This window comes from Syzygium oleosum, unplaced genomic scaffold (genome assembly GCF_021117445.2).
Source record: "Syzygium oleosum isolate NSW1041296 unplaced genomic scaffold, Sole_v2.1 Sole_v2.15, whole genome shotgun sequence".
Taxonomy (NCBI): Eukaryota; Viridiplantae; Streptophyta; class Magnoliopsida; order Myrtales; family Myrtaceae; genus Syzygium; species Syzygium oleosum.
The window spans coordinates 4,050,676-4,186,573 of record NW_026607499.1 but is presented as its reverse complement, the minus strand read 5'-3'; the positions used below and the strand labels follow the sequence as shown (position 1 = coordinate 4,186,573).

The 135,898-nt window shown below is 42.5% G+C and overlaps 19 protein-coding genes across 27 annotated transcripts; 11 read left to right on the top strand and 8 right to left on the bottom strand.

Moving 5' to 3' along the window:
- Positions 1–13,182: 13,182 nt before the first annotated feature.
- LOC115689261 (ethylene-responsive transcription factor 5-like) lies at positions 13,183–14,917 on the bottom strand. The gene has a single exon (XM_030615263.2). It carries the CDS (start codon positions 14,775–14,777, stop codon positions 13,743–13,745), a length of 1,035 nt encoding a protein of 344 aa, XP_030471123.2. The 5' UTR covers positions 14,778–14,917; the 3' UTR covers positions 13,183–13,742.
- A 9,827-nt stretch (positions 14,918–24,744) lies between these two features.
- LOC130140072 (uncharacterized protein At4g02000-like) lies at positions 24,745–25,995 on the bottom strand. The gene has a single exon (XM_056318443.1). The coding sequence runs from the start codon at positions 25,993–25,995 to the stop codon at positions 24,745–24,747; it is 1,251 nt and encodes a 416-aa protein (XP_056174418.1).
- Positions 25,996–32,580: 6,585 nt separating this feature from the next.
- On the top strand, positions 32,581–34,122 carry LOC115689211 (ethylene-responsive transcription factor 2-like). Its single transcript, XM_030615201.2, has one exon. It carries the CDS (start codon positions 32,713–32,715, stop codon positions 33,700–33,702), a length of 990 nt encoding a protein of 329 aa, XP_030471061.2. The 5' UTR covers positions 32,581–32,712; the 3' UTR covers positions 33,703–34,122.
- A 482-nt stretch (positions 34,123–34,604) lies between these two features.
- LOC115689278 (probable enoyl-CoA hydratase 2, mitochondrial) lies at positions 34,605–39,357 on the bottom strand. The gene is made up of 8 exons (XM_030615281.2): positions 39,001–39,357; positions 38,359–38,528; positions 37,974–38,048; positions 37,006–37,096; positions 36,846–36,897; positions 36,033–36,136; positions 35,870–35,946; positions 34,605–35,042 (listed from the first exon to the last, which is right to left on the bottom strand). The coding sequence occupies exons 1-8, from the start codon at positions 39,254–39,256 to the stop codon at positions 34,866–34,868; spliced, it is 1,002 nt and encodes a 333-aa protein (XP_030471141.1). The 5' UTR covers positions 39,257–39,357; the 3' UTR covers positions 34,605–34,865.
- A 1,912-nt stretch (positions 39,358–41,269) lies between these two features.
- On the bottom strand, positions 41,270–44,611 carry LOC115689266 (uncharacterized). 2 transcript variants are annotated; one of them, XM_056318487.1, is made up of 7 exons: positions 44,517–44,611; positions 44,091–44,399; positions 43,870–43,906; positions 43,452–43,729; positions 43,168–43,204; positions 42,674–42,942; positions 41,270–42,434 (listed from the first exon to the last, which is right to left on the bottom strand). In XM_056318487.1, the coding sequence occupies exons 1-7, from the start codon at positions 44,580–44,582 to the stop codon at positions 41,769–41,771; spliced, it is 1,662 nt and encodes a 553-aa protein (XP_056174462.1). In that variant the 5' UTR covers positions 44,583–44,611; the 3' UTR covers positions 41,270–41,768. The 2 variants fall into 2 exon arrangements, with proteins under 2 accessions (XP_056174462.1, XP_056174463.1); XM_056318488.1 differs by having other exon boundaries at positions 41,270–42,392.
- A 5,885-nt stretch (positions 44,612–50,496) lies between these two features.
- Positions 50,497–52,219, top strand: LOC115689264 (phospholipase A1-Ibeta2, chloroplastic). Its single transcript, XM_030615265.2, has one exon. The coding sequence runs from the start codon at positions 50,587–50,589 to the stop codon at positions 52,207–52,209; it is 1,623 nt and encodes a 540-aa protein (XP_030471125.2). The 5' UTR covers positions 50,497–50,586; the 3' UTR covers positions 52,210–52,219.
- A 4,566-nt stretch (positions 52,220–56,785) lies between these two features.
- Positions 56,786–60,751, top strand: LOC115689265 (RGG repeats nuclear RNA binding protein A). The gene is made up of 7 exons (XM_030615267.2): positions 56,786–57,183; positions 57,892–58,210; positions 58,414–58,479; positions 58,582–58,714; positions 59,857–60,015; positions 60,103–60,159; positions 60,345–60,751. The coding sequence occupies exons 1-7, from the start codon at positions 57,009–57,011 to the stop codon at positions 60,522–60,524; spliced, it is 1,089 nt and encodes a 362-aa protein (XP_030471127.1). The 5' UTR covers positions 56,786–57,008; the 3' UTR covers positions 60,525–60,751.
- A 2,506-nt stretch (positions 60,752–63,257) lies between these two features.
- Positions 63,258–67,750, top strand: LOC130134430 (RGG repeats nuclear RNA binding protein A-like). Its single transcript, XM_030615268.2, has 7 exons — positions 63,258–63,694; positions 64,908–65,223; positions 65,439–65,504; positions 65,613–65,745; positions 66,868–67,026; positions 67,116–67,172; positions 67,337–67,750. The coding sequence occupies exons 1-7, from the start codon at positions 63,517–63,519 to the stop codon at positions 67,514–67,516; spliced, it is 1,089 nt and encodes a 362-aa protein (XP_030471128.1). The 5' UTR covers positions 63,258–63,516; the 3' UTR covers positions 67,517–67,750.
- Positions 67,751–68,976: 1,226 nt separating this feature from the next.
- On the bottom strand, positions 68,977–72,559 carry LOC115689243 (GTP-binding protein YPTM2). Its single transcript, XM_056318538.1, has 8 exons — positions 72,358–72,559; positions 71,069–71,141; positions 70,478–70,525; positions 70,339–70,386; positions 69,937–70,008; positions 69,683–69,838; positions 69,504–69,607; positions 68,977–69,348 (listed from the first exon to the last, which is right to left on the bottom strand). Exons 1-8 carry the CDS (start codon positions 72,369–72,371, stop codon positions 69,252–69,254), a joined length of 612 nt encoding a protein of 203 aa, XP_056174513.1. The 5' UTR covers positions 72,372–72,559; the 3' UTR covers positions 68,977–69,251.
- A 2,915-nt stretch (positions 72,560–75,474) lies between these two features.
- LOC115689239 (monooxygenase 3-like) lies at positions 75,475–78,324 on the bottom strand. 2 transcript variants are annotated; one of them, XM_030615232.2, is made up of 6 exons: positions 78,004–78,324; positions 77,723–77,869; positions 77,099–77,164; positions 76,829–76,991; positions 76,411–76,639; positions 75,475–76,185 (listed from the first exon to the last, which is right to left on the bottom strand). In XM_030615232.2, the coding sequence occupies exons 1-6, from the start codon at positions 78,252–78,254 to the stop codon at positions 75,680–75,682; spliced, it is 1,362 nt and encodes a 453-aa protein (XP_030471092.2). In that variant the 5' UTR covers positions 78,255–78,324; the 3' UTR covers positions 75,475–75,679. The 2 variants fall into 2 exon arrangements, with proteins under 2 accessions (XP_030471092.2, XP_030471093.1); XM_030615233.2 differs by lacking the exon at positions 78,004–78,324 and having other exon boundaries at positions 77,099–77,172; positions 77,723–77,865.
- Positions 78,325–80,239: 1,915 nt separating this feature from the next.
- LOC115689232 (protein ECERIFERUM 26) lies at positions 80,240–82,191 on the top strand. Its single transcript, XM_030615226.2, has 2 exons — positions 80,240–80,759; positions 81,476–82,191. Exons 1-2 carry the CDS (start codon positions 80,286–80,288, stop codon positions 82,100–82,102), a joined length of 1,101 nt encoding a protein of 366 aa, XP_030471086.2. The 5' UTR covers positions 80,240–80,285; the 3' UTR covers positions 82,103–82,191.
- A 1,869-nt stretch (positions 82,192–84,060) lies between these two features.
- LOC115689240 (uncharacterized) lies at positions 84,061–88,398 on the top strand. Of its 4 annotated transcripts, none has more exons than XM_030615234.2 (7): positions 84,068–84,593; positions 84,841–84,929; positions 85,015–85,090; positions 85,988–86,037; positions 86,124–86,471; positions 87,502–87,540; positions 87,863–88,398. In XM_030615234.2, the coding sequence occupies exons 1-7, from the start codon at positions 84,404–84,406 to the stop codon at positions 88,037–88,039; spliced, it is 969 nt and encodes a 322-aa protein (XP_030471094.1). In that variant the 5' UTR covers positions 84,068–84,403; the 3' UTR covers positions 88,040–88,398. The 4 variants fall into 4 exon arrangements, with proteins under 4 accessions (XP_056174298.1, XP_056174299.1, XP_030471094.1 ...); XM_030615235.2 differs by lacking the exon at positions 84,068–84,593 and adding an exon at positions 84,621–84,689; XM_056318323.1 differs by lacking the exons at positions 87,502–87,540; positions 87,863–88,398 and adding an exon at positions 86,891–87,119 and having other exon boundaries at positions 84,061–84,593.
- Positions 88,399–90,681: 2,283 nt separating this feature from the next.
- Positions 90,682–91,528, bottom strand: LOC115689244 (classical arabinogalactan protein 7). Its single transcript, XM_030615243.2, has one exon. The coding sequence runs from the start codon at positions 91,426–91,428 to the stop codon at positions 90,946–90,948; it is 483 nt and encodes a 160-aa protein (XP_030471103.1). The 5' UTR covers positions 91,429–91,528; the 3' UTR covers positions 90,682–90,945.
- A 2,507-nt stretch (positions 91,529–94,035) lies between these two features.
- LOC115689241 (50S ribosomal protein L19, chloroplastic) lies at positions 94,036–96,792 on the top strand. The gene is made up of 5 exons (XM_030615237.2): positions 94,036–94,195; positions 94,421–94,789; positions 95,247–95,333; positions 95,446–95,579; positions 96,390–96,792. The coding sequence occupies exons 1-5, from the start codon at positions 94,172–94,174 to the stop codon at positions 96,496–96,498; spliced, it is 723 nt and encodes a 240-aa protein (XP_030471097.1). The 5' UTR covers positions 94,036–94,171; the 3' UTR covers positions 96,499–96,792.
- A 2,749-nt stretch (positions 96,793–99,541) lies between these two features.
- Positions 99,542–104,035, top strand: LOC115689242 (vesicle-associated protein 2-1). 2 transcript variants are annotated; one of them, XM_030615240.2, is made up of 8 exons: positions 99,542–99,756; positions 99,882–100,074; positions 101,370–101,440; positions 101,529–101,610; positions 101,821–101,936; positions 102,060–102,191; positions 102,868–102,936; positions 103,653–104,035. In XM_030615240.2, exons 2-8 carry the CDS (start codon positions 100,017–100,019, stop codon positions 103,785–103,787), a joined length of 663 nt encoding a protein of 220 aa, XP_030471100.1. In that variant the 5' UTR covers positions 99,542–99,756; positions 99,882–100,016; the 3' UTR covers positions 103,788–104,035. The 2 variants fall into 2 exon arrangements, with proteins under 2 accessions (XP_030471100.1, XP_030471098.1); XM_030615238.2 differs by having other exon boundaries at positions 99,543–99,756; positions 102,862–102,936.
- Positions 104,036–104,448: 413 nt separating this feature from the next.
- LOC130140038 (uncharacterized) lies at positions 104,449–106,614 on the top strand. The gene is made up of 2 exons (XM_056318321.1): positions 104,449–104,913; positions 105,045–106,614. Exon 2 carries the CDS (start codon positions 105,060–105,062, stop codon positions 106,116–106,118), a length of 1,059 nt encoding a protein of 352 aa, XP_056174296.1. The 5' UTR covers positions 104,449–104,913; positions 105,045–105,059; the 3' UTR covers positions 106,119–106,614.
- Positions 106,615–111,729: 5,115 nt separating this feature from the next.
- On the top strand, positions 111,730–117,919 carry LOC115689210 (uncharacterized). The gene is made up of 15 exons (XM_056318320.1): positions 111,730–112,260; positions 112,359–112,414; positions 113,296–114,243; positions 114,396–114,462; positions 114,575–114,637; positions 114,832–114,895; positions 114,976–115,069; positions 115,153–115,236; positions 115,318–115,407; positions 115,518–115,545; positions 115,911–116,441; positions 116,540–116,595; positions 116,976–117,085; positions 117,167–117,254; positions 117,337–117,919. The coding sequence occupies exons 1-15, from the start codon at positions 111,801–111,803 to the stop codon at positions 117,646–117,648; spliced, it is 3,051 nt and encodes a 1,016-aa protein (XP_056174295.1). The 5' UTR covers positions 111,730–111,800; the 3' UTR covers positions 117,649–117,919.
- Positions 117,920–119,870: 1,951 nt separating this feature from the next.
- Positions 119,871–122,893, bottom strand: LOC115689214 (uncharacterized). Of its 2 annotated transcripts, none has more exons than XM_030615203.2 (3): positions 122,721–122,893; positions 121,720–122,067; positions 119,871–120,929 (listed from the first exon to the last, which is right to left on the bottom strand). In XM_030615203.2, the coding sequence occupies exons 2-3, from the start codon at positions 122,010–122,012 to the stop codon at positions 120,236–120,238; spliced, it is 987 nt and encodes a 328-aa protein (XP_030471063.1). In that variant the 5' UTR covers positions 122,013–122,067; positions 122,721–122,893; the 3' UTR covers positions 119,871–120,235. The 2 variants fall into 2 exon arrangements, with proteins under 2 accessions (XP_030471063.1, XP_056174297.1); XM_056318322.1 differs by lacking the exon at positions 122,721–122,893 and adding an exon at positions 122,162–122,661.
- Positions 122,894–125,733: 2,840 nt separating this feature from the next.
- Positions 125,734–129,849, top strand: LOC115689271 (uncharacterized). Of its 2 annotated transcripts, none has more exons than XM_030615275.2 (4): positions 125,734–125,850; positions 127,037–127,182; positions 128,719–128,829; positions 129,348–129,849. In XM_030615275.2, exons 2-4 carry the CDS (start codon positions 127,066–127,068, stop codon positions 129,570–129,572), a joined length of 453 nt encoding a protein of 150 aa, XP_030471135.1. In that variant the 5' UTR covers positions 125,734–125,850; positions 127,037–127,065; the 3' UTR covers positions 129,573–129,849. The 2 variants fall into 2 exon arrangements, with proteins under 2 accessions (XP_030471135.1, XP_056174300.1); XM_056318325.1 differs by lacking the exon at positions 125,734–125,850 and adding an exon at positions 126,805–126,825.
- The last annotated feature ends 6,049 nt before the right edge of the window (positions 129,850–135,898 follow it).

Sequence of the window (135,898 nt, the reverse complement as noted above, 5' to 3'; positions counted from 1 at the left end):
CCTAGCAAACCGTGTTACTGCCTTTTTAAGTGACATTCACAAGCGCCAAAACGCACACTTCATCATTAGAAAAAGAACAGTAAAATTTTGATCAACGATCAATGGTTTCTTTATACAATAATTATCTTTATGAAAAGGATACACAATTAATAAAATGTCATCTTGTACTCACCCTTTTGTTCATTTGTCATCAACAAAAACAGATAATATAACCTAATGATCTTACTAGTTCCGTGAACATGCCAGTTAACTGGTCTCCTAAGCAATGAAGCACCTTCGACGGGGTTACTACATCACTGTCAAAAACAGCTTCGCTTTCATTGTACATAGCTTTTCTGACTCCATGCGGGAACTCAGCTACTGTTAATAAATTCGTGTAATATTATAAACCAATCATCATCAAATCAAATTGATACTAATGTAATAGGTTTGTGACTTTTTTGGTACTTTTCCTGGATAGGAGAACCTTCTTTATGCTCTCGGACAAGGAGAAGGTATTTGCAGCAGACCACCAACTTTTCCTGGTCGACCCAAGACCAGGAAACTTTGGACGGTACGAGGCCAAACATCAGGACAAGAGGGGAAAAGACGATGACATGGGCATGGTAAACCATCCGACGACTAGACTCGCGGGGATGGCGATGTGGATGAAGAGGACAACGACTGAACTTCTGGTTGTACCAAAACTCCATCGAACGAGTATATTTGTCTATCAACCACCGATAAGATCAAGGTGAAGCCGGCCATTGGGATAAAATGGTGAAATAGATATTTCTGGTCATAAAATTGTTCAATTTTTATTTTGGTACTCTATGGTCACAAAAAGCCTAAATTGGGGTCAAGAAACCTCTGGTCAACAACTAATCCTCGGGTTTTGTCGTTCAAGTCTTTGCCTGATTTTTTTTTGTTATTTAGGTTTTCGTGTTTATGCTTTTACCGTCTTGTCGGTCTTCTCGTATGAAAAAGAACGTTAAAATATGTCTAACAAAATGCTTTTAGAATAAGTGGCTACATTAAATGATTAAAATATACTTTCTGTAGAAAGATAATGAAGATTGTGGAAAATGGATGATAAGCTTTCTGTCACTATCTTTCTAATCTTTATGTAAATAAGACATACATAATGCACGGTACGCTGCTCATTTAGTGCTTTATGGGGCCTTGAAGATTGAATCGCACTGCATCTAAAGATGACCAGGTCAAAAGCTGGTTTCTCCACTGCCAAAGAAAACGCTTTCAGATATGCAAATAAACAATCGACTATGATTATTGGAGTCTCCAAGGATAGGTAGCGAAAGGGAGATTGCAAAGAAACTCCTAAGATAAAAGGCTTCGCACATATATAGTTGAAGCGGTCAAAAGAAAATCGGGTCTCGAATTTGGTTGGAGATAGATTGCACATCAAGACCGTTATATGTTGAGGAAGAGAACAGACTTATAAAAAATGGGAAAATTGTCCAAAAAATCATAAACTTATTGCACTTTTGTCAATTCAATCCTAAACCTTTTAACTTTGCCAATTGAGTCCTAAACCTTTTCATTTCTTGCCAATTGAGTCCATTCAGCCAATTTTGGCTGAAAATCGCTGACGTGGATGCTGGGCAGCCACATGGCGCTGACGTGGACATTTTTATATAATATTTTAATAATTTTTGATTTTTTTATGTTTTTTTTCTTCTTTTTTTTCCTTTTCTCTATTTTTTTTTATGAGTTTTGAAGTTAGGGTTGGCGAAGGTGGCCAGCCGACCTTTGCTGGCCACGGGCAAGAGCCGCCAAGCCCTCGCCTAGCCAGATCTGGGCGAAGACGTCGCGGCCCTTACCAAATATGGGCGAGGGCTCATGCGCCCTCGCCCAGAGCCAGCGAGGGTCAACCGGCCACCCTCGCCGGCCCTAGCTTTAAAAATCCAGAAAAAAAAAAGAGAAAAGGAAAAAAAGAAAAAAACATTTAAAAAATTCATAAATTATTAAAATATTATATAAAAATGTTCACGTCAGCGCCACGTGGCCGCCCGACGTCCACGTCAATGATTTCTGATCAAAATTGGCCGGATGGAATCAATTGGCAAGAAATGAAAAGGTTTGGTAAAGTTAAAAGGTTTAGGACTGAATTAGCAAAAGTGCAATCGGTTTATGACTTTTTGGACAATTTTTCCTATAAAAAATAAAAAGGATTAGTATACAAGTAGTCCTAAAACTTATCGTGAAAGTGCAATTAAGTTCTAAAACTTTTAAAATGTACAATCAAGTCTTTTAAATAACTCCGTTCAATTTGGTTAATGAAAAATGTCGACATGACTTTTCTAAAACACATGGCGCTAGTATGGCACCCACCAAACGCCACATTAGGTGGAGGGTCGTATGAAGATCAATGCACCAAGAAGGCGAGAGAGAGACTGGAGGATTAGGTTTTAGATTAGGGAGACTCGAGTGTTGAACTTTTGTCACAAGAAATACTAGGCATTAATAATTCCCCTTCGCTAGTTCTTTCTTTTTTTCCAACCGGAAGAGTGAAAACAGATTTTAGTTACTTTCACTTTCTCAAATCAAACGAAAACACAGGTTTTCTCCCTCATTCTATCTCATGTTCACTAATTCATCTCTTTATTCAGACACCTAAAACAGTTCGTTTCATGACAAAGCTTCGGGCAAAAGTATACGGGAACTTCAAGCTTCAACAAAATTGTAGATCTGCTTCAACCAATGAAGCCTTTCAAGCTTGGACGAAGTCCAAAAGTTTCGCTGAGGCTTCCTAAAGCTTCAAAGAAGATGTAGCTTTGTTGGAGCTTCAAGAATCTGTCGCGACCTTCCTAAAAGCAAACCACCAAAAGGAAAGCTAATGGGTTACTAACCCCAAAAACTTAGCGCAGACTCTCCCAAGCCTATACCAACAGCAACTTTCGGGTTTTATTTTAATTAATTTAAACATGCAAATCAGATTATTCAGGAGTCGCCATTAATCAGTTATTAGTAGGTTGATTAGATACATAAGTAAAGTGCTATGCGAATTAGAAATTCATGGATACGGGGACTTAATTACACTAGATCAATCTAAACACCATTTTGGTACATTTTCTCTTTATTTCAAAAATATTTTGCAGGCAGTCATGGTCAATTTTAACTTAAGCCACTAACATGCGAGAGGTTATCATGTGAATGCACAAATAAGAATTTAACAACCAATAATCAAAGTTGTTAATAAATTGCTAGAAATAGAGCAAGAATATAAATACCTCAAGCAAGCAAAAGCTCATTAATTGCAATGCATCAAATGTTCTGCAAGATATTAACTTGAAAATGCATGCATGTCCTAAACATGACTTATAAATGTTTATGCAATTATAATTATTTCTTTTTTTTCTTGTTTATGAAAACTAAACTATATGCAATTTTAATCTAAGTTTAACACGCATGAATTATTAAACTAATGACATGAAAAATCTCCTCTAGAAAAATTAAACAGATAAAATTACCACGCAAAATCTCCTTTCAAAAAATATGAGCATATTATAAGCTTATCGGCTTTAAGCACGAAAAGTTTTTTTTTTTTTGATGACCCAGGGAACCCCCGCACGGCCGACAGCCGGGAGGTAAACCCTGGGGGCGACACGTGCTAGCCACCACACACGTGCACCGGTTAAGTCACCCTGCGGCACCCGGGATTCGAACACTCAACCTTTTGCGAGAGGAAGAGTGCGCGCTCTAGCAGCGCCACCTAGGCGGGTGGTTCCATATTATAAGCTTATCGGCTTTAAGCACGAAAAAGTTTGTAACTTCTAAACAAAGAATTTATCATACTAAAAATTTCATCAAAAGCATGAAACATAGTTTTGTGCATTCATTTAAGAAAATGATCACTGCAACAAGTGTTAGATGTCAAGAATATCAAACGCAGAGGGACATTCTTTGTAATAGGTGTCCTCGGATTGCCCTATCTGAAGGGGAAAGGACATATGTATGCACGTTTGATCTTCAATTTGATAAACCCTTTATTGTTGCTCTTGCTCCTGCAAAAAGAGAATGTACATGAATAGGATACTATGCAATAGAAGAGGGAAAATTATCTAAAAAGTTATAAACCTATTGCACTTTTGCCAAATCAGTTCTAAACCTTTTAAGTTTGCCAATTCAGTCTTAAACCTTTTCACTTCTTGCCAATTCAGTCCATCAGGTCAATTTTGGCCGGGCAGCGCTGACGTGGCAATTTTTAAATATTTTTTTCGAATTTTTAAATTTTTCTTTTCTTTCTTTTTTTTTATTGCCCTTCTTCCCTCTAGCCTGTCCGACGACCGGCAACTAGCCAGAGGCGCGGACCTCGTCGGCCTCTGGCAAAGCTCGCCCCCGCCAGCCACTGGCAAGGGCGAGCCTCACCCGCCACTGCCAAGCCAACCTCGCCAGATTTAGGTGAGGTCGAGCCTCGCCCAGCCAAGGCGAGACCGGCCAGCGCCGTCACTGGCCGGCCTCGCCTTAGCTGGGCGAGGTCGGCCTGGCAGCGGCGGGCAAGGCTTGCCCTCGCCAATGGCCAGCAGGGGCGAGCTTCACCAAAGGCTGGCGAGGTCGACCTTGCCAGCCCGCGCCTCTGGCCAGTCGCCGGACCGGCCAGAGGGAAGAAGGGAAGAAAAAAATACTAAAAAATTCAAAAAATATATATATTTAAAAATTGTCACGTCAACGTTGGCCGGACAGCTGGCACCAGCCGGCGGCCACATCAATGCCGGCCGGCCAAAATTAGTCGGATAGACTCAATTAGTAAGAAGTGAAAAGGTTTAAGATTGAATTGGCAAACTTAAAAGGTTTAGGACTGAATTGGCAAAAGTGCAATAGGTTTAGGACTTTTTGGACAATTTTTCTCAATAGAAAGGTTTAAGACTAAATTGGCAACTTAAAAGGTTTAGGACTGAATTGGCAAAAATGCAATATGTTTAGGACTTTTTTGACAATTTTCCCCAATAGAAAAGCATGTGCAAATTGAGACTCGAGAAATTCCGGTCATTCATTTTGGCTAGAATCATAGCACTATCTCAGTCGAATTAGTCGATTTGCTATTTCTATCGAAATCTGATGTGCCCCTCAATTTGTCATCTGCAAGGGAAAAAAACAGAGTATCATTTCCAAAATGAATCACGTTCGGGAACGTGATTGTACATTTTTCTTTCAAAAATAATCTTTTTTTGACTTGCCTTTGACTTGGGAAGCGGGGGCTTTGTCAGGTCAGCCAAGAGGCGCGGCAACAATGCGTCGTGACGGGCAGAACAGCAGCTTCGCCGATGGGGCTTCGCATATGGTGTTTCTGGTCACCGGAGAGTAGCAAGGACAGCAGGTCATCTTCAAGGCAGCATCAACAACTTGGGCCTTCACCGGCGGCGCAGAGGAGCAAATCGATAGAGAAGCAGGGATGCGTCGCGATGGTTGAGGGCACAGCAAGGGACTCGACGGCGTCGGTGGTGGGGGTTGGCCAAGAGGGGTTCTCGGCCGAAACCTCTTCTCTCTCCCTCTTTCATTTTTTTAACTCGTGTTTTCTTTTGTGAGTTCAAAGAATAGAATTGCCAACCTTTAGTTAAGAGGCATAACTGTATATTTATGATGTTTAACATAGGTTTAATGTCAAATCATACAGGCTTAAATCGATAAACTAAGGTTTATGACTTTTTTTATAGTTTTCTCCTTTTTCAGTCATAGCATTAGGCATAGATTCAATAAATACATTGCTATGACTTTGTTATATTATTCATAGTCAAATATCTTTGACCAATTATTAGGAAAGTGAACGTCGTGATATTATAACATATTGGCGTGCATGCACACACGAAAGTATGTAAAAATTTTGGAAAAGAAGTTTGACTGCGTTAATGTTCATCCTTGATCGAAGGAATCTGACTTTTGGTTGGTGGCTACAAATATTGACCATCGCTAAAAATAAAAATGGATGATGTCCATATTGATAACCTGTCAAGGCACTCTTAGTTTATTTTTAACTCTTGACACAAAGATCAACGGGAAAAGGGTTGCGTTTCGGTTAGGTTAGTGAAAGTCGCATGCTCTTGTATTGTAAAAGTTGGTAAACATGTATCTGATATTACTGCCTCTTGACTCATAGTTTCGAACTTCACTAATGGATAATTACCCTATACAAAATTTAGTTGCTTCAACGATCGGTTGACGGATCCCACCAGATGTTTCTGGTCCTTCACGTAATGACCTTGTTTTATTATCACCAAAACGTCATCAAAACCTTACACATGCGCACAACCGCACTCCACGGACAGTGATCATGTGCTTCTCAAATACATTTTTCAGGTTCTAGATGTCTAAAATATGCTGGTTCCAAGCTTAAGAAATAGGTTGAGATGACCGCTGACCAATGACCGATGACTTCCTTTAGTATCTTTTGTAAAAAAAAGGAAGGTTGTCATGATGACTTTGACTTAACACAGACATAACTGATTCTCCTTCTGCTGACGACGGTCAAGAGGATAATGCCGCAGAGTTGGAGATACATTTCTTTGCGGAAATTGTTGACTGAAAAGAGATGATATAATCGTTATCGTATTGACTTTTCATTTCATCCTTAGTTTAAATATTATACTGGCGATATAAATCTGGTTCATTAATACGGTATAACTACATTATCGACCCGTTTCTTAATAATTTAAATTTTTTGGATATGACTCTATTTAGTGATTTAAATTCAACCATGACCTATCGACATGGACATGGAAGAGAAAATTCATGTGTCACATCATATTTCAAGTCATACTTGTTGTTCTCATAGGCAGCTCTCATTTCGTTTGAATATATATATACACGCACATATACGCTAAGTCTTTAGTATTTTCTCGTTTACCCAGCAAAGGTTCACTAAAAAAAATATCTGATGGGAATTTCTAGGTGGAGTCTATATTGTGATAACGTGGGTTTTCAGTTAGTTTGTAATTAATCGTTGTAATGTTAGGAATTATTTTAATTTCTGAAATTTTATTGAATTCTTACCACTGTGAATCCTTGACGAGGTTTTATTGTATTGGTCACTCAAAACTGGTCACGCCATACATAAAATTGGGCAAAATTCCCTAAAAAACCCCAAACTTTAGCCTTAGTCCCAATTATATCCCAAACTTTTTTTTGTCTCATAAAAAACCCCAAACTTTTACTTTTGTCCCAAATCTACCCGTTTACTATTCATCTAATTTTTAATATTATTTTTCGAATTTTTCTTTTTCTTTTCTTTTCTTTTCTTTTTTCACCCTCAACCTCCGGCCGGTCGCCGTCCGCGACCGGCCGAGGCGAGGGCCGCGAGGTCGGCCCCGCCGGCGGCGAGTCGGCCTCGCCGTTCTGGGGCGAGGCCGAGCCCGCCAGCCGGCGGGGCCGACCTCGCCGGGCAACCGCGGGCCGAGCCTCGCCGATCCGGCGAGGCTCGGCCTCGCCGTTCTTTGGGCGAGGCCGACCTCGCCGGCGGCCGCGGGGGCCGAGCCTCGCCGGATCTGGCGAGCTCGGCCATGCGGCGGCCTGGCGAGGCTCGGCCGCCCGGATCCGGCGAGGCTCGGCCCGCCGGCGGTGCGAGGTCGGCCTCGCCCGGCAACGGCGAGGCCGAGCCTCGCCGGCGGCCGCAGGGCCGACCTCGCCGCCCTCGCCTCGGCCGGTCACGGACGCGGCCGCCCGGAGGTTGAGGTGAAAAAAAGAAAGAAAAGAAAAGAAAAAGAAAAAATTCGAAAAATAATATTAAAAAATTAGATGAATAGTAAACGGGTAGATTTGGGACAAAAGAAAGTTTGGGGTTTTATGAGACAAAAAAATTTGGGATATAATTGGGACAAATGTTAAAGTTTGGGGTTTTTTATGGAATTGGGCCCATAAAATTGGGCAAAATTCACGCATTTTCTGAAAGTTGACTGACAACAGTTGCCATTAGGGTTAATCAAAATGACAAAAGTCATCAAATCATCGTACTTCTATATTATGATGGTCGTCAACACTAGGCAAGTGCAACGTGCTTGGCGGACAGAGTAACTCTTATTAGGTGGAAAGAAAGAGACAAACCCTAAACTTAAGTTGCCACAACGACTTCCATCATTGTCCCACCACCTTATCTCCTCGAAAATGGTCGTTGACACTGCGGCCACTAGTTCTTGACATTAGTATTCGTAAACTGTCTTTTTGTCATGTCCATTCAAAAAAAAGCTGCAATAAACCGATTAATCAGATTTTTTTTCCTTTTCGTGAGTAGAAAAATCAATTTTAAGCAATAAACTCCGAACTTATAAAATAATCTAGTATCTTCGTGCCAGGTAAGGTTTATTTCGCGCACCTAGTCCACATTAGCATACTCTTTCATTAATCATTGAGATACCGTCGCCTAGGTATGACCTACCGACAATACCAGCAATAATTTTCAAAGAAAAGTATATCGAAATTGACATAAGTATTTATTCAAGGTTACTCCGAGCTTACAAGATTACCCATAAGCAAACCAACTCATGAACCAGGTGTGACCTCTATTGTCCGCCCACATGTTCATTCCTCAATCACTAAATCGACACACTATGTTTGGTCCAGAGGCCGTTTGCATCGGATCAACATTGATCCAAGCCATCGATGATTTCGAAGAATAGTATAAGAAGATTACCTTGAATATCAATTTTTTCTATTGATGATTTTCGTTGCTAGTACCGTTTGCCTCTAACCACTATTTCCTACTTTCCATGTGACAAACTACGATGGACCAATGTGAAGTCAACGTACACATGTAAATAAATTTTGTTTTCTTATGCAACAAATAGAAGCACATTTAGCAGGAGTATAAAAAAGTATTGACAAACATAGAAACAATCACGCGATGAGAAGGCCCAAACAATTCCTTTCCAGATTTGGAGTCAAATATTGTTTTCCTGTAAATGTTACGGATGTATTTTCCTTCATCCCTGATTGAGAGAAATCTCCTGATATCAGGACTTAGATTTATCAGGTTACAAATATGAACCTCATGTACATGTGAACTTAATCAATAATATATGTGAGAAATGGCCTTGAAATTATGCCAGATACGACCAAGAAAACATGATAATACAGTACGGCCTCAAGTTTAACTTGGACGGACTGCGTGTGAAATATCCAACATGCATGATCTGGTCTCATCGATCAGGCCAAGATAGATGATACAGAGAACTAGGGTTTTTTTTTTTTTTTTTGCAAAGAGAACTAGGGTTTATTCATTACAATGCCGTTTGGAATCAAACAAGCAGCAACGGAGTAAGTAGAACTGAGAGAGAGAGTGAGAGAGAGAGAGAGAGAGAGAGAGAGAGAGAGAGAGAGAGTCAAATGAGGGTGGAGACTTTGTTTGTTTGGAGAGAAGACTTTGACTAACTTGGATGGGAGCTTGGAATTAACTGCGAAATCTGCATGAACTCCTGGGTGTGGCAGAAACCATTTGCTGGGAAAAAGAGAAAAATCCCATTCGCGAGATTCTGAAGATCTTGCTAGTCTTTGTGGTTCATATTCGCCTCATAATCCTGAGATTCCATGTCCTATCCCCTCTCTTTGACTCTGTCTTCGAGAAGTTTCTGGCGTACATTGGAGCCATCAATTGGTTTAAATTCACTTTTAGGAAGATTGTTTTATTTTTTTTGTCCTACTTATTTCTAACTCTCGTGACTTTTTGACTTTTGTTCTATCTCTTGACAAGTGCAAGAGTCGAACCCTACACCTTTGATACTAGCATATCCACCCTCCTAATTTATTTATCAGCAAGGCCACATGCCTATTGGCTTTTAGGAAGATTGCTGAAAATAGCATTTTCGGAATACTTATTAAGTCTTCTTAAACGTAGCTTATTAATTTATAATTTTCTATTTGAAATAAGTGACTTTAATTAAAAGGATTAATACAACGAAAAATCACAAATTAGTACACCAGTGACAAATTTACACTTCGTCAGTTTTCGTTAAATTTTGCTATCAAATTATGGAGTTAGATGACTTATGACAGTTGACGTGTGTACCAGTTTGTTAAAGGTGTACCAATTTGTGATTTTCTGTGATATTAATCCACTTTAACAAAAACTAACGGATGGTAAATTTGTCACAAATGTACCAGTTTGAGGTTTTTGGTGGTTAAAAACTTAACTTTGTGTAAATTTGTCACAGGTGTATCAGTTTGGTGTTTTTGGTGGTTAAAAAATTAACTTGTGATAAATTTATTACAGGTATACCAGTTTGAAGTTTTTTGTAGTCAAAAAATTAGTTTAGGGTAAATTTGTCACAAGTGTACCAGTTTTGGGTTTTTTGTGATCAAAAAATTAATTTGGGATAAATTTTTCATAAATGTATCAGTTTGGATTTTTCGTTATATTAACCCCAACTAAAAATGTGTAATTCTTCCATTTGTGAGGGGTCTTGAATTTTTATTTCCACTTTTAATTAACTTAACTAGTGTTCTAGAATCGCTTGTTAACAAGACCTTTCATTTTAATCAAGTAGGTCATTATTGTGTCTACCCACGAGGCCACGATGTTAACGAATTGCGAGTGTTCGGGTTCCCGAATTAATTGCTCATGGGACTTGTCTAATTAAATGAGTGGTGCGGGCTTGATCAATCATGACATGACTTGCAACTTTTTTCCTTTAATATTTAACGACGATAGTACAAATGGATTTTCCCTATTTTCTTACTTTTCCCCTGATTTTTATTTTTACTTATGTAACTCAATAAAATTTCTAACTTCAGGTATTTCACTAAATAAACAAAAAAATGAATTGTCCCTATTTTCTTACTTTTCTCCTGATATTACTTTATTTAATATAAATAATCACTTTTAGCACGTAAATTTTGTGAATAAAGGCACTGTAAAACTAAATTTTATACTAAAGAAGATATTGTGGTCATGTTAAACAAGCCACACTATATTCATACATGTCTATCTAACAATACAAACGTAACTTAAAAACTACAGAGATGTGACACATCATGTATAAATTGTCGCCTCTATTTTATCTTATCAGTAGTAATTTTATTGAATATGCAATATAAAATATAGTGACCATGATGTAAATTACCGCCTCTTTGTCTTCATAAGGTATTGACATCACATGAAAGACTTTCCCTACCTTTAGCACCGCCCCAGTATGAATACCGGTACCATGTTACCGCGTTTTCAAATGACTTAAAACATGCGCTAGCATAAAAGGTTAAACTTTGATCAACGATCAACAGATTCTATATACACATCAAATATCTTTATAATCTGTATGATAAGGATGAACAGATAGCATATAAATTGTCATCTTGTACTCACCCCTTTGTTTGTTTGTCATCGACAAAAACAGATAATCTAACCTAATTACCTTTACAAGTCCCGTGAACTTGCAAGTGAACTGGTCTCTTGGGCAACGAAGCACCTTCCACGGGGTTACTACATCACCATCAGAAACACCTTTCTCTTTCATTGTTTCTAGCTTTGCTGACTCCACGCAGAAGCTCACTACAGTTGACGATGCGCTTGATATTGCAAGCCAGTCTTTCCACGCTCGAGCCTTGATCAACTCAGGCTAGGAGAGAAAGTATCAGCAACGGACAGCCAAGTTTTTCCAGGTCAACCCAAGACCGGGGAAACTTTGAACAGTACGAGGGCCAAGCATCTGGACAAGGGGGACAAGAATGTGATGACATGGGCATGGGAAACCATCCGACGACTAGACTCGCAGAGACGGCAATGTGGAAGAAGAGGACGACGACTAAACTTCTGGCCGATCCAAGACTCGATCGATCAGAGTATATATGTCTACCAATTTACTATTGCAATGAAGTGTTGGGCATAATAAAATCAAGGCGACGCCGGCCATTGAAATGAATGGTGAAAATATACGTGTACTCTATTCATAAAAGCGTTCATTTTTTTTTGGTAATCTTTGGTCACGGAAAGCCTTAATTTGTGGTCACGAAACCTCTGGTCAACAACTGATCTTAGGGTTTCCCGTTCAACTCTTTGCATAACTTCTTTTTCTTATTTAGGTTTCCTTGTGTTTAGGCTTTCACCGCCTTCTCGTGTGGAAGAGGATGTTAAAATATGTCTTGACGGTACAAACTTTTGAGTAAGCGGCTACACCCAATGATAAAACTATTTTCTTTTTTTTTTCTATTTTGTAAAAGCTAGTGAAGATTGTGGAAGATGGATGACAAGCTTTCTATCCAAAAAGACCTAAACATGTTGTACGGCAGCCAATTAAGTCCTAAACTTTTTAATTGTGCCAATTTAATCCTAAACCTTTTGACGATTTGCCAATTTAGTCCTCAACTTTTCTTTGTGTCAATGAGTCCAAAACCTTTTGAATATTAACCAATTGAGTTCTATACCTATTATTCGGCTATTTGGTCGGAAGGACTATACATTGGCAAATCATCAAAATATTTAGAACTAAATTGGCAAATCATCGAAAGGTGTAGGACTAAATTGACGCAATTAAAAGGTTTAGGACTAAATTGATAAATCGTCAAAAAGTTTAAAACTAAATTAGTACAATTGAAAGGTTTAGGACTTAAGTGGCCTCCGCATAATAGGAATAGGACATTTTGGACAATTTTCCCCTTTCCTTTTTTTTTTATGTAAATGAAGCATGGATAATGCATGGCATGCCGCTCATTTAGTGCTTTATTTGGCCTTGAAGATCAGATCACACTGCGTCTGAGATGATTAGATAAAAGCTGGTTTCTCCACTGCCAAAGAAAAGGGTTTCAGATACACAAACAAACAGTTGACTTGATTATTGGATTCTCTGAGGATAGCTAAGTGAAAGATGAGATTGCAAAGAAACTCCTTGCACGAAAGTCTTTGTACATAAACAGTTGAAGTGGTCCAAAGAAAATTTTGTCTTGAATTCGGTTGGATATAGACTGCACGTCGAGCCTGTTATGAATTTGCTATATTGTTCATAGTCAAATAACTCCAACCGAAAAAACTAAAAAAAATGACTTCGACCAACAATTAGGTAAGTGAACATCATGATACTATAACGTACCGGTGCACGCATGGAAGATGAAAAGTATTTGGCAAAAGAAAATTTGACCGCGTTTTCATTCGTCCCTGCTCGGACGAATCCAGCTTTCGATTGGAGTGATGTCCATATTAATAACCCATGGTAAAATATCCGATTAGATATTATCCGATAAGAAATAGAGGAGAATAAACGCTATATGTAAGTCCACAAGAGCGGTCTTTTTCGCATAGAATATCTGAGTCGTAGAAATTGGGAGCACGAACCCAAAGCTGAAGCCATCAAACAGCTACCCCGACACAATCGTCTAGACGTGTCGTTGATAAGCACGTTGAATAAATTCCATGTACTCTATATATAACGAGCTCATTAATAATGTCTGATATTTCTCATCGAAATCCATGTGCACCCCCTATGTTGATCCTTTCAATACGTGAGTAACAGGAATGTTGTTCCCCAGTCCTGTCTTGTGACGAAGCAATTTGCATGGTGTACGTTGTCTCGCCAGGCTGACCAATTCCAAATGTTGCCACATTTATATCTCGCATCTATCCATAATGCCATCAAAGTCATTTTCAGCCTATTTAGCTACAATGCATAAGACAGATCGAATATATATAAAATTTTTATTTCGCAATCATTTGAACAAATCTCTTGAGTTTGGCCAAATTTTTTTCTTTTTTCAACCCTATGCACAATACTACGCTCCCTAGAAAAATCCACAAAATAAAGCGAGGTAGAAATTTAACTGAGATTGATTCCTCAAATAACGGTCAGCTGCGGGAACACGAACGCCGGGTGGGGAGACGGCGGCGACAGCGGCGGGACGTTGAACATCCCCTTCACGTCTCCATCCAAGATCGCCGTCCAGCTCGACGGCGTTAACGGCGCTTCCTCGCGGTAGCCGTGCTCGCCGGAGTTCGGCGCCGACTTCTCCCTCTTCGTGACCGCTCCGGCCTCCTCCTCGCGGCGCCGCTTCTTGTGATCCCGGGAAGCCATCGGCTGGGACTTGCCAGCCTCGAGCGGGAAGTTGAGGATCGCCTTGGAGCCGCGGAGCTTGAAGGCTGCTCTGTCGTACGCCCTCGCTGCCTCGGCGGCGGTGTCGTAGGTGCCGAGCCAGACCCGCGAGCCCTTCCGGTTCGGGTCCCGGATCTCCGCGGCGAACTTCCCCCACGGCCTCTGGCGGACTCCTCTGTAGTGGCGGTGGTCCTCCTCTGGCGGGGGCGCGTTGACCTCCGCCGGCGCCCGGTCCCCATTGCTGAACTGGAGCCACTCCACCTTGTTAGGGAGCGAGATCTTCAGCGAGGGCTTCCGGCTCGCTTGACTCGAGCTGCCCTGCAGCGAGCTGCTGGCGGTCGAAACCAAAGGCTTCGATTCGAACTCGATGAAGCCGCTCGACTCCCGGTTCGAGGAAAAGCTCGAAAACGATTCCGGAGCAGTGAGGTCGATGATCTGAGGTTTGGCCTCGAACTCGAAGAGGTCGGCAGGACTTTGGATTGGACCCGAACTCAGATCAAAGTTGAAGATATCAGAGCCGTGGAAGCAGTCGAGCTCCGAGATGGTGATGGTCGAGTGGGAGCTCGAGTCTTGCGTGCGAACAGAGTCCGATCGCGAGTACCCGAGCTCAGGTTGCTTGCCAGCTCCATCGACCCGATGAGCCTCGGCGCAATTGAGGAAGCCGCCGCCGGGGTAATTGCTCGCGACGGGAGAGGACTCCCCGAGCAGGAGCTGCTTGATGAGCTGGAGCTTGTTGGAGACTTCGTTCGACGCCTCGGATGACGACGACGATGATGCCATTTTCTCGATGTAAAAGCTGTGTGTCTGGTGGAGTGCCCGAGAGAGAGAGAGAGCGAGAGTGATGAACGCGAGACCTTTCCGCTCTGGATTCTCTTCTTCTTCGGAGAAGGTTTGGAATATGCCCGATGGAAAGCTCTCTGGAAGCTCTCTGGAGACTCGAGAGTGCGGAAAAGATCAAAAGACGAGGAGGGTATTTATAGAGGTGACTCGGTTTCGCATCCTGAACAGTGACTTTCCCGGTTGGTTCCTGCTCTAACACGATGGTGTGAGCAAAGGCACTGCTTCGAGTTCCCTTTTCTTCCTTCTAACAATATTATATTCCCCCCACCATTCTTTGTTTCCGAATCTTAACGCGGTCCGTGGCGATGTATTTTGTAATAATTCCAGTACCAAGAAAAGATTATCCAGTACAGTTGTTGTTGTATTGTACCGCGATGTGTTCGCAATCCTTATGGTAAAAGTGATGTTGCGTGGAAATTGGATGAAGAAGCTTTTTCAAAAGGTTATTGCGACCGCGGAAACGCTCGGCACTTCGTTAAGACACCTCAACATCCTTTTCACAGCCCTAACTTTGGCCAAAAAAAAAATCTGTACTAAACATTCTCGAAGCGTCGTAACAAATAATTTCTCGGTTTTGATACTGGCTTATGATTAGCTTTTGCGGTCTATAAGGCTCGAAATACGAAATTACTGTCAGGCTCCAATCAAAGGTTATTGCAACCGTGGAAACGCTAAGCACTTCATAAAAACCTCAACGTCCTTTTCACGGCCCAAACTTTGAAAAAGAAAGCTGTACTAAACATTCTCGAAGTGTCGTAACATATAATTTCTCGGTTTCGATAATGACTTGTGATTGGCATTTGCGGTCTATAAGGCTCGACATACGAAATTACTGTCAGGTCAAATACTGAGTTTTACCGGTCTGTATCTATACATCTGTGAAATTTGCCCTTTACATGACTTGATTTCATCAGGAGATCGAACAATTCCCAAGCTCTGTTGTATTCCCTTATTGCTCAGAGTGTGTTAGTCTATCTTTCCATTTTCCTAATTTTCAATTTGAACCGTTGGATTGTTCCTTACTGTTGAAAGTCAAAAGAGACCCTCGATGGGTCTGATTTGTTGGGAGCAGATAATTACCTCAGTTTTGTCCCTTGCACAAAGTTTCTATTTTACGGGTCTCTGCAGCTCCGTACTCGCATATTTTCGTGGAAACTCCTCCCCCGAAGGGCAAGGTTTATCCAATGGATAATGTTGTTCAATTGGAGGGGAATCGATAACCATTGGCTGATGATACATTCTATGAGGACGAGGGCAGAGGAGACAAAGTTGAGGAGCGAACGTAGGATTTGGTCGTAAAGGAGGGGTTTTTTGGTTCACGAGGTAACCTGCCTTAGTATCAAAGCCAAAGAGATGCTGCCATTTACACACGAAACAAGCGGGGGAAAAAACAAGAAATGTCGGATAATTAATTGCGTGTCAAGGTTGGTAGGATGATGGGTTTTGTCTTGTTACTGATCTTTCAATGGGGATGGACTCCATTGCAGCAGGTAACATTCCAGGGTCATTGAGGCTTCGTCTTGACCCAATTGACATATTTGTGAGTCTTCTTGCCCAAGAAAAATGTGAACATTGATTGTTGGGAATGTGGGGTTGGATTTGTTCGATGTGAAATGAAACGAGAGAGAGACGTTCCTTTTTCATTGAGAGATTGAGAGTCTGAGACTTTTCCTTTTAGCGCTTAAGCAGAATTATTCCCATGAAACATCTGTCAAACAGCAGGGTAAAGATCCTGGAAGTTGGACGAAAGCTGCCTCTGCGACCAAAACAGACAAAAATTATAGAAAGTGTGGAATGATCGCGCTTTTCTAGTTTCCAATTTGTTTATAAAATCTTGAAAGAGATGGCAAACCATTGTTTGTGGAGACCAAATCTTCCAACTTGGTTCTTTCCCCGACACACAAGATTCGAATGGACGCGCATCTCTATAGATTTGAAGTCCGCTAATATCTAACGAATCATCGACTATATACTCAATCTCAAAGTTGGCACCAGAGCCACGTTATAAAATCGTAATAGAAATTCGAGCCCAAGAGCTTATAATTTTTATCTTAACAAATCAAGACAAAGTGTCCTTTTTGTTATTAGCTTAGCTACAGAACCAGCCAGACGCCAAGAAAAGATGACGGTTTTCTCTGTTGGAGTAAGTTTGTGGCAAAAGAATGATTCTCATCCTTTGGTCTAGCTCGGCAAAAGCATACCCCGCAAAACAAAAATGGAACTTTTCATGTCTCGCCCTGGTTGGGTCCCCTCGTGGAACATAAGCAAGGCAATCGTGTTTCCTTGTTGGGCTTGCTCACGGTCACTTGCTCAGCGTTTGAAGAGCGCGGACAGCAAAGAAGCGGTCAAAGGTCTCAGCTTGTATTAAATATTCGCAGTCTTTGGTCCATTTTCGAACATCCACTTTCCTCAACCACTCCCCCGTATTAAGTGCAGACAATAGTCATTAGGGGAGAGCGAAAACAACTGTAGTTCAAGGATGACCAGTTCTTAGCAACTGTGTTGTCTAATTGATTAGTTAGCCGGTTCCACTTCCTTCATTGTTTAGTCTCTATTTAGCAGTTAACAGACCCTGTAAATTAGTTCCCTGTCGCACGAAGTCTGATTCAAGTTGTTAAACTGGAATACTATGCTTTTGATTCTTGCGATTCTTCTGAAATGCGACCCATGAGAAAATTCTCATTTTGCAACGACGTGATTCATGTAGATGCGGTTTTTTCCATACCGTAACCATAGTCAGGGTTTAGATATAGGCTAACAGTTGGATAAATAAATACTGCCTTTAATCGCGCATTCTATTTTTCTTTTTAAAATTGGCTCAGTCAAGTAATCAGTGCGGATTGCGATTACGAAAGTTACTGCAGTAGAAGTAGCATGGGTTTGAGATTTGTACTGAAAGATGGTATGGAAAAATTTCTAAACAAACATTCCTTGATCCCCATCATCCCGTAGTGTATGTTGCTTTCTTTTCTGGTTAACCAATTGCCGGTCAAACTTTCCAGTTTCTTCATCTTTTCTGTATGCATGAGGAACCAAGAAGACCCAAGGGCTGAACTAGTGCCTTGATTTCTGTGCAAACTACTGTGAATGTGCATCATGAATGAACATTGACATAGTTGCACATACTTTAGAAAGAGGAGAGGAAATTCACAATAGCTTTGGTTTGGATGGCGTCCATGTTGGATGATGGATGGATCATAGAACTTATGGAAAAGGCGAGAACTCGATCATATAGGCGGAGTCCACAGTTAGTACTAGCGTTTTGCTCTACTTACATTCTGGAACCTGTAAGAAATTATAAAGATTGGTCGAGATATAAGATGTTAGCCCGTTGTCGCTCAATCAGTGCTCATACTGCATAAGAAAAAATTCAGAAAAATTTGGATAGATGCAAACTGATTGAGAGTCTGGGAAATGAAAAGCTGTCTGATTTCTTGATACTAGCTTGTAGAACATATCCATGTTTTGGCAAACAAGAGCTTGATTAACTTTCTCCTGCAAACTTCAGCTGGCCCAGTTTAAGAACACCAGCATAGCCCATTGCTCTAGGGAAGGAAAGTCTCTGAGGCCCATAGGCGAATTCTCTCCCTAGCAATTGAATTTATAGTACCTCAAGAATTTTATGGGACCTCATCTGTTCCGAGGCCTATGTCTTCTGCAATGCCGAACCCACTTGAAGTTATGAAAGGAGTGACCAAAAAACAACAAAAATGGACTCCAGTGGAAGCACCCTCAGAATTGGACTTCTTCGTTTTAGGTATGTTGTAACCCTCCATTCCTTCTAAAAGCCCTTAAATCTCATTGTATATGGCTTCTATTTAGCCCACACGATGCACAACTGGAAATATTAACATGCCAATCCAAGTCAGATTACAAGCATATCCCATTCAACAGCTCTATTTTCATCGGCAGAATCAAACGGGTACATTACGAAACTAACTACACTAACCGGGTAGTTAAGAAAATAAGTTCTTAACTACGATGAATTCGATCAGCGGCATGTCCTTATTAAAGGTAGTGATAGTAGTAATTGGTGGTGGATTTTGTTAGTTCATTCATGCTGATCAAAGTGAGAGTCCATGGATTTTTAGTACCATGAAAATTCTTGGGCCTCTCTCTGATCCTCCAACAGGAATCCCAGTGATGAACTAACAGAGTGGTGTTTATCCCTTGCAAGGATGTCATTGATCCAAGACAAGAACTATACCGTATATTTCTCAAAGGCCCGGAAATGCTACCTCACAAATTCCGCAGCCAAATCTCCTCGTAGCTTTAGCATCGCTTCCCTAAGGCAACATATACTCCCATATAAACACTTTGGGCATTTGCAGGTTCTATTATTGTTATGAGTCAACTGTGAATCTAATTGACTGCGATTGCCTTGATTAGCCCGAGAAGCTGATTAGAGGAACATGGTGCACATCTCGCTACAATCTGTATCAATATCAAAACCAGCAGGCGATGTGCCTTAATTTGGTCAATTGGTTTTGCCGATCGAAGTCGATGATGCACCGAAATCAAGTCATAAAGACCATTGAATTGCATCAATCTGTTATTTGGATTCCACATTTCTGACATAGATATATGGTACACTGCCAATATAAAGTATGCTTTACACAAGTAATCATAAAATGGAAACTATTATCTACTAATGGAATGAACTCATTTGTTAAAGTTAAATATTATAAAATATACATGTACTCAGCACCTGAGCCCTGCTTATGTAATGTTTTTTTACATCGCCAGTATACCAAATAGAAGTCCCAGATATGAATAGGCACTTTTTAATTTCTATTTTTTGTTTTGTTGCCTCTGTTTGCATCAGTGGTTTGGTGAATTTCTGTTTGTGGGCAATGTTTCTAATGGATATGAAATTCAAAGTTAATTACCAGATTCCAGCATTTAATGTATTTCCTCATAGCTATTTTTTCTCATTCCAAGAAGAGCAAGTGGAGGGTCAGGGAGGTGAGAATAACCTAGGTACATGACCACCCTGATTTCCTTGAAAGGTAAAAGAATTGGATGCAGCTGAGGGAGATAGCAGTGTCAAATCATCACCCATGGCTTCACGTTGGTGAACTCAACGATGTGAGGAACACTCGTGAAAAGAGCGGAGGCAAAGGCAATATGAAGTCTGCCAGAAGCATAGATGGCTTTAAAACATGTTTTTTGATACTGCTTTAATAGATCATGGCTTCAAGAGGCAGAGATTCACCTGGTGTAACAACAGAGAGGATAGAACTATAAGAGAAAGATGGAGGCCTTGTGAATGTTGCTTGGAAGAGTCTGTTCCTCCCTTGAACTCAAGTACTGCGTGATCCTTCTACAGGATCATAACATTTTCCATTGATAGTTGACTCTGATTATGGAGATAAGATTAATGCAAAGCCATTCAGATTAGAGTGAAGGCCATAAAGGAATAACTCAAAAGGCATGGTATGTGGAAACTGAAAGAGAAGATCTTAAACGAGTGGAAAAAAGTCTTAAAAAATGGCCAAACTGATCTGAGGTAGTGCAGTGAGGAGACCTTCTTTAATTACTTGAAGTAGATTGAGCAGTTGAAAGCAGAACCGAAGAGCCTGCAAGATTGTGAAGATGGAAATAGCCGATCTTCTGAAACAATGGGAAGTCATTGCAAAATTGGAAGAGGTTTAGTTATGTGAGGAAATCTACTGGCACCAGTGAGCTCGTGTTAATTGGATTGATTGGGGACAAAGTTTATGCTTTCTCCCATCAAATCACCCTGATTTTTTTTTTTTTTTGGTCAAAACACATATCACTTCATTCATAAAACGATGTATTACAAGAGCCAGATTGACACAAGTCTAAACAAAATAAATCCCAAAGAGGTTGGGGTGGTTTAGAACACCAATTGGAGGGGAGGGTCCCTGTTCAGTGAGTCTTGGCGATCCAATCCGCGGCTTTGTTGGCTTCTCGAGAACAGTGGGCCAGAGAAACATCTTGTAATTGGGCAAGCAGCTCATGGCATTCGTCAAAGAGGCTTCTCAAAGCCCACGGGCTCAGAGAAGGATGAGTAGCAAAATTCACAGAGGAGACGTTATCGGATAGAATAATCACATGTTCCACAGATTCCTTCCTCTGTTCCGACATATCCCGCAGCCAAAGCAGAGCTTCCTTCACGGCTGTGGCTTCGATTTCCAGCGGAGAAGATCCTATCGCCTTCTTAGCAAACCCAACCCTGAGCACGCCTTTGTGATCCCGACAAACCCCAGCCGCCGATCCCTCTGTTGATCCTTCGATCCAAGACCCGTCGACATTGAATTTCCACGACCCTGCTGCTGGTAGCGTCCAGTGTTCTTGTAAGGATTTCTCCACCCATCAACTCTACTAAGATGAGTTTAGCGTGCAATAGTTGCTGCTGAGGAGGAAGGCGTCGTCAACAATTGTTCCTGGGTTGGGTGTTCTGTGTTGGAAAATCTGGGCATTCCGTTCCTTCCAGACCAGCCAAAGTATTACTGCGACCAGCTCTCTTGAGGACTGCTTTGCGCCACCAGTAAGAGTTTCTTCAATCCACTTGTCCATTCTTGTTAAGTTTAGGGGTGAGATGTCCACCTTTAGCCTTGGATCTGACCAAATCTCCTTGGTCCAGTCGCACAAGATGAAGATGTGCTCTGTGGTCTCAGGATTTTTCCGGCAAATTGGGCACAATGGATCAGGTAACGCCTTTCTCTTGAATAAGTTTTCTGTTGTGGGAAGAGCATTATGGCACACACACCACAAGAAGAAACAGATCTTGGGCTCGGTATGTAATTTCCAAATCTTAGTCCATAGGGCTTGGGGCGGTTGATATGAGGAAGATGGTTGTTCTGCGTTTTGCTTTGGTGTAGATGCACGGAGATTGGAGTACCCATGTCTGACTTTGTACTCGCCTGTTGAGTTTCCTGTCCAAACGAGTTTATCCCTTTGCGGGTTTGGCTTGATCCGAATGGCAAGAATTTCTGTCACAATGTTCTCTTCAAAAAGTTCATACAAATGGTTTACGTTCCAAGTATTAGTCTCGTGATTAATCAATTCGGCGACTCTTTGGGGGTCTTCTCGATTTGCTGGACCCCCGATAGTTCCTTGTTCCAACCATTTGTCCTCTCTAATGTTGATATTTTCTCCATTCCCCACCAGCCATTTAACTTCTGAACAAATCGCATCCCTTCCCATTAACAAGCTTTGCCACCCCCACAAAGGCCGAGAGCCCTTCTTCGCATACCATAAGCTTCCGTTTGGAAAGTAGATTCCTTTAAGTAGCCGACTCCATAATGCATTCGGATCTTGTGCAAGTCTCCATGCTTGTTTTCCTAGCATTGCCTCGTTAAAGATAACGAGGTCCTTGAAACCCAAACCTCCATCTATTTTTCTTTCTTTAAGGGTCTCCCATTTTTTCCGGTGGATACCCGATGTGGAAGAGTTTTGTTTCCACCAAAAGGATGCGATTTTTTGCTCAATTGCCTTGCACACCGATATGGGGATTTTGAAGATCGACATGGCATATTGGGGCAGTGCCTGTACCACTGTTTTGATTAAAATCTCCTTGCCCGCCTTTGAAAGCAATTTTTCCTTCCAACCTTCCATCTTCATATTTACGCTGGCTAGAATCCACGCAATAATTTGTTTTTTTGTTTGCCCCCAATCTGATGGGATACCAAGGTACTTGCCAGTTTTCTCCATGATAGGTACTCTTAGTTCGGCCGCCAGATTGCTCTTAAGGGACTGAGGGCAGCCAGCACTAAAGAATATCCCTGATTTGTTGAGATTGATTGCTTGTCCCGAAGCAAAGCAGTATTGATTTAAGATATTGGCCAAGTTCTGACACTCCCTTAAATTCCCATCCAAGAAGAATATTGCATCATCGGCAAAAAGTAGGTGTGACAATGTTGGGCAATTCTTGTTCATGCTGATCCCCTTCAAGTTCCCATCCTCCACAGCCTTGTTTAGGAGAGACGAGAGCACGTTGGCCATGATAATGAATAGGTAAGGAGAAAGTGGATCACCTTGTCTAATTCCCCGTGATGGGTGGAAATACTGTAAGGGCTCCCCATTTACTTTGACACTGAAAGTTACAGTGGATATGCACTTTTGCACTAAAGCCACCCATTCCGCACAGAAACCCATTTTCAGCATACAGGCGCAAAGGAAATCCCATTCCACTCTATCATATGCTTTTTGCATATCCAGCTTGAGAATCGCCTGGAACTTCCGTTTTCTTTCCCTAATTCTCAGTTGATGAAGGATCTCCTGAACTATTAGAATGTTATCTTGAATTTGTCTCCTACAAACAAAGGCGCTTTGTTCTATTGCGATGATGTTCGGGAGCCATGGCTTTAGTCGATTCCCATCACTTTAGAAATGGTCCTGTAACTGAAGTTACAAAGGCTAATGGGTCTGAATTGTGTGATATTTTCTGGGGTAGAGACTTTGGGGACGAGAACTATGTGTGTTTTATTGATATCTGGGTCAAGGTAACCTGTTTGGAAAAAAGTGCTGACTAGCCGGTGTAAATCGTGTCGAATGTCCTCTCAATGATGTTGGTAGAACTGGCCATTCATCCCGTCGGGTCCCGGGGCTTTTGCTGCCCCTTGCTGAAAAGTTGCCAGTTTTACCTCTTCTAAAGTCACCGGCGCCGTTAATGCTTCATTCAATAGAGCAGGAAAAGTGCACTGGTCCAGTACTGGCTGGAAGTTCCTTGGACCCACTGTTTCGTACAAAGACTCATAAAAATTGGCAATATGTTGCTTCAGCCCACTGGGATCTCGGACCCAGAGATCGTCTATTTTCAGCAATGATATTTTGTTTCTTTGTCTGCACTGGACCGTTGCGGCATGGAAATATTTCGTATTTTTATCTCCCCATTTAATCCAGTTAATACGGGAACGCATACCCCAATATTGTTCTTCTTGTCGCCAAAGTTTCTCAATTTGCACCTTAATGTGCTGCATTTCTCTAATGCTGGAATCCCTTGTACCTGTATTTGTGAGGGTCGTAAGTCTTCTTTTTAGTGACTCAATCTGATTATGGGCGTTGGAGAATTTGTTTTTGCTCCATACTGACAGTGCATCAGTGGTCTTTTTCAGTTTGCTCATGAAAACTCCCGAGTTGACTTCAGGTCCCTGCCAAATTTCCTTCACCATCTTCTTACAATCAGCTTCCTCCAGCCAAAACGCCTCAAACTTGAATTCCTTTTTCCGCTTGGTTGTCCTTGGGGAAAGAGACAGAATAATAGGGCTGTGATCGGATCCTATTGCTGGTAGGGCAATAGCTTCCGCGTTGGGGAATCGCACTCTCCAGGTGATATTATAGAGAACCCTATCTAACCTCTTCCGCACTAGTGCTTCTCCATCCCTGTTGTTCGCCCATGTGAATGCACATCCCTTGCTTTCAATGTCCATGAGTGAGCATCTATTTAGAAAATCCTGGAATGCTACTAGCCTATAGTGGTTCGCCGCACTATCTCCCCGCTTTTCCCAATGGTATAAGATTTCATTAAAGTCCCCTACACAAATCCATGGAAGGTTATTAGCTTGGTTTATAGCTTGAATTCGGTGCCAAAGCTGTAGCCTTTGCTGCAAATTTGTTGGAGCATATAGGAAGGTTATACGCATAAGAGTTCCCCTGTCTTGGTCCCTGCACACTATATCAATAAACTCTCTAGAGCTGTTTTCCACTTGCACTGACATCTCTTCGTTCCACAACACCGCCAAACCACCTGCTAATCCTAAAGGGTCGACTATTTCTGAATGTTGAAATTGAATACTCCTTCTAATTCTGTCAACAACTGGACTCTTGTTCTTAGTTTCCATCAGGAACACTAAGTTGGGCCTTTCTTGAGCCACTAGGGCTCTGAGATGCTGGACTGTCAGGGGAGAGCCCAACCCCTGGCAGTTCCAGCTCAATAGTTTCATATATACCCCGGTGGCTTATTAGGGCTAGCCACCAAAGCCCATTCATTCCTTCCTTCCGCCAAAAGGATCGGAGCATCAAGGAGCGTCTCTTCGTTAAAAGGTTGGTTGAGAATCTCACACATACCAAGTGGGATGAATTTTTTCTGTTTCTTCGCTGCTGCCACCTTTTTAAAGGATTTCAGTCCGATCTTCTCCATCCTTGAAAGCTTTGCTGACTTACCCTTCTTTGTCGACTGAAAGAGGGTAATCTGGGAATCTTGTATATCAAGGCCTTGCTGATTTTCATCTGACAACTCAGCTGGTGGGTTCAGTCCCCTTGGATTCTCAGTGTGTGGTTTGTCCCCAAGCAGCCCAGCTACTTCCTTCTCCTTAGCTCTAGGCGTCACTAACTCCCTAGGGATTAGATCCCTTGGTGTTTCCGGAATAATAACATCTTCTTCAGGCATAGGATTATTCTTTCCGTAAAAGATCTTCCAAAAAGGGCTGGGTTCGCGTACTTCCGCTCTCAACCATTGTCCGAATTTGCCCCTTGTATTTTTGTTTGGCCCCGACTCCTCAAATGGCACCACTTTGCAGCATGTAGCATAATGCCCTATACGGCCACAAGTATAGCAGAAATGTGGTAGTCTTTCATATCTAAAGTCCACCCAAAGTTTTTTGTACTCCAGGTCTACGATGGTCCCCGCTTTCAAAGGGTTGGAGAGGTCCATTTGGACCCTTGCTTTGCAGCTCTTGTTTGGGCTGCCTCCTTTAGATTCAAATTTCACCTCTAGAACATTGCCAATTTTCCCTGCAACCTCCCGAGCCACTTCATTTGATATCCTCCCACGTGGGATGCCTACTAGGTGTACCCAAAAGGCACAATGAGAGAATTCATAGCAATGGTCGGGAGTATCCGGGTCACCTTGTAGTAGTACAAGTAAGTTACTGGAAAAAGACCATGGTCCTGCTTCCAAAACTCTCATTTTTTCCTTAATTGAACTGAACGAGAAAGAGAAGAACCCCGGCTCAATTAACTCGCACTCTACCTTGTCGGTCTTCCAAGCTCTCTTCATCGTACTTAGGAAAGCTTGATAGTTCATGTTTGGTTTCGAAATCAGCTTCCCATACAACATTAGCTCACATTCTATTTGTTTTTCTACAGGGATCTCGCCTTTCAATAACACTATATCGTCTTCCGACCAGAGGTTGCCCAGTTCTCTACACAAGGCTGCCAAGCGATCATCATAACCTACTTCGCTGTCCATCGGGGCTGTTGGGAAAAGAGGAAAGACTAATCTCCTCTGCCTACCGTAATGTGCTTGATCGGCTACCACTAGCCTCTGAGATTGGGTTGACTGATCTACTTAGGGGCAGCAATAAACTGTAGCATCTGGCTTAGAGACCCCGGTACCATAATCATAACTGCTCAGACCAACTTGTTCTTCTTTAGTCCACGGCGACTAGGAACAGGGGAGAGTTAAGAGGTAGAGGAGGGAGGTTTGGTATGGAAGCGGAGGCTAGTAATGTAGGTGGCGCTAGTTGGGGGGGTTGAGGGGAGGAGAATTTAGGGGTTTTGGCGATGTTGAAACTTGTAAAAACTTGACCAACCTTGGATCTCCCGTTTTCTTTACCTTGGAGGGGAATTCTGTAAACGGAGCGCAAGGTTGCTGGCCTCGACAGATCCAAGCAACTCCCTGAGGCGAACTGGAAACAAAGACTTTGATGAGGGGATTTGGGTTAGGGCGCTGCTGCCCTGGGTAAAGAAGACGAGAAAGAGGAATGGAAACCGAGAAGCTCCCCGAGGTGAACTGGATCCATTGACTTTGAAGAGGGGACTTGGGTTAGGGGACTACTGCCCTGGGTGAGTGTGGCGAGACAGAGGAATGGGGACACCTACGGAGGGTAAGAGGACGATGCAGGATTGGTGAGGGACACAGGGAGTGTTAGGGTTTGTGGGTACACTATCACCATGGGGATAGAGAGGAAGCTCCACAACGGAGAGAGAAAAAACCGTAGGAGATGATTCGTGTTTAATCACCCTGATTAGAAGAAGCAGAAACAAGACCTTGCAAAGTTAAACAGATGAAGGTGTATGGATTGACAATGAAGATGAGATTTTCAGTTTCCAATCTGTATTATCATCATCTGTTTAGATCAAATGGTTCTCTGACTTCTTCCTTCAATAATACTACCATTGTTTTGAGACAAAAAAATCCATATGCAACCTTTCTTGAATGAGATCTCTGAAAATCAAGGCGATTTCATCTCGACGGTGCCTATTATGACTTCTCCATGAATTCCAAGACCTGAAATTGGCTCCAAAACACCAATTTGAATTTATATCAAATTGATTTAGAGTCAGGTCTTCGTTCCCAGATACGTGGGGTATTGTCCACTCTGTCTGTACCATGATCCATTCAAACTTGACGATTTCACCCGATCCCAATCTATTCTCGCCTTCTGCATATGGATCCTTCCTTGCATATTGATGCATTTATGTTATCCAAATTATTCTTATTCTATTTGGTCCGTCCGACCACCTCGACAATCTCACGTTTCACTTGTTCACTGAAATCCAAAGATTCCTTCCAAAACACTTTCCACTCGATATCGTGCTTTTCCATATTGATGCATTTATGTTATCCAAATTGTTCTTATTCTATTTGGTCCGTCCGACCACCTGGACAATCTCACGTTTCACTTGTTCACCGAAATCCAAAGGTTCCTTCCAATTCTAACACTTTCCACTCGATATCGTGCTTTTCCATTTGCAGAGTAAGAAAGCTCTCCACCAGCACAGACGTCCCGTTGTTAACACATCTGCATATGAACTTTTGTGGGTAGAGCATCTTCAGTCTCCCTCCATCTTCTTTTTCATTTCTACTTCCTTCTGATGTTAAGGCAATGCCCCCATGAACTTTGCTAGTTTTGCCTTTGAAGTAATGAAGATCTTCTGTGGGCTTAAACAAAGAAGGAAGAGCAAGTGGAAAGGAGGAATAACGAATAGACACGGTCAATGTTCTGTCACGTTGTTCAGTTTTGGACATTTAGGTCTGCCTAAATTTACGGTTGAATTCAAATTTCGAGCCTATCATCATTCAATCTAAGTAATTGAACTTTCCAACTGTTGAATCTCAGAAGAAAAGGGTTGAACGAGAGGAATATATAGCATATCATCCAAAGTGCGGTCCATGTAATATTCTAAAATAAAAAGGAAAATGAAGTCTCGTATTTTATTTCCGGTTGACACGACCTCTTCGGATCAAATTACGACTAATCAGTTCATCGTGAGTCTCTTAATCTCAATGTAAACAGCCAACTCTTTTACCATACTTTAGGAGGCGGACTTTGATCTTATACGTAATAATTGACTTAGGTTCACCCTAACTATGACATTAAAATAAATTATTGCAGTGGATTGCAGCATTTCTTTTTAGGCATCATTTTCAATCATTTCCCAACTTAATAGAAACCCTAAATATTCTCCTAGAAAATCTTGATGATTTGAATTTTTAAACTCTTTAGTCCGAATTCGATGCCGGGAAAATTTCCAAGAAGTCTTTAACTTATTACAATTGTGTTAATACAATCCTAAATCTTTTCTTTTTACCAACTGAGTCATAAACCTTTTGCATTTGTGTCAATTCAGTCCATCAATCAATTTTAACCGTAAATCGTTAACATGGACACTGACCGTCCGACGTGATGCGACCGCTGCTAACATGGACATTTTTAAGAAATATTTTAATAATTTTCTCGACTTCTTATTTACTTATTTTTATTATTTTCTTTTTCCTTTTTGTTTCCTTTTCTTCTCCGTGCGGTCGGAGGCAAGAGTAAGTGAGGTCGACCTCACCCAACAGCACGGCGAGGGCGAGCCTAGCCCAACCATTGGCGAGCCTCGCCATGATTATCTCGCGCTTCGTCATGATTATCTCATCGAGGGAAAAGGGGCAATGGAAGGCATTGATTAACATTAATTGGTAAATTTAATGCTGCTGATGATGACCCTGGATGCCAACATACCCTAAGCCGTGACCAACTTGGCTGAAAAGGAAGATAAAAAAGGACGAGAGAAGATTTTCATAAAATATTAGTCGCGTGCTTTGATTGGGAATCCCCTTCCACGTCGCGACTTTGCTAAAGGGAATTAAGTTATTATATTTCGGTGGTTAGATAAAAGCAAAATAAATAAATAAATAAACAATTTTAACCCTATGCTTTACTAGATTCTTGCCCCTTTTTTTTTAATTAGAAAAGCAAAGGCCAAGAAGGTCCCAGGAAACATCGTCCTCTTTTGAAAAACGTGCTGCTGAAATTGATCTTCGTGTGCATTTTGTGTTTTTGGTTATTCTAATCTCGCACGAGAAAATTATTTGGTGGCGGGTCCAGGTCGTGTCCATCTTTCTTCGCCTTGATTTCGTGCGATGATAATGTTGGGGCTAGGAATATTATTATTTTCCGGTGGCGTAGCGCACGTGCCTAGGGCTTTTGGCTCGTGCGGGTAAGAGTCCAAGGTTGACCGCCTGTTCTTCGTCAAAGTCAGGGAGAAAGAATACATTAAAAATGGAACATATGATAGGAGACAATATGACCCGACTTCCTAGGTTTTTGGCTAGCTGTGCATAGGACACACTCACTTTTAAAGGGTATACCTGCATTTGAGATGTGATTCATATTCCCATCAACAAAAATGCACGGGGTCCCACTCTTTAATAAATTAGCGGGGGTCCGAGGGCAGCCCTGCAGCCCTGCAGGGGGCAGCGCATCCGAGCCGCCAAAGGGATTTTATAGTTTGACCTCGTGTTAACGCCCCGAAAAATTGAAAATGCCATGAGATGTTCGGAAATGGTTGAAGTAGTTGAATAGTTTGGAGTTAGGCTCATGAATAGCTACTAAATGACCTAGAGTTTTCTTGTGCAGCTTCTACATAATATATTATTCTTGTAATCGAGAGCTGTAACAGAAAGGTGGGATGCGTTAACTATGGCGGAATAATTACCGCTAGTTTAAGGGTGAACTAGGACAAAACCTTACGTCTCGATTTCTCTCTCTCTTTACTCTTTATTTTGTTATATCTGTGCAATCAATCCTAATAGTATGTTGGTGCGATATTCGAGCTCGAGAGTGTAGAGTCGTCTGAACTAACATGTCGGTCACGGTAAAAGTAATCGCAACGCAATACCTCAGCTAAAAAAACAAAGTCGGGAACGAAGCCAGGGGTCGATGTCATGTTTGGCAATCCAATGAATATTAATTCGGCATCGTTCCGACGAATTCGAAGTACATTCCAAAGCTACAAGCACGAAGTGAAGAGCACGATTTGATTACGGCGTCATGTCCGGCGTCGTCCCCACATGTATTTTTCAGCTACCTTCTTTTTAGCAACGAGACAAGATTAGGGTTTGTTCGAGTCTTAGAAAATTTTAAATTTCGGAAAAAGAAACAACCAAAAATTCCAAAAATCAACAAATGTCCAGGAAAAATATTCAAAACCCACCTGGGTGCGGGCGGCGCCCGGGGGCGCCCGCGCCCCCCCCCCCCCCCCCCCCCCAAAATTTTAAGAAATCATTTTCCCATATGAAAAAATTTTTCAAATACAAATTAAATTTTTCGAAATCTTAATGGCAGAAACCCTAATAATCTCCTGGCAACATCGCAGTTTGTTGCACTCTAGTCTCTCAAATTAACCCTTTTTAAGTTGTTTTAAATTATAAACTTTGCCAATGTTCGCGTGTGACGTCACGGTACACGTCAAAATTGCGATGTTGTCCGCTTCCAAAGTGACTTGGATCGGGGCAAGTGGCGAGTGGGAAGCTCCGTACACGCACCAAAGCGACTTGGAAAAAGAAAACGCACCTAAAATTAGGGAAAAGCGGAAAATACGAAATTTAAGGAGACAAAAGAAACGGATTTTAAGGGTCGATTCGATCGTTGAAAAATGAATGATTCAAAAAATACCTTTCTGAAAACGATCGCTCGTATCTCCTTTATGTAAATTGCTATCATGAAAATATTTTTCGGGGACCTAATTATTTCGGGCAATGCAAGTGATCGTTTTTTTAGGAAAATGTTTCCTCAGCCATTCCTTTTTCCGTAAAACGAACGGGACGTGAACAACGTGGTGTTACTTTCCCTTTCGGGGCGATTTTAATCGAAAATGGGCAAGTGGATCGATCGCCTTCCTCGAAAGGGGAAGGAGTACTAGTACTAGACGAAAGGATAAGCTCGAATTGAGATTGAGTGGTGGGTGGGTCACACACATTGGCATGTGACAACAATTTCACAATTGACATTGACAGCTGACTTGGCCTGCCGCGGCCATCATGAGACTTTGTGTCCTCGACATGTCCAGGATCGATGTACGTTGGTGTAACAATCCCTAACCTCCCGCCCCCCTTGTTAACACGTGCTTCTTTTGACTGCCCCCAGCTTGAATTGGCACGACCCAAATAAGAAATTTGCGTGTGCCAAACACACATCCAAATTGAACAAACTTTGATTCGACCGATCATTTGCATCGAAGAAAATAGAACATTATCAGTTCAAAAAGGTAATCGCGGCCGGGAAAGTCGAGTACCTGATCGGTCATAGTTGAGAATGTTATGCGTGCAATGAATTGCAATAATTAAATACGATACCCTATATTCAGCGGACATTTCTACCCCGGAAGGGTGACTTCCGGCACACCTAGGCCTCTGTTAGTCCGGTCTAATGGAAGCCAAGTGGAGCCAACCCTATCGCTTTAGCGAAAGCATCGTTTTTGGTCGAAGCCAGGTTTCATTCGAGATCACGGTTTGCTATCTTCCGTAAGATACCCCTAAATCGTTGTTATGCTCGTTATCTTACCCTCCCCAGCGGTATGACCACCCGTAGAGAATGGCTCAAGAGAGATGCGAACGGATCATTGGGGGGGGGTGGGGGGAAATCGAAATTTGCCGACGAGTCGCGATTCGAAGCTCAAATCGATACGTGTGGCTTGGCGGCATAAAATCTACGAATTCTCTTCTTCCTTCTACGAATTTGAATACTCGATACGAATTCATTATCTTTCAAATTGTGATTTCGCGAAGGGGGTTTTGAATAAGGAAAATGACACAAACAGTCCCTGAACTTTGGCCTAATATGTAATTTGGTCCCTGAACTTTTAATTTGTTCAATGTAGTCCCTGAACTTTAAGCTAATGTTCAATGTGGTCCCGAACTTTTAATTTGTTCAATGTAGTCCATGGACTTATGGTGCATATTCAATTCGGTCCATGAACTATATGAAAATGTTCAATGTAGTTCATGAACTTTTGGTACATGTTCAATTCAGTCCCTGAACTATATGAAAATGTTCAATGTAGTCTCTCAACTTGAATTGAACATATACCAAAAGTTCACTGATGATACTGAACAAAATAAAAGTTCAGGGACCACATTGAACATTAACCTAAAATTCAGGAATCAAATTACATATTGAGTTAAAATTTAGGGATTATTTGTGTCGTTGTGCCTTTTGAATAAAGTAGTGGGAACGGAATGAAATGGGACGGACGGACCGACCCCCCCGGGCGAACAAGTTGGGCAAGTTGGGGGCGACTAAAACGTCGGCAACGGGACAGATCAAAAAGCAGCGAGACGACGACAACAAGTCCACGCAAGCGACCAGAAAAACGACAAAACATTGGCCACGACGTCATCGGCCTTACCTTAGCAAAAGTATAATAAAGAAGACCCCCCCCCGGGGGAATTCGAGCACGTTTCTCTTCGCTGCCACGCACCAACTTGGCACGATCGCGAACTTTCGAAGAAGGTGCATGCATTTTCTCGGGCTATATATGCTGTCCTCTTCCTCCATCCCCCAAGAAGAATTCCCCACCATCATCGTCCTGAACTCCCCTCCGTGCCTGTGAAAGTGTATAGTTCGGATCTTTACCTGTATAGCTGCCGAAAGGTTGGAGTTCTTCGGATTGAAGGTGTCTCTGCACGACGTTGATCATGGCCGTGGAGATGTTTCAAGAACCGGATCCGGCGTTTCTCGAGTCCATCCGGAGGTACCTGTCGGAGGATCCCGTGTGCCGGCCGTGCGAGCCGGTCCGGAAATCCTGCGGCGGCGCTGCTGTGGCCTCGGTGTTCGGCGGGAGCTCCCGCTTCAGCAGCCTGTACCCGTGCCTGACTGAGAACTGGGGTGAGTTGCCATTCAAAGAAGATGACCCGGAAGACATGGTCCTCTACAGCGTCCTCCACGACGCGGTCACGGTCGGCTGGGCGCCGTTTCAGCCGAGCGGGCCGCCTGATGCCGGCTACGCCGGGTTCGGGGCGACCCAGGTGATTAAGCGGGAGCTGGATTGCTTGCCGGCGGCGCTGGCTTCTTCGCCGGATGGCGCCGGGGCGGCCCTTCCGATGGAGAAGGCGGCCGAGGCGGCGGTCCCCGTGAAGGGGAAGCACTACAGGGGAGTGAGGCAGCGGCCGTGGGGGAAGTTCGCGGCGGAGATTCGCGACCCCGCAAAAAACGGACATCGGGTTTGGCTCGGGACCTACGAGACCGCGGAGGACGCCGCGCTGGCTTACGACCGGGCCGCTTACCGGATGCGCGGCTCGCGGGCGCTGCTGAATTTCCCTCTCCGGGTCAATTCGGGCGAGCCCGACCCAGTTAGAGTGACGTCGAAGCGGTCATCGCCAGAGCCGTCACCATCCTCCTCCTCCTCCTCCTCCTCCTCGGAGAGCGAGGCCTCGAAGAGGAGGAAGAAGGCGGCCGGGACGGCGAGACCGGCGGCGGCTCAAGCCGGGTCGGAGCAAGTGGGGACTGCTGCTGCTGCTGATGCTGTGAATGGATCTTTGCAAGTTGGACACCAAGTGGCAATGTGGACAAGTGGCCAGCAGCAACTGGTCAGTGGATGTAGACCGACGGTGAAGTGTGAAAGCACTTGGGGGACGGGACGAGGACAATGTGATAAAGGCGCCAAGGACGGTTGCGTAGGAGTATAGATTTTTTGGAATTTGTTGGGAGTGAAATTGGGGGAAGAAATGATATATCTACAGAGTGAATAAAAGGGAAGATTTCCCCTGCTTTTTTTCCTTGAATTTGTGAATACGACAAGATCTGTCAATGCATGATTGAGAAGTTTTGTGGAAGCCCACGGTTAAGCGTTTGAAGTGCTGAAATCTTTTCCATTTTCACATTACCAATTCATACATAGCAGCATTGAGAAAGAAGTGGGAACTGGATCTTAGCGCTCGTGATGCGATTTCCCTTTTACAAGGAAAACATGGGTCTTGTAAAGCATAAGGAATAGGATGAGCAAAGAATAAGTATATTGATTATCGCAAGCTTTCCTTAATTGGGTACCTCCCAAATATTCATTTTTTTTAATGGGTTATTATCCAAATATTCAAACATCTTTGAACTAGAGCGTGCTTGTTTCGTGAGAAACTTCAGTTCTGATTGTAGTTTTTACGTGGGTGAGGAGCAAAAATTTTTTTTCTTTACTTGAAGAATGTTCAACAAGAATCAGAATTCGCACAAGAGAACCGAAGGATTCATCTCAAATAAATTAAAAAGCTCTAAAATCCGGAGAAAAATCAAACGCTCTGAAGTTGTAAGTTTCAAAGGATTCATTTTTCGTTCAGACAATAGTTCAATCTGTTCCCACCTGTCTCGAATGTGAACACCGAACAGCGGACCAAAGCTCAGACAAATAGGGAAAAAGCATGTGCACGTGCGCTCAAGGACTAAAATAGAATAAGCCCATCTACAAAATACTTATCCATTTCTTGACTTTTCGAATTTGGACTGGACTTGTTCAACGTGAGTTGACATTAAACTTCACATTCAAAGAGGAAAAGATCATTACTAAAAGCCTCATAGGTCTGCTCAACAGCTTAAAATAAAAAAACAAACGGTCGGGGTTCATTCGAATCGATGTTGTAAAATGCCATTTGCACTGCCATGCAAATTCGTAGTGAAGTGGCGCCACAGTTTATTCCCAATTGGGTCATTAATAATATGTAGAATTAGCTACCAAATGGTACATCAGCAGACTGAGTTAACACTTGCGGTAATCGGATAGATACATGTTACTACCGCTGCAGCTAAAAATGAAGCCGACACCCAACCGAGATCTAATTCATCCGGAAGCCGCACGCGTCTGCTATTGGCCACTATACTTGGGTTTCCGCTTCTCGGCGAATGCTGCTAAACCTTCCAAGCGATCTTTTGTGTTCAATAGCTGCTCGTAACAATCCTCCTCCAACTCAAGTGCTGATACCATGTCCAACTCTAATCCCTTGGTTATAGCTCTTTTAGCCATCTTGAGGGCTAATGGACCCTGAAAATAACAGGAAATTCAAACGTGTGTAATGAAAGACGATAGATGTATGACCAAAAAAAAACAGACGATAGATGATTCGACACAACAAATTGATGGGAAATTTCACGTCAATATTCTATACATGTCGTTATCAGAGAAACAATTTAATTCTTTGAAGCGATAGGGGGCATATACTTGGTGATCAAGAAGTGTCGACAATCTCAAGGGTAAAGTACTTGGACTAAACGGTTGTTGCCATTTAAGTATTTCAGGAACTAGAGCCGCAGAGCTTGCTATGCTTAGGAGTTGGTTCTTAAATAAAAACTCGCTATATCACCCTTTTGGTAAAGATAACAGCTCGGCTCCTTGAAGTTCTGAATGAACATTCTTGAGAGGTTAATGTTAGAGTATCTTTGAGGGGAAATACGATGATTGCCAATCCTGTCAGCAATACGAGGCACCATCACAAGCCTCACATTTATGACAAGCTTCTCTGCACTCCTTAAAGGGAAAAACATTTTGTTAAATTCCTCATACAGTCAAACAGATGTTCTAAGTTGATGAACAGCCTAGCAATCCTTCCGCAGATTGATCCTTCATCGACCTTTAGTTTTGGTGCATCTATGAGCAGTAAGCTGAATCCGAAAAACAAAGAATAATAATATTGGTGATAAGTGAGATAAAGCATCTCTCAAGCACTCGTTTCCACTCGATGGATCAATTCTTTGCTCTCGACAGCCAGATGAAGTATCGTGACCATATATCATGGGATGATCTGGTTGCTACACCATTGTTTTCCACGTACATTTTACGCATGTGAAAAATAGCAAAACTGGATGTCATACCTTCTGATTGATATCCCTCGCAATTTCAAGTGCCTTTAGATGAGCTTCACCAGAGGCAACACTGTGATTGACAAGACCTGCAACATAGCCAATGTGAACCACTGCAGCAACTTCCTCTTCCCTGCTCATCAAAGGGACAACACCAGGAACCAGATAAATGTACCCATAGATTTTGCATCTTTGCCTCCAACTCTCCGGCCAGTAAATACGAGTTCCTTTGCCAAAGATTTTCCCACTAATCTAGGAAGCCTCTGTGTACCGCCTGCTCTGCAAAGAAACAAACCAAGTGAGAAGTGATTTCCCTGTAGAAGGAAGATCTAATATCTCTGACGCTTAAAGATGGACAACAAAGCGATGCGGCATATTCAAGTCCTCTTGCATATTGCGCACTTATTAACAGGAGACCTGACTCTTGATGAAATTTAATTACACAGAAAGAAGAATAAGCAAAACCGCTTATTCCCTACTTTTTATCTGATCTGTGAAAAACAAGATCTTTTGCAGAATCATAACATAAGTATAACCAATGATTGCGGTTCATGAGTAAGGTGCTTCAAAAGAAGACAACAAGGAAGCAATAATGAGAATGCGGACGAAAATAATTACGTCAATCTTTATACAATGGGCTCAACATATGAAGCAAAGATATGTAAGAAGTGGAAAAAAGACTTGGTTCTTAAAGTGCTGAAGAATATCAGCCAGCGCCGGATTAAAATCATCCAATTCCTAACTGTAAAGGGCCACTTTTTAGTTGAAATAATTTTCCCAAGAATATCTATTTTATGTAACAAATATTGATGCAGATGATGACCTGCCTTGCCAGTCCAAAACCTGCCTACCGATTTCCAATTTTTATTCTAATCTCCTTGATTGTCATATATTTGATTAACCACCTAGACAATAGATCTGCTTCGTACAGAAAAGCAGTGCCATTAGAAAAAGATGGATGATACAAGTTAAGAAAATTGGGCAATACCCTGGAATTATAGCAAGTCCTGTTTCAGGCAAGCCCAGAACCGCATCATCTCCTGTCAATAAGTGGCAAAAACAAGGACGTATGAGGGATATCAGACTATGAGGAACCCATCCCTCAAGTAAAATGAGGTTGACTTGGAAGGTAGATGAAGAGCTAATACCACATATTCGAAGGTCACAGGATAGGGCCAATTCAAGTCCTCCTCCTAATGCTACTCCCTCAATAACAGCAATAGTAGGAATATGGAGATCCTAAATTCCACATTCAAGTAATCCATGTAAGCAGTCAAACATAACTAGCATTATTGCCTTATGCACTAAAACAGAGGGATCCGCTAAGAAACATTTAAATGAATCAGAAAGGCCAACAAGATAGCCAATCCAAAAAGCGTCAAGTGACTATAACATAACATTGCAGGCTAAAAGGTAAAAAGGAGTTCATGCAGAAGTGTACAAGATTAGGTTAATGAAATGTTATTCTGCGTAACGATATCCATAGCTGATAACATAAAAACTTGTCTAAACTTCTCAGCTCTTCAGTCTGTTAAAGAAAAGGCACAACTCAAACTAGAATGCAGATCCACAATGCAATCCATGGTTTTACAGCGGCAAGATTCATCAGAGTCATTTATAAGGTCTTACAGACAAACTATTGCAAGTTATCACTAACACAAAAAATGCCTTGGGCTCGTCACAATTTGATGGTTCTTTGAAAAGGGCAACTTCTTGGACTTACACAGCTAATTTTTTCTCAATTTTGATTATATCTTAGAGGAACTACAGATACAATAAAACAAAACAGATGCTCATTCTTCAAATGCAATCATCAAATTAATGGTTAAATCACCACTCTTGAAATAAAATAAGCAGATACAAACAGTGTGCATACAAGAAAGACGAAAGAATTTGTAATACTGAAATGGATGAGTATCTAAAGGTTAATCTTACTTCAAGGTCCAAACTTTACAGAAAACTAGTGCACCATAGACCATACAATGTTGAGCAAAAGCCCTGCGATGTACCCTGCCGCTAAGAGCTCCAGAGGCAATAAAAAAGCAATAGCTCCTAAGTGGGCAACGCTGGCAGCAAGCACAATAATCTGGTAGGAAAACAGACAGGACAAACCCACCTCCAACGAGGAAAATGTCAAACGTAGCGAATTCACGAAAAACTGAACTTCAGATGGGCTCATTGTCTTGCGCTCCTGCCAACTCAAAGAAAGACAAGGGAAACAATGAAGAAGTTGAATATAGGAAACATGCTTTTAAAAAGAGTAATAGAGGGAGGAAGAAGTGTAACCAACATCAATTATCAAATGTACAAGAAGCGCTATGCATTCTAGAAGCATATTAGCCTGTCAATAATAGTTTTCTACCAAAAAAAGCAATCGACATTTTAGTACTCCCACCAGAAAGTCATCTACTACAATTCCTAAAACAGCTGCACATCCAAGAACATACATCCCTTGGAAAAAGGCATTGAGCCTGAAATTTTTTGTATTATGATGGTAATACCTTCAAATCAGCACCAGCGCAGAACACTCTCGGCACCGCACTGCAGATCATCAAAACATTCGCCGAAGCATCCTCCTTCACAGCTTCAAACGCATTCTGCAACCCTCTCAACATATCCTTCCCTATCGCATTCTTAGCTCCAGGTCTATCCAAACAGACCTCGACTATTCCTGAAGATTGCAATGAATCCTTCTCAAGAAAAATCCTTGTCAAATCAAATCATACCAGATTCAAACATCGCTCCTCATACCCAATCACTATAAGAAATTGAAAAAATGTTCAACAAACTGCTTTTCAGTTTTTTCAGTCATTATCTCTACGAAGAAATACCAGAACAATCTTCAGTTGTGGCCACTTTTGTGTTACTCTGGTGTCCATGGAAGCCTAATCAATTCAGACTATAAAGAACAAATGAGAAAAACACTCACTTTCTTCTAGTGAGCTAATTATCAAGCTTTTTCCCTGCTTACCCAAGAACACCGATCACGTCAAAATCTCAAAAACACCCTCTTTCTCTGAAAAATCTAAAGACTGATATTTACCCCACTTCACGAACATCGTAGAGCACATGTCTGAGCAAAAAAAACCAAACTTCACAAACTCAACCACCCAGAGAGACGGCATATGCAAAACACGAAGTACCGGAATCGGAATCGGAGAGCCTGTTCAGTTTCACCGACTCCGACGCAGAAGTAGCCGGCTCCAAGATGAGGGTCCGCCGAGATTGGAGCTGCCAATATCCGGGTACGGAAGGGAGACATTGTGGGGGTGCTATCGTTCTCGAGCTCGACGCGAGCTGAGTCGCTTCGCACGGATGGAAGAGCTTGGCCGAGGAATAAGGAAGTGGGATTCGTTTCAATGATCTGGTGATGGTCTGGAGACGCGAAAGGCTCGCCATTTCTTCTCCTTCGGATCAGTTTCGGAGTCGGCAGTGAGTCGGAAATCGGAACTTGAAGAGGGAGAGTCTGCTGGTATTCTTTCGTTGACTACTACTGTACAGATAAGCAAATCACAATCATAAATATTTTCTATCGTCCACCAAAATTTTAGGTAATCAATAATGAAAATTTCATTGGTTAATTATTTCAATCAATACAAATAATTATTTTTAGAAAAATATTTACTGACCTAAAGGGAAAAATTAAAATCCCATCAGATAGGTTGCAGAATTACTTTTGCCATCACACTACAAATTTCTCCCTGTTCATTGAACTTCAATTGTAGATACACTTCAACTCTGCAATTGATTCAAAGCGAGTGATTCACATCTCGACAACTATCGATAGAGCATGGCGCTGCGCGACATCCTATCGACTAGTGACAAGCACGTCGCAACAAGGGCTAGGCTTGGTTTTCTTTTCTAATTCCAATGGATGTGAAGATAAAAAGCACCCGTAGTTGATTATCATCTGTGTTTTTGTGCATCTCCAAGATCAGGATTTCCATAACATGTCATTTGTTTAATGGAACTTGACCAACGTCTTCTTATTCTGTTTGAATGAAAGGTCGCAAGGAAATACAAGGGATAAGTGCATTCAAAGTCCTAAAATTTGTCACGAAAGTGCAATTGAGTCCTAAAACTTTTAAAAAGTGCAAATAAGTCCTAAAACTTGTCACGAAAGTGCACTTGAATCCTAAAACTTTAAAAAAGTGCAAACAAGTCCTAAAACTTGTCAAATTAGTTCAATCAAGTCCTTCCATTGATTGTACTTTTTGAAAATTTTAGGACTTGTGTGCACTTTTGTGACAAGTTTTAGGACTTGTTTGCACTTTCGTGACAAGTTTTAGGACTTATTTGCACTTTTTGAAAGTTTTAGGACTCAAGTGCACTTTCATGACAAGTTTTAAGACTTGTTTGCACTTTTTGAAAGTTTTAGGGCTTAATTCCACTTTTGAGACAAGTTTTAGGACTTCTAGTGCACTTATCCCGAAATACAATGATAAACATTATGATTTGTAATGATTGAACTCCCCAAACTAAGGGATTTAAAGAAATAGGACTCACAAATATATAGAACCTGGGCTCAAATCAACGATCACAGCAACTGAAAACTCACTTCACCATAATTCATTTCCCACTCAAATTTCTTTTCTTGTCACTCAATATCACTTCTTTACGCCTTACACGAATTTATATCGACTACGGTTTCATGTTTGAACTTGCATTCAACACAATCCTGTCACTCTTGATTGACTCAAATGTGATTCAGGAGATGCCAGAGCTGTTTCTGCGATTGATGAAATGGTTATGCAACATGTCATAACAACGTATGATTTATTTCACTAGGTCGGGTCATGATCTATTCAAGGTCTCAGTTTGCTTTCCGTTTTCATAGCATTCCATTGGAAAGTAAATAGATCACCCTGCTCAAGCTTTGTGACTTTTGGTTTTACAATGAGCTCTTGATTGTTTGTGTTGTAAGAAATTTGAACTTGGTGGATTGTCAGATCTTGAGAAAGGGTTTTCATTTTTCTAAGATTGAGAAAAAAAAAAGTGACCAAAGGTGACTTCAGCACTTGGCTTATCCAAGCCATTCTTACACGGTGAAGACCGTAGGCAAATGAATCCCCTTGTATCACCAAATGCAGAAATTTTTGAACACTCGATCTGCTAAACCTGTCATCGACTTATTTTCAGGGAAAAAAGTTGCACATATCGAAAGACCTCGGACCAGAACAGGTATCAACATGATCTCTTAGCACTTGAGACTATAATTGATCTGAAAGAAAAGGTGTTCTTGTCGGTGTTGGCCCAATCCATAATCTTGTCGAGTAGCTTCTAACTTATTATAATGCCTTTAATTATAACAGAAATACTGATACATCGATGACTTGTCTTCCAAGCATCTTTGATGAACACTGACGAAGTTTACTTGTATAATGAAACAACAAGAGAAGGCTATGATAATACTGGTGCTTCAACTTGCATTCAAAATTTACACAGTTAAGTGCAATTACTCTTGTTCAATAAGAGGAGATGAAAAGAGTAGTACAGAAACAAATCCACCTGATTTTCACAATGAAGACTTCTCCTTGATGCTTTATATACCACTGTCAACGATTTCATGGATTCTGAATCCGGTTACATCTCCTCCGTATCAGATGCAACCTCAGAATGCCCCCAACATTTTCAGGAAACCAAGTTCTTGAAGGCTGAAACATGGCTTACTCACTGGGGAATAGGAAAGGAGAAGATAGTGTGCTTGAGCCCAAGATGTTCAGAGGGCGATAATCACTCCAACAATTCCGATCTGGGTCATACAAATAATAGAATTCAAGAACGCAAAGCTACGAATTGTTAAGGTAAGCCATTGTCTTGTGATGTGGAGAAAGTAGTCAACACATTTTTCATTATGAATTCTCTGGCATTGAATATCAAATTTCTCTACGCCACTTTATGAATACTGTATTCAGATCCTATTGACCCATCGTTCTAGTCTCAGCTGCTTCATTGGGGGTCCAAGAATGGGTTTTCTTTTCTGAGGACATTTCCATTTCCCAGCGGACTCCTGCACATCAAAATTGCTCTGGAAATTAGTTATTTCCGATAATGGCTTCATCTTGGCTTCGTCCTCTATAGCAGCTGACGAAACATTTCCTCTAGCATGTAAGCACTGGTGCAAAGCCCTCCGCGGCCTCGTCAATTCATCACTTGCACTTGTAGTTTCCTTCCTCCTTATGGAAACAAAATCAGTGCTGTCATTATCTGTTCGATTGTTTTCTTTGTCATGACTTCCGTGAGTTGATCTTCTCATTGAAGCTTGATCAACTGGAGATGAGCCCAAATCGCCTTCAAGCAGGGTGTGAGCAACTTCCCTACTCTGGGCCTTCACTCTTGAGCCCTCTTCAACTCTTCCAATCAACTCTCTACGAGCTTTTCTTTTACCATTGCTTGAGTTCTCATTGATATTGGAGTGAAAACGGATGGCTTCTTCAGAATGAAGTTGCTTCGGCCTCTTACTTTTACAATCCCGATCATTGTTTAGCAAAGCTTTACAGTCCATCCTTCCATCAATAATTTTAGGGCAAGGAATCTGAGGTAAAAGATGTTTGTCCTCTTTAGATGTATTGCCAACCTTTAACTTTTAAACATTTGCATGGATTTAGAAACTGAAGTATCTTGTTTTCTTTTTCTTTTCTTTTCTTTTTTTTTCTAGGAGAATCTTAAATATATTGTTGTCCAAGAACTATTCGATCTAAACAGAGAAACACAGAATTGAAACCACCGAGAACTTGGCTGACTATATTTTATCAATAGTAAGCTGTACTTCATAAACATCCATACTGAAGGAACAAGGGAACAAACAAAGATTACCTCATCCTCAGTGTGCTGATATTCATGCTCGAGATCTTCATGAGAGCTGCTACAGAGGGCAGAGTTTGACCGTTCATTGATACCCGTGCCACCATCTATTCTATTACCTGAAGAGTTATGCTGATTGTCTTCTTTTTCTCCAATAACCTTTCTAAGAATCAAATCATCTTTCCCATCACCAATTTCCTCAACAGGAGATCCTGGGAATGTGCTTAATTCTGGAGATTCGTAGACATAGCTTGAGAACCAATTTGTTATGTCAGGAGGCTCTGACAAACAGGAAATAACTCATTTTAGAAAATACACACACATATCTAGATATATGTAACCCACATAGACACACACATCACAGTCTCATTGTATCAACCTGCTGGTAAGCCTATAAATGAGTAACTACCAAGTTCGTCACTCATATATAGCCCCTTAGAAATCTTAACAGCTTCAAAGAGGTCAAATAACAGTGCCTTGTAACATATGAAAGAAGCTATACCAACCAGAGAGTAGAAAAGGTGGGCTCATGGAATCTACTATCTGCACCAGAAGGGGAAAAAACGTATCATTAAGAATGAATACTGAGCTTTGAAGTCATATTTAGTTGTACAACAACCATTGAAGAAACACAGAGAGGAAAGCTGACTACAGGAACAAAAGTCAGTGTTATGGAAGACCCACGGGGATCATTTACCATATGATCACAATAATGGGTGTTTCATCAAAACGCATAAGGATGATGCCGGGCCAAACCCAATTCTTAACACAAAAGAATGCAGAACAATACCTTGGTCAGAGTTTGATTTTCGCAATCCTGATCCGCGAATGAGCCACCACCATTATACACAAGTCCATTGGTGTGTGGTACCTCACGGGCACCGGCAACATCACCATTATTCACTTTGGTAACTTCCCCTGAATTTTCATGCTCTTTCTTGCTCTCCCCAGTAACAGACCCTTCTTTCTCGCATTCACTTTCTATGGAGACAAATTCTCTGCCGTGTTCACACAACTCGGGCGACTCATACACGTAGCTCGAAAACCATTCTCTGACATCAGGAGGTTCTGTATCAATCAAGCAAGAATCAGTACGAGTATCAGATTAAAGTGGAAATCCTTTTACCGCTTGCGGAAAGGGAAAATTGATTCCGTTCTGCATAATACCGAGAAATTGATAAATCAGAACCTTGCAAATTAATACAAACCTGAAATTTGCAAAGATGACTCCAAGGAATCTCGAACCTACAGAAAGAGTGATGTAAAAGGGTATCAGCTTCGTTGAAAGTTTCCTGCCAGAGCTAATAGCACAACATGAACACCCCCCCCCCCAAAAAAAAAAAAGTAAACTTTTTGATACCATGAAGCCATTCAGCGAGCAAGACGAGATTAACTCGCTAATTTAGCAAAACTGAATCCAGCAAATCACCTCTGTTGGAGGCTCTTCTTCATGCTCATTGCTCCCGAAATTACTGGTGAACTCAAGAGCGCCCACTGGGTATCTGCCTCCGACGCAATTCGAGCCTCGCGAAGCCGCTTCTCCTCCGCCTCCTCCTCCTTTTCTCCTATCGTCAACAGCACACCCGCTGCTCTCGCGTTCACTCTCGTCAAGAAGAGAACCCAGAAAGCCCTCGTCCGTACCCAGTGAAGGCGATTCGTAGACATAGCTAGCGAACCATTTCCCGATATCGGGAGGCTCCGCGCGCAACGTATCAAGCGAAAAAGAATCGGATTTTTCCTGTCGATTATCAAGCGCAATAGAGAGAGACGGAGAGTGGGTCGGAAGAACGTAGCAAGCAATTAGCATCTGGAAATCTGCCACCGCGAGGATGAAGATGGAAGCGCGACTTCGTACCTGCGAATCGCGTCCGCTGAAAGGAGCGTCGGGCTTCTTCATTCGAGCTGGGTTCGTCTGCTTCATCTCTCTCTCTCTCTCTCTCTCTCTCTCTCTCTCTCTCTCTCTCTCTCTCTCTCTCTGTCTGACCTTCGCTGGTGTATTTGGGTATTTTCCGGAAAAATTCATGGCGCCAAATGTTTGAAATTTTGGTGCGCCCTTGCTTTTTCCCTATTTCTTTCATTTTGTGCAATTTGATCCTCCGTAGTTGCAAAGCCCGTTCTCCGTGTTCCGCGACCTGTGAAATCTGGTCACTTCGTCATCCGTCGGGATTTATGGAATATTTAAATATTAGGTCACGCCATTATTTAACAATTTAAGTTTTTTAAACAGTTGACAATGACTAATAAGCATACGGTCTTATTGGTAAAGAGATTAAGGAGTTGGGACGCTAGTATCAGAAGTGTAGGATTTCGACTTTCGCACTCTACACGAGACACAGTAAAAGTCAAAGAGTTAGGAGAGTTAGAGATAAGATGGACAAAAAAAATAGTTGACAATGGTCCCACAAAATCTCACATTATATCATAGCAAAAGAACCTGAGTTTAAATCGTAAGATCCCTACTTAGTAACCCAGCAAAAAGATCATACTAAAAAATCATTATTTGCCTCTCCAGTTACATATTTCAACACATTCATCTAAAAGTATAATTTTTCATAATAGTTAGAGTAGTTTTACAAAATCTCACGAGCACTAAAAATAAAAATATATATGGAGTGAGAGAAGAGCCCCAAAGTCAACAATTGTCTGGCTTTTAAGACTTCGATCATAGCTCAATACATCCATCAACATAAATTAATCTAATGAAGATGCTAGACGACGATGAGAGAGCCGGTAGCCGTAGGAGTCCCATGGAAAGAACGGTTTGTATTTTGACCATTTTGTTCCCGTCATTAGTTCGATTAATTGCTAAGGAAGTTCAAAACTAATGAATATGAGAAATGTTTAGTTCTTGGAAATATCAAATCTAAAAGAATGTCCTCTTAATCTTGTGTCTTTTTTCATTCAATGAATTTCTCGCTTAGCCAGCGTAAAAGAAAATAAACCATGTCAATTGCAAATCAAACGTGTTCTTGACGTATTATATTTGAGTTTTTTCTCGGTAAATTTCTCGCGTTGGTGTCGTGCGTGAATTTGGTTTGAGTGTTTGTACGGAAAATTTTCCTATATTTCCACGTGTAGTCATCTGAAAGAAGTTCTTGCATACCTTTAATTGCGTCTTATGGTGCTTCTCCTTAGGCCCTGAAAGAACCCTGCAGTTGAGATACTGACATTTATTGATAAAATTACAAATTACTCTTCAAGATGTAAACATGAATTGAAATCACGGAACACCAGCTAAATTTTAGACCCGCTAAAAATGGGTCATCGACCTATTTCTTAACCTTATTTAATGAGCTGAGTTATGATGTGGATTAGTTATATTTACTAAATAGATCATAAATGGGTTTAAAATGGTAAAAAGCCTAAAATAATATGGTTATTAAATAGGTTCAGAACTTACATAGACCCGACTCACACTATGACTATTTCTTCACTTCTCGCGCTCACTCAAGCTCGAGCTCGCTTTCTCCTCAGTCTCACCTCGGGTTTTTTTTTTTTTTTGGTCAGAACTCTCACCTCAGGTTGAGTACAAGTTTTCCTAGATTGAGTTAAATATAAAAGTGTTTTACAAATGTGGATTGGGTTGGGTACGAATTAGGCAAGAGTTGGGTCAAATGTGGGTTGTTAGATTTGCATTGCATGTAATTGAGGTCAAAACGCGTTAAATTGGTCAATTTAGATCGAACCATTTTCAACCCAACTCACCTGCTAATGGGGCTAATGGACATGGAGGCAAGAGATATCCTATTGTAACACCTGCAAGAAGGTATGATTAAATACTATAGTTCGGCAATTTAGTTTAGAGGATCTAACTGATAATGGTCGTAGTGAAGATTAGTCGGGAAAATAAAGACTAATCAGGGTAAAGCTTTCCACGGAGGGAGGTTTCGCATCGAGTTTGATTCAAAATAAGGATGGGGTTTTTGATGAAGCCAAAGTGTTACACGAGGTTGCGGAAAGTAATTTCAAAAAGTTGATAGCAGGGAAAATCATGGACGAGTCTTTCGACCCGATCATTAACACGCACACCCGATTAAATGGGGTTCAGAGCGTTGTCTTTAGTTATGGGTAAGCAACAGAGAACTTCTAATGGAGTTTTCATGATGCGGAACGTCTATCGCCACAGCTTCAAAAGTAGTATGCTTATTTTGGGCATGTGGTTCATCTACTATAGTTTGAAAGATTGCAGTTGCACTTATTATTCGCGGATCAAATTTTCCAAGAATTGATCATGCATTGTGGTTCTTGAGAAAGGGACGAAATGCATTCGGCCGTGTCCATGAGGTATGCACAGTGAAGTACTTATATATACGTATGCATAATGTACTGAGACTGTTGCCGTACGAAGGATATCAATCCTCGATTGGTCAAACCCTCGAGTCACACAAGTCAGCAACAACTTTCCTTATTTAAGTTCACTTTTTTATTTGAGTTCATTGCCCAAATAAATCCAAGGTATCATTTGAAAGAAAGGCAAGATAAATCAAAGTCCAATTAAGACCCTTTCCCTTACGCCTCATCTAACATGGATCGGTCTGCATCCTCCAATCGGGTCGAGTCTCGCACACGGCTCAAGCTCGCGAGATTAATTTAACAATGGTTATGTGTTTGAATACAGGGGGGACAGTGGCTGATATGCCATTCGTCACCACTTGTGAAGGTCACGGAATAAAAGAATGATCAAGAAACCCCTCTGGAGTTTAAAGACATAAGTTGAAATCTTTATGTACTGAGAATGACTGCTTACTTAACATCTACCAAGTCTTAGGTCTTTGAAAAAGGAAAGTAGGAGGTGCAATAACTTATTGAGCTCTTGACACCAAATCCATCTAAAAAGAGGCGCAAATTACAAACCGAAGTAACTCACTAATTCGCGGGAAGATACTCTCGTCGGAAACCACTCGATCCGACACCGACCCGCCCGTCCGCCAACTTCTCCGGACCTCAAGCACCCCTCCTATTCACCGCATCTCCGCTCACTCTCTGTTTAGCTTCTGGAGCATTTAATTAGCCCCCAAAACGCAATAATCTCCGGAGCTTGCGATTATGAAAAGAAAAAAAGAGAGGAAGAAATAAAGAGACATGAACCATTTAGCTCGAGATTGCGACGGACTGTTAGCGAGATTTGACACCCTAGCGAACAGATACCCAAAGATGCTTGTCGCAATCAATAACGCGCACAAGGGAGAAGAAAACAAGAAACGAGGAAAGCGTGCCCGATCCAACGTGATGCTCATGGCCGAGGTCCCACATCTGTACGCGACCAATCACTATCCAGAAATGAACTATAAAAAAGGAAAAACAGAGCCAAAACGTGGCCGTGCTTTCTGCGTACTTGCATTCTTATTCTAATGAGTGATTAATCTTCCACGCGCGTACCTCTCTTTCTTTAAGTGCCCTCTTGTCGCGCAGCATGGAGCACCTTCTTGCTTTATCAAAAAGTGGTGCGCGCTTCGGGACCTGGTGGAGCCAGGCACGACCACGAGGGATCTTATCTCACCTATAATTGGGTGGCCTTTCCATTTCGATCTCAGTGGTCGGACGGCAATCTAGTCCGAGCGCAAGCGGACAAAGCGAACCACCACGAATCTCCGAGCGAAGCATCCCATGTGGAGCAAATCTGAGGAAGAGGACTTCACTTTTAGTTCGTCACGCAACTAAACCTCGGTTTCGAGGAAATTACCGAAAAAGTTATAAATTTATTATAATTGTATCAATTTAATTTTAATTTTTTAATTTTTTTCGATTGAGTCATAAACATTTTGTATTTATACCAATTTATTAAATCCCTTCAATTTTGGCCAGAAATCTTTAACGTGACGCCACCGGTACTGACGTGAACAATTTTTATAATTTTTTTTTTTATTATTTCATTTTTTTTCTCTTTTTTCATTATGGCTGGCAAGGTCGTCGACGACCCTCATCGGTCGAGAGAGGCTTGACCTCTCTAGCGGCTGTGCTGGCGAGGGACGGGCTAGCGAGGGTCGAGCCTTGCTAGCCATGGGCGAGGCTCGACCTCGCTAGATCTGGCAAGGTTGTGCCTTGCGTAGCCACCAGCGAGGGCGACCCTCGCTAGAGGCTACGAGGTTGCCCTCATGGGCTCTGGTGAGGCTCGCCCTCACCGTCGCTAAATGAGGTTGACCTCGCCAACCCAGCCGCTGGCAAGGGTGTGCCTTGCCCATGACCAGCGAGGCTCGACCCTCGCTAGCCCAGCCATTAGTGAGGGTGCTAGCTAGACATGGCCATAATGAAAAAACAGAGAAAAAGGGTAAAAATAAAAGAGAAAAAAATGAAATAATAATAATAATAATAAATTCATAATATTATAAAAATTGTTTATGTTGGTATCGACGACGCCATGTCAACGATTTCGCCCAAAAATGGTCAGATGAACTGAATTGGCTCAAACGCAAAATGTTTAGGACCGAATTGATTCAGTTGCAATAGGTTTAAGATTTTTTCGATAATCTTCCCTACAATAATCTCTAGTCAATGGGTACTTCTCAAACTTACACGGCATCAAAAAACGATCGGAAAGCTAGGGAAGTGTCCCGGTTTGCTCATCCATTTGTTCCTTTTTAGGGTTTCTAATGAAAGGCCTTTCCGGTGTAGTGTTCCATCAATACCGTTGTTCCTTTGTGTTCGTATTTTTCGCCTATTCTCCCCGTTCAATTGCGACGACGAAACGATTTCCAGGTAGACATATACCTCCTCCTTTTGTTCAATGCCAACGCTATAGTTGGGAATTTAAAACGCTGACTTTGTCCTAGTCGAATTCCCACTTCGGGGTCAACAATTTCCTAAAGTCTTATTTTAGCTGTTCTAGGAGCAAGACAATACGTGTGAACGTAGTTGGTCTGTGGCTTGGTTCAGATTTCCGAGTTGGGTGGGAAAAAAAAAGAGCGTATGCTGTCGTAGCATACTGATGTTGACGGAAATTGTTCTTGACTAGACTTGTCCTTAGTAAAATATTTGATCCGATGGCCTTTGTCTTCCAAGGTCGGTCTATGAATTGCTCGAGATTGAACCGATCAAACTTAGACCGACCTCGGAAGACAGAGACCATCGGATCGAATATTTTACTCGAGATCAAATAACTAATTAGAAAGCAAATCGAGTTCTTAATCTGTTCGTCGGGTGTATGTGCCGGCTCCTACGCTTAATTCGTCGGTCTCATGAACCGAAAGAACGCGCCCTTCTATACGTTTCGCATTGCCGTATGACCCTACATATCCGTAGGTCCGGAATAATGGTCAAGTACTATCATTGTCCAACCGTATGCCAATCCCTAACTATACACGCGCTCAAGCAAATTACTTGTTTGAGGGCTCTTGATTTTTCATGGACCCGTACACATTGCACGTCAAAATCAATGTTAGATAATTGAATGAGATCGGCATAGCAAAGTCCTCCGGGCGAAAAGTCCACGTAGATTTTTGAAAAAAGTCGGGGCCGGGGGGGGGGGCATTCCCGTCAAATCGTCACGGGGCCGCGGACAGCGTGTCACGCTGATCTCCCGCCACGTCATCTCCCGAGGTATTCCTAGCGGGGGGGGGGGGGCATTCCCGTCAAATCACGCTGACATACAAATACAACGCCTTACGCTGCTCTGAACGCCAGCGCGAGATCCTTCCTCGAAGGAACGCCGCGATCGATCTTCCCGTTTTGCCCCTCCTCGACAAGACTGGTATTTTTGCATAGCGCGTGCGGTCCCCCCCCCCCCTAATACGAGTGGGGTACGAATCGTAATTACGAGCCAAAGGGAAGGGTAAAGAGTTTATGTGGCGGACTATATCAGCGCAAGTTCATCCATTCGAGGCCACTCGGTTTCCACTTCGAACCTCTCTTTCTCTTTCGATCAAAAAAAAAAAAGAGGACCTCTCTTTCTCTCTCTCTCTCTAGGAGGAGCTCGCGCAAACTCTTCAATGGCGTCCATTTGCATGAATCTTCACATTTTTCCGGCCAGCGGCGGCGGCGGCGGAGCCAGCTTCAAGCGCCGCTTCTCGTCGTTAAAGCCTTCGGCGTCTTCGGCCGCCGCTGTCAGGCCCATCACCTGCGCCGAGTCCACTCGGAGACACCTCGCCAACCTCGACCGCGTCCTCCAGAAGGAATCTCCGCCGGCCTTATCGCGCCCGCAAGGGCCGCAGGAGCCGGCTCGCGAGCCAGATTCTGGGGTCGGCGCGCCGTCGCCGTCGTCGTCGAAGAAAAGGGGCAGAGGGCTGCTGGAGCGCTTGAACTTGGGTCGAATCTGGCCCGAGATTAAGGCGGCGGCGGAGGAGATGTCCCCGCGCCGCCTCAGCACCCTCCGGCGGCTTCTGTCGAGGACCCCGGAGTATTCCCCGAGGAACGGCCTCGGCAGCCGGTGGCGGCAGTACCACGGCTGCGGCGACTGGGTGGGCCTGCTCGATCCGCTCGACGAGAACCTCCGGCGGGAGGTGATTCGGTACGGTGAGCTCGTGCAGGTGGCCTACCACGCGTTCCACTCGAACCCCGCCATGCCGACGGAGGAGGCGCCGATGCCCCACCACGTGGCGCTGCCGGACAAGTCTTATCAGGTGACGAAGAGCCTGTACGCCACTTCGGCGGTCGGGCTCCCCAAGTGGGTGGACGATGTGGCTCCGGACCTCGGCTGGATGACGCAGCGGTCGAGCTGGATCGGTTACGTCGCGGTGTGCGACGACCGGAGGGAGATCCAGCGGATGGGGCGGAGGGACATCGTGATCTCCCTGCGAGGGACCTCGACGTGCCTCGAGTGGGCCGAGAACTTCCGGACGAAGCTGGTGCCGATGTCGAGCGCCGACGACCCGGAATCCAAGGTCGGATCCGGGTTCTTGAGCTTGTTCAAGACCGGCGGAGCTCACGTGCCGAGCTTGGCGGAGTCGGTCATCGAGGAAGTTCAACGGCTCCTGGAGCTCTACAAGGGCGAGACGCTCAGCATCACGATCACGGGCCACAGCCTCGGCGCAGCACTAGCATTATTAGTAGCTGACGAGCTCACGACGCGCGTAGCGGAGCTGCCGTCGCTCGCCGTGTTCTCTTTCGGAGGACCTCGGGTCGGGAACAGCGCTTTCGCGGACCGAATCCATGCAAAGAACATCAAGGTCCTGAGGATCGTGAACGATCAGGACCTGATCACCAGAGTGCCCGGGATATTCCTAAGCGAGGAACTAGAGCGCAAGCTCAAGGACGCGGTTAACGGCGCGCTCGAAAACGGCCAAATGCCGTGGGACTCCTACTCGCACGCCGGGACGGAGCTGCGCCTCGACACGAGGAAGTCGCCGTACCTGAAGCCGAACGCCGACATCGCGTGCTGCCACGACCTCGAGGCGTACTTGCACCTGGTGGACGGGTTCCGGGCCTCGAATTGCCCCTTCAGAGCGAACGCGAAGAGGAGTTTAGTGAAGCTGCTAAGCGAGCAAAGAACCAACGTGAAGAAGCTGTACACAAGCAAGGCCAAGGCCTTGTCTTTGAATTTTGACAGGGAGGCAATTAGACCTCCCCACATGGCTAGCTGCTTGCATAGCCCACTCAATAAAGTCGCCTCTTGATTTTCAGACAGCATTCATTCGTCGTGTTTTTCAAACAAAGAAGTATCGCGAAACTGTTATTTTACGCCTGCGACTAGTACCCTGCTCGAGATATTGAAACCGATGAGACCATTCGCTGCGCATGAATAACTCTCCTTGGGAGTTCGAGACCTCGTCTCGCCTCACGTGGGGAGCGTCGTGCTGTGCGTGTTCCTCTTCGGTCAAGCTAAACAGAAACGGGGGCAAATCGTCGACCGGGTCATACAGTCGCCGACACGCGCGGCGGCGAGAATTGCTTGATGAAGGAGCTAAAGCTCAGACTGATGCGCCGACGATGTTGTGTTGACGTCAACCTTGAAAAAACTCGCTTAAGGTCAACAAACGGTGAAGCTGACGAGCCAAAGGAGGAGAAGTTGGACAAGTTCATAAAAAACAGTTGACGAATTCTCGGTCGTTGAACTGGTATTAACCTAAACCACTGGGTTTGCTCACGTGGTCTCCCCCACCTTTTCGCGTGCTAGGGGTAGAAATGTGTAATTTCAGATGTAGACGTAGATTTCGACTCCCACGCCCTGCGAGAGGTAGGACTAAAGTTTGATAGTGAGTTGAGAATTAGAGTAGGACTGATAAAAAAAAAACTGGTATTAACCTCGGACCATCTATGTCATGGATCTCGTCGCTGTTAGGCCTCCGAGGCTCCATCCAATTTCGTGCAGGGGAGCACACGTATTGTTTTCGATGTTGTATTATTTATATAACCCCGTTTACAAATTCGATGTAATAGTTTTCGAATGACCAAAACACCATGATCTGATCTTGATATAGAAAAAGGATAAAAACAAAACATCATGCGCCGTTAATAATTGGAATTCGATATCTTTGGGCGGGTTTCCTATCAATTCTCCAATTTATATTTATATTCCCCGTCCAGAATCATCCGGACCCATATCAAATTTAGCATGCACACAGCGCGTGTGGAGGAACTAGTTTGATTAATCGTAATAGTTACGAGCCAATCAATGAGGCATAACACGGACAAGCTGAATCTCCAAACAAGTCGAACAGGAGAACCGTCCAAATTATCCTAAACCCGTTACACTTTTGCCAATTCGGTCATAAACTCTTAAATTATGCCAATTGAGTCACAAACCTTCTCCTGCTTTGACAAAACACAAGGGTTGCACTCGTTGCGGGACAAATTGAGTCCATCCCACTAATTTTGATTGAAAAATCGTTGATGTAGATATCAGGCGTCATACGTGAAACGGCCGGCGCTGACGTAGACAATTTTTGATAATATTTTTTGAATTTATTATATTTTCTTTTCTTTTTCGTTCTTTACTCTCTTTTTTTAATTGTTAAGGGCCGGCAAGGGGCCGCCGGCCACCGATTGAGGCCCGGCGACCCCCATCAGCCACTGGGCGAGGGCGGCCGTGTGTGTGGGCAACGAGCCCTCACCAGCCACTGAGCAAGGGTCGCGACGCTGGCCCGCGCCCGGTAAGGGCCTGCCAACCCTCGCCCATTGGCCGACGGCGCCCCACCGATCTTAATGATAAAAAAAAAGTAAAAAGAAAAGTAAAGTAGGAAAAAGAAAGAGAAGAATATATAAATATAAAAAAATCGAAAAAATATTACAATATTATTAAAAATCATCAATGTCAGTGCCAGTCGTGCCGTTTAGGACAGCTGGCATCCACATCAACATTTCCAATCAAAATTAGCCGGGTGGACTCAATTGGCAAAACACAAAATGATTTATGACTCAATTGACATAATTAAAATGGATAAAAGTATAATAAGTTTATGACTTTTTGAATAATTTTCTCAAAATTGGATCGATGTCTACCCTGACTATTAACTAGATCCCGGCACATGCTACGTACGTGTAGAGTACATTTAGTTTTGTTGCTTTTGTGCGAGATAGACATTACAAATTTGCTTCAATCAATTCACATGCATGCTTAAGAGATGAAGTGTGCAATGACCCTCCATTTTGTTAACAATTTATTTACGTAAATGTAAATTTGCCAAATTTTCACGATAGCCGCTTACATGTGCTCCTGTTCCATCATGTTGGAAAGCCGCATCTTCGTCTATTGTTTGAAGGTGGAATTGTCCAATTACTCCAAAATCAATTGTGCGGATGCCATTTATAGTCTTAAACTTTTCAATTTTGCCAATTTAATCCATAAACCTTTGCGCGAATTTTCAATATAATCTTTTCGGCCAGTTTTCGCCGACAAATCCCTGATGTGATGGTGTACCACATAGGATGACTGGCGATGACTGGACTGCTACGTCGGCGATTCGGCTGAAATTGACAAAGACTAAACTATGAAAATGGCATCATATTGCGGCTTATGGTTAAAAATATAATGCAAATGTATCGAGATGTTGCCTGCATATCTAAAAAAAGGCCAAATTACGCAAAAATTACTGTATAAATAAGTTAACTATAAACAAAACGGGAATCAGGTGAGTTTTTTTTTTTGGATAAGGTCACTAGAAGTCTTAATATTTGTCAGGAAAATGCAATCGAGTCTTAAAACTTCGAAAAACTGCAATCAAGTCCTAAAACTTTCAAAAAATGCAATGAAATCTTAAAACTTGTCATGAAAGTGTAATCGAGTTATAAAATTTTTAAAAAGTGCAAACACCGAAAGGACTCGATTGAATCAATCCAACAAGTTTTAGAATTTAATTGAACATTTTGAAAATTTTAAGGCTCGATCAGACTTTCGTGATAAGTTTTAGGATTTTATTGTTCTTTTTGAAAGTTTTAAGATTCGATTACTTTCATGACAAATATTATGACTTTTATTGTACTTATCCTTTTTTTTTTCTTCTTTTGGTTAGAGAAAATCAGGTGTTATATGCGCGTAGAAATTGAGGAAATTGGCGACAACGTGCCCGCAAAGGTTCTTGGTCGGGCTGCCCATGACGAGGCCCAAGAAAGCATACATCTGAAATAAAAAGGCCTTTTTAGCTCTTACAACCTCAAAGTTTTATCTTTTTCTGTTTTTTTCCCTTCTTTCTTAAAAAGGATAATGAAACAAATAATCCTTGAACTTTGACCCAATATATAATGTGATTCCTAAAATTTTAATTTGTTCAATATAGTCCCTGAACTTTAGGCTAAAGTTCAATGTAGTTCTTGAACTTTTAATTTGTTCAATATAGTTATTGGACTTTTGATGCATATTCAATGTCGTCTCTGAACTATATGAAAATATTTAACGTAGTCTCTAAACTTGAATTAATGGAAGGATTATAGTAAACATATTCATATAGTTTAGAGACTAAATTGAGCATGTACCAAAGGTTAAAGAACGACATTGAACAAATTAAAGATTTAGGGATCACGTTGCACGTTGGGTGAAATTTCAAAGACCACGTTGAAAAAATTAAATGTTCAGGAATTGCATTGTGCATTGAGCCAAAGTTTGGGGACTATTTGTGTCATTATCTCTTCTTAAAATGGTTGAGGTATCCAATTAGTCGTCACTACGGCTAGGGGTGAGCAAAATGGACCGCTCAAACCGGGACCGGACTGGACCGATTGGTTTGGTCCAGTTGTTGGGAATATCGGTCCGGTTCCTGATTCCTAAAAGTGGAATCGATTTTCGGGCGATCCGGTTCCCTGTTGTAGGGTGGGAACTGGACCGGACCGGACCGATAAATATATATTTTTCTAATTTTTTCATATATATAATATTTAATATATATGAAAAAATATTTAATATTGGTCCCATTGGAACCGATTGTTCAATTTTTTCATATATTATATGTATTTTTTCAATTTTTTCCATGGCCTTATGGGATCAAATCAGAACTACAAAGGAAAGAACGGAACAATTGGTTTCCGGTTCACAAATAATATTTAATATTGGTCTCATTGGAACTGGTCCGGTCCGATTCACGATCCCAAGACTAGCCGGTCCAGTCCCCGGTCCTAGAAACTGGGAATCGGTCCTCCCGGTCTGGTTCCCGGTACTCAGTTTGGACCGGACCGGGAACCGCTCACCCCTAACTACGGCACACAGATCCGTACTCTCGACGGTAACCTTCTTAAATCGTTAAGCGCCGTGATTTGAATCCAAATCCGAGCCAAGAATGGACGCACCGATGCACGCATGTGAAGACTAAGGAGGAAAATGGATCGAACAAGTGACTTGAAGATCATTTTGTCGATGAGGTAAAAAAATGTAATTTAAATTTCAAAAAAAAAAATCGCAAAAAAAATTGGCGTGCGAACTTACGTGTCCAAATTCCGCAATGTGTTGCGGAAGTTTCGGGTGCTGCAAGCTAAGAAAAACAGATAGCATTTTCGTTGAGCGAAAGTGCGAAGGACTCTGCAGGCAAGCCCTTGTAACTTGTGAACCACCGTTCGGAAGAGATAAAATTCGGCGTCACTCGGTCCTCGGTCCGACCAATCAGAAGAGCGCGCCCATCTCCTTACGGTGAACCCGCCCGCGCCCCCACACTCCCCCTCCTAGGGCATTTATAAGGCGCGATCCTTCTGCTGCGTTATCGTCTTCCTCTGCTGCCGCCACCCCTAGGGTTTACAGTCGTGCTCACTCCACCATCTCCACCATTTCTCCCCTTCCCTTCCCTTCCCTTCCTCCCTCTCTCTCTCTCTCTCTCTCTCTCTCGAGCATCGGCTTCGGTCCATCCCCTGAGCTCGAGCAAAGCTCCGCCATGGCTCGGGGCACGCTCTAGGGGGTCTCGCGGTTCGTTCTCGGTCGCGCGGCGGTGCTCGAGGTGTCCCTTTTTTGCTCCGTGGCTCTTTGAGAGTGGGGGACAGAGAGAGAGAGAGAGAGATGGCGACCATGAACCCTTTCGATATCCTCGGCGACGACGACAACGAGGACCCCAGCCTGCTCGTCGCCGCCGCCAAGCCGGCCGAGAAGCCGAAGAAGGCCCCGGCCCAGGCCGCGCCGCCGTCGAAGCCGGCCGCCAAGCTGCCCTCCAAGCCGCTCCCCCCTACCCAAGCTGGTGAGTGTGCTCCGCTGCGGTCTGTTCCGGTTCTTATGCGTTTGATTTGTTGCTCTCTTGGTGGTGTGGAATCTCGTGGAGAAGTATGAGACATTGAAATGAAGAGAGCGTGTGTTTAGATAGTGATTCGAGAAGATGTTCCAGCAAGTGAGAAATTTGAGGAAATTTGGAATGATCCTCTTGTGATTTTCTGGTAAACATGGTTTGACTCTTTGAGCGAGAAAGCTGGAGTTGCAAGTTCGTTTCGGGTAAATTTCTGTTGTATGTGTTATTGTTTAGCTTCAATGTGTTGGCTTGTAAGGATTACGCTTGGCGGTCATTCTGGTAATGGGGATTTTCTTGCCTTTTAAGCTGTAGCTGCAATTACTAATCTAGGCACTGCGATTTTCTTTGATTTACCTGAAGAAATTAAATGTTTGCTGAGTACCTTCAGTTGAAATTGCTGACTGTCAAAGCTAGAGTATGAGCTTCTTGTGCTAGTGCGGATCAGTTTTTGACCGGCCGTTTGATGTTGCATTTGGGCGAGATTGAAGAACTAAAATAAAGCTTACAAAACTCTTCTTCTTTTGTTTTTCCACTCAGTTTTGTGCTTCGAATACCATTTACTTGTAAACCTGTCTTTTCCTTTTCCTGACTTAAGTCAGTGATAGTTTTTCCCGAAAACTATATTTGGAAATTAACCAGCCATATGATGATATCCTGTAACAGTGAGGGAAGCAAAGAGTGACGCTGGTCGTGGTTATGGCCGTGGCCGTGGAGGTGGAGTTGGTCGTGGTTATGGTCGTGGCCGTGGAGGCGGTCGTGGCTATGACCAAGATTCAGGGAACAATGAGGGACCAGCTGGCGGCAATAATGACTTTTCTGGGGGTTATAGAGCCTCGGAGGAAGGTGATTCTGGAAAACCATCTGAAAGGGGTAGTCGAGGTTTTTTCCGTGGAGGTCGCCCTGGTGGTTATAACAACGGAGAAGCTGGTGAGGGAGAGCGTCCAAGAAGAGTATTTGAACGCCGCAGTGGCACTGGACGGGGGTTGGTATCGTAGACAAGAATGTTACATTTTGGCAATCTTACTCTCTCTCTCCGTCTCTCTCTCTCTCTCTCTCACAAACTCACGCACACACACACAAGAAGTTATGTGCCCTCACATATTATGCACACATACATGCAAATGGACAATGCACATACGTGCCCAAAGTTTTGCTATGGATGCTGATCCAAAATAATTGCTTCAGAAACGAGACCAAACGAGATGGAGCTGGTCGTGGAAACTGGGGAACTCCTACTGATGAAGTTGCTCCGTAAGCACCTTTTTTGCTAAACTTTGATATCTAACTATTATTGATTTTTTTCCTTTGGGCGAATCTTTTGATCAATCAATATTGTTATTTTGCGACTCTCAGAGAGACTGAAGAACCTGTCATTGAAGTCGAGAAAAATGTGGGATCTGAGAAGCAGTTGGCTGCTGAGGATGGTGCAGATGCTAGCAAGGAGAATGCTGTGAATGAACCAGAAGAAAAAGAGCCTGAAGATAAGGTAAATCTATCGTGTGCTCATGGATCTTCTTTACGGACTAGTAGTCCTCTTCTGGGCTGCACCCTGTATTCTGTGACTATCATGGTCCACCCCTTTTTTTATGATCACGTTATCTTAAGTAGTTTTCATTAGCTGTTTCTACTTTCTAGACTATGCTCAATCTGTGGAGAGAAGCTCGACTTGGCCAAAAGCGTATTTTATTCATTTGGGGTTGGTTGATTGTTTGACTTTGTTTTGCGGAGTGTTTCTATCTGTATATTGAGACTACGTGAAAATGCATAGAAAGCTGAAAGTTACATGGCTGAAAAGCTCAAGAGCGGCAATTATTACGGCAATAGTGGAAGGAACCTCTGTTATATTCGCATTATTAGAAAAATCTGGGGCAATAGTGTACCACCTGAATAAGGGAACTTCTTCTCTAGGCTTAACTTCCCTTAGTTTCTCTCCACTTCCACCCAGTCAATCATAGTATTGATCTTAGCTGCGGCTACTTTTCTAAGAAGCAGAATTGTTGCAAGCGCTCCGACTACCTCCCATGCAGCTGCAGCTTGTATTTTTCTTTTCTTCTCTGATGGTCATGAATAAGCAAAAATTTCTGGATGATTCTGGTGATGGATGATCCGGAACAGTTTATGGCTTTCCATCTTTCTTTTCTCTCGTCCTAAGATGAAAATATATGCTGGCGTGCCAAAAGAACTCCTGGCATGCACTTCGAAGAGGAATTCTTCGTATCCTTGGTGATTAATACTGTTGGAAATAAGTTGTTTGAGATGTTTAGAATTGCAATATCCCGCAGTGCTTTTGCAGAGGATTGAAAAATAGTGTTTGCTATTCCTGTATACGAGTCTATCTACCGATCTTCCTTGGGAAAATTGACATGGTTTCTTTCATAAGCTGTAGGGAATGTGTGCTTAGCTTTTGGGAAGGAGGACAGGAAGCAGCATTTGTTGCTTTGTTGGTCGAAGTAACATTATTGGCCAGATGGACTGAAAAAAAGATTGTTTATTCAAGTTTTGATGGAAAAAAGTTTTATCCCTGTCTATCTTTCTGACCAGCCACCCTTTGGATTCGCGTTATAAGATCGCTGTTGACAGCCTTAAATGTTACGAACTATTTGACATGTATTTTTCCAATTTATTTAGGAGATGACATTAGAAGAGTATGAAAAGGTGCTTGAAGAGAAGAGGAAGGCATTGCTTGCACTGAAGACTGAGGAGAGGAAAGTAGAGTTAGACAAAGATTTGAAGTCCATGCAACAACTTTCTAACAAGAAGGAAAACAATGACATCTTTATCAAGCTGGTGAGAATGATTGCTAGTTGTTTCTGTTTTCATTTTTTCATTAGTAGTTGCTGAGAAACATCATACTAACCAAGCATTTTTTTGTAGGGATCTGAGAAGGACAAACGCAAAGAGGCTGCTGAGAAAGAAGAGAAAGCCAAGAAGGTTGGCTTGTCTGTTATCTTTTTCCTTAATAAGTTTAGAGATTTGAGTTTACTTCATGTTTTTAGATAGCTAATTGAAGATACCTCCTTTTCATGTATTCTTGTCTCCACATAAGAATTGAATGTTATATGTGCTTTGCTTCATCATTGGTGTCTCCTCATATGCATGCATTCTTTTGTGTGTAGTCTGTCAGCATAAATGAGTTTCTGAAGCCTGCTGAAGGGGAGAGATTCTACAACCCGGGTGGTCGCGGGCGAGGCCGCGGCCGTGTTTCCAGAGGTGGTTATGTTGGTGGCTATGCTAGAGATGTCTCTGCTCCTTCGATCGAGGATCGTGGCCAGTTCCCCTCCCTTGGTGGGAAATGAGGCTTTACCACCGCATACTTCAGGCTGAGATACTTCATGCTTGAAGTCGGGACCTCCCAGAATGGTCGGGTATTAACGGGATTGATATTCTTCCTGTAATAGAAACCTCTGATGTTATTTGTCTTTTTGAGTGTAAAAATTTTAGTTTCTCCATGGATTTACTTTGGTTTTCTTTTGACTCGAATCAGTTTTGATTGTGTTAGGTGAGAATGAATTTAGTCTCTGAAGTCTCTTGTTTCTTTCAAGTCGATTTATATTATTGTCTCGATACATGTGATCACGAAGGTAATGATACCTGCTCCGTTGCTCCACATCCTGCTTCATCCTGTTTGGTCATTACTGAATCTGTGATGGCAGGGGTGTGTATGGGCATCACAACTCACAAGGTAACCTTTTAGGGCGGAGATTTTTTGATGATTTGCTTGAGCATTTCGATTTCCTTAAGGTGATTGTCCTTTCTCAATTGCCAAGATGTTACGCAATCTACAGGATTAGACTCTGAGTGACAGAGAAGCGGAAGCCACTAATTAAGTGGGTGCTACGAGTAATGATGAGCATGTCCACAGTCTCTTCTAAATCCGAGTGGTTCTACGGATGAAGGCTGTCATCGAGCTGAGTTTTAGTGATTTGTTATCTTGTCAAGGATCCATGAAACAGACATGGCTGTTTCCGACGTGTGACACCGGTCTCTGCAGCTGGTTCTTGCCACTGCCCCCCGAAATTGGGTGTCTGTAGACATGATCACATTGAAAATGAACGAGATTAGAGTGACGGCGATGGCCATGTCCGCATCATATCTGCAAGAAAGTAGGAATTTGCCGCTTCGGGAGCAATGCCCCTCGACACTTACCATCACAGTCACGGTCACTGGCCATGGCCTTGGTGCGGCACTAGCATTATTTGTGGCTGGCGTGCTAAGAACACGCGCAGCGGAGCCGCCATTGCTTACGCCCTTCTCCGGAGGAGCTTGGGTGAGGAATAGTGCTTTCGCTGACCGAATTTGCTCGAAGAATGTTTAGGTCCTGACTCGAGGACGTGATCCCTAGTGTGCCCAGGGTGTTCCTAACCGGAAGATTTGGAATATATACTTGACGGGCTCGCTTCGAAATGGCAAAATGCCGGGGAACTACTGCTCTCACGTGGGGGATGGAACCGCGCCTAGACACGAGGACATCGCCATGCCCGAAGCCGACTGTTGACGTCGCGCGCTGCCTTGAACTAGCGAACGGGAAGGAAAACGAGCAATGTCGCCGTCGATCTTGTGGGTCCCACGCGTAGTACACGTCGTCAAAGGCAGCGATCGGGTTGTCCTTGTCCATTTCGTGGTGGTCAGCGTGGTGATCGGGTGAAATGAGTGATTTATGTGTGCCACAAAGGTTGTGGGTTGGCGTGCCCATTACGGGCCCCAGAAAGCACAACTTGGAGAGGACCTCCGTAATATGACAATACGACCTTGACCTTGTGATCTATTTAACAATAAATTATGAGTAATGTTCAATATAGTCCTTTCGTTTGTTTAAATAATAAATTATTCGTTATTTTGATGTCGCGAATTATTATATGCCGAGTTTGATTTTGTAAAAATGGTGAGTCATTAGTGAGTCAATATATTCATCATTTTATTCATTTACTTTATACAAGAAAAAAAAATTAGGTGCTAATATGTCCATCTACTTTAGACAAGAACAGCACATTGTGCTTCGATTAGATGGCAAGGGAACTTTTTGACCCTTGTGGCCTTTCGGTTCAAGCCTTATCGGAAGTACAGGAGAAGCTAAAATCCCGAATGCACAAAACTAATGTGGAGGAACACGCCCTTTCGTGTATCCCGATAGGCAGATTAATCGAGGCGCGCGAAATTTTGCATGGACACCACCTAATCACCAAACCTTATATGCATTGTGTCGAGCATGTTCCTTCTCATTCTTCCAAAAAACTAATTCATCGTCGAAATGTATTATATCCTTAAGGTTCCGTTTGTTTCACGAATAATATATAATTTGGAAACATTTTTCAAAAAAATGATCATTTATATCGTATAATGGGAAACTATTTCATCATCATTGCCAATAATTTTTGTCCAAACATTTTTGTGGACGATGAAAATATTTTTCGTTCATTCATTTTTGTAAGAGATATAAACGATCATTTTTAGGAAAATATTTTCCAAACCGTTCGATTTTCCGCGAAATAAATGGAGCCTAGCGTTTTGCCGTAATTGAAAGTGTTGTAGTATATTATACTTCAAAGTTTCTTTTCGGATGAATAAATCGATTTTATTTACTTGTATCAATAATTTAAGGGATTGTGATATAAATGGTCTCTAAATTTTGGCCCAATGTGCAATGTGGTCATTGAACTTTTAATTTGTTCAATGTGCTTCATGGTCTCACTTCTCTACTGCACTCTAATTTAGGGATCACATTAAACAAATTAAAAATTTAGAGATAAAATTACACATCGCACTAAAAGTTTAAATACCATTTGTGTCATTTTTCCATTAATTTAACGAAACCTTGCCCTCTTGTCGTTTAGCCCATCCAATTTCATAGCTAGACTGCAATAGAGAAGTGAGGTTGGTACGAAAAGTATGCAAATCGGGCGTCCGCCAGATCGTTCATCTCGTCCGACCGTAAATCCAAAAGCGCGCAACGCTTCCTCCGGAGTGAACCCGTCCGTACCGGAACACAACCCAATAGGGCTTTTATAAGCGACGGGGGTTTGCCCCGTGGGTTATCTTCTTCCTCTGCCGCAATTCGCTAGGGTTTTCTCAGGTCACTCTCAAGCTACCTCACCATTGCTCTCCCTCTCTGTCTATCCCTCTCTTCCGACAAGAGCGCCGGCTTCGATCCGCCCGGAGCTTCGCATGGCTCGCAGCAGCACGCTCTAGGGGGTTTCGTGGTTGCTCTCGATTGCGCTGGTGTCGGAGGTCGTCGTCGTCGTCTTCTTCTTGTCTCGAGAGACAGAGGTGAGAGCTCTCTGAGTGAGAGAGATGGCAACCACGAACCCTTTCGATATCCTCGGGGACGACGACAATGAGGACCCCACCCAGCTCGTCGCTGCGGCCAAGCCGGTCGAGAAGCCGAAGAAGGCTCCGGCGCAGGCCGCCCCGCCGCCGAAGCCCGCCGCCGCGCTGCCTTCCAAGCCGCTCGCCCCCCCTGCTCAAGCTGGTGAGTGGGTCTTTGGGCGGCGAGCTCCGTCTTTCTTTTCTTAGCATCGATTTAGTTGTTTTAGTGCCGTGGAATCTTGAAAGTTAATATCTTGCTGCTCGCTTGAGGAAGAAAAGAAATTCGTTGTTTCGCCGTAAATATGGTGTGATGAAATGCGTGGAGCTTTTTAATTAGATGGTGATTGGAGAGGATGTTCGCGCAAATGAGAAATATAAGGAGAAATGGAAGAACCCTTTTGAAATTCTCTGGTAAACGTGGTCTTACTCTTTGAGCGAGGAACCTGGACTGCAAGTTCATTTCGGTGAATTTGGGTGGGTTCGGCATGTGTAGTTGTTTAGCTGCAATGTATGGCTTGCGAGGGCTGCACTTGGTGATTTGTCTAATGAAAGTGGTTTTCTTGCTTCTTTTTTTTTTTTTTTATGTTTTTGCATTAGTTGCAATTAATAATTTAGGAGCTGATTTTTTTCGTTGATTCACCGGAAGAATGATTTGGTAGCTGAATCTGTTGGATTTGTGGTTGTATTCCTGTGTCAAATCCCGATGAAGTGTTGGGATTTTCAAAGAAAGATTTTCTTTGGTTGGATCAAATATGGCCGAAAGTTTACCGAGTACCTTAAGCTGAATGTTGTCTGTCATCGCTAAAGTTAACACCGTTTTGTATTAAGACACATCAGTTTTGACCACCTGTTGGGTGTCACACGACACTTGGAATTTTCATTCATTGCAGCCTCTTATTATCCTCCCGTTTATTCTCAACATAGAGGTCTCTGAATTGCTCGTATCTCTTGCTCGTTGTGCGGTTATGAATTTTGCGAACGAGTTTTGGTTTTCTTAATTTGATTCTATCTTAATTACAAAAAATAGGGGGAAAAGGAAGGTAAGCAACGAAGTGTAATTTTATTCTTGCAGATCTAAGAACTTTTTTTTTTTTGCAGCAAGTTAAAAATCTAGTTTCATCGTATTTCGTGATCATATTCTCAATTGAACCTGCTGGGGGCAGTTTTGTGCTTTAAATGCCATTTACTCAAGTTAATACTTAATTTATTCTTGATGCCTAACTTTGCTCTTACCTGGGGTAGTAAAGAGCATTGGAATTTTTTTGGCTCAAACCTTTTCCTACTGTGAAACCTGTCTTTCCTTCTTTATGCAATGCAAATTATTTCCGAAAGCTATCATTGGTAATTGACCTACTATATGTTGTCTTCTATGCTAGTGAGGGAAGCAAGGAGTGATACTGGGCGTGGCCGTGGCCGTGGAGGCGGTCGTGGTTATGGCCGTGGCCGTGGAGGCGGTCGAGGATATGACCAAGAGTCAGGGAGCAGCGAGGCTGCAGCTGGCAGCAATGATGGTTTTTCTGGGGGTTATAAAGCCTCAGAGGAAGGAGATTCTTACAAACCATCTGAAAGGCGTGGTGGCCCTCGGGGTCCTTTCCGTGGAGGAGGTCGCCGTGGCGGTTTTAACAATGGAGAGGCTGGTGAAGGGGAGCGTCCAAGAAGAGTATTTGAACGCCGCAGTGGCACTGGACGAGGGTCGGTATTGTAAACCAAGAATGTTGCATTTTGGCTTCTAGTTACTCTCTCTCCCGTGTGCGTGCGCACACAAGTGCATGTTTCCAATGCTACCAAGAAATTGATCTCACACTCGATACTTGCCCTACCACATTATGCACACATACATGCAAAAGACAACCCACATGCACTGTCAATGTTTTGCTATTGATGTTGCTCCAAATTAATTGCATCAGAAACGAGTTTAAACGAGATGGAGCTGGTCGTGGAAACTGGGGAACTCCTACTGATGAAATTGCTCCGTAAGCATTTTTATTTTGTTAACCTTTAATATCTTGCTATTATTGATTTTTTTTTTCACCACTGGTGATTCTTTAAATTCATCGAGACTTTTATTTTGCTGTGCTCAGGGAGACTGAAGAACCAGTCATTGAAGTTGAGAAAAATGTGGGATCTGAGAAGCCATTGGTTGATGAGGAGGGTGCAGATGCTAGCAAGGATAATCCTGTGAATGAACCAGAGGAAAAAGAGCCTGAAGATAAGGTAAATTTATCTTGTGGTCTTGGGTATTCTTTATGGATTAATAGTCCTCTTCTTGGCTGTACCTTTTATTATGTGGCCCAATGAAAATCCAACCCTTTTCCTATGATGCCTTATCTCAGGTGTTTCGGTAAAACTGTTTCTAGTTTCTAGAACATACTCAAAACCGTTGATCGAAGCTTAATACTGCCAAATGCACATTTTATTCATTACGATGGATTGGGTGTTTGACTTTGTTGTGCGGAATGTTTCTATCTATATTTCGAGAATACTTGAGATTGCATAGAAAGCTGAATGTTGCATGGCTAGAAAGCTCAAGAATGGCAATCATTGGGGCAATAGCGGAAAATCTCTTTGTTATATTCACTTTTTGGAAAAAAGCTAGGGTAATAGTGGCACCTGATAAGGGAACTACTTCTCTAGATTTGACTTCCCTTAGTTTCTCCACTTCCACCCGGTCAATTGAAGCACTAATCGTAGCTGCTACTTTTTTAAGTGGCTAAATTGTTGGCAGTTCTCTGACTACCTACCATGGGGCTTGTATTATTCTTTTTTTTTCTCTGATGCCATGGAGCTTGTATTTTCTTTTTTTTTTTTTTTTTCTGTTGGAATATAGGTCATTGAGATGTTTAGAACTGCAAGATTGCCCAGTGCTTTGGTCGAGGATTGAAGAGTGTTTGCTGTTACTTTATACGAGTCCATCAACCAATTTGCCTAAGGAAAATTGACAAGATTTCTCGAGAATTGTAGCCAATGTTTGCTTAGCTAGTGGGAAGGTCGATGGGAAGTATTTATGTGACCAGTGTTTCAAGATCGTCATTTAGAGGCTTTGATGACAAGATTTTTATTGAAATTTGTAGCCGTTGTTTGCTTAGCTAGTGGGAAGGTGGTTAGGAAGTATCTGCGTGACCAGCCATCTTTTGGACCAGTGTTTCAAGCTCGTCATTGACAGGCTTTGATGACAAGATTTCTCGGAAATTGTAGCCAATGTTTTCTTAGCTAGTAAGAAGGTGGATAGGAAGTATCTGTGTGACCAGCCACCTTTTGGACCAGTGTTTCAAGATCGTCATTAACAGGCTTTGATGTTTTGACCTATTTGACATCTATCTGTCCAATTTATTGTAGGAGATGACATTAGAAGAGTATGAAAAGGTCCTTGAAGAGAAGAGGAAGGGATTGCTTGCATTGAAGGCTGAGGAAAGGAAAGTGGAGGTGGACAAAGAGTTGAAGTCCATGCAACAACTCTCTAGCAAGAAGGAGAACATTGACATCTTTATCAAGCTGGTAAGAGTTAAGAATTGCTAGTTGATTCTGTTTTATATTTTCATTATTGCTTGCTGAGAAACGTCCATACTAAGCAAGCATTTTTGTAGGGATCCGAGAAGGACAAACGCAAAGAGGCTGCCGAGAAAGAAGAGAAAGCCAAGAAGGTTTTTCGTTGAGTTTTGGAGATTTGAGTCTACTTGACGTTCTTAGTTGTCTAATTGATACCATCTTTTCATAAATACATCTCTCCACATAAGAATTGAATTGTATACGTGCTTGTGCTTCCTCATTGGTGTCTCCTCATGTGCATGTGTTCTTTTTTGTGTAGTCTGTCAGCATAAATGAGTTTCTGAAGCCTGCTGAAGGGGAGAGACACTATAACCCTGGTGGTCGTGGTCGAGGCCGCGGACGTGGTTCCAGAGGTGGTTTCGGTGGTGGCTATGCTAGAGATGTAGCTGCCCCTTCAATTGAGGATCCTGGCCAGTTCCCCTCCCTCGGTGGGAAATAAGGTTTTACCACTGCATACTTCAAGCTGAGTGTTGCTTCATGCTCGAAGTTGTTGTGACCTTCCAGGACAATCGGGTATTAACGGGAATGACATTTTTCCTGTAATAGAAACCTTTGATGTTATTTGTCCTTTTTGAGTGTAAATTTTAGTTTCCCCATGGATTTACTCCGCTTTTCATTTGACTCACGTCAGTTTTGTTTGTGTTAGAAGAGAATGCAATTAAGTCTTTCTAAACCCTCTTGTTTCTTTCAAGTTAAATTGTTTTTTCTAATTTATTTGTTTTGTCATAATACATGCGATCATGAAGGAAGTGATACACGCTCCATCGATTCATATCCTGTTTCATCACTGATTGCAGATTAGCCATTGTTTTATCGTCATCTGTGGTGCTGGTGGATGATGTTCTTTTCAAGTTTTGACTCAATTAATTTCTTATGCTTTATCTGCTATGTTTCTTCAAGCCGATGTCTTTCGATTGGTTTTCACTGTCTACTCAAGTTTAATCAAGTTAAGTTTGTACTGCTTTATCAGAACTCAAGTTATAATCTCATCTTAATTTTCGAGCATATAAATCACACATGGGTGGTCGCTCTTTAGAGGTCTGGTAGCACGAAAGACGTGTATGAACAGCTTTTAAGTTACAAATCTAGGGTTGAAGTTTGATGATCTGCTTGAGCATTTCTACTCTACTGTAGTAAGATGGTTGTCTTTTCTCAATTGCCAAGCTGATCGTCGCCGGTGCTGACGAATGATGATAAAGGGTTTAGAATCTAGGAGACGAAACATGAGGGGTAACGGAGAAGATACTCAATGCCGCTTACTAGAGTTGTTCTTGAGCCGCTAATTAAGTAGATGCCGTGAGTAGGATGAACATGTCGACAGTCGTTCTATTCCTAGGCATTCTCTTGCTTTAAGACCCTCTACGTAAGTACCGTCATCTTCCGAGCTTTCAGGCCTCGTAATATCTTTTCAAGAGCCATCATACGAGATGGCTGTTTCCACCACCAGACACCAGCATGTGGCTGGTGCTTGCCATGGCCATCGGAAGGCATCTGCATTGCCGCCACACCGTTTCCGCTCTCGAGTGTCTCGGCACCAACACCAATGATGTTTGCCTCTCGTAGCCGTCAATGCAATGGGAGTTTCTTGAAAAGAATTTATTTGACTTTTGTAGTTCCTGCTCTTTCCTAACCTAAGATGAAAGTGTGAAAAGCGTTTTTCATTAGGTTTGGTATGCGCCCTTATCAACACCGTGATTTGCGTTGCACCGCTAGACACTAAGCTAACGAGGCGCACTTCATTAATGCGTCTACAACTTTTAAGCGGCATCCAAAATTCGACTGATGCACGCATTTAATATTTATGGCTCCACAAAGAGCATGAAATCGAAGAACCTTCAAATTAACTGACAAAGACAGCTCCTCATCGCCACTATAGAGATTGTAGTAGGCATGTCACACTGGTCATAATAGTAATAATGGATTATGAAACTGATAAAGAGAGATCAACGAGGCAAATACTGCTATTCACCAACATTCCTAATTTGTACAGACGTTTCAGAATCAAATACATGAGAAAGAATGGAAAACGCAACAAAGTACCGGAATAACCATGAAATGCATATCTTAATGAACTGTCTTCACAGCAGAGCACCACTTCAAAGATACTAGGTTTACATGCTATAGCCAAAGAGAACAGATTTTGACATCACAAGCTTGCCGAGGAAACTTCGACTTCAAGAAGAACAGCAGCCGGCCTTTTGGTTGACAGGTTGTCCTCGAATATTCACTGTCGGAGGTCTAGCATTGTTCATTGCAGGCTGGCTCGCCATCCTGCAGATATGGAAAATATGAATGGTCAGTTCTGCAGCAATTCAGAAATTCAAGTTGCATTCAGATTTTCACAACAGTAAAAGAACGTTGAATAAACGAGCTACTACAAAAGATTAACTAGTTCTGTTAACAAGTATGAGAACTACATAGCACACCTATTCTTGATTGCAGCAGCCATGGCCATAAAAGCCTGCTCGACATTGGTGGCATCCTTGGCACTTGTCTCCATGAACGGGATCCCAATCTCATCCGCAAATGCCTACACAATCACTTTCAGCTACTAAGTCGACCTAAGTCAGCATGAAGAGAATGCACAACAACTCAACAGTTTTACCTTGGCTGTTTCAGTCGACACAACCTTTTGTGCCGTCAGGTCACATTTGTTTCCAACCAGAAGCTTGTTCACGTTTTCACTAGCATATCGATCGATTTCACTTAACCACTGCTTGACATTGTTGAAGCTCTCCTGGTCTGTGACGTCATATACAACCTGCAACGCGTCATTAACATATTAGTAAGAAGTCATGCAAGAGGTAAATCAAGAACATAACATTTCAATATTTAATGTAAGAGGAGTTTGGGACTCACGATAATGCCATGGGCACCACGATAGTAGCTGCTGGTGATAGTTCTGAAACGTTCCTGTCCAGCTGTATCCCACTGAATCCAGAGAAAGAATGGACAGAAAAGTTAAAACAATAACAAGCAACTTAAAGAGGGTTATACTATATATAATTTCCCATATAAACAAACACGCAAGTTATTCTTCACTGAAGGTTATAGAATATCTAATGGCCAATTTGGGTTTAAAAAAAATCTGGATATTACGTGGACCTGGTGATTTTTCTAGCAAATAGCAGTCACTTGCCCACAGGAAAACAAGTTTTCTAGTTCCAATTCTCATTATGGAAATTTTAACTATCATCGAGGGAACCGCGTTAAAATCAGATTAAGAAAGTACAAAGAACAAGAGATCAGACAAAAACATACAATCTGTAGTTTAATTGTCTTCCCATCTTGTTCCACCGTGCGGATTTTCTGCATAATCATACAAGTGAAGGAAAAGTTAGGACTGCACACATAAATACCAAAATAAACAGACTTAATCATTAGATATTCGGTGGCTTACAAAATCGACGCCGATGGTACTAATGTAGCTCTCCAGATATGAGTCATCCTGGTTGGGATAAAAAAGATGTTAATTTCAACAGCAATGAGGCTCTGGAATGACGAAGATTAAACCACATAGACGAGCATGCAACTTTTGGTATATCCATGTGATGACATTCAAAATTTTTAACACGTCATCTAGACTTGATGAGGCTCTGGCATGACAAGATTAAACTACATAGACGAGCATGCAACTTTCGGTATATCCATGTGATGACATTCAAATTTCAAGTATATCATCTGGACTTGATATGATCAACAATCATATTTAGATGGTTTGGAAAAGTTCCGAATCTTAGAGAACAGGGATTAAATTTGTAAGGAAAAAAATAACTTATCAGAAGCTTATACAAGCAACTGACAATTTCTTGTATGCATGGTGAAATCCTCAAAACGTTGTGCTCAAATGAATATATCCAGACAGCCTATATGCTAGAATCATATGGTCAATTTGGTGAACCAGACAAAATGTATAAATGTGCCTCCAACAAGTATGCTAAACATGAGGAAGGGGAGGAGACATACAAACAAATAAGGTTAATGAACTTACAGCAAACCTCAGAAGGAGACATGATTTACCAACACCAGAGTCCCCAATGAGCAAAAGCTTAAATAGGTAGTCGCTGCACATGACATCATGGAACAGTTAGAGCTTTTGAGAGTGGTAGTTTGGATTTAGAGCATGTCATTGCACAAGGAAAAGATAATACTTTCATGAGGAGGCATGATATCAATAAGCTAAACCCAACATGCACTCTTAGTATACTTAAACATGTTCAATTTCAACAAAGCTAATCAGGCCTCATAGCCATCTCCGCCATTGATTAACAAGCAAATCACAAAATGTCAGGGAAAGGAAACAAGTAAGTTACTATCAGATACAATTGACGTGCCCATGACATGCTGAATTTCATAAATCCTCGAGGATACCGACATTATTATTGATAAATTCAACTTACATTCACGGAAAACAGGGGAGAAAAAATGGAATTAAAGAAGCCCTTTTTTACAAAGTAGGACATGTAAAAGCAAGGATAGAATCGATCTTGATTGCGGACATTCATTAAATCAACCTTTCCACTTGCTCAGTCTCCTATTGGAAAAAAAATTTAAGTTTAGACTAAATATCCAAGTGCTTCAATAGCTGAAAGTTTTAATCACAAGTAAGAATCCACACAACCATCGAGGAACCTGTACGTGAAAAAAGACACCACTTCTCTATGACATGGGGTAACAGCCTCATAGGTCCCCTCTACAGGATTTATATTTCCCCCGGGGGAATTCATTAATGCATCCCACATATCATCTCCATTAAGCAACAGCATCCGATGAAGACCGTGCACCACAATCCAATTCCTAAACGAAAACTTGGAAAAAATATTGCCACAGAACGGATAACATACGATCCTACGGCACATAATTCACAAGCAGCAACACCAAAATAAACATTAAAAGAAAAAAATCAACTTTAAAGTATAACCCAGAACTCGCGAACGGATCTGAACCCAAAAAACTCGCCCGGATCTCAATCACAGCCCTCTCAGAACCAAAACTCCCCGAGAGCACCACGCGAAAGACCATCCGAGCAAACCTACGCCCTAATTAACCCCTCGATACACGCGGGAAGCGCGACCGCGCACCCCGCTTCGCAAACGCACGGAGAGCAGCCCGGAGAATCGAACAGATCCGGCAGAAATCGAGCCGCGGAGCGCGAAATCGCGGCGCGCGGCGCGATTCGCGACCCCAGGGGCACGATCGAGGGCTTTCCTCGAGTTAAATAGGGGGGGGGGGGGGGGAGAGACGACGACGACGAAGGAGGAGGAGAACGGAGGGACTCACTATTCGGGATTCATGGCTCCAAGATGCCGAGATCAGGGAATCGGTCCGGGGGGGGGGGGGCGGCGAGCGCTCGGGAGAGGCGGGCGGAGGCCGTCGTCCGGCGAGTGCTTGGCCGGTGTTTCGGGATCGTCGCCGGCGAGATAGAGAGAGAAAGAGAAGAGAGAGAGAGAGTCCTGATGGAGAAGAAAGGTGCGGGGGTAGAGAGAGAGAGAGAGGAGGGGTGGGGGGCGTGATTTTTTTAAAGGACCCAAATTCTCCGCGACTACGGTGTCGTTGCTGTTTTTTCTTCCTCTCTCCTTATTGGCTAAATAAATAAATAAATATTTATTTATTTATTTTTGATCCTCCCTTTTTTCTTTTTTTTTTGGGTGGGGTCGGAATATATTTATTTTTAATCGAGTGCAATTAATTCAAATGCGGCTGGGGGGATGGATGGGGGACGGCGGCGAATGGGAAATCGACACGCGTATTTTCGACGCGATCGGGGCTGTTGTCATGGGGCTCTCCTGGATATTATTGTGGCCGCGTGCATTCTTCCGGAATCGGAAGAGTTCGTCCATTCAGCTCCCGGACCCGGACCCGGACACCGACCCGGACCCGGATCCGGATCCGATTTCTCGATTTTTTCTCTCCCCCTTATTTAATTTTTTTTTTATGGGGAGGAAAAAACGACATGACGTGATACTTTTTTTCGAAACATGTAATAGCGTTATTAGAACATGGGGATATGAATTTATTTGCGACCGAATTGATACGAGCTATGATCGGACGAGGGAACTTCACCGGGTTGATCGCCGTTACGTTTTTATCATTATCGTTAATTCACTTATTTGAATTCTCATCGTGGAGTCGACTGTCTAGCGGGAGGAAGAAGATTTCTTAACAATCTCCTATCGTTCTCTTTAAAAATTTATTTGGCGTTCTAGATTCGCGATTCTCTCGAGAGTAGCCCCGATGAATATCGTAAGAGCTTGTGGACCGGAAACGCTATATTCCCTTGGAGGAGTTTGATTTTCTGGCCACACTAGACCATTCGTATACGTTCTTCAACTTGTTATTTCTTCTGATTTTCGAACTTTGTTTTTGCAATTTTCTGACCGCATAATATTTTCGATTCTAGTGAGAAAGTAAGGAATTTTTTTCCCTTCTTTTTTTTTTGCTTTTCAGAAATCATAAACAAAGCAAAACTTCCCGTGAAAAGCTATTAAAGATGCTATCCTAATCGTTAGGACACAACAAAAATTCGAATGAATTTTTATTTTAATTTTCGGGGGGTGAATCTTATAATTCATGTACTAGTGATTGGCAATCCTGTCGTATCTGATTGATGTCTGGGCGACTGATTAGAGCAAAGAAGAAGAAGAAGGTGTTGGAAAAGGAAAAGGAAAGGCCAGTTGTCGTCGTCCATGTCTTCGTCGGTGCTTCGTGCTCGAACCCGAACGTGTCGGCCACCCCATCCGCATCCCACACGCGATCCGAGAAGCTCTCTCAAGCTGTCTTCTTCTTTTTCTTCGTCACAATCAGCGATTTTTAGTCTTTCTCTGGGGCGATTGCATTATAATTTCAAACAAAGATACTAAACCGACAAAATCGAAATAATTAGAATTGAATTAGCAATCCGGATAATAGATTTAGGACTGATTTAGATAATTTTTCCTATCTTCTTCAATTATCGCTGTGATTAAACCACATATTTAATGCAAAATCCGTGCAATTAAGCTTGTGTGGGACTTAGGCCCCGTTTGGTTCAGCATTTAGAATGCTCATTTGGGCTCTAAAGTCCCTTGGCCAAATGCAAATGATGTTTGGCAATTTTTTTTACCCATTTTGGGGAAATGCAATTCATCCTCAATTTGGTATGGAGCCACGGCGGCCAAATGCTCACCTACTGCAGAAATCCCATCGGCTCCACGCATCGGAACAGTATTTTTTTTTTTCCTTTTTCTGTTTTTTTCTTTTCCTTTTCCTTTCTTTTTTTTCCTTCTTCCTCCTCGGCCCACCCATGGCCGAGTGGGAGGTCGCCGCGTCGGCGAGGGCGGCCCTCGCTGCCATGGGCGAGGGCGGCCTCGCCCGCTTGGCGAGGCCACCCTCGCCCTGGGCTAGGGAGAGTCATTGCCCGCCGCGTCTGGCGAGGGCCACCTCGCCCAGGCGCGGCGAGGGCGAGGGTTGCCTTATCCCGACACTTTACATTCATCTTCCCTGCACTCAGGTCCGGCGTGGCCCTGCCCATCGCGATCACGCCTCCCAGAGGGCTAGCGACCCCGGCGACCACCGCCGGAATGGAATGAATGGCATGAGGGTCGGCGTGACCCCGACGACCGCCGCTTGGGGTCGCCTGACTCGGCATCGCTAGAGGTCGCGCAACCCATGTGACGCCCGAGGTCCCATGACCTCAGGCGGCGGTTGCCAAGGTCGTGCGACCCTAGGCGGTGGTGGCTTGCAACCCGCGACTGATCTGAGTCGGCGACGGCGGCGGTGGCTGGCGGTTTAGCTCCACCGAGCCTTTTTTAAAAAAAAAAAAATTAGCAAAAGTCCTTTAGCCAAAGTTGATTTTAAAAAATACTTACCAAACACTACTTACATTTCAAAAAACCCTTTAGCTCAAAGGTATTTCCATTCTCCCAAATGCATTCCCCCAAAGTCGAACCAAACGGGCACTTGTTGGGAATCTGGCTTGACTTACGGCACCGATTCACGTTTTAAAGAAATGGAGGGGGGCGCTTTACTTGTATTACAACCTCTTTCGCATGTCACTTTTGTGCCACGATGCCGTGGTATCTTTGTTCGACTTTGAGCATCATGTCAATTGACCTTCTCAGTTACTTTTCCGTGTTCTTACCGACGGAGCAGCTGTGCTAAACAAGAATTTCAGCCCGAGGATGCTTCCGGAGGCGCGAAATCTCGGTTCTTTTCGCATCGTAGCTGATATGGTTTCTGAGTTCGGTAAAATGCCCGATGCCGACTCGACACCCCCCAATAGATTCTGTAACAAGAAGCTCAGAAATCCATATGTGCCTGAACTAAAATAGAGGAAATCCCAGCAATCTCAACTCGCGAGCCGCAAGCTCTCTCTTGCAAGGACAAATGACATTCTCAATGACAGCTCGAGAATCAGACTGGAGTGGGAACTTTCCTCTGTACATTTGATTTGTCCATGATATGCAGGTACATCAACATGTAAAAAACATACAGTGTTATTACATAAGTTGTTCCCAAAACGAGCCAGAACGTCCGCGATCACTTGAAAATAGAGTGCAACTCCGAGGATGGCTCCTGAAAGCGGCTTGCCGGGAATAGCATGAGCAGCGTTCCCCTCTTTTTTCTATAAAGGCTCACAAGCAAAATTTGTGTGTTCCAGCATAGGTCCAATCCTAAGCAGCTTAGGTATGACCACATTGTTCCGAACAGAACAAACAACTGGGTTTTCCCACTGCAGAAGCGAACCGACCAGGTTCGCCCGTACTGTTAAAGGGAAGATACGGGGCCACCTCTCGCTCTCGTACGATTTTAGTGCGCCTTCAACTGATCCATTCCCAGAATTGACTGCATTCGCGAGTTTTCTAGCCAGAACGACCGCATCCTCCAGAGCACAGCATGCGCCTTGCCCTAGATTCGGTGTCATCGGGTGCCATGCATCCCCTACCAGCACGACGCTACCGGATGAAGCAGAAGGGCTTACCGTAGGCCACAACCACCGATCAACCAGCGGAGTCCGAATGATTGTGTCACCTGGAGTACGATCTATGATGTCCAATAGCTCTGAAGGCCAGTTTCGAACTAGTTCTCGTGATTGATTCTTCAATATGGATGGATCAGTGATCTTCGGACCTGTAATAAGACATGCTTCACATTTATTTCTTATTCTTCCGTTCATTTATCAGTACATAGAGAGATGCATTCCAGGGGAGCCTATTCTATTATGCTAGCTCTTAGGGATAAGCAGGACTTGTGCCAAACTATGCATGGAATTCTCAAAGAAAGAGATGGAGCCAACATTTTCAGCTCGATTTATACATGTCTAGTTGTTCGAGCACAATTAGGAGCAAGATTGACCTGGAGAAGGGCTGTTGAAGCAGACAAACCAGTAAACTTTAGTTGGAGAAACAGGGACATATCCGGCACGCGACCCTCTACCGTAGACGTAAGTCACCCGTGGTTCATAGGGTTGACCATCAGGATAAAATCCTAGACCACGGAAAGCACAATAGCCAACATACTTAGGCTCGGAGAAGCCCATCCATTTGGCTACTGGAGATCGAACACCATCACAACCAATCACAATCTGTCGATTGAGAGGCAAGTGATTAAGAAGGTCATAGGCCTTTTATTGCAGCCATATGAAAGCTGTAACATGTGAGAAAGAAAAGATGCAATGCCCTTTATCAAGACTAATCTTTTCGTCCCAGATCCTAAAATTTGCATACCTACAATGTTCAGTTGAGCGATCAAATGAAAGGGTAAGACTATTGACCTTTGCAGATATACGAGTCCCATCCACAAGTTCCAACAGAGTTTCTCCATTTTCACTTCTGCCAATCTTTGCTAGCTTCGATGAAAATCGGATAGCCCCAGGTGGTAGCTGATCAGCAAAAGTCTCCAGAAGTATTCTCCTCTCGACTGCACGGACCTCTTGGCTGCGCCATGTCAATTCATGGAAAAGTACCTAAAGTTAGTCGATGAAAGACCATAAATGAAATGCAGAAAAAACATGAAGATCTTGAATTTCTCTCAGCTGCTGTACCTGTCATCCTCATCCTTGAACCTAAACGACTGCAGCTCCCTCCCATCTTCTGATTTTACTACCATCCTGCACGGTTGGTACAATGAATAAGGTTAGAAAAGAGTAAGAATCATCAGCAGCCATTCCTTTGAGATGAATTCTGAATTTCAATAATTTAACAGCCGTTCTCTAAAAGTTGTTCAGCCTTTCAAACATCTCTGTATGAAGGTCGCTAGACAAACTTGAGAATAAATAGTTTCGGTCATCAACCTTACTAGCCGAACTATATGCTGGGTCTATTGAGAAGACTCGACAATGCACGATCCCACTATTGCGTTCTTGACTTGAATATCTAGTATCTAAATCTAACTCAACCCCAAGTTCATCAATTTTTTTGAAAATTCCTGCCCCGGTGAGCTCACTACCAGACTCCAACACAAGAACTATGCACACCAAGCGTGCTGTATCAGAAGTGGCGGCAACCCAAAAACTAAACTTGAACATCTGGCAGCCTAAGAACCGATATATCAACAATCGACCAAAGGGCTATCCATATAACGCACTCACTGCAATGTGTAGGAAGTTCATCAATTTACCAAACACTAGGAGATAACAGTGCTCGTGGCTTGTTTACAGAAAACGCACCCTTGGATTTCAATAAACTGAGTCCGAAGATCACTCCCGACCCCAATCGCATCCAGCACTCGCCACCCATTCTTGAACAGAGTGAGCGAGGTCCCACCAGTCCTGAGCGACTCCGCCTGCTCAAGCACCAGGGACTTGACTCCAAGCCTGCGGGAATTCCAAAATTCAGACGTCAACACGCAACGTCATCAGCAAAACCAAAAAGTGCACCCGAAGGTCCAAAGTCCTATCGACGATGAAACCGATGTGACCGAGATGGAAGGAGCAGAAATTTGAATCACCTGTGGAGCGACAGCGAGGTGGCCAGGCCCGCGATGCCGGCTCCGACGATGACGACGTCCTCCTTCGAAACGCCGGCCTCGGCCCTGACGGAGAGCGCGCGGGGAAGTCCGTTCACGTCCCCGCCGCGAAGTCGGAACGCGCGCCGCCCCCGCGGAAACGCGTCGGTTGGCGACGAGCGGGAGAAAGAAGGAGGAGCCGACGCGGCGGAGCTCGAGCTCCAGCGAACGGAGCACGGAGAGACCGAAGCCATGGCGGTTCCGTCGGTGCTTGCAGCGATGAAGTAACCGATGGAGTGACGGCATTGGTGGTGCTCCGTCCGCCATGCAAGCAACGAGTGGTGGGAAGTTACTTTGAAATTTCCCCCCGGGAAGATACCGTGCCGTACAAACTGGGGCCATTTGGGCCTTGGCCCAGAATGCCAGTTGGGCCCGTGCCCGAACCCGGGAAAGCCCATTCGATTCTCGACCCGGCCCGGCCCGGTCAATTTTGCAAAGGGAAGACATTAGAGGGGATCTTTTGCTGCCATGGCCCCCCGAACACTGGAAAATTACACATTACCCCCTCGGATTCCGGCGCCCGTCGAGCCACGAAAATCGGTAGTTTCGGAGCGTCAATCGCAACTTCTCAAAGTTTTGCTTTCGCAAGTGTTCTCGTTACGAAATAGCCCCGGAATTCGGGAGAGTCACACGTAACTTTGCGGCCGGACCGAAGTAAGAGAAGGTCCCGAGCACGGCGAGCAGTAGTCCCGATATTGAATGATGAAATTTCGTACCTTCGGCAGGTGAAGTCATAAATTGGGATCGTGCCGTATACCCATCTAATCAGAGCAAATTGGTCTCGCCAGCTCTCGAGAGTTTGACACCACGAGCGGCGAGCTGTTGATCGTACGGTGCAATAGTCAGGCAATGTCCATCGGCACTCGGAGGAACACTGCGAGTTTTCTCAACTGCCAGCCGTTTGCTTTTAGAAGGGAAGCGAGCTGGCGCATTCATGTTTTCAGCAAATCTTGCTCAGACCACGCCCGTGATGTCTAGCTTTAGATTAGATTCTGCCCACCCCCGATCCATCACTGTCTCAAAATGGTCTCTGTTCCTTCTCGATTTAGTTGGTTTGGTGGAGTTTACGCCGGGGTCAAACGAGAGCGTAGGAACTAGGAATTCAAAGGGATCATTACCTAACATTCTTTGCAGAGCAACTCTGGTTGGTGCTGCCCTTGGGGTTCCTCGCATCTTGATCTGAGACCCGCGACTTGTTCGGTCCGTATGTGGATATAGGGAACGATTCGGTTCGCGTATATCCACATCGGTTCGCGAAAATTAATTACGAAGCGCGCGTGGGGGACTCGAACAGTCAAACTAAGGGGCTTCGTCGCTCTGTGCTTTGATGTTGCACAAGCTTGACTTACAATCGTCAAGCAAAGAAGACAGCCTGATGAGTACACACTTGGTATTTCTTCATTTTGCAATTGGGAGGAAAACGCAACGACAGATACGTAGTTGGGCCAAAACTGCAGTCTCCAGTGCGCAAAGTATTGGGGGTAGATGCTGCGGTTGGGAAAAGTTCAGTACCTTTTGCAATCCCCAGGACAAATTACTTGGCTAAAATGGGCCAATCAATACTTATGTTCCCACAGAATGATTCTTCATTTGTAATGTCCTAGGCTGCTAGCTCTAGCATCGAATTTCAGTGCGCATTTCGGCCGCGTTATATCGTTTCTCAAGTCGTGCATCACAGTACGAGTCTCTTTTGCGATCCATGGAATGATGAGGATTTACATGATCGGAATTGGAAAAGTGTTTTGAGCTACAACCTTTTTCGCTGGATTTAACATCTCATTCTCTCGGGTAAGGTCCGTGCTGGAGGCGGCACGGACGTTCGACCTTTCGCTGGATTTTCTTTGCCTTGGAAAGGAAAGTGAAAGTGATGTGATGAGGAAAAAGAAGGATTAGCTCCAATCTGACGACCAAATCATGTACAAGATGCTGTTCAGTTCCATTTCTAAAGTCTCCTTTTAGTGCTGTTAGGTGTAGCAGCATACCAAATGGCAATCCCCCTTACAAGAAACGTATAATTTAACCCCACTGCTCTTCTAAAGTCAATCCTCACTCGACACCTCAAATCGGTGACCATGTCCCACGGACCCATGATTGACACAGGGCAAACAGTCTCCTTTAATGTTCTCAGATCAACTGTTTTCCAAAACATATTCAATAATGCGACTTCTATTTGTGACTATAAATAGCCCACACAAACCATTAGGCACTGTCCCAATTTACCAAAGATGACAACAACTGATGGCACGACCACGGGGTCTTCCAGAGTCCAATATGAGACCATCCAGAGCGTCACTGCCTTAAAGGTGACCGAGCCGCGCCTGACCCAGTCCATCTTGGCCACCGACCCCGCCGGCACCGGGATTTTCCAGAAATGCTTCAACGTGATTCTGTACTATAGAGCGAGGGTGGAGGGCGAGACCGGCTGGGCCTTCGCGGGGTGGATCAAGGAGTCGATGGGAAGAGCTTTAACCGAGCAGCCGCTCCTCTGTGGGCGGCTACGGAGAGGCGAGGGCGGCAGTGGAGGAGAGCTGGAGATCGTGTCAAACGACAGCGGTGCCAGGATCATCGAGGCCAAGATTGGGTTGACCCTGGATGAGTTTCTTGGCTCTGGGAGGAGGGCAGATGGTGAGGCTGAGCTAGTGCATTGGAAGGACATCGATATGCAAAATCCTCAGTTCTGTCCACTCTTTTACATCCAGGTAAAATTCTATAGTCATGGTGTTAAATATGTCTTGAATTTTATGAACTCGGTCCGGTTCATCACCCGATCCGACATATTTTTTGTGCGACCCAAGAGTGGAGAAAAAATTGAGATTTAGTTCGTGACGCGAAAGGTTGGGCCGATAGGCCCAACCCGGAGCAATCGAACAAATCTCTATGGCGGTTCGCCCAAGCTGGAGCAAGCGAACAAACGTCTCGGGGGGTTCGGGGGCTACGCTCTCGAGGAAATTTTTTGGGGAGCCCTATTTATACTGCGGTTAGGTTTTTTCATTGATTAAGAGAGATTTTCGTTTTGGGAGAAATTAGTGAGCCGTGAGGTTTTGTTAAGTCGTTTTTTCGACTTCTGAAAACTGTACTCTCTTTGATTATAGTGGAATCTTGTTTTGCCTCGCCCGTGAACGTAGATCACCTTGTGATCGAACCACGTAAATCCTCGTATTATGTATTTATTTTTCCGCGTTTGTTTCGAACACATAGTTTAGGGTCCATGCGATATATAAATACTATCGACTGGTTCGGTCTCCAAAACTCATCCTAGACACGAATTGCAGTCGCACGGGTCTCGTGTAACGATCTGATTTCGCTGTCCTAGACACTTAAATTAGTGAAGGAGGAGAAGAGAGTTGATTAGAACTATATTGGCAGATGACGGTCATGATTTTTCCCCCCCCTCATTTTGTTCGTGGTTTTCCAGGTGACAAACTTTCTGTGCGGTGGGTATTCAATTGGGATAAGCTGTAGCCTATTGTTGGCAGACCCAATCTCTACAATAAATCTCATCAAGAGATGGGCCACCATCCATAATGACCTCAATTTAATTCCTGGAGACAATGCACCCAATAAACCCATTTTCTATCTGTCAAACATCAAACGCACCGGCTCCCCATCAACCTCGCTCGCCCCAAGTCCTAGCCCAAAGACTGTCCAAACATTGGTCTTCAAAGCCGACGCCATCGATGCGAAGGCTGGCGGCAGCAAACTGAGCGAGGCGCTCGCGCTGCTATGCGCCGAGGAGGCGGAGAAGAAGCTGAAGCACAAGATGGGGTCGAAATTTGCATTGCTGGTGAAAGAAGAATCAGGGAATGTCAAGGCGGAGAGCGTTGAGAAAAGCAGAGCTGTTCAGGTCAAGAGTGAGATGGCCATAAGTGAAGTGACTCTGGAGAGTTTGGGCTTGAGTGGTGTAGCGTTCAGGAGAGGAAACGAGCCTGCTCTGGTCTCACATTGGGTGGCGTCTCCTGATGGGTTTGTGATGGTGGCGCCATGCACCGACGGCGACGGTGTGCCTGGATTTAATGTCTTTGTCACAATTCCTAGAGAGTAAATCACCTTTATCATGAGTTGCACCTGTTTGCCATTTTGGCTTCTGTATTGATTATCTTACATATTGTCTTGTCTTTTAGCCTTCTTGAATTCGATGACCACCTTTTCCTTTTTCGGCTTAAAATTCAATAATCACTCAAATCGATCAAGCCCGTCCATTTTCCGCGTCAAAACTCGACCTCAAGTGCGAGCTCATTCAAACTTCAAACTAGATGCCTGCGTTGCTTCGCAAACACATCAAAGAACCGAAACTTTAGACAGTTTTAGTATTCGCAATATACAATCGAACGGAATAGCTCATCTCGAGCTTGTTGATTATCTCTAAAGCTCAAATGTTCAATGAGCTTGAGCAGACAGAGTCCACTCCTCCTTTTTTATTCAGACCTTGACACCCTCAAGCAGCTGTTTCTTGCTCTTCTCTCTTTCGCCAACGACTGATCCACAGTTTTATCCAACAAACCAACTGCGTTTGAGTAAGAAGCCTCATTAGCCCAGAAACGAACCAAGTAGACCCAGTTGCTTCACGGCACACCATGGTGTAGTTCGCACGTTGTGGTGAAAGAATGGCCAATGAGAGGAGATATCTTCTTGCGTTGTGTTGGACAGTATAATGGCTAATGAGGCTCTTAAGAGTGAAGCTTGCCAGAAAACAAAAACTAATGGATTGCAGCTGCTGTTTATCTTATCTTGTACACGTTGGAGTGACAACTAGCGCCAACCCAAGTTCATATCAGAGTCACCCGTGAGATCTGCCTCTTCTCTGCGAAGACTCCTTTACTTCACCATCAACACCAAGGGTGCTGTTGCATGAAGAAACGTGTGCATATATTTCTGAAAGGGAAAATGATATTAGAAGAGGCATAACTTTCATCGATATTCTATTTAGTGCCAAATTGAAGAAAAAATGATAACTTCAGTGCCTCCGGTGATAAATTCCTGCCAAACGTCCTACATGTCTTTTTTAAAAGAAAAAGAAAATTCACTTAGATATTTTATAAGAAAAGGAAAGTTCACGTCGCCTACATCTTTGGTCAATCAAGTCTATGCAGACCATGGAAACACACCATGTCGTAGTCCAAGGTGCCGAACGAGCCATCATCCATGGCCGTCGTAGCTGTTGCATGACCGATGAGGCGGGTCGACCTCCCTTTGCGTCGTTGTCCGTGGCTGCTCCATGACCAACGAGGCGGGTCATCCTCCCTTTGCCTTCTTTGTGGTAGATTAGTTCCGGTCGACCAGATCTACAGTCATGGCGACGGAGCCGACCAAATTTGGACAAGCGGCTCGCGTGGAGAAAACGGGCAAAGACTTGGCGATTCTTCTTCGAGTGGCCTTTTGGCACAATTGTATCAATGAGTCTCCTCACCGTGATAAGGCTGGTCAACGAGCCATTAGATTTTGGGACGTGCGGAATTTTCTATGTTCAGTAATAATTTTTAGGATATAACGTTAAGTTAAAGTTGCCAACAAATAAGTCGAGGGGTCGACTAGCCTCGCTTGAGGCGGCCTCAGGCGGTGGTCACCTGGGTCACACGACCCAGGCCTCGCCTGTGGTCACGAGGTCGCGCGACTTCAGACAAGGCTGAACCGGCATTTACAAAGTGTAGTTTTTTTTTTCGAACAAAACTCAAGCCGCAGTTGTTTATCGACGTGTTTTTAAATCACACTTCACCAAACACTACGTGTATTTATTTCGGGAAAAGATATTTCGACCAAAGTAATTTGCGTTTTTCTAATGGCTTTCCCCAAAATCGAACCAAACGCACCCGAAGCATGGGCTTGGATTAGCCGCACCGAGAGGTTGGCAAAACAGTGCTCGTCAGACCGGAACGACGCGATCTTACTTGGGCTAAAAAAAAACGCTCACTCGCCAAATCCAAACCACCAAAAGGGCCCAACCATCGTCGCTGGCTGCGAAGACGCCGTGTCTGCGAGCAGATGCCTCAGTCCTCGTTTTGACGTTTGGTTAGCAAAGGACTTCTTAGGTGAGAGAATTAGACACCATCGTCAAGAACACCGAAAGACCCAGCTCCATCATCGTCTTCTGAACCCGGTTTACCCCCTCCTAATTCATCCTCTAAGTACCGATTCCGCATCTTGTTGCCGCTTCGACACACGAAAGAAAAGGAGGCAACTTTTGCACCCGCTGCATCAGCTCGCGGAAAGAAGCGGAAAGGGATTTGTAGAGAGAGACAGAGAGAGAGGGAGCGGCTGAAGGGAAGCAAGGTATATCCGCGGGCCGGGAGAGGTTGTTCTTCGGCTTCTGAAGAGACGTTGAAGTCGGAGAGTGGCTTGTTGAAGAATGGAGAACAATGTCAGCAACGGTGGAAGTATAAGTAGCAGTGGCAATAGCATGGCTTTGAGCAAGCAAAAGAAGCCCTTTCAGGGTATACGGGTACAGAATCCGTTTACTTTCAAAGTGGGTCAAGTATTCACTGGCTTCGGCATCGGTTGTGGTCTTGGTATCGGCGTTGGCCGCCCCATAAATCTGGGTACGTTCTCGCTCCGTCTCTTTAAACTCTTTCGTGGATTAGTGAGAATCATGGATTTCAGAGGAGTTTTCAAGTCCATTGGTGCCAAGAAGCAATGTACTTTTTTCCGTTTGAAGAGTTTTATTTGTGCGTGCGCGTGTGTGTGTGTTTGCTTTTGAGTTGCTTAGCTGTGAGGTTAGCAAGCATTGCATTTGTTGAATGTAATTTCGTGAGTACATTACTCTGATATGTTGGGGATGTCTACCAGGTGCAATACCAGTGGTGAACCAAGTTATGGGTGCCACCAGTGGAGCCACTTATGCATTATCTGGTGTCACAAGGCACGTCAACGACGGGGTGAGTCGAATTGTAGTTATTCTTCTTCCTTGATGTAACTTGACGTCTTTGCTGATGTTTGGTCTCCCCGTTCATTGATTTTCAGCTGAGGAAGCTTGGAGCGAAAAATGTCGAAGCTGGTATTGGATGCGGAGTGGGCTTTGGGCATGGCTTTGGAGTTGGTATGTCATTGTTCGTGATCCTAGAGGAAAAATTAACTTCTATGAATACATGTGTTGAAATTTGAGTTCACTTTGGTTGCATATGGAGATCCATTTGCCTTGAAAAAAGGACAGGTTTTATGTGGTCTATGTGACAGTTTTCATTGCATTTGTTAATGCCTAAAGTTGTTGCAAAATGGTCAATGTAACATGCGACATGGTTATTGCAACTTGAAGTCAATGGTATGCAAATGTTTGTGTCAATGCCATTTCATTGCAAGCATCTCTGAGGGAGGGCGAATGTGGGAGACAATTGTAGAGGGATTCTGCAATCTTCAAGTGCCTGTATCGGCATACAGAAAGAAAGCCCTGCCTTTAAATTTGCACAGATGATTAAAATCTAAAAAGCTGACCGTCTATAAGCAGTAGGAAAGAGTAGTCATTCCCAGAGTATGTTGCAATAGCTGAGTTAACACGAGAAAAATGTCATGATGGGATCATATAATATGGATTTTGCTGATCAGCTGACTGTTTCAGAAAGTATGAGTGTGGTGCTCTCTTATATTAAGCCAGAATATTGTTGGCAGTGATTGTCTCTAATGGAGACCGCGGATGCTTTTTTTAACTTGTAATTACATGAAAATTATTGTATTCAGTAAATGCGGATGTATTTAAAAATAAGTTGGGCTTTTCTTTAGTAGATTGCTTTTTCAATAGATTGGTAGTCTTTTGATACTCTAGCAATGGATGTTTTGTTTTTTTGTATAATCCAAATACCTCTATTTCTTCTATAGGTTTATTCTGGAAACTAACCATCAATATTGTATCCTCTCTCTCACACACACTATGTAAGCTCACAGTTTACATTGCCCTGCCCTCCGTATTTGAATACTGAACATTGCATGCTTACTTCAACAGGACTTGCACTGAAGCCCGGAGTGATGAATCAGATACAATCTAGTGTACTAGTATGTATTATCTTCTTGATGTCTTCTGTGTTTTTTGTCATGTTGACGTCAGTCAGTCACCTGAGTGCCAACTCTGAATTTGGCAGCAACTCATGACGAAGGTGATGACAAAGTTTGGGATGGCTCCCAATTTATCCATTGGGCAGGGAGCCTTTCCAGCTTCTCTTCAAGGGGGCTTGAACATGACAAACATGCCCTCAAATGCAAACCAAATAGGAAATCCTATGCAGCTCACTCCCAAGTTACCTGGGAGCATATCATCAGGACTACCAGGACTGGGAACTATGGGCTTGGGTTCTTCACATGAAAGTTTTTCAGCCACGAGCTTTCCAAAGGACTTGGACCCGTCCGTTACCAGTCGAACCGAGAAGGTTTTAAACAACTTCTTGCAAAATCCTGTTCTGAAGCAAGAGGATAGCGAATTAAATGATCTGGTATGTAGTGGATTTAGAACATCACTACCTTCGTATTCCTTGTCAGAATATCTGTAATTTTAATTTTGAGAGATTTTGATAGTTTTATTTTGCCTTCTTTTTATCATGCCTCGTTCTTATCTCCTTTTGCATATTTTATATTTTGGTTCAGCTATTCTCTAATTGCACGAGTTTGCTTGTCAGAAAGAAGTCGTCGAGTTATATGTTGGCATGATATCCTGTTTCTTCTGTTGATTTAGTTGATAAGGGGCAATGGAACTGTTGCTATGGCTAACTGTATTGCTGCAGTAATTTTCTTGGTTGCTGGTAGGCCTTTGTTTTCTTCATATGGGTGGGACTGCTGTTAAGTTCCTTTCATTGTGGCAGTTGAATTTAACATGCGGTAACAATGTTTCATCTGTCTGCAATGTTCATTTCAGAGGATAAGATCGCTCGGGAACAAACAATCTTTAAAGTGGAATCTTTTTTGCTTTCTTGTTTCTTATAAAGAAAATCGTTAGAGTGGAAGAATATCCTGAAGAGACTTGTTTTTCTATGCATCTGCACTATATTATTTTGGATCTGGAATCGTCGGCAGAACCGTGTTTGGGAGCCTCGTGACCTTTGAGGACATTATCCTGTAGTTATTGAACAACCAAAAACATAGTTGAGGATAAGAGCACAAAGTTTCTTCCAGTGATATCTAACTTAATTGCTGCATGCCTTCTAGGAGATTGCTAATTGTTATATTATTCAAATAGGAAAATCAATCCGGTGCAAATAGTTTCAAGGCTGAGAATCTTGTTTCACTTGAACTGCTATATACGAAGCGTAGCATCACTTCGTTCTCATTTTATACTGGTTGAGGTATCTGCTGTGTGTCAGCGAGATATACGTTTTCCTTCATCTTTTGCGTGGATGCAGCTGACTCACTCAGTAGGCAAAAGCTTGTTGCTGTTATTGGTGCTTTTATCTGGGATAATATCTTTGCCAAGAGTTTTCATGCTTTACTGTGGCATATGACTTAGTTCATTTGATTTTATATTTGTAGGTAGGACGCTTGCGGTCAGAGAATAACATGCTTCAAATGGTAACTTTTACCAATATATGCACCCTGTGTACTTTCGTGTATGTTTGTGTCTGAGTTTGCATCTGTCCTTGAGAGATCTTAAAGTTGACTTGCTTACTGCATTTAAGAAACCTGGTCATCCCCAGAAACTTCCGTCTCTTTGGTTAAGAGACCGGGGTTCTTAAATATTGTCTTTAGAGATGTTTAGCCTCCACAGTTGGTGCATTTTGCAATGATATCTGTGCCACTTAGCTGCTTATCTTCAATGGCGTGCAGGTTAGCATGTCATCTATTTGGCCGATTGGTGCCTCATTCATTTAGTTCAATTGCTCTATTTATTTAGGTATTGAAGCATCAGCAAGTCATCGAGGAGCTCATGGAGGAGAATGAAAAGCTGCGCCAGATACTGGTCGAAGACTTAAAAGTATCTCCGAGCAAGATAAAAAGCACGTACTCTAGTAAAAGTAATTCTCCATGTGACAATTGTTTTGAGTGTCGAAGGAAACAAAGACGAAAATAGAATGAAATACAATAATTTCCTGTGCAATTATCAACAAATACTACATTAAACTTCGGGCTTGACCTGAGAAGCTGCTGCCTTTTTTCTTGTGCTGAGTTTACCCTGTTGAGTTGCCTCTGAAACTTAAAAGCAGCATGATCATTGTCGGGGATCTGTTAGAGCAAGAGGCAGCTGACTAAAGTTGAGGATTCCTCACAATTTTGTTTTAAATAGGAAGCAATAAATGCGCCATAGGTTGGAGGAGTAACCAACACAGATTTTTGGATGTGCATAAGCAATCTATCTTGAGCGATAAATTGTATGTTTATTTTCTGACTTGCTTTTTGAGAAAGGAAAAGAAAGACTGATTTAAGGAGGAATGTTCTCTTGTCTTCGCCGTCTTATGTTGCTCCTTTAGTGCATACATGCTTACTATTTTCTTCTCTTGATTGGAGTGCAAGCATGAAAATTTGTATATCTAGAACTCATGCAAAGAAAAATCGCCACTTTTCCGAATCTTGTCCAAATGAGTCAGGGAGGATGTTGGCTTTGAGCATTCAACAGGGGGAGGTCTAGTCTAGCTACTCCAACCTGGGGTGGTATTAACGAGGTGACACTGGCAACTGTAATCCCGCACTTCGAAAAGTGTGAAATCTCAAGAGTTGCGCCAGGGTAGTTAAGCATCTCCCCTTGAGTATGGACGCACCACTGTGAAATTATGGAAATCTGCTTGTATTTGCCACAGCCATGTGTTCTGGTTTCAATGCGTGCTCTGTGGTTTTGCAATTGTTACCGCACTAGCTCGAAAAGGCCTTCTCAGTGCCCCATTTGTATGACAACAATTGAAAGTCAATCAAGCCTGCGAACGACATTGAATAATGGCCAAAAGGTCCCCCGAGGAAAATGACGTGTACGCACGAGAAAGGCCTTCATTATTCAGGATTTTCTGTGTCAATTGAGTGCTCTTCTTATCTGATCTATGCAAAATAGTTGGCGTCAATTGATGTTTAGTTGCTTATACGATAGGGTCAAATCATAGTGTAAAGAAGGTATTGCTTCCACGTTCTTATATTTGGATTCAATATCGCGCTCCGTGTTTCTTCGAGCGTGAGTTGCTTGGTTCGTTGAAATGAGTTTAATTAAATATTTTCTCCGTTGAGTGCTAACATGTACATTGATTGGCATCGGTGAAATATTGAGCTAAAGAACTCTAGGTAAAGGTTATGGAAAGGCCGCTTTAGTATCGTGTTCTTTAGGGAAAGAATGCAAAGTCGAAAGAAAAAGGCATGATCCTTTCCTCACTCATTGTACTTTTCTGGATGGAATCCAATGCTCACACTTGGCTTTTTCTGTGGAAACATTAACCCCTTTACCTTCTCCTAAGAATCTGATTTCCTTTCCTTCCAGGGCAAAAGAGATTCTCTATGACTGGCTTAATTTTCCCAACAGTAAGTGAAACTTTTTGGATCGCTTCTACTCTTTTGTAGATTACTATCACAATCTGCCACTCACCGCACAATGTTATCCTCTCTAACCTAGAGATCAATGGAACCTAGAGAATGATTTGGTTGCAATCGCTGCGTCATGCTTGCTATGTGGCTTAGTAACAACGTATACGAATTGGGTTCTCTCCTATTTATAACTCGTAAATTTCTCTGTCTGCGTGACTGTCGAAATCCGGCAATAACTCTCTTCTGTGTTAGTAGGTTATAATAGATGATTGCAAGTATCCAGTCCCTTGTAGTACTTATGCAAATGTAGAGAATCATCAACTGGTGTGTGAACTTATCGATTGCTGGCATCATCCGTCGGCCGAATCATAATAATTTCTCGTGAAACATGGGTACAACTTAGAAAATGTACACTAACCCCAACTTCCTCTCTCTCTCTCTCTCCAACACACACAGACAGGTACAAAATTGTGGGGTTGACACACCATGTGAACATCACTTTCCTACGATCATTGCTCCACTGTCTGAAAGCTATGTCTCAGCCCCACCATCGCCAATTGCCAACCATTCTTGCCCACTAGAACTCTCAAAAAGGCCCCATTCCTTCCATAATTTCTCTCCCACAGTCCCACGTCACATCCAACCCCAAAAAAAGACAGTACAATAATATACTCTCCACATCTTCCCATTGCCAAAAGGAACTCTAAGCCCGACTTTCTTCCTACAACAGCTTGCACCACCTGACTTATATTCACTCCCCAACACCACCAAGTCTCTCCACCACCATTCCTTCTCCATCTACCCTCCCAAAAAGCCATCTAGGTTTAGGAAATCCAATTGGGTGCTATCTCAAGTTGATTCTTCAAACATGTTTTGACTAATAAAAGAGTATCATTTGAGGTTTTTTTGCCAAAAAAAGCAGAGCATAATTAGTACAAGGTACGAAGCTTGGACCCTGCGTGATCGATAACAGAAGATAACCCAAAAAGAGTTGTATTGCTTAAGAGTATCAGCAAAAATTGACATAATGTAAGAAGCATAACATGACATACATCAATCCCAGTTGCTATACCCTAGAAGGCTAATGTAGCTTTTTAAGGACGAGCAAGTTGAGCTTGGACAGTTACAGCTTTTGATAAATGACCCATATGTCTGTTTTGTGTTACTAGTTCATAAGAAAGAAGAAAATGCTAAGATGGGTCTTACGAGGAGTGAAACACAAACCAGACAACATCCATCTTATTCAGCTACACTGTCATAATGCTACAAAGTGCTGTAACATATCTCGAGAATCCTCACAAATGATCACCTATGTGTAATAGGTAGGTACCCCAAGAATCAGAGAAGTTAACACGGGAAGGAAGAAACCCATGACTAAATATAAAGAAAGAACAGGACAAACAAAGGACAAAAGAATTACGTGAAAGGAAATCTCAATCTACAGGAAATTCAAACAAATGGACCCTGTGTGATAATTTAGAGCAGGAATGCAACTGCTGCAGATAGAATCATCAAGGCCAAGTTACTCCCTTGAGCAACAGCAATGTTGTTGCTCGGCGTGGAGGCTACCGGTGGCGGGGAGGCTACCGGTGGCGTGGAGGGTGACGGTGTCATTTCACTTGGGCTCATTGATGGAGGCGCGGGAGGAGAGGGCGAAGGTCCCATCATGGGCGGAGATGACGCGGGCGACGGCGAGCTCATGGACGGGCCAGGGCTCATTGTAGGGGCGGAAGTCGGGGGAGACATCTTCGGTGAAGGCGATGAGGCAGGGGTGGCGGCGGGGGTCGGTGCCATGGTGGTTGGAGCCGGAGCCATGGCGGGGGGAGGGGTGGCGTGGGGGGAGGGTGGCATTGTCATGGGGGTGGTCGATGGCGAGGGTGCAGGAGCTTGAGCAAGTGCTGATGGGGCTAGGAGAGAGAGGAGGAGGATTGAGCAAAGCATGACACTGTGGAGAGCCATGCTTGTGCTTCTTGTGGGTGTGAAGAGTGATATGTGTGTGACTAACACGATGGGAAGTGAACCTGGTTTGGCAAGATGGGAAATAATTGGGATGAGGTTGCTATATAGAGCCAAGGGCAAGAATAGCTGGAAGGGCCATGACTTTTGGTAGGTTAATCATGGAGTGTATGGACATTGCGTGCAATCTGTTGCCCCACTAACTAAGCAAAAAGTGTGATATTTCTTGTTAACTTATCAATATATTTTTTTAGTCCAATTCATATACTAACTGCATCACTCTTATTCCAAGGCCATGATTAAAGAGCGTTGGAAAATTACCCAATCGGTTATAACTTATTGCACAACTACCAATTCAATTGCCCATTATAGTCTTGAACCTTTTGCTTGAAATTCCAATGTAATTCTTCCGGTCAATTGTTGTTGAAAATCACTGAGATGGTGATTCATAAGTTGGTTACATTAGCGTGTCACATAGAACGGCCGGTGATGATTGGACACCGCGTAAGACCACAATCGCATAAAACTAGGGAATTTAAGAATTAATCCTCAGTTTTTGTCTTAACTATGTTTGTGTCATAAAGGGCTGAGTTATCTGTTGTGGCAAAGTGTGTCTCAACCATGTGGCATGAAACCTCCGTGCACCCCCTATGCAGAGAAGCATTGGTTTCGAGGGAATAAAGATCTCCAAATTCAATGTTGGAGATGTTCCAAGGGTGCGGTGGAGATTGGCTCCATTTGTCCCTACGGCCCCTTTTAATCAATCTCTTCAAGTCGTGTCTTGTGGGGGACTCTCTCTTTTTTTTTCTTCTTTCTTTTGCTATCCTCACAGGAGCATATCGAGGCAATAATGGCCATAAAGCTCTTGGCAACCCAAAAATTGGAAAAAAACGTGCTTGTTCACGCCCTTGTTCCTTTGTCCTACTAGAATGTATATCAGCATGTGAAATTCCAACTTTTTTCCATGAGAATCACAGTTGCGAATTGCAGATAGCCGAAGGATCACTGTAGAGAAAAGGCCCCTGTCTTAGGACTTTGATGAAACGAGAACAACCTCAGTTAGATCAAACCTTAGTGTTACACAGCAGACATTCATAGTCTGTGCTAGAACATGTGGTCAGACAAAGGTTCTAGTTCTCACGTACCCTTCACTAGTCAGTACATGTACAAGTAGATGGAAGTTCTTGCTTTTCTTAACAAAGTTGCAGATGCGGATGGTCGATTTACAGTTCAGTGGAAAAATGGCAAATCGGTCACGTAGCAGATGCAGACAAAGACTCAGCAAGACAACCATATTCATGCTTAGAATGCAGACGCAGCGCGTTCTCAAGAGCCACTCGTTTCTGGCTCTTCGTATAGCCCGTTGGCTTTTTCCTTCTCCTCCTCCTCTTCTTCTTCTTCTTTGTTTGGCCCCTTCTGGCCTTCTCCATTTAAACCATGAAAGAAGAAAATGGAAATGAAAATCTCACCGATACGGAGAAATCGACATTTCTAGCTGTTGTCCACTATCATCACGGCGTGTTGCCGCCGAGTCTCACGGCGTAAATTGACAACTATTCATAAATTTCCTAGGGAAGACGGCATGCGGAGGATGCTTGGATTCATTGAGAAGATGACACTATAGTCATTTCAAAAGATCGAAATCTATGTTGGGCTCTATGCAGAAAAGGACTCGGACTCGGTCACTCGTCCTACCGCGCACCGCGATTCTCCACGTCGATACTCCACTCGCATCGAGTTGTAGCGCACTTAAGAGGGTAGATTGAACATTAGAGGGTAGATTTACGGACGTGAATGGTAGGCGGGCTGCCCGATGGGCCTGCCCAAGCTCGGTTGCCCCAGACTGGCAAAACGGGCGCACGCATGGGGCAAAGCAATTCCCTTCTTGGACGCGATCCGCTCGCTTCGGCCCGCCCAAAGCCCCATCCATTTCGTATAGAGAAAAGTTTAAAGTTCTTGATAGTTGTTATCATGGGTGGGCGTGCACATGAATTGTCAATTGACTCATTGAAACATCTTCCCCCCTTCTTTTCTTTGAGGAATAATGACACAAACGGTCCCTAAACTTTGACTCAATGTGTAATTTGATCCCCAAACTTTTAATTTGTTCAATATAGTCCCTGAACTTTAGCCCAATGTTCAATGCGGTCCCTGAATTTTTAATCTGTTCAGTGTGGTCCATGAAATTTTGGTACATGTTTCAATTTAGTCCCTGAACTATATGAAAATATTCAATGTAGGTCTTCCATTAATTCGAGTTCAGGGACTACATTGAACATTTTCACGTAGTTCAGGGACTAAATTAAACATGTACCAAAAGTTCAGGTACCACACTGAACAATTTAAAAGTTCAGGGACCACACTGAACATTAGGCTAAATTTTAGGGACTATATTGAACGAATTAAAAGTTCAGGGATCAAATTATACATTTGACCAAAGTTCATGGACTCTTTGAGTCATTTTCCCTTTCTTTGATCATGCGCGTTTCAATTGGGCCATCGAAATCGGCGAAGAGGGCAGAGTATCTGGGCCCTCTTTGGGCCCAAATATGTAGGCCGAAGGCCCATGAACGTGGGAACCAGAGGCCCAATTTGTCTGAGAAAGCAGAAAAGCAGATAAGGTGTTTTTCGCTCTCGGCTTCGACGTCTCTCTATCCATCCTCCATCCATGGCTTCTCTGTAGGTCAATTCTCTCTCTCTCGCGCGCGCGCTCACCATTCTCCTTCTTCTTCTTCCCCCGCCGGCAATGGCCTCCAATGTTCTTCCCCAGGTACGCGCCTTTGTGTGCAGAGCTGCGTAACGTTCGCGTGTTCGCGTGCGTGCGTGCGTGCGTTCGTGGTGGACACTCGTTTCGGCTGCTTGATTCATGCGTTCAAGAGCTCGCGGCAGTTGGAATTTCCATTGTAGAGTGGCGAATCACGTCTTCATTTGGTACTGGCTCGTTTCAAGTTTGGTGATTGAGAGTTGGGTCGATTCCGTTCGTCGCTGATTGCAGGCGTTGATTGCGATTCCTAGAGGCGCTAACCGCCGCGCTCCTCGGAAGCTGGGGTTCCCTGCGCTCGTATCTGGCTCCTCCGGCGGACCCTCTCGGGCCAACCCTAGGCACGGTGGATGTTTGCGCTCCAGGGTTTCGTTTGGCTCTAGCGGATCGAGCAGTCCGGTGATTCCGGCGTTTCCGAAGCGGAGTTTTCTCGTGAGAGCTGAACCGGAGCCGGAAGCCGAAGTTGTCGCCGGCGAGAGCGCAGAGGAGAATGCTGAAGCGGCTGCTGACGTCGAGGAAGCTGCTGAAGCAGTGGCGGAGGAGGAAGTCGCGGAAGTGAAGCCTCCAAGTAAGCCGAGGGTTAAGCTTGGCGATATTATGGGGGTAATTCGTCTAATACCGTCGGTAGCTCAATTATGAATATCACTACGAAGCATGAAGTGCGATTAGTGTGACTTTGCTCTCCAGAGCCTGCCTGTTGGTCTAGCTTTCTCATTTAGTACCGGTTTCAGTGATTAGGTTGTGTTGCTTTTACCTTCTTATATTTGGACATGGAAAGAATGAAAGACCAGCTGATTCCTTTTAGCACATGTGTCTCCTTATGATTGTCGAATGCTAGTTGGCTTTTGAAATCTGTTTTCTTAGTTGCAAAGTAATGGTGTGGTTGTAGTTAAGCGGTTGTTTGCTTCTGTAATTATGCTTGATAAGGAGATAATTTGGAGAGTAAAATCAACAATAATGATGGATATTTTTGGTTGCTTCTCTGTTGTTTGTCTTTCTCGTGAACGTGGAATTTCGAATTATGGGAGAAACTCTAATTGTCTCTTGCCGTTTTTCATAGATATTGAACAGAAGAGCAGTTGAGGCATCTCAGAATGAACGGCCTGTTCCAGACATCAGGACTGGAGATATAGTGGAAATTAAGCTGGTAAATGTTGATGATTGTCTATTCATTTCTCTTGAATTTATCCGGTTTTACTCTTGTGAGTCTTATCTGTCTTTAAGTGATTCTTGTGAACACTGTCTGATTTAAATTGCAGGAAGTGCCTGAAAATAGGCGCAGATTGTCTATTTATAAAGGCATAGTCATATCGAGACAAAATGCCGGCATCCACACGACCATTAGAATACGGAGAATTATTGCTGGCATCGGGGTCGAGATTGTATTCCCGCTGTAAGTGAATCTTTTTCTTCCTTGCAGTTAAATTCTTTGTAGCTCTTAGGTGTTGTTGAACTTATTTTGAGTAGTCCCAGTAATCAGAACCTGAGAGCAGATCATTGTGAATTTGAATAGATGCATGATGGGGGTCACGAGTATAAAATGTTAGGCTCTTGTAGTAATTGAGTGTTCTTGATATGCTTTGAATAGAGGCCATAGATAAAAATGCATCAGCTTTGCTGGTGCCACGGCAGTTTAGTTGGTTTTACAAATTATGATATGGTTGATGCCAATGCATTCATCGATAGGATAGAACGTAGCGCTACGCATTGGAAGTCATGTGTCAACAGTTGTAAGTGGTGGTAGTGGAGTTTCGCCAATAATTTAGTTGATGTTTGTGCAGTGACTAAGTGTTAAGACTGGATGATGTTCTTAATGTCTCGATGACTAGTGCAACACATTAGAAGTCGTGTGTCAACAGTTGTAAGTGGTGGTGTGGAGTTTCGCCAATACTTTAGCTGATGTTTGTGCAGTGAGTGAGTTTTGGACTGGATGATGTTCTTAATGTCTCAATGACCAGTGCTGAATAATATGTCAAGCCGGTTCATTTCTCAGCTTTTCTCCTGTAAATTACGCATCAACCTTGTTAGTCAAGATTTTTGCTCTTGGGGAATTACTACTATACGCTCTGGACAGTGTTTTTGGTTCTTGTAGTCTGACTGATTCAAATACTTTCTATTCTGTGTCCGTCATACCTTGTATATTTAGGTTTAGCTAAGCGTAACATACTAAATTTTGCATTTCCGTCATCCCCTATTGTCACAGGTACTCACCCAACATCAAGGAGATAAAAGTTGTTAAGCACAGGAAGGTCAGGAGGGCTAGGTTGTACTATCTCAGGGACAAGCTTCCCAGGCTCTCCACCTTCAAATGAAGAACTTGCAATGCTGTCGCCACTCTTTGGTTCTGTACAATTCAAAGGAGCCTTCTTACCTGCAAATGGTATTAGAACTGGCCTCCTAATTTTTTGTTTGTTTCTTGTGATCCTGTATTTTCATTGTTTTGTATCGTGCAGAGAGGGAGAATATCAGCGTACTAATGATTAGGAATGTGTAACTTCTACATCTCTTGTGCTGTTCGTTTTGTCGTAAGATGTTCCTGTTTTCTCATGTGTGACCAGCTGGATTTGTTGGGATGGGCCTGGGCAACAAATTTAATTCAAATCAAAGCAGTTGGATGTACGACTTGGGCCTATATGACGTGACCAACCAGCTTGGGACATGATTTATTCAATGCGAGGGGAAAGAGTATTTTTTTTCATTTCGAAATCAATCATTTCATCTGAATGATAGCGCACCAATAGAATCAAATTTACGACCTCTGGTTTTCTATTGTCCATTTTGTGCCCTCTGGAAGGTCCAAATTGGTTTGATTGAGCGGCTGGTGTTTTGATCTTTTGAAACTATTTGATGAGTACGAAGATAATAATAACACGGGAGGTGCCTAAACTTTCCATGACGCTCTCTTTCGTTGTCTTGCACTTTTTGATCTAAGGCGGACCTCGAGAAGGAAATCCATAAGGAACTCGAGTTTTTGGTGCGATTGCCCGAGAATTGAGACAGTTAAATTTCACTAAAATAGTTTGATTGGCACCTGCGGTATTATAAGATGAGATTATGCGTAATATAGTTATATTATACATAGTATTTTGATGAAATAGATTAATTAGTGGATTAGGTTGTATCTGACGTATATTCCTTTATTTAAAAAATAAAATAAAAAAGATTTGACGCCATTGCAACCTCATGTCGGAGGTCACGACATCCTACTTGAGGTTACTACGGCATCAGATTTGAGGTTACGCCTTAGGTCTGTGTTCAAGTCTGACATGTGGACTCCATGTGGATGCCAACGTGCAAAATTTTTTTTTTTTACAACGTGTAGAAATCGACGGTGTCATCGTTCATGTCGGCCAACCCTAATGAATTAGCAACCATAGCATTTAAGATTTCGAGAAAAGAAACTATAAGGCGAACGGAAAAATTGAGAGAGACAAGGGTAATAGAAATATGAAAAGAATTTTCCCAAAATCTACTCGGTATAAATGCTATGAAATTAGAATAATATGATTTAGGGAAAACAACATAAATAGTTTATAACAATGCCATTTTTAGATTTTTAATTTGTTTAATGTGATTGATCCTTGAACTAATTATGAATATTCAATCTAGTCTTCAATCTTTCAATTTATTCAATTTAGTCTCTCAACTTTCCATCACAAAGCCAAACAAGTCATTCGATACTATTCACAAGTTTTTATAGGTACACTATTATCCAAATTTTAGAATATCTGTTCATCTCGGTCCATTTCCTAAATCAACAAAAAATATCCTATCTTTACATTACCTTTAACCCTTATTGGTCTTTATAAATATTACAATAATTCCATTTAAGTATATACTTTAATTTGTGATCTCCATAATAGTAAAAATATAACCTCATTTAGACCTATATCGAATTCAAATTCCTTTATTTCTAAATTTTTTTTTAATAAAAATATTTAATAACAATATTAAGTTATCTATAGATTTCCTGTACTTATATTAATCTAAATTACGTTCCTAATCTTTTAGATAGATAAAATTTTCAACTCATTAGAGGTTCTATTTTTACTATGGAGAATGAAACCGTTGCACTATTAATAAAGACCAAGAACAAAAAAAGCAATATAAGGATAGCCATATCTTTTGTTTATTTAAGAAATGGATTGAAATGCAAAGATACTCAAAAACCTAGACAATAGTGTAATTATGAAAACTAGATTGAACGAATTGATACTTCAAGGACTAGATTGAATATTACGGAATAGTTTAAGGATCAGCACCGAACTAATTAAAGATTTAAGGATAACATTGCATATCGGGATAAAGTTTAGGGAGCATTCGCGTAATTTATTTCCATAATTTATAATGGAATATCTATTTCCCTATTAGACCTGTCAAAATAAGTCATGGCATATTTAATGGGTTAATTATATTCAATAAATGGGTGTAATACGGATGTTAAATGGCTTCATAATTTACTTAGACTAACTCACCTATATAATTCTCTCTTGATCTTGAGCTCGCTCATTTCATGCTTTCTCCTTAGTTCGGGTATGGAATTTCGTAGATTGTGTTAAATATATAAGTGTTTTAGCAATATGGGTTAGGTTGGGTATATATCACTAAATTTATATTTTACGAAAATTGATTAAAACACGTTAAATGAGTCAATTTGAATTGGACAATATTCGATTCGACGCACTAGTATAACGGGTTTATTCTTCGTGGAACAATTAACTCAATTTTGTAGCTAAAGTTTTGAGAAAATTTAAAATAATGGTATAAAGTGGACCTTATTTTAAATAAGGGTGTAAAGTGCCCTTATTCCCTTAAACGAGGCCTTGAAATAGGCATGCTAGTTTCAAAGAAAAGCTTGACCATACCAGCTAGTTAAGGACATTTTCATCATTTACTCTTTTTTTTTCTTCTTTCTTCTTTCTCATTTCTTTTTTTATTTTTCCGTCGCCGAGCCGACCCTCTCCAGATCTGGGCGTGGGTCGCCGAGTCCTTGTCGGCCAGGCGAGGGGGAAAAAAAAAAAGAAATGGGAAAAAAATGAAAGAAAAAAAGAAAAGATAAATAAAAGGACGAAAATGCCTTAAACTAGCCGGTGAGGTCGGGCCCTCCATCGAGACTGATATGGCCATTTCATATTTTCATTTGAGAAAAATAAGGCATTCCATGTTCTTATTTGAAAAGGGAAATCCACTCTAGGCACATTAAAGCTTCATTCGAAAATTTCCCTAGGATTTTTCAGTGTCATTCTCCCGTGGCATCGCGCTCTCTCTCTCTCTCTGTCACCGATCCGAACCATCGGTCGCTCTCATTACTTGGCAACTAACCAGCCGCGCAACTGCTAGTTTTGCACAGACACCCGAAAACCGCCTTCTCTCTCTCTCTCTCTAGCGAGTCGCTCTCTTCTTTTAGGTGATGATTCTGCATCGTTTTCAATGAAGTTTATAGCCGATATTTCAGGCGATGCGTAACAACCCATCTTTGGACCGAGCATTCCTCTTCTCAATCCCTCCGCTTCCACCGCGTACCTTCCCTCTCTACCTCTCTCTCTCTCCATACATTTTCCTCTTCCTTTGTGAGTTCTCCTTCTTCTTCTTCTTCTCCTCTCTCTCTGTCTCTCTGTCTCTCTCTCTGTTTCTGGGATTGGTGTTTTCGTTGCCTAGTTTTTTGATTCGAGCGAGGTTTCGTTTCCTTGTTCAGTGGGCGTTCCGCGCGTTCGTGGGTGTTGGTGGATGATTACTGGATTTGGTTCGCGCGTCGTGGGTCCGCGGAGGAGATTAGTTTTCGTGGCGGCTGTGTTGTTGTTGTTGTTGTTGTTGTCGTCTCTTCTCCATCATGACCGCCGGTGGTCATCCCCTTATCTCCGTTCATCCGGACGAGCTCAAATTCAACTGTATGCTCTCTTTCTCTCTCTCTCTGGCAAACGCATGGCAATGTCTGCTGAGATGTGGGGCCTGCGATGATGGGTTTCTAGAGTTACCCGTGATTTCAACGTCTCGGCTGATTGGAATTGTGGACTTCTTGACATTGATTGATGCACCCGGCGACAAATAAAAGAAAGAGAAAAAAAAAAGGACATTGATTGATGCTGATGCGACTGGAATCAGCATGTTGGATGTCTGTCGTGGATGTACCTTACGTCTTTTGATGTCGACTTTCACTTTCGATACCGTGCGTTTTCTGCGAGTTATACTGTGGGAATTCGTCTTAGGTAGCGATTGATATAATTAGGCACTTTTGGCCCGGATAAGTGCATCGCTTCGGGATCAGAAAGGCATGTAAACATGTTCCGGAATTATTCGGGAATTGGATCTGAGTGACTGGTAGTTGTGGTTGCATAGTGTGAAGAATGGGAATACAGTTAAACTATTTGCATTAGGTTCTATGCCTCACTAACATTGTTCAAGTAGTTAGTGTTTTTGCGTTGAAAAGCACATGTTGTTATCGATGTTGTTGTGAATGTCCATGAAATATTACAAATCTGAGATGATGTGAGATCGCACAGGGATAGGCATGGGCATAAGCTGTTAATGTGAGGACAATAGTGCAGTGCAACTTCTTTCATTTAGTAGAATGTGGGCCCACATTTTATGTATGTTGTGGTGTGAGGTCTTAACATGTCAAATTGTTCCTTGAGACATACTATGTGATTGGGGGTAACATTAGCTTTTTCCGCTTTGTTGATACTGTTTGGAACTTGGTGCTTGTCTGACATGTGAAGTGTATTATTTTTATCCTCTGGCTCTCCAGAAGCAAAAGTCTTAGAATGCTTAGCAATGCGAGTCAAATGTGAGATAAATAAACGCCAGCCTAATCAGATTTTCAAGCCAATTTTATACTTGGCCATCATCAATGCTTTCGCCATTTAAGTCTTTTCAAGTTACAGAGTAAGGTCCTTGTTCCCTTGTTTGAAGCATACATTCTCAGAGATGTGACGTATGTGTAAGCGCAACTGGCTGAATGAATGTTCAATAATATTGTACTGGTTTTTGTAAAAGGAAAAGGGGAATATTGGCTGTCACTGGTCATTTCTAATGTGCTTGCGTTATTCCATATAAACCTGGTTGAATGACGCATTACCATCATGGACTTCTTCTCCGTTTTTGAAAGTGTTTCGAAAGTAATTAAGCTCTTGGCATAAGCTGGAATTTGGGCCTCAGTGGTCTCATTGATTGATTTTCTATTCAGTTGAGCTGGAAAAGCAAAGCTACTGTGATCTTAAAGTCGTAAACAACACAGAACACCATGTCGCTTTTAAGGTACTATCTATCGTGTTAAAAAATGTTCGGATTTATGCTATCTAGACATTTTCTTGTTCACATTAGTTCTTTCCATTTGATATGCCAGGTTAAAACAACTTCTCCTAAGAAATATTTTGTACGACCTAACACCAATGTTATACAGCCCTGGGATGCATGTTTCATAAGAGGTAGTCTGCTTCGTCTTCTTCTTCTTCTTCTTGGGATATCCTTTTATGTTATTGGTTTTACTTTCACATGACTAAGTGCGTTGGACAACACATGTTTAAATTATGCTTTTTATGCCTGTGGTCATGAGATACGAATTACCTGTATTTTTCCTTTTTGTTTGTCTAATTTGCAATGCTTTTGCTTGTTTTTATTCCTTGCTTGGTCTGAAGTCACTCTCCAAGCTCAACAGGAATATCCCCCTGACATGCAATGCAAAGACAAATTTCTCCTGCAGAGTACAATAGTGCCACCAAACTCAGATGTTGATGACCTGTCTCCAGATACTGTAAGAATATCATTTACAAAGGACTGTGTTCCTATTTTACTAACTGTTGCACTATATTTTCATTCTGTTTCTAGTACAGTCAGGCTCTGTTCTTACACAAATATGCTATGATTTGTTGTCCAGTTCAATAAGGATGGAGGAAAAACAGTAGAGGAATGCAAGCTGAGAGTTGTATATGTTTCTCCTAACACAGGTCAAGATAATTTGGAAGACAATACGCTGAAGAGCTCCAGACAAAGTTTTGATGACTCCACTGTGAGTCTTTCAGATTGATATATGTAGTCTCTCTTTATTTTTTTGGGAATTTGATAGATTTCTTGATCTTTTATTTTCCTCTCAAACATGGTGGGTATGGAAATTGCATCCATGATGCAACAGACTAGAGAAGACAGAACACTTATTAATAGGGGAGGAAGGTGAAAGGGGAGAGGAAAAATTGGTAACCCACTGGATGCAACATTTCCTGATTTCTTCTTCATGCACTGATATTCTTTTAAGATTTCAGTCTGTAAGGTAGATTTGTGGAGAGAACTTTGATCATTGCATTGGTTTGCAAAACAGAATAATTATGGGTGAGGTTGACTTTTGAAAATGGCAAACTGTCTGCAATGTTTCACAGTTTATTTCCAAGCAAGACAACAACTAGACGACAACTAGAACTGCCAATTCAAGCCTTTTCTAATATGTCTCATAACAGACAGATACAAGAAAACAGAAGGAAAGGAGCGGGGAAAGATGAGAAAGACCATTCTTTTTCCTTGTGTTTCTTGTGGACCCATAGGTTGTAAAGACAAATATATCTTACGACAGAAATAGACGTTCCTGACCACCGTAACTCTGTTTCCACGGAAGTTACTTTACGTACTTTACTATGTATTATTTTATTACAATTTTTTGCTTATTCTCTGCTATGTCATTATCCTAGAATCAGTCTGTGCAGCAACTGAAGGACGAGAGAGATGCAGCTGTTCGGCAAACACAGCTCTTGCGGCAGGAATTGGTAAATACCTTCTCCCTTTGACCCTCTTTGATGTCGTCTGCTAGACTGATATTTTTAGTAAACAAAAAAAAAAAGAATTGTTTAATTGCATGCAACATGTTTAAACTTTTGAATAGATGATACTGATCACTTTGGCTATGCGAGAGGTGCAAACAGCTAAGTTTTCAAACTTTTTGTTTTACAAGATACACTGACCGATCCATGTTAGATGCCTATTTGACTTACTCCTTCCATATATGAAGGTGTAATCACGTACATACTTACGATGTCAATGACATGAGGTACCTCGAGAAAAAACAGGGGGCAATGATGGGATACAAAATCAATGTTTGTGAAGTTTGCCATATTAGAAATCACTTTAATTCTCACTTGTCTCTTTTTCTTGTAATTTAATCAAAATTATTTGAACATCTTTTAGACGAGTTAACACAATGATAATTTGAAGTTTCCGAATGAATTCTTGCTGTGGCTCTTGTTTTTTAGCTCTAAATCACGAAATCTGCGGGTGCAGAGATAATATTACCTGCATGTGTTTCTCACCTATTCTATGTGTGTCGTTCTAGCTTTTGTTCTTAGGCCTTTCCATCAAACAACACGATATGGAACTCGGTTGTCCAAAACAACTATATAGAAGACTTGGCTCTTCATCTTTGCATCGCCTTTACTATAGATCCCGTCCTCAGCAGAAAATTTGCTCCTATCTTCATGTGCTTCAGGATATGCTGAGGAGACGAAGGCATCGGAAAAGTGACCCAGGCTTCTCCCTCAAATTCGCACTCCTCGTAGCTCTCATTGGAATCATGGTTGGATTCCTTTTAAACCTATCGCTGTCTTCACCGTCGGCAGAATAACTTCCCTCGAAAGAAAGTATCGATGTCCTTGTAAAATTTTGCTGGCTCTGCTTGGAAGCAAGTTTTCCCCATGCTTTTCCATTTTGTACATTCTAGCATTATACATTCGTGTCTTAGAGGCTCCTTTGTCAGCTATGTCCTGGAGAATATCTGGTATTAGTTTGGGTTCGCACCCATCGAACGATCATCTTTCGAGCTTGTCGAATGGCGTGAGAGCGGAGTTTATGAATAATTATTTGGTTAAGTAACATTTACCTTGACTTTTCCTTTGTTAAATATTCAAAGTGTAATAATCAGAATGATCGTTTGTTCGCAAATCCTATTCTTCAATATGCACTTTCTCTGAGTCTCGTATGGCTGGAAGAGGCTTTTACTCAGATGCAGAGAGAGGGCAAGTTCTTCTTGCATTCTAACTTGAATATGTTGGAGTTCAAATTTATTATATGAGTTAAAAATGTCATCGTGAATGTTGGCAGGTAAAAAGGAGATTTTGTCTCCAAAAACGAGCATCTCGAATTGGAGGACAACTCCTGCGTGTTCTCTCTCCCATGGAAGAGCTTTACCCTATCCCTCTTGGTGATAGCATACCCATTCCTCTGAAACCCCCTTAAACCCTAAAACTTCTTTGTCCTGCTCCTCAAATCCCATACACAATACCCCTATCCAAGCTGATTACTTCTTTGTCCTGTTCTTGCCTCCTCAGAGCTTCTCGGTGGAAAGTGTCAAAGATTCCTCGCCGAAGTTTCCTTCCATTTGGCCTTGTGTTGTCTCTTTGTCCTCTTGTGACAAGAAAGGGTATTTTGCTCTTTCGATCTTCGCATCTCAGGTATTTGGCTATTTCGTTCTCCATCGGCTTATGCCCTAAATTTGATTCATTCAAACTGAAATGGAAGAGCCCAAACCCTAATCCTCGGTGGTAGTTCTTACCTCCCTACCCTTCATCCTCTGTTTTCACAAGTGGAGTTGCTTCGCACAACCCCTAACCTCTGTTTTCCCGGTGCTTTTTGGTCTCTTTCTTCTGGTGCACTGTGTTGTTGTTCCCTGCAAATCAGGCCCTGGGTTTTCCTCTGTTGGAATCCAATGGAGGAGGATGATGCTTCAGATGCTCGCTTAGCTTCCATATGCAGTAAGTTGGGCAATTTATGGTCTGAAAGTGACTTAGCAATTATTGATGGAGCGGTTCCTTTGGAAAACATACAAGAGTGCCGATTGACGTTATATGGGCAATTGTTCTCAGCCCCTAATATTAATGTCCAGGCATTCCAAAGCACGATGAAGAGAGCCTGGAGAATTGATTCAGTCAATATTACCCAAGTAGATCAAAAAATCTTTGCCTTTACCTTTAAATCCGAGAATGAGATGAAAAGGGTGAGGGATTCGGGGCCCTGGTCTTTCTCCAACAACCTAGTGGTGCTCACACCTTTTGTCCCGGATATTCCACTGCAATGCTATGAATATACTCATTGTGATTTTTGGGTCCAAGTGCATGGTTTGCCTATGAATTGGATCTCGGAGGAATCCATAAGGAGAATCACGGTAGCTGCGGGCCTTGTTTCTGAAGTGAAATGCGACGCAAAAGCCTCTTCCACCTTTTCAAGTGGAAAGGCTAAAGTCAGACTGAACTTAGTGGCCCCTTTGAAGCCTGGTACGATTGCTAGCCAAGAAGGAAAGAAATTATGGGTTGATTTTAGATATGAGAGGCTGCCACACTTCTGCTATGCTTGTGGTCGGATTGGGCACTGTGCCAAATTCTGTGAAGTAGAACAATTTGACGAGAGCATGCTAGAGACGGATAACCCAGGATGTTTCGGTCTTTGGCTCCGTGCGGAAACGAGAGAATGGAGCCCGCTTTGGAAATCAGTCCACGCTACAAAAGTGCATGAAGTTAGGGATGAGGAGATAGATCATGATACTCCAACCCCTACTCTTCAGTTGGTGCCTTACAAGTCACAGGGAAAGAGTCCAATGATCCCAAGCTTTGAGAATAAGATTGAGAAACCAGGACAACCCTTTATAAATGAACTAGTAGCAAGGGGAGTTGGTAGCTATTTTTCTAAAGATGGTCCTTACCAACCAATTCAGCCGCTAAATGCCCTTGTCCTCCCCCTGGTGAGTGAATGGTGCTCTAGTGGCCCTCAGAAGAATTATAGTAAGGGAAAGAAATCAGCAAGCAAGAAGATCCAGAGAAGGTACAGTCCCTACTCCCCCCAAAAGGGTCTCTCCCCTGCCTTGGATGAGACCCATCTTCTAGATACTCCGATCCAGGTTCTGAATGAGTCTCAGTTACGGGCTTTGGTGGCTAGCCCTAATAAGCCATCGGGTTTCCCATGAATATCTTAAGATGGAATTGTCAGGGATTGGGCACACCCTTGACAAGCCAGGAACTGCGAGCCTTAGTTGCTCGTGTTAAGCCCAGTATCCTCTTTTTGATGGAAACGAAGAACAAAGAAGTGAAGGTTTAGAGACTTATGAGGTGTCTAAATTTCCAGTTTTACGAAGTAGTAAACCCAACGGGAATAGCAAGTGGGTTAGCGGTGATGTGGACGGATTCGGTATCCTTGAATGTGGTAAGGGCCTCTCCGGAGCTATTTGACCTGATTTGCTCAGATAAAGTAAGCCAAACTCAGATGAGAATCACCTTTGTCCATGCCACAACTGTATACCAAGAAAGGCTCCAACTCTGGAGGGAGTTGCAAAGAGTTAGTCTTTCAAACCAGCTACCATGGATTTGTATGGGTGATTTCAATGAAATATTGCACCCGTGGGAAAAGATCGGAGGACGCATGGCGGATAACTACAAGCTAGCTGCTTTTCAGGAATTCCTTAACAATTGTTCCTTGCTTGATCTATAGAGCAAAGGGTTGCGCGTTTACCTGGGCAAATAATAGGGAGGGAGAGGCACATGTGAAAGAACGCATAGATAGAGCCCTATGCAATGTGAAATGGAGAGTAAAGTTCCCAAGTGCAGAAGTTCTTGCCCTACCTGCGGTCGGTTCATACCACAGCCCACTATTGGTAATACTCTCACCAACCTCATCTAGAAGAAATAGGGAATTCAAGTTCAAAGCCTTCTGGATGGAAGATGAAGACTGCATTAAAGTTGTACAGTCGGCGTGGAGTGTCCCTGGGTTGGGAAATGAGAAACTCATGAGGAAATTATTGAGAGTATCAGAAGCCTTGACGAAGTGGAGTAAAGAGAAGTTCTCAAATGCGCAATTGTCAAATAAACTCTCTGAAAAGAGAACTCCAAGAGATTACAAATGCCCCAACTTTGCAACTAAACAGGGAGAGGGTCAAATCTTTAAACCAACAAATTGAAGACCTATGGAAACAGGAGGAAATGTATTGGGACATGAGATCACGCATTAGCTGGCTGCGTTGGGGAGACAAGAACATAAAGTATTTTCATGCGACCACAGTTCAGAGAAGAAAAAGAAACAAAATCTCTATGCTGAAAACGACGGAAGAAGAGTGGAGTTGTGATCCAAAAGAACTATAGGAATTGACAATGCATTTCTTCCAATCGCTTTACACCACAGCGGGTCAAAGAAATTTTCAGCCGGTAATTGATATGTGCCCTAGCATAGTGGAGGATTAGATGAATCAGCACATGCTGAGGAGTGTAACAATGCAAGAGGTCAAGGAAATGACTTTTCAGTTAGGCGCCAAGAAAGCTCCGGGACCGGACGGTTTAAACGGACAATTCTATCAACATCATTGGGAAATAATCCAACACGATGTGCTTAATATGGTGAGATCTTTCTTCAACACAGGCTATCTTGACCCAAATCTGAACAAGACCCACATTGTTCTTATTCCCAAAAACCCCAACCCAGAAAGGATTGACCAGTTCAGGCCCATTAGTTTGTGCAACTTCGGCTATAAAATTATATCCAAGGTCTTGGCAAACCGCCTAAAACCTTGGCTCCCTAATTTGATAGCAATGGAACAAAGCGTCTTCGTCAGCGGCAGACAGATACAAGACAATATTCTTGTGGTACAGGAAGTCCTTCACCATTTGAGAATCAGCAAGCGAACAAAGAGATTTCAGGCAATTCTAAAGCTAGACATTAAGAAAGCCTATGATAGAGTTGAATGGGATTTCCTTAAAGCATGTATGATAAAGATGGGCTTTAGCGCGAGATGGGTTTCTTGGATTATGCAATGTGTCTCCACCGTTTCTCTTAGCGTCAAGTTTAATGGGGAACCCCTCTCTTTCTTTAAGCCCTCGAGAGGTCTTCGCCAGGGGGACCCTTTGTCCCCATACTTATTCATTATTGTGGCAAATGTACTATCCTTTCTCATGAAAAAAGCAATAGATGACGAGAGCTTCAAAGGAATCAAACTAAACAGGAACTGCCCCAGCCTATCCCATTTATTGTTCGCAGACTACTCAATCTTCTTCTTGGATGGAAAGGTTAGGGAATGCCAAAACCTAGCATCTATCCTTCATCAATATTGCTTTGCATCGGGTCAGGAAATCAACCTTAACAAATCGGGTATCTTCTTTAGTGCGGGGTGTCCATTTCAGCTGAGAAGGAACATGGCCCAAGAGATGCGTGTTCCGGAGATCGACAAAACTGGAAAGTATTTGGGCATCCCCTCAGATTGGGGCCAAACAAAAAAACAGATGTTCGCTTGGATACTGGCAAGAGTAAACATGAAGTTGGAAGGCTGGAAAGAGAATTTTATCTCCAAAGCTGGAAAAGAAATATTAATCAAAGCGGTGGTACAAGCTTTGCCACAATATGCGATGTCTATTTTTAAAATTCCAGTATCCATTTGCAAAGCCATAGAAAGGAAGATAGCTTCGTTCTAGTGGAAAACACATGCCTCCAAAGCTGGCCTTCATTGGAAAAAATGGGAAACGCTGAAGAAAAGGAAAGACAAATGTGGTTTGGGCTTTAGAGATCTTCTTACTTTCAATAGAGCAATGTTGGGAAAACAAGCCTGGAGAGTCGCGCAAGCTCCAAACGCATTATGATATAAAGTACTTAAAGGAAGGTATTTCCCAAACTGTGACTTCTGGCATGCTGCTAAGGGTTCTTGCCCTTCATGGGGTTGGCAAAGCCTACTAATGGGTAGAGAAGCGATTTCAAAGGAGGTGAGATGGAAAGTGGGTAATGGCCAGCAAATCAGAATCAGAGAGGATAGATGGTTGGAAAGAGGTGTACTGGGAGGGCCATATAGCCAACAAGATCCCAATATGGTTGCTGAATTGATTGACTCAATAGAAAAACAATGGAAGGGACAACTACTGGGGAATCTTTTTGAGGAGCAAGTCATTAATGAAATTCTAGCAACTCCATTGCCAATCATCTCAATAGAGGATAAGCTAGTTTGGTCAGCAAATAAGTCTGGCTGCTACTCGGTTAAAAGTGGTTATAATCAACTTCGAAAGATTGAAACCATACAAGACAACGGGCATGCTTCAACCTCCTACCAAACGCCTAATTCTCTGTGGGGCAAGATCTAGAAGCTAAAAACACTCCCCAAAGTAAGATTATTCATGTGGATCATTTGCCAAAATGCTCTACCAACCAGGGTTAACTTGTATAAAAGGAAGCTTTTACCTGAGCCTTACTGCCCCATGTGCCGCAAGGAACCCGAAACGGTGGAACATCTATTTCTCCTATGTGATAGGACAACGCAGGCCTGGTCTAGTCCAGAATTCAATTTTCAGTTCTCTCACCAACAAGTGACCAGAATCGAGGAGTGGTTGCTGAACTATGAAGATCTGACCCAAAAGAACCTATCCTTTGAGATCATCGCAACCACTCTCTGGAATATTTGGTTAGCGCGTAATTCATTTGTCTTCCAACACCAGATTCCTAGTCCCAGAAGCATAGTAGACTCAGCTTTTGCAATGCACTACAACTATGCGAAGTGGAACGGGAGTAACAAGGCGGGAGAGCGAGCATCAGAGGATTTACCTTTGAGGTGGAGACCACCACAGCCAGGGACACTGAAGATTAACGTCGATGGATCACATCTCCCGGGGTCTACGGAAGGGGCTTTTGCTTTTGTGTGCCGCGATTCTGAAGGGAGATTGATCGAAGGAGCTGCGCAACCAATCCGAGTGTCCTCCGCCCTTCACTTTGAAACCCTTGCTTGTCTCCACGCTCTTCGACACTTTGTTAGTCGATCTGGACAGAAATTTGTGCTGGAAACTGATAGCTCCACCTTGATAAGCTTCCTACAAGATTCCTCTCTCTGCTCGTGGGACGTTGAGCCCCTTATCACAGAATGCTTAGGCTTCATGGCCCTTTTTGAGAGTCTTGAGTTCGCCTACTGTCCTCGAGATTCAAATAGATTAGCAGATTGGGTTGTAAATGCCTCAAGAGTTAAGGCCCTTCCACGGTATTGGGTTTCTTACCCACCACCCCCTCTATGGGAGATCCTGTGTTTTGATGCCCCTTTCTCTAGAGGGCTAGTTGTTAAATGAAATGATAAATCTCTGTTATATCCAAAAAAAAAAAAAAACGTTGGCAGGTGCAAATTGGATTTGAGCAGACAAATTGATAGCTTTATAGAGAGAAAAAGAAAAGCTAATGAATGTCCAAAGACTCAGCACGCCTTGGGGATTAGAAGTGAGCAGGACTAAATATAGCCCAAAAAAGGACAAAAATGTTAATTCAAAGATGGAATTGGAGAATGGCTTCCATGACATATTTGAGCATGCCTTATTAAATTTAGGGGAAATGACAGAAATGGTATCTGAATTTTGATCTAACGTGTAATGTCATCCCTGAACTTTTAATTTGTCCGATGCAGTTTCTGAACTTTAGTCCAGTGCGTAATGTTGTCCATGAATTTTTAATCTGTTCAGTAAGGTCCTTGAGCTTTTGATACGTGTTTCCTGAACTTGTAATTTATCCGATGTGACTTTTAAACTTTAGCCAATGTGTAATGTTATTCGTAAACTTTTAATTTGTTTAGTGTGGTCCCTAAAATTTTGGTACATGTTCCCCGAACTTTTAATTTGTCCAATATGGTCTCTAAACTTCAATTTAATGTGTAATGTTGTCTCTAAACTTTTAATCTATTTAGTATGGTTTCTGAGCTTTTGGTATATGTTTCTCGAATTTTTAATTTATTTAATGTGGTCATTGAACTTTAACAAAATGTGCAATGTTGTTCCTAAACATTTAATCTGTTCAGTATAGTTCTTGAGTTTTTGGTCCATGATCAATTTAATCTTTAGACTATATGAAAATGTTTAATATGGTCATTCTATTAATTCAAATTAACAAAATTAATCTGTTCAGTATAGTCTAATGTCTTTCCTCTATTCTATATAAACTTTTAATCCGGTACGTATGAGCGGTGGGCAAAAAACTAACGTCGCACATGGATTATCTTTGTAAGATATTCAACTTAAATAATGATATAATAATCCATATAATCAAAAAACGAGGATAATATCTTACGTGGATAATTTACGTGTAATGTTAGTTTTTGGTCCACTGGTCATACGTACAGGATTGGAAGTCAAATAAGCAAATTGACAAATTCTGTTAGTCTGAATTAATGGAATGACAACATTGAAAATATTTATACAGTCTAAGGACTAAAATAAATATGTATCAAAAGTTTAGGGATCACGTTGAGCAAATTAAAAGTTTAGGAATGAAATTGCACATCGGATTAAAGTTTAGGGACCACATTGGATAAATTAAAAGTTCAGAGATGACACTGCACATCCAGCCAAAGTTCACGGGCAATTTATGTAATTATCCCTTTAATCTAAGCGTCCTCATCAAAGCTGGACCTACCCATCATCGGCATAAAACGACGGGTCGTTCGAGCTGCGCGTGAGCCAAAATTATTAGGCGGGAGCTCCGCACGTGCCAATCTCAAACCCCACACGCGCGCCTTTCCCGCTCCCTCCTCTCTCTCTCTCTCTCTCTCTCTTCGTCTTAGCGCCTCCCCTCCCCATTTCGCAGATCTCACGCTCTCCAGATACGCGCGCTCTTGGTCCTCCCACCCCCTCACTCACTTCCAAAACTCGGCATGTCAACTCACTCCGCCGGGCCGCAACTCGCCGCCGCCGCCGCAGCCGCCGCACCGCCGCCGACCTCCTCCGGCTCGGACGACTCCGAGAAGGCGTGGCACCTCCTGTCCCTCCTCCTCTCGCTCGGCCGCCCGTCCAGCCCTCTCGAGCTCGCCTCCAGATGCGAGCTCTTCCCCGCGCCGCCTGACCTCGTCCGCCGCCTCTGCGGCATCCCGAGCTCGCCGATCCGTCTGGCGGGCGACTCCTCCGTCACGCTCTCGGTCGCCGCCCTAGTCTCGCTCGCTCGGTTCCTGACGAGCTCGAATCTGGTCAGCTTCTTCTGCTCGCCTCGGGTCGAGAGGCTGCGCTTCGGGAAGCGGAAGGGGATCGAGCTGGAGTGCGAGGGCCTGCCGCCAGCGAAGAGGAGCGCGAATTGGGAAAGCTGCGTGGATGAGATAGTCTATCCAGATATTAGAAAGGGTAATCCGCGTGGTTTTTCTTGTGTTTAATTTCTGATGTCGGATGTAGTTTGTCTATTAGTACACGTTCGTTGATCGAGTTGATGGTTTTGGTACTAGGGAGTTGCGGTCCCTTCTTGTGCTTGCCTGAGGGGAATCAAGATGGTCGTAGAAAGGTACCGTTGGCAATTGTTCTTTGTGCTGTATACTGTTAAATTTGAACATGTTTTTCATTATTAAAATGTGGATCTTGCTTTCATTCGTTGACGAAATTCTGGTGTTTACTTACACCGTTCTCATGTATAATTCTGTTGGCCCATGCACTCTGCGTGATATCAGGGGCAATATAGACGTGCAGCAGTTGTTTAGGTAGACTTTCTTGCTACAAGCAGAGAAATAGTTAGTTCTTGAAGTTTTTGGACTGATTAGTAGCTTACTTGGATCTTACCAGAGGTTTGAAACTGAACAGAGGAAAGGCATTAGACTAGGTGTTTGGTCGATTAAATGTGTTGTGAAAAGAAGCTTTGCTGTTGATGTTCTTGATCTATTGATATGCTTGCTTAAGGTGTAATGCACACGAGTCAATGCACCAGAAGAATGTTGAATTAGCAAGATAAGGGCAACATGATATGCTGAATTAGCAAAATAAGGGCAACATGATATGCGTCTGTGTCACTATACTCTAAAAACAAACTGCAAATTTTGGAATCTTGCAGACCTGCTTAAACAGTGATGCTTGGTGGAAGTATATAGAATGCAAACTCACACGCTCTGCTAAGGAGACGTGTGCTAGTAAGCAATGAATATTTTGGCAATTCCTCTTTCTCCGATTGATGAGAGACATGAATCAGTGCTATTTTTATTGGATTTACTTCATATCTTATCTGAAGTAGTTAGGAGCTTGACATCACATCTGATCATTAAAACCGGTGCACTGTTCATGCCTTAAAGTGTGATGTATTCACGCCATCAACTTCATTTTCTCATTTGTCTTTGATCCATTGCTTCAGTCACCGCCTTGGTGTACAAACCTAATGAGAATAAATTATCAATGCAGGTTCATTTACGTATTAACAAAGACAAAGTCTGGACAATAAACAGAGAACAAAGTAAAATGTCAGACGTGCGAAGCAATCTGATAACAACTCCTTGGCCGTTTGTCAATGCTACTATGAGACAGTTAGGCTGGTTTCCCAATGACACCGACCATAAAGATCAAGATGATACTCTAATGACCTTTGCAAGGGAAAAGGTGCAGAAAGCTGTAGTTACGTTGAATTACCCGAATAGTTCCTGCAAAGCTGAAGAATTTTTGGACATATCACAGATTCAGACATCCGGAAATGTACCTTATCTGGTGCCAAATGTTTCCCATAGAGTGTTGGAAAATGCCTTCGTGTGCAAAGAAACAGCTGCTGAAAAAATAGGTTCCACTGACAATGAACTTTTTCGTCAAGCATTTTGTGAAGGGGTGAATCAAGAAAAAATGTTCCTGAATGAGGCTGAAAATACAGATCATGCCCTTGAAGGAACAAGTACACCCATTAACAATGAAAGAAACTTGGCAGATGGTCAAAAAGAGGTTTCAGCGAGTTCTGTCAGACTTACAAGAGACGTAGAGGAGGCTAACATGGCATTTGATGCCACTACATTGGACAGACCATCTGAAACAGAATTTAAGAGGAAGTCTGAGGTAAACTGTCTCGACAAGATACCCTTTAACAGGAGCAAAGCTTCCTTTCCGGAAGTTGAGCTTTCTGGTATGCAGAATCTTTTGTCAAAACCGTCTGCCAAGATGAAAGCCAATCACAAGGATGCAGGGTCTACGAGTATGCAAGCTCTCTCGAAATCTTTAGAGGGTAGAAAAGCTGTTCAAACTTTTAAAGAAAAAGAACAGGTGAAAAGAGGTCAGAAATTGATCAATCTGAAGAAGCATGCAAAGGATGGTCAGAGTGGCATGTGCTATCAGGAGAGGAAGGGAACCTCCACTTCTGTATCTCTTAAAGTGAGCTACAGTTTTTTAGTCTTTCGGCATATTTCTGGCTAAAACTTTGCGCATTGCAATGCCAGAGATGCATGAAGTCATCTGGTTTATAATCAATCATGCTGCATTCTAGGGTATGTTTCCTTGATCCACATTTTCTTGCATCATTGTAGGACCAATTGGAGACAAAAGTACTGCCTGATTTTGAATCTCATATTGTGGAAGAAGAGGAAGGTTCAGGTATTACCGTAACAGATACATTGTCTTTAGCTAATAATGAGGGTTATCTGCTAAGGAACTGACTATGAACTGCTCAGACTTCTAACAGCTTTCTTCAAACCTTGATTGCTAGGTGGTTATGGCACTGTTTACAGAGCACGCAGAAAAGATGATGGAAGTACCATTGCCATTAAATGTAAGTGGATCTCTGTTGCTTAACTTATTTCTGGAATCACATATGCAAGCAATGCAATATCAGACAATTACTGTTTTTAATTAATTGGATCTATGTTGCGATGGGTGCATAGACTTCAATTTTGTGGAAAATCAATTACTAGTTTATTAGGTACTGAAGATTTACATATCACAGCACGTGTTTATGGCTCACAGGCCCTCACGCAAAAGTACATCAGCACCACATAAATAATGAGCTCAAGATGTTGGAAAAATTCGGGTAATGGTTGTTCTAAATTGTGATTCAGTTTGCTGCATTTTTTTTAAAAAGATATTACTGACACTCATGGGATCTTTTAGGGGAAAAAACTTTGTAATAAAGTATGAAGGCAGCTTCAAGTATGGAAATTCCGATTGCTTTATTCTGGAGTACGTAGAACATGATAGACCTGAGGTAATTGGGGCTTCTTGGATCATGTATTCTTCTTTTCTTTTCTTGATTTTTCTTCTCTCATGATGTCTTCAACTGATTTTCAGGTGCTCAAGAAAGAAATAGACGTTTTCCAGCTACAGTGGTATGGCTATTGCTTGTTTAGAGCACTTGCTAGTCTTCATAAGCAGGTTAGAGTTCCTGACACGGTTCTTTCCATAGAAACGTTTTCCCCAAATAATGGATCTGAAGAGTTTTTTGAAATTTGACAGGGAACTGTTCATAGAGATGTCAAACCAGGCAACTTCCTTTACTCTTCTAAGGCTAACAAAGGTTACCTTATTGATTTTAACCTTGCCATGGTCAGTAATGCCTGTTCTTCGTGATTCTGTTTTTCTGTCTCTCATTAATGGTTTTAATGCACAAGTTTTTATGTTTCACTTTGTTATGCTTGTCATGTTTTTTGTAACAGGATCTTCAACAGAAGTATGGAAGCAAAAGTAAGTATCATCATTTGTTGGTCGTTCTACTACGAAATTGACAGGCCGTCTAATTCGATTGTGTTTGGCAAACTTCAGCAGTCTCACAACCTGCTAAGAAGTTCTGAGTGACTATTGCAATCTAATTTTTATAAATTATAGGATTGATGGCCAAATCTCTTTCTCAACCTCTATTTATTAGTTTCTGTCAAGAAAGTTGTAGTTTATTAAGTCAAACCTACAAGATAAAGCCTTAGTCCAAATTTCAATCCGCAATGAAATGCCAATTGGTTCCTTTTCATGATGTTTGTGTTGAAGTAATACACTTGCTTCGTCATTGTCATACAATAAAAATGATGGAGACTCAGTACCCTTCTACACTGCAGACAAATTGAAGTTGGGGTACAAGCACACAGAAGATTTCTACCCTCCTACATTTCAGAATTCAAAATCTCTTACTCCAACTAAGGGTGGGAAGTCCACAAGGGCTAAATCTTTGAGTGCACTTAAACTGGAGCTGCAGGAGGCAAAGGGTTCAAAGTCACCTGTAGATCCCAGGAACTTGAAAAGAAAGGTTTTGGACCAGAAGAAGTCTTATAATGATTTAGCTAGTCGCAATACAATAAGGAGCCAAGGTCCAGATGGTTCAGGCATAACCTCTACCAGGGATTTGACTAGCGCCAGTACCCCTTCAGCAAAAAGGCTGCGGGAACCTTTGCCACGGCAAGGTCGCAAGGAGCTTATAAACCTTTTGCATGATGGGATGCGCACGAATCTGGAAGCATCCAGCATTCCAGCTACTCTGAGAAAAAGAGTAGCTGCTCCTCCCAGAAAATCAGAAGGAAAGCTACGGATCGTCTCCCCAATGCCTCTTCATTCAAGAGGTGTTGCTGTTTCTGGTGCTGGCTTGAGAAGGAGTAAGGATATACAGTTTGCAATAGATTTCCCATTAGATTACCTTGATCATAAGACATTGACGTCGTTCATCGTTGTATTATCTTCATTTGATCCTCAGGTGATCATGGTAAAGAAGGGCCTTGTGTAGGGACCAAGGGCTTTAGGGCTCCAGAGGTGAGAATTAAGTCGTTAATATTAGTATATGGTACCCTTTTATTGAACTAGTTAGGTCATTTTTGTGGGACTTTTGTCTTATTGGAGAAACTTAAGGCATTTTAAAAGAGAACCAGAGGTCTATTTACCCTGATCATCTTATTACAAATCTATCACTCCCTATTCATCTCTGGGAAAGTAAAAAATGGCAGTGCTAAGATCCCTGGCTGTCACTTCTGATTTAGACACAGTTATTGAACTTCTTATGCTTATTTCATTTACTCTCCCCATTGATGTACGATGAATAACTATCGCATGTTCGTGACTTTCTTTTACGACTGCCGCACTTTCCAATAATCTTCTCTGTAAGAGTAGAGAAACTCAGTAGTTTTATTTTGCAGGTCTTGTTGAAATCTCCACATCAAGGACCCAAGCTTGATGTCTGGTCAGCTGGGGTCACCTTGCTCTATCTGGTGATTGGAACGTCGCCCTTTCTTGGCGATCCAGAGCAGTATGAACTTGTCCTTTTACTTCATAATCTAAGTCAACAAGAAAATTGTTGTCGTGTTTGAGGGTATCAAACTCCTTGCAGGAACATTAAGGAAATAGCAAAATTGAGGGGCAGTGAAGATCTATGGGAAGTTGCAAAGCTACACGACCGTGAATTGTCATATCCCGTGGTACTTTAAAATTTCATTCTGATTTATTTACATATCATGGAAAGTTTCTTGTTGGATAAACAACCAGGAGTTTCTGTTACAGGATCTTTACGAGACACAGTCCTTGGAGTCAATGAATCTGCGTGATTGGTGCAGAAAAAACACAAAGAGGCTGAACTTCCTCGAGGTGCTCCCGGAATCACTGTTTGATCTTGTGGACAGATGCTTGACAGTAAACCCAAGAGCGAGGATCAGTGCAGAGGAAGCTCTGAGGCATGAGTTCTTTGCACCATGCCATGAGCAACTGAGAAAGCAGAAGCTACTCAGACTGGGGTTCAACCAAGACTCGGGAATGAGCCCTAGCATTCAAAGAAACGATCATCAACCGCGCAGCGTCGCCTCACAAGCTAGATGAGCTGGTTAAATGACTTTCCTCTTGTGATCTAACGCTCGCTAGAAGCTCTCCCTCAATCCAGCATCATCTCCTAGCTTTTCCTAGAGAAGTCTACCTTGTTAGATGTTGTACAAAGATGTAACATTTAATTTTTGGCATTCCTTTCCATTCTTTTGTATATTGCGAGATGCTCGAGCCGTTGTAACTAAACATTATCCGACATCGACTGTTAAAATCGAGAGCAAGAAAATCCCAGATGAAAGTTCTAACGAGCTTCATCAGTGTGTGACTATGTTAGACTCATCTCATCTTACGGGTGTCCAACCATTTTCGTGTAACAATAGTCATAGTAAAATAGTGTTGAAGAGCACCTTGCTGTCACTTTTTTTTCTCCTCATTGAGTTTTCCTGGAAATGGAAGATGTGTTTTCTGGAGGCACGATAGAATTGCTGAAGTAAAATGCCAGAACCATCTGCGGTCGATCCTCAGGCAATTTAAATTGTTTTCCTGGACCGAGGGACATACATATGAATTCTCAACATTGGATCTCACTGTTCATGACTGAATGGAAAGGCACAAACAACGCCATAGGAAGGACGAGTGAAAATTGTTGACTGAATGTGAACGATATTGTATTTCATTGAATTGAATGAAAGTATTAAATAATGCACTCTATAACAAAATCATTTTCCTTTTAATATCATTACATTGGGGCGTGCAGACATTTGGCAATCGAGTAATCCCCACCGGGTTTGGAAGTTCCTCTTCGATCGTATTTGACTAAATAGGGAAAAAAACACACAAATCCATGACAACGGTCCCTAGGAAATGGCACGGTGGAGGTCAAACTTGGGGCATTTCAAATTCATGAGGTGAGAGCCAAGCTCTTAGGGGTTCAAATCCGAGAGATCTCGCTTCTCGAGACGAAAGGACCCAAGCTATTATAGAAGAATTTTAGGATTGTTTCACTTTCTGAGGCAGAAAGTTCGAGTCCTTGTGGGTTGAATTTAGATCTCTCGCTTCCTGAGGCGGAGGCAGGCCCAAACTCTCGGGGTTGAACTTGGGACCTTTTGCCTTGGAGGTAGGAAGGGTCAAAGTATGTATAGGGATGAATTTAGAACCTCTCGGTTCCTAAGGCGGAAGGCCAAATTCTTGCTTAGGTTCAAATTTGGGACCCTTTGCTTCCCGAGGTGAAAGGCCCAAATTCTGCTTAGGGTCAGACTCGGGACCTCTCGCTTCCCGAGGCTTACATAAAAACATCTTCAACACAATCCGTACATTTTATTTTGATATAAATTATTACATAAAAACAAATCTATTTAACTGAGAATAAAAGTTTAAACTATTTAAAATTACACTCAAATTAAAGTTTTATGTTATAATACAAATATGAGAGAAATTCTGGAGTGTTAACCAGATTCGGTCAAGCAATTTAACTGAGGGAATAAATAAACTTCAGAAAAAGAGGAAATCCCACTTAATTTAAAAAAAATAGTTAATAATGAAAAAGTAAAATTATATATCGTATTGATGCGTAAATCATTTATAGTTTTGTGGTCTTATTTCTTAAATTTACCAATAATGGCATATTACTAATTTGAAACCATCCTCCCGAGTAAGAGTTAAAACTGCTTCATCTGAGATCTAATGTGAACCTCGGCATTCCTCAGATGTTAAACACTTAGAGGGTATTCCCTCCGCCTAGAAAAGAAAAAGATACAGGTAGATTTTAGGAGGGCCGAGTGTGCGAGCACCGGCACGTTAAAGTAAAGAACCTAGTCCTGTCAGCCCATCAGATATATACATGGGGCGGCCCTAGTCGGAGCTTCGGCTCCTGCTCTATGGTGAGGATACCCTTAACCACCGAGGATCCACGGAGGGGTAGGCAGGCTATCTAGTCTTGTGGTCTTAACTCCAGCGTTAACCTACTCTATATTTGTGGCCTTATTTCCTAATTTGAAACCAGGGTTACCATATATCAGGTAAAGAAGTTGAACAAACATGTACCTGAAGGTTCACTAGCATAGACAATTTACAATTCAAATTCAAGAATCGGCAGATCATTGAAAAGGAGGAACTTCAGGGAATGATTCTAAATTCTGCACAAAGAAGGATGCATAAAAAGATAAACTACACCTGGCAAGACGCCTTAACCTCATAAATGAAGCTGTAAAAGGGTATGCCTTCTAGTGGGTTAAAAACTCAAGAATCTTGGTCAAGTAGTCACACATAGATGATAGCGATTAAGGGTTGGCCTCAACCTTAAAGGAATATAAATATATCCTCAACGCTTGAGCCATTCATCAGCATCACCATGCATGGTAAATGCATAATTCGACAGTTTGCGAGAAAATACTGCTTAAAGAATCCACCAAAATGCTCAAATGAAAGGAAATATAGAAAGATAAGAGGGGTCTCTCGAGTCGATATTAATATGCCCCTGAATCCTAATCATGCCCATTCATCATTCTCACAGGTACGAAGCCCATGAACTAACCGCATCCTACTGGGGTTTGACTAACCTTAATTCGACTGTCGGACTCTGGAAATGTCGTGCACCTGAACAGAACAATCATATGCATTTCTCACGAGGCCACCTTTCCCTATATCATTCTTTCCCTGTATCATTCTTTCCACCTTTGCCAACTCCATGAGCATCATCGGCCTTGGTCAATAGATCTTTCTTTTCCTGCTCACTGGACCAATTCCTACGGGTTGCTGAATGAGTCTGGACACAATTATCACCATGAGAATTACCTGACTTGGTATGACCACCTGAAGATGTGCGATGCATTTCCTGTCGATGGCTAGTTGACTTAGGCTTGGGATCTTCCGGCCCACGAGAATAATAATCATCTCTGCTGTGCATCTTGGGTGGAGATCTGGACCTATATCTGCTCCTATTCCTGGTCCTGCTTCTGCTCCTACCTTTGTTGTACTTCTTGGGTGGTGATCTAGACAAATATCTGCTCCTACTCCTGCTACTGCTTCTGCTTCTGCTTCTGACCCCGCTCCTGTCCCTGCTCCTGCTCCTCCTGCTTCTTCTATGATGGTGCAGCCGATGACTTCTGTAGTCAGATGAGCAATTTCTCCTATCTTTAGATCCATGGAATTCTTGGTGAGTATCTTTAGGGTCCAAACGATTGTCTTTATGATGCCTTTCACTGGTAAAGCCTTCAGCAGGACAGGTTTTTTCTTCCTTCAGGTCATCCTTATGCCCCATAGGAGAGCCAGACGTCAATCTAGATGCTGAAGAATGCCAAGATGGGGTCTTCCAGCTCGACTTGAGTTCTTCAATAACCCTACAGATTAACAGGAGGTTTCCTCCAAGCTACAACTTAACATTTATCTTTGGCCAGTAAATGACTAATAAACACAAATTAAGAGTGTAAAGTGACATTGTAAAGTAAGTGATCCCACTTTGTTATATTATATCCCAGGACTCACAAGATTACAAGAAGTAATTAACCTAGAGAATTCAGAGGGCACAAATAACATTAGTGCCTATGCAGGGTCTGGCTGCACAATAATCTCTACAAAACTCAGAGGACACGCGGTAGGTTGAAAATCCACGTCTTTTACCATGTGTGCATCTAATTCAAAAGCTGTCCTGTTTCTATAGGGCCAAATGTGGAGAAGTAACAGCTATTTACCATCTGATGCAGCCTAAGCGGATAGAAACTTCCTTTGCTTGTTCGCAATCTCCAATTACATCAGTCGAAAACAGTATGCATTACAAACATTTTACAAGTCATTTCAACATAAGGCACACTTATGGTCATTCATTCTGCGGACACAAGAATATGTAATCAGTGGATGGATAGTATAGACAGCAGATGTATCATGTTTCTCCGTGATCTTAGTCCCCTGTTAAGTTCTCAAGGATAAACATATACTGCACAAGGAGGCAGATAAATTAAAAAACTCCGATCTATCCTCCATGAGCTTTCCTTTTTTCTTCAAAACATGAGTGACTATAAGGAAAAATCTCGAAACGTGCAGAGAAACAGCAGTCGTTTGTAAACAAATGAAATGAATCTGATTCTTTTTAAGCGAATAGATGACAGCATGATGGAGAGGACATTATATTACCTATCAGATTGGATTTCCTGAACTACCTCCTCCTTGGAAATATCGTTTTTCCCTTTCAAGATGTGGCTTATCCCATTGGCCTGTACCGCAGCTTGTATAGCAACTGCTTTGATGCTCACTTCCATGGAAACAGCTTGCTGCTGAGACCACAACTGCTGACTCAATAGCGATTGCTCGAATTCATATTGCTGCCGAGCTATGGCACGCATGGAATGCAGCACAGGATCTGGCATAGATTGCCTTGCTTCATTTGTTGTCTCAGAAGTCTTGATCACTGATTCGTCCATGTTCATTGGACAAATTGGTACACTTGGTGGCCTTTGCCCAGAATCAAGTCCCTCAGTCAACCTGCAGTCCCCAAACAGGAATGCACTTAAGAAGCAGACCGCATGAAACATCCTAAAACAACAAAGAATTTCATCTTAGCTAGAAAACCCCGTACCCTTTTCGGGTCAGAAATCTTCAGCAGTTAGAACATCAAAAAGGGCAACTTATTCAGTAAGGATATATATATTTTGCATTCTCAATAGCATGCTCATTCGCACCGGCACTCTTCCTCGCGGACTCTATCGGCCCATCACGAAAGGCTTTGCAAAGATCTGTTTCTAGAGTACCCTGGTTTCAACAAACACATTACAAGGCGCATTTTGCCGATACCCATCAAGATCACAGGGTTGTCTACCGCGGCAATCAATGCAAGTTTCGTACTTTAACAACCTCTTAACGTATTTCGCAAAATTTCTTTCCCATAGCAAAAGCTAAACCCCCAGGAAAGCGCACGTTCGAGCCACCACAGCGCAGGCCAATGCACAAACACGTAAGCATCTACTCGACTCGATCAGGGCTCATGAAAGAATGCGCAGGCGGACAACGAGGCGGACCCAGATCACCGCGACCAAACAAAACCGCGAAAGGTGCCACCTTTCCTGCTATTCTCAAGCAGAAAACAGCGAATGGGTGGGTCGTCGAAGCTAACAAGCGGATCGCGAACGGTGCAGAACCTGAGAGATGGCTGAACACGGCGAGGGACTTGGAGTTGGAGGCAGCGATCACCCCAGTTTCCGTCGTTATGTTATGGCTCTCGATCGAGAGAGCCTCCTTTATGAAGGTAGGAGTTCCAAAAACAGCAAAAAGTGGTGATGGAGCGCCGATCCTCTACGATGGCATTCACTCGAAGGTACAATGCATAAGCATCTAAGAACCGTGAACCACCTACTAAAAATCGATTCCGAAAAATTGAATCGAAAAAATGCCCCCATTAGTTCTCTCTCTCTCTCTCTCTCTCTCTCTCTCTCTCTCTCTCTCTCTCTCTCTCTATACATATATATATATATATATATATATATCGATCCGGTCCGGATGGGCAATTCCATATCTAAAACTTAGAACCAGACCGATACTCACCGATTCTAGTAAATTAGAATTAGGAACTGTCGATTTTGGGTCGGTTCGATCTAATTTCGAGTGGTCTAGGCGATTTTCGGTTCATTTGCACACCCCTAACATCTAATGGCGAAAGGGTGTTCTCAGATCAGGCGTTTGCCCAAAATTCGACCTGCCCTGAGCCGAATTCGGTTTCGGCCTCTTGTCAATTTCCTTAAAGTAGAATCGATATTGCAATTACAAGGCAACTTGCAGATAGCTATAAAAATAAGGGCACAAACTATTAAAAATCATAAATTATGCTCACTCTGACACATATTTATCTTGAACTTTTTCAATTATACCAAAAATCTAAAATTTGTACATGTGTGTCGCATTTATCCTCTTTCAAAATTTTGTTAATGAAAATTGTTAAAAAATGCCTATACGGACACGGAAATTAAACGGTATTGACATGGTGTCCATGTGGCTTAAGTGAAATAACAATCTTGTTTTGGCTAAAAAATCGTCTAACGGAACATTAACAGAGAAGGGTAAATATGTTACATAGGTACAATTTTGAGGGTCTTTTATGTTACGGGAAAAAATTTAGGGTTAATGTGTCACATTGAATATAGTTTGGGGTTTTTAATGTCACGAAAAAAAATCTATGTAATATTTCATAATGAACATAAATTAGAGTTTTTTGTGGCTTTTTCTCAAATAAAAAGTAAGAAAATTCCAATAAAATTTAAATAGTATCATATCTCGTATCGTATGAAAATTCATGAATTGGAATTAGACGTTTTAGTTATTTTTATTGAATATAATTGCGTGAAGAACTTTTGAAATAAAGGCGGTACAGATTTTTAAATGCATATTGTTGTCCTAAATTAATGGGCACGTCGGAATAAAATGAGCCGTGATTTTATAGTAAATCGAAACATAATTTCAAAAGGAGTGAAAAATAAAATCACATGAAGGCTGCGCATGACAACCATTCTGTGCCCGGGAACAGATTTTGGTCAGAAATGATTCTTTTTTATTCTGTGCCCGGGAACAATTTCTAAGCATTTGAAGGCGTTTGGTAACTGCCGAAAATTTCTATTCTTAGAATAGAAAAAGAACAGAAATGCATTTGGTAACTATCCAAAATTTCTTTTATTAATAATATTTTGAATTTTTTAATATTTCTTTCTTTTTTTTATTTTTTTCCCTTGGCCGTGGCCGGTCGCCGGCGCTGGCGACCAGCAACAGGCCAGGGCCGGCGAGGGCGTCGCGGCCCTCGCTGTCGCCACCCCCGGCGAGGTCGAGCCTTGCTCGACCAAGGTGAGGCCGACCTTGCCGTCGCCACCCCTGGTGACGGCGAGGTTGGCCTCGCCAGATCACGGCAAGGTCGAGCCTCGCCCGGCCAAGGCGAGGCCGACCTTGCCGTCGCCACCCCTGGTGACGGCGAGGTTGGCCTCGCCAGATCACGGCAAGGTCGAGCCTCGCCCGGCCAAGGCGAGGCCGACCTTGCCGTCGCCACCCCTGGGGACGGCGAGGTTGGCCTCGCCAGATCACGGCAAGGTCGAGCCTCGCCCGGCCAAGGCGAGGCCGACCTTGCCGTCGCCACCCCTGGCGACGGCGAGGTTGGCCTCGCCAGATCACGGCAAGGTCGAGCCTCGCCCAGCCAAGGCTAGGCCGACCTCGCAGTCGCCACCCCCCGCGAAGGCGAGGTCGGCCTCGCCATGGCCGGGTGAGGCCCGCCTCGCCGTCGCCAGATCACGGTGAGGTCGAGCCTCGCCGTCGCTACCCCCGAGACGGCGAGGTCGGCCTCGCCATGGCTAGGCGAGGCTTGACCTCGCCTAGATTTGGCGAGGCCGACCTCACCGTCACCAGCCCCCGCGATGGCGAGGTAGACCTCGCCTTGGCCGGGCGAGGCTTGACCTCGCCCAGATCTGGAGAGACCGACCTCGCCAGATTTGGGCAAGGCCGACCTCACCATCGCCGGGGGCGGGCCAGCGGTGGGCTAGGAAGAAGATGAAGAACAAATAAAAAAGAAAGAAGAAAACCAAGAAGAATCAGTTCCGGAAAAATTGTTCAAGAATCAAGAAACTACTTTTTTTTGCTTCTTGATTTTGTTCCAAAACTGATTCTGGAATCAATTTTTTGCAAAATTATGCCCGGGCACAAAAATTTTAACAAACGGATTTCTGTTCCCAAATTGATTCTGGGAACAAAAGAACAGAAATTTTTACTATTTGACACATTGCCAAACGGGCCCTAAATAGCATAGCATATAGACTGCATTTACTTCTTTGAAACCATATACTAAACAGTACCCGGAATTTGACAAAAATAAAAAAACAGTACCTGGAATATCGAGGTTGCCCTAGTGGCCACCAATGGGAGGTGGGGAGTTCGAATCGTCTCGGAGGTTAGGGGCGATGATGCGTTTAGTTTCAAGTGTAGGTTTGATCTAGAGCAGGACAAGACAAAAAAAAAAGTCCATTATAAATTTCATGAAATAAAAAAATCAGTTTTTTTTTTTTTTAAATTTTCGAGCTAGAGTTTTTTGATTGCTCCACCATGTCCTGAGCGATAATTCCTGTTCACGCTCCTCGCGTTCCTCCTCCTCCTGCTCCTCCTCGCCGTCGTCTCCTCGACTCGCCGGAATCGCTGCGAAGTGAACCGGAAGAGCGACCACTTCGGAGCGAAGCGGAAGATGGCCTCTCCGTAGGAGCCAAAAAAAAAGAGGGCGTCTTTCGTCCGTCTCTCTAACCTCAGGTTCGTTTGCTCAAATCACCTTCCTCCTCCCTCTGTGCTCCTATTTCTTCGATTGAATTGATCGAGCTAGGATTCGAAGGACGATCCAATCGCCGTAATGTTTGCTCAATTTTGGTCCATTGGGCGGTTAATCTGATGAATTTGATCGATCTCTCCACAGTAATCGTTTGTCTTTCCCGGATCCATTGGCGGAGTAGTTGTTGCACCCAAAAGGGGATTGATGAAATTTTCGATTTCCGGCACAGTTTCAGTTTCTGATGTGTTGAGGTTTTGAGAATCAGAGCGACTTCTGGGGTGGGTCGCCTTCATTTTTCACTTTGGAGCCGCTCTGTTTTAGTGCTTTTTTGGTTTTGGATGAGAGCTGAGCTCGTCACTCATTGAGCTGACTTTGAAAATGCGAGCAAATCGAAGTCACTTTGATTGTTCGAGCCATTTCGGTTGCTGCGGCAGCTAAAGTCCTTCTCTTTCGCCGGCATGTATTCTAAGGGGGGGTAAATGTACTCTCTTTCTCTCTCGGAAAGCCGAGATCCCAAGAGTTTTTCCAGTCGTTTGATTTCGTGCCGTAACCATTCATGGGATGTTGGGAGATATTTCTTTTTAGTATGTTGTCTGTGTCTATGTGTGCGCCTAGCTGTATGAATAGAAGGGCTAAGTTTAGCTGCTGCTGCTCATTAGGCGATGCCCTTGCGGTGTGTCTGCCACGGCGGACAACCTCGAACCCATGGTGGACGAGGAGGAGCTGAGGTCGTCTTCCATGGATGTGGCCCTCTGATGAGCAGAAAATTAGAGGGGGGTTGGGGGGGGGGGGGTGTTTCTCAGGTGGTGGAGGGGATGCCAACTTACAAAGGTAACTGCCGCAGGTACTTGTTGATGGTTCAACAATGGCTGCGAGCGAGCGATGACGTGGCTTCTGGTGGCGGAGGCTGACTTGGGGAGGTGGCAGCCGACGGGAGTGATAGAGAGAGGAGAGAGAAAGTGAGGTTTAAGGCTTGAGGTTTCTTTTGTTGTGAAATATTATATCATGTGATGGGGTGTACATGTCCTCATTGAGGAGCACCAATTAATGGACGCCACCTAGCGGGGAGTAGCTAATTCGAGCCCTAAATAGAAATTATTTTTAATGGATGTGAGCTTTGACATACCGCAGGTGTTATTTACCAATGGTTACTTGATTTTATGGATGTAGGTTTCTTTGCGTGTTAACTGTGAGTTGGTATGGATAAGCTATTGGAGTTTGGAAGGAAGGCTCTATTCTATGCGAGGGTCCTCTCTGGGTATGAAGAACGGAGGATAAGATCTTTCAGACTGCAGGTCGAGAAGCGCCTTCAACAGGTTCTTTGCCTCTTGTTTACTATTCATTATCTGCTTGCTGCTAGTTCAACATACGAAGTTATTTGATTTTAGTTTCTGGAATATACCTTTGAACTTTGAAGATATCTCGTTTAGGTTTTATTACTTGTATTAGAGAAAGGCGTCGGCTGTTCCAATCCTTAATGAAGACCAATACTTGCATATAATACCTATTGATCTTCTTTATTGAGTCCAAATACAATTAAACTGCGATAGCTCTCAATTGTAGGATGGAACTATCCTTCACTATTGAGCAAATCTGATAGATCCTCTTTATTGAGTCCAAATCCAATTACACTGTGATAGCTCTCATTTTGTAGAATGGAACTATACTTCACTATTAAAAGGATTTTGTATTCTAGTTTCAGTATCATTACAACTGAAGAACTGTGGTTCTGAACCAAAATTTTCTCCTCTTCAGTCTCTCATTAGAATTACCCCCCTTCAGCTTTTGTCTATGCTTAGTACTGTAGTTGAACTTGGGATTCATTGATTTGGGGAGGGGAAGCTGCTTCCTTTCTTTTGACTCTGCAGTTTGCGGTTGCGTGTATACTCGGGAAAACATGGTAGTTAGAATTCATCCTCTGCACTTTAAAATTGAGTTTTTCTGTCCAGGGTAGAATGTCGTTGATCAATCACCTGACTCAAGGCTCAAGAGTTCATGTACCTTTATTTGTGGTAGTGCATGTAGACTTTGCATTTCTTCTGCTATTTAGTTCTGTTACCTTTCTGTTGTCCTTTTAAAGTTTGGATGAAAGTATCATCTCCACCCTTATAAAGTCAATTGACTTCCTCTTTAGGAGTTGTTTTGAACTGAGGCTAACTCTCCAAAATGGAGGAGGTGTAAAATGGAGGAGGTGTGCACTGGAGTTGTGCCACCCAATACAAGATACCAGTGGTCTAATTTTCTCTTCACTCTCTGAATAGATCCTGTCCCCACAATGCTGAATTTTGGGAAACACTTGGACTGCACTGGAATACATTTGTCTACGATAAACAACCTTAAAAATTGAGAAATTTTTTAAAACTGATTCAAGGTAGATTTTCAGAAAGTGAATGACATTATATTTCAATGGTTACTGTCTGTCAATGAGTTCTCTTCTTTTCTAGGGGAGTCTTCATTGTTCATCTAGATGGATAGGTATTATTTGCATCCAAAAGATGTCAACTATTTTTCTCCTTGTGGACTGCTGAATTTCTCCATGGTCTTCTTTTTTTTCTTTTCTTTTCTTTTCAAGCTTTCTCTGGGGGTGAGGGGTTGGTGTTGTCTCATACCATGCTGCCTGAAACTTGCATATTTTGTCTTGGTGGTGAGGATCATCTTTAGTATGACAAAAATGATAGTTTTCCTTATCACGAGCACATACTAGATCTGGAATGCATAGTCTTTATACCACATTTTTTAACATTTTTTCACAATTGAAAATTGTTATAGGCTCCTGTCAGGGAATTCTTATGCCAATGCATCCATTTGTCGTTATACTAAGTCTCAATTTCGTTCGATGTTATCATTTGCAGGCTCAAGAAAGGAAGGTATCCTTAAGAAAGGTCCCCGAGCAAGTAATTTTGTCTGAGGTTCGGCGAATGGTTGAAGAGATGCAAGCTTTAAATAAAAGGCTGGAAGAAACTGTAAGTTTTATCATCTTTTGCTGGAAGAGTATACTTGATTATTCAGATCTTGACGACTCAGTTTTTATTTTTTAATCAATATACAGGCAGTTTCTTGTTTTTCTGTGTCATTAATATATGCCACATTGAAGCTCTCTAGGGTTGTCTGAATTGGAGTTGGTTACTTAACCGTGAATATTAGTCTTTCCCCATTCGAATATCTGGTGGGTAAAACTTTCCCACTTCATGGGACAAAGGGTTCTTCTGATGTGTACTGTAAGGATCATGTTCCACTAACAGATTTTGCTGGAACATTTGGCTTCTGCCATGCCGTGGACATGAATTTTACTTCTGCATGTCCTCTTTTGGGATCATATCAAGTCAGTATTCTTGGTAGTAGCTTGTACGTTTAAGTTTTTAAATCTTTTTCTGTCTGTAGTACAGCTACAGATGATAAGATCTCTTAATTTCCTAGTCAAATGTCTCGATATCTGATCATTTCTTAGTGTATCTTAAGGTTTTTCAAATGATCTATGCAGGAGTCTGCTATTGAAGAGTACTTCAAGCCAATTGACAAGCAGGCTGAGGCAATCATGAAAATGCAGCTCGAGGGTGAGGAGAGGACAATGAAGGAGATGGTAAAAACCATGCAGAGACAAGCCTTGCATGAGAGAGAGGACTTAGACAAATTGACAAATGCGAAATGTGCTGATGTAGATCAACATAAGCAGATTCCAAGAAAAAAGGAGGAAACGAGAACGTGAACAGGTAATGGTGTGTAGCAATTATTGGCAAAGTAGTCACTATTCGAAGATTGAGACAATTTTGTGGAGCCCAAGCAATTGGTTTTAGGCTTTTAGTTAGTTATTACAAAAAAAAAAAAAAAGAATTTGCGCTTCTGGCCAACACTTTGTATAACTCTTATTCGGCTTTCATTGTAATAATTGTACGAAGGTTACATCCTAAGTCCAAATTCCGGCAGCAGCTACTGAATTCAGGGTGTTATTTCTTCTCATGGTATAGTTACTTGATTTCCAAGGATTGTTTTTGGTTGATACTTTTCCATTTCATCATTATTCATCCCACGCTACTTAGGATGTTCTGCACATTAGGCAAACAAACACGATGCATCTGTGCATCCGAGTATGCCAAGTTCAAGAAGATACGTTAGTGGACTCCAGATAAGTTCAATACTTGATTGATTCTAATCGTCACATACTTAGTCATATGTATGCACACTTAAACTGACTCCAGAGGGACCGTCTTCGCCTTCGAGCATAGATTCCTTCCTACTAGTCATGTCTTTCGTTATTTAAGAATGATGCTAAGCGCATTACATGAATTTCTGCAACGGCACTGACCCGAATCATTTGTTGTGAAGTGAATCTGCAATTTCCTGTTCCTTTTGGTAATCTGCGATCTCATATGGAAAATGCAGTTGCCGAAAAGATCACATGAATCATCTGGGTAACACATTCTTGGGTTAGCTCCATCCCCATATCACATGGAACGTGTGCCGAAATCCTAACCCGGACGGGCCCGTTCTAACTTGGTGATTCGAACTTATCATCCTAAATACATATTGGAGAAAAAAGATGGAGAATCTTTCTCCCCTATCTTCATTCTTTACCTTTAACTAAAAGGTACCATTCCCAACAGAAATTTCTCATTGTTTTCCATCATAAACTCCTCAGGAAGGCATGCCGCTTTTCTTTCTTCAACAAAGTACCTTCATTTATGGAACAGTCCAAAACCCTACATGCCCTATTTGTTAGTTCAAGTGTATAAAGTAGGAAGTTCTCTTTTTTGAGAAAAATGGCAACCCTAACTTGTTCTTTTTTGGCCCCATAAGACAAGTGTCATATCAAATTGCTGTCCTGATCAGAGCCCACCATTTTCTCTTTTAGTTCTATTCTGCGGATCTTGAATCTTCATCCATACGCACAGACCAAATACGTTGATCTTTATTGTTTATCTGACTCAGTAACACTCATTAGGTTTAATGGGTGGTTAGACCCGTATTGTCCTTTTTATGGTGCTAATTCTTAATCAAAGGGATAAGGAAAACCCTCCTGTCATTCCTGGATGAACATAAGCTTATTGCTTTACCCGAAAGTGTGCAGAAAAAGATGTACTTTTTGACCTAAAAGATGGGACGTGAATGGTTATGAAACTCACGGATCAATATTTAAACTTTGTGGAAACAGTACTGAACTTAAAATTGTGGGGAAAAAAGACTTTCAGATGTCATATGTATGTTTCTAGGTTTTTCTTTTTCTTTCCTTTTCAGTCGAAATCGAAGATGGAACTATGTCACACGGACGAAGCGGTTCAATCCACACGCAGATCGGACCCTTAGAACCGTCAAATTGAATGAGACTTATGTCCACCTATTGATTTTCTTTTCCTTGGCCATTTTCCTATGACCCAAATTTAGGGGAACAGGAAAAGGAAAGACTTGATTTACTACTGGAAACACTATGGTCAGCATTATTAAATCAATATACAGGAGAAACAGCAATTCCCAGAATCAGTTTTCTGACCTTAATATTTATTCTTAATGTCTGTCAGTCTTATCAGTGGGTAGAACACACTTTTCTTAAAAGTCGACATATACTCGATTTGAGCACCGATCCTGGATCACCGACGGGTAATTTTTTGCCTAGACTAAATCACAAAATCATAAATAACGTGACGTTCACACGAGTCCCTATAAAAGAACGTAAATCTTATGCGAGTTTTACATCATAATGAAAATTAGTCTACCGGGCCACTAACAGATCGAACTTTTGGCTAGAGTAATCCACACCGGCCACGCTTGAGACTAAACATAGTGAAAGATACATCTTTTCCAAAGTGTAAGATCAACTTTGGAGACTATAGGATGACGATTCTTTTGTAAGAGAAATAAGAGGATTGATGAGCATGTATTAAAATATTATATTGTCGGTCCCACCCCAGCGACAAGTGAGTAGATATACAAATGCTTAACATCTAAGCAGTTCCTATTTTAATTAGACTTATTGGGATGAGTGATCATTTTCTTGCCTGATTGAGAATGTGTCAGACTGGTCCAGAGAAGGAAAAAAATCAATTATGGGAGGCTATAATTTTGCAAGGAATACATATTAATTATTTTGCAATTTAGCAAGGAAATATAATAGTCAGCAGGACCTTAAAAGACTCAAGAAAAGATAGGAGAAAGAATTCTTCGATATGGTGGAGCCTTCGCCATGGACACCCTTAGGTGGAGGGATCTTTTCGTAAGTTCTCTCTGTATTCATTCTCTCTTGGGAAGACAGAGAATGGGACGGAACTTAGGGGCCTATGGATGGAGAAGGTAGACTCCACTATAGGTGTGCAAAGGAACCGAAAACTGCCCGAACCGGATCGGATCGGCCCGAAATTGACAATTCTGAGTTTCGATTTACTAGAATCGGTGAGTACCGATTCGGTTCTTGGTTTTAGGCGTGGAACCGTCCACCAGCCCACCCGGACCGAACCGGCAGTCCGGTTCCAGAGTGGATTCAACAAACTAACGGGCGGTTCCCGGTTCCAAAAAATTGGAACCGATCTTTAGTGGGCAGTTTTCGGTTTCATGGTGAGAACCGCCCATCCGGATCATGCTCACCCCGAGACTTCACGCCAATTTCGGTGGGCTACCACCGGTAGACAGGTATAAGCATAATGGAAATAAATGGATGGGGTGGTGCTTGCTAATGCTATATTGCCCATTATTCTATAGCTGAGATTGGAAATAAATGTAGGTGGAAAAGAGACGTCAAAAAGTTGAATTTTTCAACTATTTTGTTTTCTTTGGAGATGTCATGTTCGGGGCTGCCAATAAATTTTCCGCGCAATGACTATGACCTTTTCTCAGTTAGCATTATACTTAAATCAAAAGCATATTCGGGCTATTAGATCTATTCGTATTTCTAATTCAAGACTTTGATTTGGATCACTATACTTGCGCCCGGTCTTCGCGCCATCTTAGAAGCGCTAGACTATGTCCGTGCCCCGTATGGCGAATGTTAATCGAGTGCTACCCTATTGTCAAGAAAAAAGAGAGAGAAGAGAACCTAACTTTTTACATTTACTCTGCAACGACCTTACCATTCTCTCGGCATTGATGTACCTTCGTTTACCCTTCGTCCCCTTTTTGAATTTATTTTTAGCGGGTGTGCATAGCATTTCTAATCAAATCATATCGTCGTAATTCCCGAACACCGTCAAAGGGAATTGCGTTTTCTCCTCTCTTCTCCGTCGACCATTTTTATTTCCAGCTCATCAGCTCGAGATCACATTAATTCTCCTAACGCCTTCTCGAAATTTAATTTAAGATCGTAAAATTAGGGGCTAATCGAGATCTCTAAGGCATAGCATTATTCTCCAACAAATGATTCGTGCATGCACTTCACTTCCAGAAGCTGCAAACACTTCTTTTTTAAAGCTTTCCCTTCATCTTCAACTTTGGGAGAGGCCCTCATGTGCTGCACTACATGAATTATCACTTTAATTTAGTAAATCTCTTCCAAATGTCAAAAAAAAAGAGAAAAAAAAACATGAGGAGCTTTTTGATTAGTTTATGATTAGTACCACACTAATTCCTGTTTTTTTTTGTCATCCACAGGTGACAGAAAACCACAACCTCATGTCCGCAAAAGTCGGTGTTTAATTTATAATTTCCACCATTAGATTACAGTAACACTAATAAACTGATGTTCTTGTCCTAGCAATTGGAGAGTGGTGTGGTGATCCCTCATCAGTTGGCACGCTCAAATGGATGGGTAGGTTTGGACAGGCATGAACCATGATGCAAACAAGAGAGCTTTTTCAATGGGTGGCTTCTGGTGGCTTCTGGTGGCTCAATATCTCTCTAGGTGGCCCTTTGCTTTATTTTCAAACCCCCCCTTCACTTGTCATTTTCTTTCTGGTTAAGCATACCCCTCTCTCTCTCTCTCTCTCTCTCTCTCTCTCTCTCTCTCTCTCTCTCGGATCGCTTGGGACTTCTTAAGCACACGACTGATTCGAGAAAATTGCCCAAAAAGCCCTAAATTTATTGTACGGCAGTCAATTCAGTCATAAACATTTCAATTTGGGCGATTTAGGCCTATAACTTTTGAAGATTTGACAATTTAGTCATTTCGGCCAATTTGGCCTGAAATTTGATGACGTGGATGCCGGCCGTCCTGAGTAGCACGATCAGCACTGACGCGAATAATTTTTGCAATTTTTTTCTCTTCTTTCTCGAAAGGCCAGCGGAGATCGCCAAGGCTTTGATGAAAAATGTCCATATCAGCGTCGGCCGTGCCACGTAGGACGACCGGCGTCCACGTCATCAATTTTGGACGGAAGGGCTAAGTTGACAAATCATTATTAAAGGTTTAGGATTAAATTGGTCAAAGTGAAAAGTTTATAACTGAATTAGCCGCCGTACAATAAATTTATAACTTTTTCGACCATCATCCTCGTCTAGTGCGCATTGAGTAACAACTGGTACATGAGTAAGGAGCTCAGTTAAACTTCGAATTTAGAAGGCCAACATATTTATGGCTTAACCTTGGACTTCTCTCAAATGTAAATGTCCACATTCATCAAAATCAATCATTGCATGAAAAGTTCTTTTTTTAAAAAAAACTATATATATATTATGGGAAATCAACCTGTGTGGATGGGAATTTCGTACTCTTGAAGCACCAAATTAATATGAGAAAATTACATATTTACCGTACTTAATATTATAAACTTAGAGAAAGATGTTGGAGACAACCCACGTTGAGAAATAGGACCATCTCGAATAGCCGGACGCATCTAACCACCTAATCAAAGCATTATAAAGATCTCACCAACTGATCCCCACCGTTGATTTTGTGTTGTTGCCTCGTTATCATATGTGACTTGGGAAACCAGGGCAGCTATTTCTTTTTCTTCTTTTATGGTTTTTGATTTTTTTAAATGACAATATAATTTTTTTTTCCAAATATGAAGTGCACTAAGTATGGGGAAAAACTTTGACTCGGAAAAAAGATGCTTTATTCCTAAAATGCGCAATTCGATTAAAATAGAAAAAGACGATGAATCACGAATTTAGATAGGAAAAAACGCCGTGCTACTTGTATTTAAATATAGCGTTAAATCGACGCTTCAACAAGATTGTTATGATGGCTATTTGTATTCAAAATTTGTTGAGTGAAGAATCAACCTAGATTCTTATTGTCACTCTTACAACGCTCGTGAATTCTTAAGTAGAATCGCACCTCCATTTAAAAAGAAAAATAAAGTGATAAACATATTTGAGGGGGAGCGAAATGTAGGTTAATCAATCTAGTAGATTGAATAGACTATCTGTCAATCAACTTTCGACTTGATGCTTGGCTCTCAAGTATATATATTCCCATGGTACAAAATCTCTTCAAATAGTCACTTATTGTTGAGTAAATGGACAAAGTCCAACCTAGCTAGTGACCTAATTAGGTCTAACTTCACTATCCTATTTTCCGAGAACTATATACAAAAATGGCATATATATATTTTCGGGGCCAGCATATACTCAACAATCTTAATCAAGTAATTAATAGAATTTGGGGAGATGGGTGTTAGAAATTTTCAATTTCTAATGCGACATGATGAAGAACATTGTGTCTATCCATTGCATTAAACTAAAGCGTAAATTCGTGGATGGTCATTGGTTGCATCGTAGATTAGGTTCTTGTTTCTTCTCAAGACATGTTCTCTTTTGTTTCTATTCATTAATTTATGCAACAAAGGGCTTCATGCAATTTTAACCCAGAGGAATCAATCATGCTCTCTCTCTCTCTCCCTCTTCCTCTCCCTCTCCCTCACCTAAGTCGTGCACGTGTCACCTAATCTGTACATATATTTGGTGGTGCAGGTGAGTGAAATTAATAATGAAATGTGAACATTGGTAAAAATAATACAACGATCTTATCGTCGTTACAAGATACAGACAGAAGTTACAGAAAGCATATGAAAAGTTGAGAAGAAGATGACAAATCCACCAAAGTTATCACTTTCGATTGTTACCGTGACTTTACCATGGTATGCTATCTATCCTATCTATCTGTCTATC

Bases quoted from the DNA above. Each gene is read 5' to 3' on its own strand.
- LOC115689261 (XM_030615263.2), bottom strand. From the start codon at position 14,777: ATGGCATCATCGTCGTCGTCATCCGAGGCGTCGAACGAAGTCTCCAAC.
- LOC130140072 (XM_056318443.1), bottom strand. From the start codon at position 25,995: ATGGACAGCGAAGTAGGTTATGATGATCGCTTGGCAGCCTTGTGTAGA.
- LOC115689211 (XM_030615201.2), top strand. From the start codon at position 32,713: ATGGCCGTGGAGATGTTTCAAGAACCGGATCCGGCGTTTCTCGAGTCC.
- LOC115689278 (XM_030615281.2), bottom strand. From the start codon at position 39,256: ATGGCGAGCCTTTCGCGTCTCCAGACCATCACCAGATCATTGAAACGA. The intron at 38,529-39,000 runs GTACTTCGTGTT...TGCAATCTTCAG, and splicing joins GCTCTCCGATTCCGATTCCG to GAATAGTCGAGGTCTGTTTG. The intron at 38,049-38,358 runs GTATTACCATCA...TTGAGTTGGCAG, and splicing joins GCGCTGGTGCTGATTTGAAG to GAGCGCAAGACAATGAGCCC.
- LOC115689266 (XM_056318487.1), bottom strand. From the start codon at position 44,582: ATGAAGCAGACGAACCCAGCTCGAATGAAGAAGCCCGACGCTCCTTTC. The intron at 43,730-43,869 runs GTTTGTATTAAT...TGATTGATACAG, and splicing joins GTCATCTTTGCAAATTTCAG to AACCTCCTGATGTCAGAGAA. The intron at 42,943-43,167 runs GTTGGTATAGCT...CCTGTTTGTCAG, and splicing joins CCCACCTTTTCTACTCTCTG to AGCCTCCTGACATAACAAAT.
- LOC115689264 (XM_030615265.2), top strand. From the start codon at position 50,587: ATGGCGTCCATTTGCATGAATCTTCACATTTTTCCGGCCAGCGGCGGC.
- LOC115689265 (XM_030615267.2), top strand. From the start codon at position 57,009: ATGGCGACCATGAACCCTTTCGATATCCTCGGCGACGACGACAACGAG. The intron at 58,715-59,856 runs GTAAATCTATCG...CAATTTATTTAG, and splicing joins AAAAAGAGCCTGAAGATAAG to GAGATGACATTAGAAGAGTA. The intron at 60,016-60,102 runs GTGAGAATGATT...ATTTTTTTGTAG, and splicing joins ATGACATCTTTATCAAGCTG to GGATCTGAGAAGGACAAACG.
- LOC130134430 (XM_030615268.2), top strand. From the start codon at position 63,517: ATGGCAACCACGAACCCTTTCGATATCCTCGGGGACGACGACAATGAG. The intron at 67,027-67,115 runs GTAAGAGTTAAG...GCATTTTTGTAG, and splicing joins TTGACATCTTTATCAAGCTG to GGATCCGAGAAGGACAAACG. The intron at 67,173-67,336 runs GTTTTTCGTTGA...TTTTTTGTGTAG, and splicing joins AAGAAGAGAAAGCCAAGAAG to TCTGTCAGCATAAATGAGTT.
- LOC115689243 (XM_056318538.1), bottom strand. The intron at 70,526-71,068 runs GTAAGTTCATTA...TATCCCAACCAG, and splicing joins GTCTCCTTCTGAGGTTTGCT to GATGACTCATATCTGGAGAG. The intron at 69,608-69,682 runs GTAAAACTGTTG...GTGATTGTGTAG, and splicing joins TGTCGACTGAAACAGCCAAG to GCATTTGCGGATGAGATTGG.
- LOC115689239 (XM_030615232.2), bottom strand. From the start codon at position 78,254: ATGGCTTCGGTCTCTCCGTGCTCCGTTCGCTGGAGCTCGAGCTCCGCC. The intron at 76,992-77,098 runs GTACAGCAGCTG...GACATGGCGCAG, and splicing joins TTCAAGGATGAGGATGACAG to CCAAGAGGTCCGTGCAGTCG. The intron at 76,640-76,828 runs GTCAATAGTCTT...CTCAATCGACAG, and splicing joins GGACTCGTATATCTGCAAAG to ATTGTGATTGGTTGTGATGG.
- LOC115689232 (XM_030615226.2), top strand. From the start codon at position 80,286: ATGACAACAACTGATGGCACGACCACGGGGTCTTCCAGAGTCCAATAT. The intron at 80,760-81,475 runs GTAAAATTCTAT...GTGGTTTTCCAG, and splicing joins GTCCACTCTTTTACATCCAG to GTGACAAACTTTCTGTGCGG.
- LOC115689240 (XM_030615234.2), top strand. From the start codon at position 84,404: ATGGAGAACAATGTCAGCAACGGTGGAAGTATAAGTAGCAGTGGCAAT. The intron at 85,091-85,987 runs GTATGTCATTGT...TTACTTCAACAG, and splicing joins TGGGCATGGCTTTGGAGTTG to GACTTGCACTGAAGCCCGGA. The intron at 86,472-87,501 runs GTATGTAGTGGA...TTATATTTGTAG, and splicing joins ATAGCGAATTAAATGATCTG to GTAGGACGCTTGCGGTCAGA.
- LOC115689244 (XM_030615243.2), bottom strand. From the start codon at position 91,428: ATGGCTCTCCACAGTGTCATGCTTTGCTCAATCCTCCTCCTCTCTCTC.
- LOC115689241 (XM_030615237.2), top strand. From the start codon at position 94,172: ATGGCCTCCAATGTTCTTCCCCAG. The intron at 95,334-95,445 runs GTAAATGTTGAT...TTTAAATTGCAG, and splicing joins ATATAGTGGAAATTAAGCTG to GAAGTGCCTGAAAATAGGCG. The intron at 95,580-96,389 runs GTAAGTGAATCT...CTATTGTCACAG, and splicing joins GTCGAGATTGTATTCCCGCT to GTACTCACCCAACATCAAGG.
- LOC115689242 (XM_030615238.2), top strand. From the start codon at position 100,017: ATGACCGCCGGTGGTCATCCCCTTATCTCCGTTCATCCGGACGAGCTC. The intron at 100,075-101,369 runs GTATGCTCTCTT...TTTTCTATTCAG, and splicing joins GGACGAGCTCAAATTCAACT to TTGAGCTGGAAAAGCAAAGC. The intron at 101,441-101,528 runs GTACTATCTATC...TTGATATGCCAG, and splicing joins AACACCATGTCGCTTTTAAG to GTTAAAACAACTTCTCCTAA.
- LOC130140038 (XM_056318321.1), top strand. From the start codon at position 105,060: ATGAAGAGAGCCTGGAGAATTGATTCAGTCAATATTACCCAAGTAGAT.
- LOC115689210 (XM_056318320.1), top strand. From the start codon at position 111,801: ATGTCAACTCACTCCGCCGGGCCGCAACTCGCCGCCGCCGCCGCAGCC. The intron at 112,261-112,358 runs GTAATCCGCGTG...TTTTGGTACTAG, and splicing joins CTATCCAGATATTAGAAAGG to GGAGTTGCGGTCCCTTCTTG. The intron at 115,237-115,317 runs GTTAGAGTTCCT...GAAATTTGACAG, and splicing joins TTGCTAGTCTTCATAAGCAG to GGAACTGTTCATAGAGATGT.
- LOC115689214 (XM_030615203.2), bottom strand. From the start codon at position 122,012: ATGAACATGGACGAATCAGTGATCAAGACTTCTGAGACAACAAATGAA. The intron at 120,930-121,719 runs GTAATATAATGT...GTTAATCTGTAG, and splicing joins CAGGAAATCCAATCTGATAG to GGTTATTGAAGAACTCAAGT.
- LOC115689271 (XM_030615275.2), top strand. From the start codon at position 127,066: ATGGATAAGCTATTGGAGTTTGGAAGGAAGGCTCTATTCTATGCGAGG. The intron at 127,183-128,718 runs GTTCTTTGCCTC...TATCATTTGCAG, and splicing joins TCGAGAAGCGCCTTCAACAG to GCTCAAGAAAGGAAGGTATC. The intron at 128,830-129,347 runs GTAAGTTTTATC...TGATCTATGCAG, and splicing joins ATAAAAGGCTGGAAGAAACT to GAGTCTGCTATTGAAGAGTA.